The following is a 112,645-nucleotide window of genomic DNA, read 5'->3' as shown; positions in this document are numbered from 1 at the left end:
CAACTGACTAGGTATCCCCCTTTCTCTTGTCCTGGAGGGGTGAAAGTGGTCTCCTCAGGCAAATCTGGTAGCACTGCTTCTCCTATCTCCTCTACTCACGCTGTCATGGCTCTACAGCAAAGGGAAAGAATGATGAAAGATTGTCATTGATTTGCCACATACCTTGTACTCCACTAAGGAGTAATAACCAAGAAGGTCTTCATGCTTAATGCAGATCAAGTTTGAGTCCTGGGCTACTCCTGTTAGGCAGTGAATACCTACATCAACTATCTGCACAGTCTGCTGCCTCTCTAAAACATAATAAACAGAGGAGTAGCAATGGACCAGGATCAACTTCATCTCACCCATTTGCAATCCATCCTCATCTTTCCCCTTAACAACATACATTATCTTCCTGTACATTGTGCCTTTGACAGTGATATCATTTGAAACAGCTGTGTTGTCAGATTTTAAGTGAAATACAGTGACTGAATCGTCAATCTTCTTGTTGTAATCACTGGCATAAAAGTCAGTTCAGTTTTCTACCTGAAATAAACTGCCAGCACTTAAATAGACTTGGAACAGTTGGTGTCTCTCTGCTAGAGTCCCACATGCATTCTTAAGGTTGTGCAATTTCCGTGCACACTGCTTGAAGTAAGTATGCATACTTTCGAACCTCAACATCCAGAGTAGAATTTGTGGCCGAACCTAACAATAAGTGTGGTAATGACAGAGATAATGGTGCTTTGGCTTGAGGGGTTTGTCTGGATAACAGCGTCTGCTAAATTATTTAAATGTATTGGTTCTGGTGGACCATGGTGGATCGGACCCAACCAAATTTTATGAGAGCGATCAACCAACCCGACTCTCATTTACATTTGAGTCATTTAGCAAACGCTCTTATCCAGAACAATTTACAGTTAGTGCATCCATTAAGATGAGGCAACCACATATCACAGTCTTAGTAGGTCATAAAAAGCCTTTAAAGATACATGTCTTTTAGCACTCAGCAGTAATGAAGAGTGTTCCGCCAAAACCGCACTCTTTCTGATGTGTATCTTGGCTAATTGTCATGTAGAGATGAAAATGGAAGCCCCGTGATAAAACCTCAAAGGTAAAATAAAGGTAGCAAATATGTGGCAAGCTATGTGTCTGTTTCCACTATGCAGGCAAATGTCCAGCATAGTAATGTTGGCCATCATGTATGCACCAACTGTACTGACAGCTGGTATCTGCATTTGAAATAGTAATTTCTTTGTGAAATAACTTGGGTAAAGATAGTTTATTGCAAACTACACTGATACCTTCAAGTTCGATTATTTGAATTGTGAAAAATGTCCATAGTCAATATTATTCAACCCTAATGTGATATATTTTAGTGAAATGTAGAAATGTATTCTGAATACTTGTCCACTTTTTGATACCAGCATTATAAACCAGCAGGCATACAGTATGTGATCAAGACAGTCTATGATGGCTGGCAACGAGCACTCTGCTGGCAGGCTGCCCTCCAAAGTGATAGCCTAGTGCTGCCAGAAAGAACATCCTTTCCATCTGTCCTGCATCCTCCGCAACAAATAGGCCGTATGATTTTGCTTGCTCTGGACTTCAGGGAAGTGACATGACATATCCCTAGTTGATGATATTGGCTGCTAACATGACTGACTTTCAGCTCCAAATGCTGCTGTAAAACGCATTGTATTTCTGCAGCCTATCTTGCTTTTTGAAAATGCATCATTGTTTATGGCTGTAATGATGGCTATATTTGCGCAGCAATTGTGCAAGCATGTTCACATGTGCACGGGAGGGGGGTTGCATGTTTTTTACCTGTGGATTGTGGCAACAAATGGGCTTGGGTTGTATATGGGAGTGATGGGCTACAGTATTTATTATAATATTCTATTTTGACTGGAATTGTTTTGGTTGTTGTTAACAAGTGCCACATGCACATTCAGCTGTGAACGCGGTCATCCCTGCCGTTCCCCTTGGCTTGAGACAGATGGAGATATAGAAAGGTGGATGGGCCAAAATGAGACATATTAAACCCTAGATAACAAAAAAGATGAAAAAGAACAATACTGACAGTGACAGATTAAGTGTTGGGGATAGTAATAAGTGCTTGTATATGTGTGACTCACAGCATAGACATCTGCATTTCCCTGGACATTACCTCATAAAATCACAATGGAGCTGTGGAATGCCGGTCAAGGGAGGTAGACAGAAAACAATGCACTCCTCTGGGCAAGAGTGGCATGTCCCTCTGGAGTCTGGAGTAGTTTGTGTCTCAGAGGTTTGTGCGTGTGCTTGTTTTGTGCGTAGGGGGGGTCATGGGTTACAGTGTCCTTGGCCTTTGAGGTCAGGGCCTACAGAGGTTATATATTTGATCTCCGCTACTGCAGGGATACCGTTCTGAAGCATCCTTCCTTATCCACCTCTTAGCAGTGTTCAAGGTAAATTAACACTCCATTCACTTTTATTGTGTGATTGTTACATACATCGAAATCAAATTGTATGATTTATTTGCTATGCTTTTGACAAAGGATTAGTGATGTAATGAATGGTGGAAATGCTGAAGGAGTTTGTCCAGGCGTCCGTCACCAGCCGCGAAGGTGACTCGGTCACTGTGCAGACCAGTGGCAGTCAGTGCCGTTTAAGATGAGGGAGGACTATTTTTTCTTCATGAGCAGGGCCTTATTTCTATTACAGCATATTGGGTGACTCATTTATATTCCATTCACCCAGTTCAATGTAACAGCGATAGTTTTAGGCTACTACATGATACTCAAATGTTCCTATACCCATCATGAGGTTGATACAACCTAGCCTATGAATGAAAGTTTACAGCGTAGAATGCACACAGGTTGAGAGACACATTTGAGGAAACAGACAGTGGCAGTCAGTACCGCCTTGCACACTCTTGTCGGCATCTAGCTGATATAGGGTGCAATCATTAGTCCAACAGTTGCAAAGGAGAGTTTATTGGACAAATTCAGGTATGTTTATCCCTGTTTTGATCGGTTTAAGAAATGCCTTTCAACAGAATCAGATTAGTGAATCACACGATAACAGAGTTCACTCATAACAGCCACGTTGTATTCCTTCTTTTCCCTTCACCCGTGGACTTAAATGCATAACACATCAGCCGTATGTGACGAGGCGAAAAACCCTTTCCAAGCCAAACTGCCACACACAGCCCACATCGTTGTCACCATATTAGCTAAAGTAACATAGAGTAACATAAAGTAACATAGTCAGCATAGCTAATAGAACTAACACGTTAGTAAACCCGCTACAATCATGCAATAACGTTACAGTGTACAGTCAGTAAGCAGTTACACCGACGGGCTCTGGTGGCAATAAATGTGTACTACCAAAAGCTTACCTAGACTTGGAAGAGTTCCTGTGTTGTGTTGGAAAGTCATAGCCAGCTAGCTAACATAGAATCCCTCTGTTTGAGCAGGATGTTTCAGTACGCTAAACTATGTAGCTGCATTTGCTAGCTAAGTAATTAAAAGTGAGGGGAAAAAAGACTCTTTCTCTTGCTTCTCCTTCATTTTGGAAGAAATTAATTTGTTCAAAACTGTTCAACTATTCTTGAGTCCACTACTCACCACATTTTATACACTGCAGTGCTAGCTAGCTGTAGCTTATGCTTTCAGTGATCCTTTGATTGGGTGGACAACATGTCAGTTCATGCTGCAAGAGCTCTGATCAGAGGACGTCCTCTAGCCTGAAGTTGTCGTAATTACTGTGTAAGTCAATGGAAGGGGGTGAGAACCATAAGCCTCCTAGGTTTTGTATTGAAGTCAATGTACCCAGAGGACGGAAGCTAGCTGTCCTCCGGCTACACCATGGTGCTACCCTACAGAGTGCTGTTGAGGCTACTGTAGGCCTTCTTTGCAAAATAGTGTTTTTTAATCAGTTATTTGGTGACATGATTATATTTGGTATAGTTTTATCTAGAAAGTATAACTTTTTGAATGTTTTACAATTTAAATGTGTATGAAAATCACTGAGGATGGTCCACCCATTCCTCCTCTGAGGAGCCTCCACTGGTGCAGACCAAGAATGGGAAGGTCAGTGAAATGGGAAGGTCAGGTGAAACAGATCAGGGCGTGACACTAATATGTGTTTCTATAACATTCTAAGGAAACTAAGGATCCAATCATCCAGGCTAACCCAGCTCTGGAGGCATTTGGTAATGCCAAGACCATTAGAAATGACAACTCCTCAAGATTTGAGAGTTTCTGATATATTTTCAGATTTATTTAATACAGCATTAATCACCTGAAAATAAATTAACAAACATTTTATGTTTTGGGTAAATTTATCAGGATTAATTTTGACACTCGAGGAAAACTAACTTCTGCGAAAATTGAGACATGTCCAAAGAAAGTGGCTGAAAGAAATCTTGTGTCACTTTTGAGCTGAGGGCTGAGATAGACTACGACATCTTATATCAGATCTTGTCAAACAAAAAACCTGAATTACTGGGTCAGTACCACAATTAGATAACAATGATGCATTGACTACATTAATTTGTGTAGTGTAATAATGTAATATCATGTCTACATTTTGTAACGGCGTTCTTCTATCTCCTCCTCTGACGAAGAGGTAGAATAAGGATCGGACCAAAATGCAGCGTGGTGGTTACTCATGTTCTTTAATGAAAGTGAACGAGACATGAAATAACTTATAATATACAAAACAACAAACGGAACGAGAAAACCTATACAGCCTGTCTGGTGAACAACTACACAGAGACAGGAACAATCACCCACGAAAACACTCACAGAATATGGCTGCCTAAATATGGTTTCCCAATCAGAGACAACGATAAATCACCTGACTCTGATTGAGAACCGCCTCAGGCAGCCATAGACTAATTAGTCACCCCACAAAACCCCAAGACAAAAAACACACCACAATAACCCATGTCACACCCTGGCCTGACCAAACAAATAAAGAAAACACAAAATACTAAGACCAAGGCGTGACACATTTGTTTTTCTATGTCTCTCTCCCCGCTCTCATGGGAATACAGAGACGCTGCTGGTGACAGCTAATCCATACGACTATTGTCTATTGATGTCTATTGATGACGCTGATGTTGGGAACAGATGTGAGTTACTTTACCATTACTCAGGCCCCTGAATTTAGGTATTACAGTTGTAATTCTTTGGTTTGGGAAACAAAGTGTTGCCTTGCTGAAATTCAAGCCAGCTTGTTATGTTGTCAATCCAAAAGATGGATTTATGTTGCATATGTCAAGTAAACATTGTAGCCTACCCTGTTCTTGATTTTAAATAATAACATCTACGATAGCAGAGCATCATTACATCATGAAATATCGGTGTTGTTTTTTGTTGTTTTTTGACCAATTCTCACTACTAAATTGCTGTGCTTTTCTCAGCTTCCACAGAGTGCTTTTGATTTGCTGGGCTTTACTGTGGAGAAGAAAAACTCAGTGTATAAGCTGACTGGTGCCATCATGCACTATGGCAATATGAGGTTCAAGCAGAAACAGTGCGAGGAGCAGGCAGAGGCTGATGGAACGGAATGTGAGAGCAGGCTAAAAGCCAAAAGCAGAGCATTAGATAGTTCTGTGAATCCATAGGTAAAGCATTACAACTCACTGATTTTCTTCCCCAGGTGCTGACAAAGTATCATATCTTATGGGCCTGGACTCTGCTGACCTCATAAAGGGACTCTGTACCCACAGGTAAAAGTAGGGAACGAGTGGGTCAAAGGGCAAACTGTCCAAGAGGTGAGTGATGGGATAATTCACACAGGGGAGAGTAAAAAGTTGATGATGTGAGATCCTATATAGAGATTAGATAGCATTTTTCCATTCTAACAAACCACTAGCTCGAAGACGCCAGGCTCCCCAGCATTACTCACTCATGCCACCATCATTACGCACACCTCTCTTCCCCCGTCACGTTCATCAGCAATTATTGGACTCACCTGGACTCAGTCACCTGTGTCATTACCTCCCCTATATATATATCTGTTCGTCGCTTCAACATCATATGTCGTTGTGTTACCTGTGTGCTGACACTGTTCCTGTCTTGTTCCATGTCTGTTACTTATTAAATATTGACTCCCCGTACCCGCTGCTCTACTCCAGCGTCGTCTTTACAGTAAATACTACAGTATTCCGTACTACAGTCCGCAAAAACACTACAGTAAATACAACAGTATACTGTCCCCATAGGAGAACCCTGTATAAATGATTGGAGACAGACGCAGTAATTCATAACAGGGGGGTTTAATACTCCACCTAAAATATACAACAATGCCATGAAAAGTCACGGGGACGAAGCCCAAAACAAACACATATACAAAAACACAGGGATGTAACCTCGAATAAATACATGGGACGAGACCCGTAATACACTACAGGGGGCGAGACCCGTAATACACTACAGGGGGCGAGACCCGTAATACACTACAGGGGACGAGACCCGTAATACACTACAGGGGGCGAGACCCGTAATACACTACAGGGGGCGAGACCCGTAATACACTACAGGAAGCGAGACCCGTAATACACTACAGGGGGTGAGACCCGTAATACACTACAGGAAGCGAGACCCGTAATAACAAATGCACAACAATACACGGGACGAGACCCATAATAACAAGTGCACAATACATGCAGCACGAAAGCCAAAATAACAAAGCACAGGTACTCACAGACCAACGGACATGGGAACAATAACCGACAAGACAATGGTGAACAGAGGGCACATATATACAATTACTAATCAGGGGAATTGGAATCAGGTGTTCGTAATGAGACAGTTCAGTGGCTCCTAGAGGCCGGTGACGTTGACCTCCGGAACTGGTGCACGGAAGGGCAGCAGTACCGGCGGAATCCATGACACCTATGGGGACAGCCTAAACACCGGTTTGGAACCCATTTTTTCTAAGATTGTAACATTACGTATTTTTTTATTTGTAATATTATTTTATTTAACCTTTATTTAACTCAAGTCAGTTAAGAACAAATTCTTATTTACAATGAAGGCCTGCCAAAAGGCAAAAGCCCTCCTGCAGGGACAGGGGCTGGGAGAATTTTTAAAAACATTTAATAAAAATATAGGACAAAACACACATCACAACAAGAGAGACACCACAACACTATATAAAGAGAGACCTAAGACAACAACATAGCAAAGCATCAACACATGACAACACAGCATGGTAGCAACACAAAATGACAACAACATGATAGCAACACAACATGACAGCAGCCCAATATGGTAGCAGCACAAAATATGGTACAAACATTATTGAGCACAGACAACAACACAAAGGGCAAGAAGGTAGAGACAACAATACAACATGCAAAGCAGCCTCAACTGTCAGTAAGAGTGTCCATGACAGAGTCTTTGAATGAAGAGTTTGAGTGTTAATTGCAGCTCGTTCCAGTCTCTAGATGCAGTGAACTGAAAAGAGAAGCGACCCAGGAATGTGTGTGCTTCGGGGACCTTTAACAAAATGTGACTGGCAGAACGGGTGTCGTATGTGGAGGATGAGGGCTGCAGTAGGTACCTCAGATAGGGGGGAGTGAGGCCTAAGAGGGTTTTATAAATAAGCATAAACTAGTGGTTCTTGCGAGATGACCAGTTTACAGAGGAGTGTAGAGTGCAGTGATGTGTCCTATAAGGAGCATTGATGGCAAATCTGATGGCCGAATGGTAAGGAACATCTAGCCGGTTGAGTGCACCCTTATGTCTCCGTAATCTAGCATGGGTAGGATGGGTAGGATGGTCATCTGAATCAGGGTTAGTTTGGCAGCTGGGGTGAAAGAGGAGCGATTACAATAGAGGAAACCAAGTCTAGATTTAACTTTAGCCTGCAGCCTTGATAGGTGCTAAGAGAAGGACAGTGTACCATCTAGCCATACTCCCAAGTATTTGTATGAGGTGAATACCTCAAGCTGTAAACCCTCAGAAGTAGTAATCACACCTGTGTGGTGAGGGGCATTCTTCTTACCGAACCACATGACCTTTGTTTTGGAGGTTAATGGTTAAGGTAAAGGACAGAGAAAGCTTGTTGGACACTAAAAAAACTTTGCTGTAGAGCGTTTAACACAAAATCCGGGGAGGGGCTAGCTGAGTATAAGACTGTATAATCTACTTAGAAATGGATGAGAGAGCTTCCTACTGCCTGAGCTATGTTGTTGATGTAAATTGAGAAGAGCGTGGGGCCTAGGATCGAGCCTTGGGGTACTCCCTTGGTGACAGGCAGTGGCTGGGACAGCAGATGTTCTGACTTTATACCAGAGGTGTGGACTAGAGTCACATGACTTGGACTCGAGTCAGACTTGAGTCACAAATATGATGACTTGCAACTCGACACCAAATACTCGTGACGAGCCTTATGACTCGAGCTGACTTGATACCCTCCCCAAGCCTAAATATAAAAAATTATGCTATTAAAAAAGTGTGCAGCGCATCAACTCTTCAATTAACGGATTACAGTTTGAATCGGAGAGCAGCCAATCAAATTGTGCCAACTGAAAAAAAGTTGTGCGTGGCTCTGCAGAGGAACGTCGGTGGGTGAATTCAGATGGAGCCCTTGGAAAGATGATACCCAAATTGAATCTTTTCGGATATAAAGACGACGCTGTATCAACAAAAACGGATTGCAACTTACAAACCATGCGGGAAGAAAATTACAGATGGAGGCGCAACAATTTTCAACTTTGTTTGACATTTGAAGCTGCACAAAGAACGGTAAGTCATGGCTAATATAGCCGGCAGCTATATATTTTATTACTTTAAAGTGTATCATGTAAGCTAACGTAATGTTAAGTCAATGAGCCTCCACACAGTCAGTCAGTGCGAGAACATGATCATTGCACTCAAGATTGAGCTACAACTGGCTAGGCAGTTGGTCCTTCCTGCTTGATGTTACTGCTGTTCCTAAAACCATTGACATACATTAGCCTACTGTAACCACACAGAGAGAGTGTGTGTGTGTTAAAGGTTGGGCGATTGTGTACAAGCCTACATCGCCCGATTGTGCCCCATATCGATCCTCGATAGTCGATCACTATTGGGGGGGGTCTTTCTCATGGCTACCCATGTATTTCCATGGAAATATAACGTTTATTTGGAAAGTAATAAATATATAGATATTTTTAAAAGCATTCATGATTTGCGTAATGTATTATACTATTACTCTTGTTAAAAATATGAAATGGTATTACATTTGGTGAAGAGCACATTATGACTTGTTTTGGACTGGAAACTTGACTTGATACTTGACGATCTTGACTTGAGAGTTGACACTGACTTGCCTGTCTTGACTTGGGACTTGACGTGGGACTTGAGTGCTTAGACTTGAGACTTACTTGTGACTTGTAAAACAATGACTTGGTCCCACCTCTGCTTTATACACTGCACTCTTTGAGAGAGGGAGTTAGCAAACCAGGCCAAAGACCCCTCAGAGACACCAATGCTCCTTAACCGGCCCACAAGAATGGAATTGTCTAAAAATAGCAGCACAACATTGCTTAGAATCAAGGGCAATGGTGACATCATTGAGGACCTTGCAGTGACATATCCATAACCTGAGTGGAAACCAGATTGCATACCAGAGAGAATACTATAGACATTAAGAAAGCCAGTCAGTTGATTATTGACAAGTTTTTCTAACACTTTTGATAAACAGGAGAAAATTGAAATTGGCCTATAACAGTTAGGATCAGCTTGCCCCCCCCCCCCTTTAAATAAAGGATGCACCATGGCTGCCTTGCAAGCAATGGGAACCTCCCCAGAGAGGAGAGACATGTTTGAAAGGTCAGAGATAGGCAATGATAGGGGCAGCAACTTTAAAGAAGAAAGGGTCTGAACCATCTGACCCAGATGTTTTTTGGGGGTCAAGTTTAAGGAGCTCCTTTAGCACCTCAGATTCAGTGACTGTCTGCCTTTGTAGCGGGGCAGAGGAAAAGGAGGGAGGAGCATCGCGGCTGGTCGGATTAGAAGGGGTTGGGTATGAGGAAATGTTGGACAGGCAATGAGGAATGGCTGAGTCAAATAGGAATCCTGACTTAATGAAGTGGTGATTAAACAGCTCAGCCATGTGCTCCTTGTCAGTAACAACCACATCATCAACATTAAGGGACATGGGCAGCTGTGAGGATGAGGGTTTATTCTCCTGGTCTTTAACCAATTTCCAGAACTTCTTGGGGTTACACCGACAGAGAGAGAACTGCTCCTAACTTTGGCCTTCCGGATAGTCTGAGTGCACTTATTTCTCATTTGCCTGAATGAGAGCCAGTCAGCCTGAGTATGTGTGTGCCGAGCCTTTCGCCAAATGCAATTCTTGAGGCGGAGAAACTCTGCAAGATCACGGATGAACCAGGGGGTGAACCTGTTTATAATTCAAATTTTCTTTATGGGGGCGTGTTTGTGAACAATACCACTGAAAATATAAAAACAATAAGGTCCAAGCATCTTCGACAGAGCTGATTCTATACCAATTTACAGAGGCCAGATCATGAATGAAGTCTTGATCATTCAAGTTTTTTAGAAAGCGCCTATGATAAATCAGCATTTAAACAATGCTACCTTATATAATGTTACTTACCCTACATTATTCATCTCATATGCATACGTATATACTGTACTCTATATCATCGACTGCATCCTTATGTAATACATGTATCACTAGCCTCTTTAACTATGCCACTTTGTTTACTTTGTCTACATACTCATCTCATATGTATATACTGTACTCGATACCATCTACTGTATGCTGCCCTGTACCATCACTCATTCATATATCCTTATGTACATATTCTTTATCCCCTTACACTGTGTATAAGACAGTAGTTTTGGAATTGTTAGTTAGATTACTTGTTGGTTATCACTGCATTGTCGGAACTAGAAGCACAAGCATTTCGCTACACTCGCATTAACATCTGCTAACCATGTGTATGTGACAAATAAAATTTGATTTGATTTGATTTGACAGGTCGTTTCACTGAGCAGCCATTACGAACACAGGCTGTAAAACAGTGATCATAAGGTCATTACAGAAAACACCAGACTTATACCTATCAGGATTATTTGTGAGGATAACATCAGGGAGAGTAGTCTTTTCTGGGTGTTTGGAGTCATACCTTGTGGGATTGGTAATAATCTGAGAAAGATTTAGGGAGTCCCATTGCTTTAGGACTTGGTCAGGTGGTACCTGTTGGGGATAGGGCTGTCTACTGCCCCCGCTGGAGTAATTGCGTGCCCATAGTAAACATATATATTTTTTGTCAAAAGTTGCTAATATATGCAAATAAAAAATATTATTTAGTAGAAAACACTCTAAAGCTTCTAAAACCATTTAAATTGTGTCTGTATGTAAAGCAGAACTCTCAGGGCAGTCATTCTCCCAAACTCTCTCTTGTCATCAGAAAAGTTGGCCCAACTTTGACGTCATCGCCCCCACCCTTCCCAAGCACTTACAGGTCTGGGAACAGTCTCTCTGTCTTCAGCGCGATCTCAGCTTTCAATTGGGCTTCTCATTGTGAGAATCGCGTGCTTACGAAACCTTTCGGTCACGCGAAAAAACAGGTCACTTTTATGCGCGCTCTGCTCCGGTCCTGTCTTTTTTCCAAGATCGATTATACAATGCATGCGTTTCTGTTCGTCCTCACGATTGCTGTACACCTTTATAACACGTTAAAGCTTGATTATGAAATTAGTTTGATAAGTTTAGTCAACATATAATATGTAAGTTTGACGTTTTGGTGCGCATCCACTTGACTTTTGGCTACATTTCAACCGAAATGTGTCGTGTTTGAGAACCGAAAGACACAGACTGCAAAACTAAACGCTGTTTTTGGTAAGTATAATTCCTTCCAGGTCTTCTGATGGAAGAACAGCAAAGGTAAGGGAATATTTGTGTGGTAAATTTGGGTTTCTGTGGACTCCAAGATAGAGGAGCCATAATGCTACTTTTTGAGCGCCGACTCATAGTATAGCCTAGTGAACGAAACCTGTAACGTTAAAAATAAATGTAACACAGCGATTGCATTCAGAAGAAGTGTATCTAACTATATATATGTAGAACATGCATATTTAGTCAAAGTTTATGATGTGTATTCCTTGTTAGCTGATGTTATCTGCCGGAGCTATCGTCATTTCTCAGGACATTTGAGTAGCATTTTTTGAACGATGCATCATTGTAAACAGAGATTTATGGATATATATAGCATATTATTGAAAAAAACATAAATGTACTGTGTAACATGTTATATTACTGTCATCTGATGAAGATTTCAAAAGGTTAGTGCATTATTTTTCTTTTAATCCTGCGTTTGTTGATTGCATATTTTTTTCAACTTGGCTATGCAAATTAGCTGTGTCTTCGGTGGTGGTTTGACATAAATATGTGCTATGTTTTCGCCGTAAAACATTTTAGAAATCTGACTTGCTGGGTAGATAAACAAGGTGTTTATCTTTCATTTGAGCCATTGGACTTGTTAATGTGTGGAGGTTAAATATTTTTAGGAATATTTTTGCGTTCCATGCGCCACCTTCCAGCTGAACGTGGGGGGGGGTGTTCCCAAATTGGAACCCTAGTCCCCTTCTGGTTAAGCATGTCCCAGTTTAGGTCACCTGGCAGGACAAATTAAGACTTAGTGTAAGGGGCCAGGAGAGAGTTTAAGGCGGGTAGGGTACAGGCCGGTTATAACCAGAAAGGTTAACATCAGTGTTCAAAAAATCTTCCTTAACTTGTTGAGGATAGGAGGCAGTATTTTCACTTTGGATGAATTGCGTGCCCATAGTGAACTGCATCCTACTCTGTCCTAGATTGCTAATATATGCATATTAGTATTACTATTGGATAGAAAACACTCTGAAGTTTCTAAAACTGTTTGAATTATGTATGTGAGTATAACAGAACTCATAGGGCAGGCAATCGTCCAAACAAGAAGTGAAATTCTGAATGTGGGTCAACTTTGACGTCATCGCCCCTTCCTTTCCCAACAAGATATGGATCGGGTAGCACTTCCTACGCCTTCCACTAGATGTCCTCATTCAGTAGAATGTGGAATGGAGCGTTTGGTGTGAACTTTGACCGAATGGGAGGGGAAATAGTCACTGTCCCGACAGAATGTAATTTCCTTGTGGCGCCACCGTCGTTCCATTTGGCTGCAGCTGAAAACATATGATCAGGTTGGAACGTTATTGGATATATATGAAAATAACATCCTGAAGATTGATTCTCTACTTCGTTTGACCAGTTTATTCGACCTGGAATATATATTTTTGAAGTTTTCGTGCGAGTTGTCCTGGACCGGCGTCAGCTTTTGGGCACGTGAGCTGAAAGTGGTAGCAAATGCAGCTAATTGGACACTAGTATTGGACATTATGGAACACAACAACGATTTATTGTGGAACTAGGACTCCTTGCACTGCATTCTGATGAAAGATCATCAAAGGTAAGGAAATATTTATGATGTAATTTCGTATTTCTGTTGACTCCGACATGGCGGAGAAATACTTTTACGTCTGAGCGCTGTCTAAGATTATTGCATGGTAGGCTTTTTCCGTAACGTTTTTAAAAAATCTGACACAGCGGTTGCATCAAGAACCCGTGTATCTTTAATTATATGTAGAACATGTATCTTTAGTCAAAGTTTATGATGAGTATTTATGTTATCTGGTGTAGCTTTCTATAATTCCTCCGGATTTTTTGGAGGCATTTCTGAACATGGCATCAATGTAAACCAAGATTTGTGGATATAAATATGCATATTATCGAACAAAACATAAATGTATTGTGTAACATGTCATATGACTGTCATCTGATGAAGATTTTCAAAAGGTTAGTGATTCATTTTATCTCTAATCCTGCTTTTGTGACTCTATCTTTGGCTAGAAAAAATGCCTGCGTTTTTCCTTTGATTTGGTGGTGGTCTAACATAAATATATGTTGTGTTTTCGTTGTAAAACATTAAAAAAATCGGACATGATGGGTAGATGAACAAGATTTTTATCTTTCATTTGAGGTATTGGACTTGTTAATGTGTGAAAGTTGAATTCCCTGCGCCACCTTCAAAAGCCTCTGGGTTTGGGTGGGGTATTAGTATCTTTAGGATGCCCAAATCCAGTTGAATGCCTCTCTCCACTCCAATGATGATCTGGAAGAGAACATTGCCATTGTAGAGACATAACAATCTAATGCAGGCAAAGGTTGAGGAGCTATGAAGCTGTCTTGAACAGATTGAAAGAGGCCGCAAGCTGGCTGAGCAAGAGCTACTGGATGTCAATGGAGGGTGCACCGGCTGCAAGCTTTGGTAATGTAGAACTACTAATTATGGATTTTCTACTTTAGCTATAGCTGAACATTGTAATATATATATATATATATATATATATATATATATATATATATATAATTAGACATCTCTTCACCACAGCTCCCATCTTGGTTCATCCAGATCCTTTCCGTCAGTTCGTGGTGGAGGCCGATGCTTCTGATGTCGGAGTGGGGGCGGTCCTGTCCCAGCACTCTGCCCTGGATCTCAAGCTACATCCCTGCTTCTTCTTCTCCCACCGCCTCAATGCCACGGAAAAGAACTACGATGTGGGCAATTGTGAGCTTCTTGTGGTGAAGATGGCGTTGGAGGAATGGAGACAGTAGCTGGAGGGGGTGGAACACCCATTCATCGTGTGGACCGACCATAAGAACCTGGAGTATCTCCGCACCACCAAGCGCTTCAACTCCAGGCAAGCCAGAAGGGCCCTGCTGTTCACACAGTTCAACTTCTCCCTCTCGTACCGGCCAGGATCCAAGAATGTCAAGCCAGATGCACTGTCCCGCCACTAAAGCCCCGTGGTTACCACCCCGGAGCCCGAGACCATCATTTCCACCTCGTGCCTGGTGACGGCACTCAACTGGGGTATAGGGAAACAGATCCAGGAGGCGCAGTGCTCCCAGCCGAGCCCTGATAATCGGATGTTTGTGCCTGACGATATCCACTCTGCGGACCTGGAGTGGGCCCATTCCTCCAGGCTTGCCTGCCACCCGGGCTCCCGTCGGACCCTGGCCTTCGTGCAACGCACTTTTGGTGGCATACGATGGTTTCCAGATGTCGCCAAGTTTGTCTCCCCCTGCAAGGTCTGTGCTCAGAATAAAACTCCTTGGCAAGCTCCTGCTGCTCTTCTGCAACCACGGCCTGTCCCTCACCATCCCTGGTCCCACATATCCCTGGAGTTCATCACGGGTCTGCCCCTATCTGAGGGCAACACTGCCATCCTGACTGTACAAGGCCGCTCACTTAATTCCTCTCCCCAAACTACCAGCGGCCAATGAGACGGCCCAGCTCATGGGGCAGCACGTCTTTCGGATCCATGGACTGCCCGTGGACATCCATGGACTGCCCAGGGGCCTCAGTTCTTCTCCCGGTTCTGGAAGGCGTTCTGCTTCTCATTGGGTCATCGGCCAGCGTGTGCTCTGGATTCCACCCCCAGTCCAAAGGCCAGTCGGAAAGGGACAAACAGGATTTTTACTCTGCGCTGCCTGGTCTCTGCCAACCCCACCTCCTGGAGCCAGCAGCTGGTGTGGGTTGAGTATCCCCGCAACATCCTTCCCTGCTCTGCCACAGGCCTATCTCCATTTGTGTGTTCCCTGGGGTATCAGCCCCCGCTCTTCCCTGAACAGGAAGAAGAGGTTGGCGTACCTTCTGCCCAGATGTTCATCCGCCGCTGTCGTCGTACCTGGAGGTCAGCCCTCCTCAAGACCACCTCCAGGTATCGATGACAAGTGGATCAATATTGGACCCCGGCCCCCTGTATCGTCTCGGGCAGAAAGTATGGCTATCCACCAAAGATCTGCCCCTCTGGGTGGATTCCCGCAAACACGCCCCCTGTTCGTCTTCTGTTGCCCTGTACCCTTCGTATACACCCCGCCTTTCATGTGTCCAGAGTCAAAGCTATGTCTCACAGCCCTTTGTCTACTGTTTCCATACGCACCCACATGTTGAATGCTTGCTGACATTTTTAAGACCTGTGTTCCCTGTTTGTCTGTTGCCAGTTTGTCTCGATTGTCAAGTCAACCAGCGTTTTTGTTCTCAGCTCCTGCTTTTCCCAGTTTCTCTTGTATCTTTGCCCCACCTCTGGATTGTTTGACCTCTGCCTACCTTGACCCTGAGTCTGCCTGCCATCCGGTACCGTTGCCCCACCTCTGGTTTACTGACCCCTGCCTGCCTACATCCTTTTTGACGTTGGCATTGGGATAAGGTTTGAGTTAGCAGGGAACCCGAGAGAGGCCAAGCAGGGGTGGACAGACAGAAAAGCCATGGGGTGTGGGGTGGGCAGGAGGGTTGGGTGAGTGGGCTTAAGTGTTTCAAATGTGAGGTGATGATAGCTAAAATAGAGAGAAAGATAAAACAACTCTATTGTTCTCAAAATAGAGCATTAAGCTCAAGAGTCAGGGTGTCAAATTCATGCAATAAACCACCTCAGATAGTTAGGCTTCTCACAATACCATGCAGCATAATTACACTAGCAGCTGGTCTGTCACAATAAATCCCTATGCCACTCCGCAACAACAATACTTCTCGATTGTGGCTGTGTTTTTTTAGAAAAGTGCCATTAAAACAATGTTTGAGTTTTCATGATCTAAAAAATAAGTTGTCAAAGTTTATATAAATTGGAAATAATATACACTGAACAAAAATATTAAAACAAAATGTAAAGTGTTGGTCCCATGTTTCATGAGCTGAAATAAAATGTCCCAGACATTCTCCATACACACAAAAAGCTTATTTCTCTCAAATACTGTGCACAAATGTCACGACTTCCGTCGAAGTCGGTTCCGCTCCTTGTTCTGGCGGCGTTCGGCGGTCGACGTCACCGGTCTTCTAGTCATCGCCGATCCACCTTTCGTTTTCCATTTGTTTTGTCTTGTTTTGCCTCATTACTTGTCGTGTATTTAACCCTCTGTCCCCCCCCCCATGTCTGTGTGTGGAATTGTTTGTTTGAAAGTGCTTGTGCACTCCGACTGGTTTGCGATGGGTTATTTTGTACCCATATTTTGTTGTTCTGGGTGCCATTGGTTTTGCTATTAAACTGCTCCGGTTTTTACCCAGTTCTGCTCTCCTGCGTCTGATTTCCCTGCAGCCAGTCACGCACCCCTTACAACAAATTTGTTTACATCCTTGTTAGTGAGCATTTCTCCTTTTCCAAGATAATCCATCCACCTGACAGGTGTGGCATATCAAGAAGCTGATTAAACAGCATGATCATTACACAGGTGCCCCTTGTGCTGGGGACAATAAAATAAAAGGCCACCAGAGCTGTTGCCAGAGAAATGAATGTTAATTTCTCTACCATAAGCTGTCTCCAAATATAAGCTGCCTCCAGTAAAATCTTAGAAATTGTTGCATGTTTCGTTTATATTTTTGTTCATTACAGATCTGATCATCTAGTCCACACTCTTACAGTTTAATATTTAAGAAATAGTATAGCTGTTGACAAACATTGTGTCTGTATCATGATAATAGAACAACTAGGTATATTAACTCCCTCTGCACCCACAGATATCCTCATGCTGATAGCAAGGTTGACATCCTCTAATAGGAGTATTAAATAAAAAAAATCATATTAATTTTGTGTAATTTGCCACTCTGCATTTCATTTTGTCCATATTGATTTTGACATCATAGTCTCTCATAAAATACCATAGTAAAAATACTAAGTAGTCAGTGCCTGTTGGTGTCTGCAGAGACTCTGTCCTGGTGCGGTTTGCTGTCCCTCGCCAAGGTTCTGTCACTTCTGTCAACACAGTGTTCTGGCCATCAGAAACCCCCATTGGAGAAACAGGAATCCATCAGCAGTGAACATGCTGACACATTGTACAGTAGCTGTGGGGAGAAAATATCTGTTGAGGATTAGTGTACAGAGATGTATTTGATAAGTGATTAGGAAAAATAAAATGTGGCATGACATGATGACACATTGATTGACATTTAAACGACTAAACAATCTAACATGTTTTTTCCCCACTATGGTTGCTATTGTTGCTATTCTTAAATAACATGCTTGATAAAGGTACATTTTCACACCTATTTGTGGTGACTTGTAGCTCCCTGCTATTAAAATATATGATAACTATTTGCCCTTGTTTACAGATTCATTGCATTGCATTCATTCTTTGAGTTTGAGGGCAATTACAAGGCAGTCCTATAAAATACTTGCCTGGCTACCCACACTCCTTGCTCTGGCCAAACACTACGCCACGCCCACGGACGTTAGTTTCTTCTCTGCAATGAGTTTGGATCTAGGTACCTCCCAATGTGAACACATTCGGGCTGTCTGATTGGTTCAGAAACCGATGGGTTTAGCCAGAGCTAGAACACATGTGGGTTTGAATATTTGTCATGGGCTTTGATTTATTACAGACGATCCAATCGCTGATTACTTTGTTTTCTACAATGCCCCTTGTGCCTATCGTCACCACAAACAACTTCAATGATGGCAGTCTCAGACTGAAGTATGTAGAGAATGACAGCAAGTAGGGGTAACTCCATACTTGGAGTGGGTCTGAAAGTGGGCGTTGCAAAAGAAGTGGGTGGATCAACAGCGATGTGTGTAACATCAGTGGGTGGATTAACAGCGGTGGGTATCGCGGGTCAACAGTCAGGTGTACCGCGGGTCAACTTAATGTTTACATAGTAGGTTAGGAGAATTACTGTAGCAGGTTAGGATAATTAACATGGCAGATTAGGGGAATGAGGTTAAGGTTAGGAAAAGGGTTAGGGTTAGGCTTAGCTAAAATGCTAGTTGCAGTTGTCAACAATCGACTCATCGTGTAGCCCAATCAGCCACGCAAAACTGTCTTGACTGCCCAATTAGCAGATTCGCTTTCCATACACCCACTTCTCTTGATCCTCCCACTTCTGTTGACACGCCCACTTTCAGACACACTCCATGTATGCAGTTATCCATGACTCAATGACAAAGCAGAGCCGTCAGGCTAATAAAATACATGGTGTTGTTAACCTGCCAATTGTTCATATAAGGTTAAAATGTCAAGAGGTGTGTGGACTGCTGTGAATAGGGCTCAAAGAGCACTCAGGAACAGAATGTTACAAGTGATAGGCACAATTAAGGGGTTGGACAAGTGGAATATTTAAAACCTTTGAGTGTATGAACGTACATACGTGTGTAGGAGGTAGGTATGATGATGGTGCACGTAACAAGTCTACTACTGTATGTCACTCATTTTAATTAATTAAACTAACTAAAATGCCCCATTTGTATCTAGCTGTCTTATATCTTCTCATGTTAATTTAATCTGGGCTGGCTTGACTTTGGGCAGAGTGATATAGGGAGGTCAATTTTATCTTCACAGGGTCTTTAGCAGTGTCATGGCATTTCTCACTTCAATTTGCCACCCTAACGCCAGCTGTCATTTGCAGGCCTGGGGAAGCTATCAGAAGATAAATAATCTTAAAACTTGTTACCAGCACTTGACTCATCTTTAACCTCTTGACCTTTTGAAAGGCTGTGACGATTAGTGGAAGTTACTAACATTCTATTTTACTTTAAGTAATTACATTTCATTGCTTTTCCTCACTTTGGGAGTACTTTATTATTTGTATTTCTTCGACACATCAAAAGTGATGGACAGAATTCCCGGGATGTAAATATTTGGACTCAGAGAAAACCAGCCATGACCCTGACCGTACACAGATCAGCGTTGACTCCACACCATAAATGTAACATAACATATTGATGGGTTAGAAGATACAACTGTCACTCTCTCTTTATGTGAAAGAAACCTTTGTTGGGTATGGTCATCTGCTACAGTTGATCCTACACGTAGACAATGGCTGGACACTGAAAGCTTAAAACCCACCATGACTCACAAGCTGTCCTCCTCAATCAGTGAGAGGCACTCTGCAGGAATTTGACAGGGTTATCTTTGTCCTCAGACACAATGCCATGTCAACAAGACTGCAGTTAAGGGAGAGAGTTTTAGCTGGCTGTTGGTAGGTGATAATGGAGAACCTATGGAAGCCCATTCCAGTCAACATTTTGTTTTTACTATCTAAAATGTTAGATTTTTATTCCAATATTTTTCACTTACATATATCAAAATGTTAAGGTAGTATCAACATAAACATCAACAAGGCCAATGACCTTGGCGTCGTATTGATCCGCAGTTACTGCCTCTGTCTCCATTATCTATTGTTATTATTATCTTTCAGCTAAATCTAAAGCTTGTCACCTGTGACAGACCTCCGTCCGTGTTGCATGACACTTGCCGCCTGGTTAATCTCGCTGCCTAAATGTTCTTTATTTAGACCGGCCCATTGGCTATTTTATATTGCTGCTTATGCTTCCACAAAGTCTATGCCTATGATAACAAAACACAATATGTTACCAATGTCGAACATGAACTCCTCTTAAGCCCTCTGGGAAATTGAAGACCCTGTCATGCCATCTTTTTCTTAAATATCCCTTTGTGAAATCAAATATCTTCTTTTGTGTTTTCAGAAAAATACCAGTAGTCAAATAATTATCCTTATGCCACGGTAAGACATCTGAGACATGTGGATAAATCTGAATTATCCTCTTGAAACATTTGCTCTAGTTCTTTAATGCAGGGGAGACTGGGGGAAATTGTAACAGTTTTTGTATTTTACTCTATTGCTCAGAGACCATTTGAACTATACTTACATCTGTCTCCTAATCGTTCATACCACTTATATGTCTGTACATAAGATGGTCGAATCACAATATTGATTTTAATCCGAAAAGTCCAGACCGGGGTCAAATGGAACACCTAAAGAATAAACTAAATAAATTCACTTCACTTCAAAAACATTCATGAATATGAATTATCATATTATCATAGAAGTATGGAATGATTTTGCAAGAAATATGCACATTTCTATGTACTGTACACAATAAATAATTACAGTAAAACCCATGTGTGTGCTGGCAATTCGGTTCCTCTCGAAACATCTGAATAATCTCACGATGCCGATATTATATCTGTTTACAACTTCTTTGACTCTCTACAGGACCCCAAGGCTATTTAAAGATAGTATTTCAATAATTAACGTATAATTCATACATTCTTTAAGTTAAAATCCCTTGTTTTCATCATTTGGCTGCTTGGCTCAGGGACATTTCAACACTGTGTTACAATTTCCCCCAACCAAGCAGCCATGACAAAACCTTGTGTGACTAGCAAGAGACAACAGTAGTGACACGTCACTCATGTCAATGTTTAGTGATGATAATTATGCTCGTTTGAATTATTGGACATTGTTGCGCAGGACCGTATAAGAAAAATACAGCCGGTGAAAAAAACTACTTTCACCCCTAAAAAACAAAAAGAAATAGTGAGATGTATTTGGCTATAACTTGTTAAGCAGGAACAGAACATAAATGGGCATGCACAGTGTGCATTTTATCACTATAGATTGTTTCTGTTGGAGAAATTCAAGGTGTTACAATTGCCCCCTGTTACAATTGCCCCCAGTCTCCCCTACAATTACTAGCATCTGTTCATCTTATTTCTTCATTTTTTCCCCAAAACTAATGAACATATTGATAAATATATATATATTTTTTTCTTCCTTTAGAAAGGAACATTATAATTGTAATTTAAGTAACATCATTAAAGCCAGATCTGCTCTGCAGTTAGAAAATGTAGACCACCCAGCTGCTATCTGACATGTACATTTTCCATTTTCAGTTCAAGCTTTGAATTTCAGTTGAGATGGTATTGATTCCAACAATGCAAGCAAACCAGTTAGAATACAAGGGATTTTCTGTTGCGAGATTGTTTAACATGAAATAAACGACATATTATGCTATTTATGAGTGAATTTTGAGATTGCTGACAAAATCCCTTGACTATTTAAAGATGGAGTTAACCTCCTCTCGCTGCTTGAATATATTTATGATTAACTACAACACTCCGCGAAGCACCTAATATGGAGCCTTCAGGGACACCGTCACCGATAAGACTACCTCTACTCTGGGATTTCTACAGTACATGGCTGTCCGACACTCATTAACCCCCACCACCCTTGTACCCTAACCAAACACAGACACAATAACATTCCTGGCCCCTGAGATGCATATCCGTATTTGGCAGAGAGGCTTCATTTATAAAGAGGACACATGGTCTGGACCACAATAGGCCACCATACTACTGCAAGGTAAGATGTGATGCTGGAGCTATAATCTTCCTTTTTGTGTGAAGAAGGTGAAAGGGTGCTAGAAAGGGTAAATATGGTTTAAAATGTGTGTTTTTGTTTCCACAGAACCATTACCTCCATCAGTCATCATAAAGGGGTTGGTGTGGTAAGGGCATTTTAACATCATGTCAGGGTGTTATTGATTCTGCATGAAACTTTGTTAAAATGTTTTATTTTAAATCAAGTCGTACTGTTTCAGAAATAATGCCTCAGAATCAATTGAATACATGGAAATCGGAAATGAAATAAAGTCATTCACAATGAACAAAAGGAATTTTTAAAAATCTACAACATTTTATTAAATTCTATTCTGTTATTTCAGTGATTCCTGATATAACATGGAATAAATGGAAACATGCAACAAATAGCTCTTTCATTTTTTAAAATAAAAAATAAATAAATAACGGAGATTGATTTCCTCTCCTTTCTCTAGACACAGTAAATCATGGGAGACGCTCATATGGCAGAGTTCGGGCCCGCAGCCCCTTACTTGAGGAAGTCAGACAGGGAGCGTCTGGAGGCCCAGACCCGTCCCTTCGACATGAAGAAGGAATGCTTTGTGCCTGACACCGAAGTGGAATTTGTGAAGGCTTCCATCACCAGCAGAGATGGTGACAAAGTCACTGCTGACACTGCGAATGGGAAGGTTAGTAAGCTGTGAGAGAGATGCTCAACCAGGACAACTAGTGATGATAAAATTATATTTGAACAAAACATGACTTTATATGTAATATTACAACAATTATACCAGAAAATACTGGATCTAAACACTTGTGTTACATTTACTGTACAAAAATATGTAATTGTGAAATCTAAATATCTAATACCCCTTTTTCATGTACTGTTGGTGAACAACTGTTTTAAAATGACTGACAAATAGTTCAACAGTACTTGCTTTTGTGACTCTGATCATTTCTTTTTACAGACTGTGACTGTGAAGGACTGTGATGTCCACCCTCAGAACCCGCCAAAGTTTGATAAAATTGAAGACATGGCGATGTTTACCTTCCTTCATGAGCCAGCTGTGCTGTTCAACCTCAAAGAGCGTTATGCAGCATGGATGATCTACGTGAGTTCACACATGCTGGATTTTTTTCTCCATTTCTTAACACTGTGGAATGAAACAAAGTAGATATTCTGACCTGAAGAGGTACTATCTCTAATAAATCAAAATTCAATTGAATAGTCTATCAGCCAAACACCCAACAAGCATTTTTTTTAAAACCATGTTTTGATATTTGCCACGTTTTAGGTATTCTTAAGACTCATACAGAGAATTCAGAAAGTATTCAGACCCCTTCCCTTTGTCCACATTTTGTTACATTACAGCCTTATTCTAAAATGGATTACATTTTTACAAATGTGTCATCAATCTACACACAATACCCAATAAAAAATTTAAAAAACATTATTTACACAAGTATTCCGACCCTTTGCTATGAGACTTGAAATTGAGCTCAGGTGCATCCTGTTTCCATTGATCATCTTTGAGATGTTTCTACAACTTGATTGGAGTCCACCTGTGGTAAATTCAATTGATTGAATGGGAGAAACTCCATGCCATGTTTATAGCGTCATACCCAAGAAGACCCGTGGCTGTAATCACTGCAAAAGGTTCTTCAACAAAGTACTGAGTAAAGGGTCTGAATACTTATGTAATGCTATATTTCCATATTATTATTAATATATTTTTGACATTTCTAAAAACCTGTTTTTGCTTTGTCATTATGGGGTATTGTGTGTAGATTGATGAGGGGGGGAAAAACAATTCAATACATTTTAGAATAAGGCTGTAACGTAACAAAATGTGGAAAAAGTCAATGGGTCTGAATACTTTCCGAATGCCCTGTATACCCAACCAATCTTAGATTCAACTGCACAACAATCTGGTTAGGCAAAGAATTCACAATAATAAATGTAGGCCTAATATCATACTCTGTATTTGATCAAACTCTATTAAATATGTACTTTCAGTTTTTCTATTTTGACTCCTTCCTGTTTCTACAGACCTACTCCGGGCTGTTCTGTGTCACTGTCAACCCCTACAAGTGGCTGCCAGTATATAACCAGGAGGTGGTCTCAGCCTACAGAGGCAAGAAGAGGAGTGAAGCTCCTCCTCACATCTTTTCTATCTCCGATAACGCCTATCAGTACATGCTGACAGGTAAACTCACTAAGATGAATATCTTATTCAACTTTCACCCAAAAGATATTCAAACATTACGGTACTAATAATAGTATATTGTTTCTAAAAAAAATATGTGACCATGTCCTTATATCTATTTCAGACAGGGAGAACCAATCCATTCTTATCACGTGAGTTCTCTCCTTTTCATCAAGCTGAATTTGTCTATTTTTTATTTTTTTTGTCTATTTTTTACATTGTCTGGCAGTGACATCAAAGTGTTGCTACTGTATAGAAGCGTGGCTGTATGCTGTGATAAATGGATGGATTCATTGGAAAATATTGCACTGACAAACCAATGACATGTAAATATTTGTGTTATTTTAACTACCTCAATTTGGACTGTTGTGTTGATACATCGGATTAACAGTGGATAAAGCATGCACTTTGAATTTAGTGACAGGCATCCTGTGATTCCTGATAAGAAGGAACTTAAAAAAACATTGAAGCCTGGTTGGGGGCTGAGGGCAAATTAATGTTGAACAGTCAGTACATGCCAGTATTGGTGGATAGAGGCAATATTAATGGTGATATGACGGGCCATGGCTTTTCACAAAAGCTGGTACGGTCTTACTTAGCTCACCAATTGAAAAGGACTTGGCTGAGATCAATGAGATTGAGCATCCACGCTAAAATAAAAGCACATAGAGCTAACATTGTGTTTGCATTGGACTTCTTGCTCTCGTTTGATGTTGGGCGTCAGGAGTTAAGTGATATTATATCTTGAAAACTTGAATGTTGACATGCAACATTTGTGGGATTGTATCAAAAGTAGACTAATGAAGAATATACAAGATTTTTTTCTTCGTTTGGCTGGTTTTTAGGGGATGAAGGAATAGTGAGCTAAATTGTTGCACTTTAGGGTGTAGCTCTGCTGGTAGAGCATGGCTCTGCTGGTAGAGCATGGCTCAGCTGGTAGAGCATGGCTCAGCTGGTAGGGCATGGCTCAGCTGGTAGGGCATGGCTCAGCTGGTAGAGCATGGCTCTGCTGGTAGAGCATGGCTCAGTTGGTAGAGCATGGCTCAGTTGGTAGAGCATGGCTCAGCTGGTAGAGCATGGCTCAGTTGGTAGAGCATGGCTCAGTTGGTAGAGCATGGCTCAGCTGGTAGAGCATGGCTCAGTTGGTAGAGCATGGCTCAGTTGGTAGAGCATGGCTCAGTTGGTAGAGCATGGCTCAGCTGGTAGAGCATGGCTCAGCTGGTAGAACATGGCTCAGCTGGTAGAGCATGGCTCAGCTGGTAGAGCATAGCTCAGCTGGTAGAGCATGGCGCTTGCAACACCTGGGTTGTGGCTTCGATTTCCACAGGGGACTAGACTGAAAAAAGTATGAAAATGTATGCACTCACTGCTGTAAATCACTATGGATAAGAGCGTCTGCTGAATGACTAAAATATAAACGTAAAATGTACAGCATTCTGATTGCTCTGGAATCTTTTTTAATCAGTCTGAAGACAGCCTTGAACCAAGTTATTAGTTTAATTTATTTCATGATGCATCGATGTTCAGTTCTAAAGCCTGGCCATTTGAGTGTGAATTTTGCATTTTGAGATACTTTCCATTTGTTTTGAGCCTATTTTACCGTTATATACTGTATTTGTATCCTCAGCGGAGAATCTGGTGCTGGGAAGACTGTCAACACCAAGAGAGTCATTCAGTACTACGCCAGTATTGCAGCTGTAGGAGGAAAGAAGGACACAGCCTCTGAGAAAAAGGTTCGCTTGTTGAATAAACAGATAACATGTTCTCTAATGGCACTTTACCCTTCATTACTGTAATCAAAGCTCTGCTATGAATACTTCCAGGGGACTTTGGAGGATCAAATCATCCAGGCTAACCCAGCTCTGGAGGCATTTGGTAACGCCAAGACCATTAGAAATGACAACTCTTCAAGATTCGTAAGTTTCTGTCCACAGACCATTGTGATCACACTACCATTGAAAACATGCAACATATGATACATAATATACTCACTATGTATGTTAATTGTATGCCAAAATGAATGATTGGTTCTCTTTAACTTTTATTCAGGGCAAATTCATCCGAATTCATTTTGCTGCTAGTGGAAAGCTAGCCTCCGCAGACATTGAGACCTGTAAGGAATATTCAAATCAACTATCAACTATTCTCATATATAAAATTATGTTAAACTGCTTCCTTCAACTAACTTTTCCGCCTTGCATTTTTACAGATCTGTTAGAGAAGTCCCGTGTGACTTTCCAGCTCAAGGCTGAGAGAGACTATCACATTTTCTACCAGATTCTGTCCCAAAGGAAACCAGAGTTGCTCGGTAAATAAAGAATACTGTCATCCATGTACTAACTAAAAGATATCCTTGCTCGGACCTCACTGGATTTGACCCGAATCTGACAATTCTGTTTGCTTTTCAGAGATGATGCTCATCACCAACAACCCCTATGACTACCAATTCATCTCCCAAGGAGAGACGACTGTAGCCTCCATCGACGATGGTGATGAGTTGTGTGCCACCGATGTGAGTAAATATCGATGGTTGGTTCATCTGGTGCCATATCTGTTTGAACTAGATTACCTTCATGTATTTATTGGTGCACTGGTAGCATACTATCTCTCTCTTTTTCTAATTTAGGAAGCTTTTGATGTCCTGGGCTTCACTCAGGAGGAGAAGAATGGCATTTACAAGCTGACTGGTGCTATCATGCACTATGGCAACATGAAGTTCAAGCTGAAACAGCGCGAGGAGCAGGCAGAGGCTGATGGCACTGAGGGTGAGGGGGACTTCATTAAGAAAACGAACCTCGGTGTTGATAATACATCTTAAAGACAGTACGTTAACAAATATTCAAATGTATCATTTCATTTTATTTATCCTAAGATGCTGACAAAGTGTCATATCTGATGGGCCTGAACTCTGCTGACCTCATCAAGGGTCTCTGTCACCCAAGGGTCAAAGTAGGGAACGAGTGGGTCACCAAGGGGCAAACTGTCCAACAGGTGAGCCAGAAATAACGTATAACAAAGATCTGAAAACACGAAGAACTCAGAGCTCAATGTTAATCAGGAAAGCTTCATAACCATTACAATGATGTTTTTTTTCTTCTATTTCATTAAAGGTGAACTATTCCATTGGTGCACTGTCAAAGTCAGTGTATGAAAAGATGTTCCTCTGGATGGTGGTGAGAATCAACCAATCCTTGGACACCAAGCAGCCTCGCCAGTACTTCATTGGTGTATTGGACATCGCTGGGTTTGAGATCTTTGATGTGAGCTGAAGTGATATTCAATATGATACTTGAATCCCTTTTTTTTACCTCAATCTATTAGTGATACTTTACAAGTTGTAAAACTAAGTTCACCTTTCTGCTGCAGTACAACACCTTTGAGCAGCTCTGCATCAACTTCACCAATGAAAAGCTGCAACAGTTTTTCAACCACCACATGTTTGTGCTGGAGCAAGAGGAGTACAAGAAAGAGGGAATTGAATGGGAGTTCATTGACTTTGGCATGGACTTGCAGGCTTGCATTGACCTTATTGAAAAGGTAAGGAATAGTTATGTTTTTCAATAAGACAAGTGCACCTACACACATCTAAATGTTATCAGGTCATCAGTCACACTGCTCATATTTGTCTTCCCCTCAGCCAATGGGTATCATGTCCATCCTTGAAGAGGAGTGCATGTTCCCCAAGGCCAGCGATGCTACCTTTAAATCCAAGCTTTACGACAACCATCTTGGAAAATCCAACAACTTCCAGAAGCCCAGGCTTATGAAAGGGAAACCAGAGGCTCATTTCTCCCTGATTCACTATGCTGGTACTGTGGACTACAATATTTTCAACTGGCTGGTAAAGAACAAGGATCCACTGAATGAGACTGTGGTCGGACTGTTCCAGAAGTCTAACCTCAAATTGTTGACCGTGCTCTTCCAGAATTATGCTGGAACAGATGCTGGTATGCAAATTATGATTTTTTAAAAATATAAACCAGTTCTGAAAGCACCTAGATCAGTCCTTTTCAATAGGCATTGTCCCAGTCAAATAAACCTAATAAGATAAAGTACATTTTTAAGAAGTTATTTTATATCCATTGTACTTCTCAGCTGATGATAGCAAGGCAAGTGGAAAGAAGAAGAAGGGATCATCCTTTCAGACTGTGTCTGCCTTGCACAGGGTGAGTATGAAAAACACATCAAACGGTGGTGTCTATTTGTTCACATTTACAGTTACATGCATGGCTTTATTGCTTCTACAGGAAAACCTGAACAAGCTGATGACCAACTTGAGGTCCACTCACCCTCACTTTGTGCGCTGCATCATCCCCAATGAGACCAAGACTCCTGGGGCCATGGAGAATCCTCTGGTCATGCACCAGCTGCGCTGTAACGGTGTGCTGGAAGGCATCAGGATCTGCAGAAAGGGCTTCCCCAATAGGGTCCTGTATGGAGACTTCAAGCAGAGGTATACAATACATAGGTTCAACTGAATTGGGAAACAGGTCCTCTTTTGTAATATGTATTATATTCAAGACTATGTAATACTTCAAATAGATACCGTATCCTGAATCCTGCTGCCATCCCCGAAGGACAGTTTATTGACAGCAAGAAAGGAGCTGAGAAATTACTTGGGTCTTTGGATATTGATCACACTCAATACAGATTTGGACACACTAAGGTATAACTTTTATAAGGATGATCATGCACAATATACATATATTCCGATGAATAAGCAAATATACATATATCTTCCAATGGAATATTCCCTTAAAGTGAAAATGCCCAAATGTTATTAATTCATTCAACGGTATGGGTTCATTCTGTATATAGAGAGGGGATTTAGATATGCTCTACTTGAAATCCCTTTAAGGTGTTCTTCAAGGCTGGTCTACTTGGTCAGCTGGAGGAGATGAGAGATGACCGTTTGTCCCTCATTATCACTGGAATCCAGTCCAGAGCACGAGGTCTGCTGGCTAGAGCTGAATTCCAGAAGATTGTTGAACGAAGGTAAGCATAAACAGTCACAAATGACTTCGATGTCTATATCGAATTCACATTGTAGTTCCATGCAATATCTGCTAAACTGTATTTGTAATTGTTCACAGAGATGCATTACTTGTGATCCAATGGAATGTACGTGCGTTCATGGGGGTCAAGAATTGGCCCTGGATGAAGTTATTCTTTAAGATCAAGCCTCTGCTGAAATCTGCTGAGTCTGAGAAGGAGATGGCCAACATGAAGGAAGAGTTCTTGAAGCTGAAAGAGGCTTATGCAAAGTCTGAGGCTCGCAGGAAGGAACTAGAGGAGAAAATGGTCTCTCTTCTCCAAGAGAAAAATGACTTACAGCTTTCAGTTCAGGCAGTGAGTTAAATATATCATCCCATAAATGAAGTAACATGCATCAGAATTGTGATCCTTGCAAAAATACTTGAAAATTGTCATTAAGCTAATGAAACCTTTCAACATAGGAGCAAGATAATCTTTGCGATGCTGAGGAAAGATGTGAACAACTGATCAAACACAAGATTCAGTTGGAAGCTAAATCCAAAGAGCTGACTGAGAGACTGGAGGATGAAGAGGAGATGAATGCAGAACTGACCGCTAAGAAGAGGAAACTGGAGGACGAGTGCTCTGAGATAAAGAAGGACATTGATGACCTGGAGCTCACTCTGGCTAAAGTGGAGAAGGAGAAGCACGCCACAGAGAACAAGGTCACTAATCACCTCCATATTTATAAAACAAATACAAACTGTGTTTATGTTTTTGTTTGCTCAACCTTCACTTCCTATTCACAGGTGAAGAACCTGACTGAGGAAATGGCAGCTCTAGATGAAATCATTGCCAAGCTGACCAAGGAGAAGAAAGCTCTCCAGGAGGCTCACCAGCAAACACTGGACGACCTGCAGAGTGAGGAAGACAAAGTCAACACTCTAACAAAGGCAAAGGCTAAGCTGGAGCAACAAGTTGATGACGTAAGTGCTTGATGTTGTATTGCGAGCACTAAAGGATAGAAACACAGCATTCGTGTAGCCATCAGAAGTTGACTGGATAAAACAGTAGTGAGTTTTATGTTGATGTTCCCCAGCTTGAGGGTTCTCTGGAGCAAGAGAAGAAGGTCCGTATGGATCTTGAAAGAGCCAAGAGGAAGCTTGAGGGAGACTTGAAGTTGACCCAGGAAAGTCTAATGGACCTGGAGAATGATAAACAGCAACTAGAGGAACGTCTTAAGAAGTAAGTTAAAACATTTTTTTCCCAGTTTATATCATTCATGCCTATATTTGTTAATTTGCAACAAAAACAAATGCCTTTCGGCTACAGGAAAGACTTTGAGGTCAGCCAGCTGAACAGTAAAATAGAAGATGAGCAAGCAGCTAACATTCAGCTGCAGAAGAAACTAAAGGAGCTTCAGGTAATGAATCATGTGCAATTGAATGTGTAACCATGAAAATACACATTACTTTGACTTAAGTCACCTCAAAAGAATCTTACAATCTTTTCCCCCATCGCTAGGCTCGTATTGAGGAGCTGGAGGAAGAGCTCGAGGCAGAAAGAGCTGCCCGAGCCAAGGTGGAGAAGCAAAGAGCAGACTTGGCCAGAGAGCTGGAGGACATCAGTGAGAGGCTGGAGGAGGCTGGTGGAGCCACATCTGTCCAGATTGAGATGAACAAGAAGAGGGAGAATGAGTTCCTGAAGCTCCGCAGAGACCTTGAAGAGGCCACTCTGCAGCACGAGGCTACAGCTGCCACACTCAGGAAAAAACAAGCTGACAGTGTCGCTGACCTTGGGGAACAAATAGACAACTTGCAGAGAGTGAAGCAGAAACTGGAGAAGGAGAAGAGCGAGCTCAGGCTTGAACTTGATGATGTTGTCTCCAACATGGAACATATTGTGAAGTCCAAGGTATGGCCCCATTTCATTATCTGGTCTTTATGTTTCTCATTAAATGTGATGCATGATGGATTATTTAAAAACACATTTGTCTTTAAATCATGCACTTTATTTCAGACCAATTTAGAGAAGGCATGCAGGACCTTGGAAGATCAGATGAGTGAATATCGGGCAAAGTATGAGGAGGGCATGCGCAGTATCAATGACTTCAGCATGTGTAAAGCTAGGCTGCAGACAGAGAATGGTAAGTTTGTTACCGCGTATGACAAATGATCGTCAATATTAGAAAACAATACCTTCCTCCACACGGAGGAGGAACAAGGCAGGGGGAATTGTTCATAACAATTTCATAATTTACTTCACTAGGGGAGCTTTCCAGGCAGCTTGAGGAGAAGGACTCCCTTGTATCTCAGCTAAGTAGAGGGAAGCTGTCCTACACTCAGCAGATTGAGGACCTCAAAAGACAACTGGAGGAGGAAACAAAGGTGAGAGATAAATATGTTCACCCAAAGCTATATAATATACTGTATTCTATCACGTCATCCTTAGCTAATGATACAAAATGTGTGAAAATATTTGTGCTCCAGGCAAAGAATGCACTAGCCCATGCAGTGCAATCTGCTCGACATGATGGTGACCTGCTCCGCGAGCAGTATGAGGAGGAGCAGGAGGCCAAGGCTGAGCTGCAGCGTGGCATGTCCAAGGCTAACTCTGAGGTGGCTCAGTGGAGAACAAAGTACGAGACCGATGCCATTCAGAGGACTGAGGAGCTGGAGGAAGCCAAGTAAGAAATCATGGCAGTAATTTATTCACTCTTTCACTCAAATGTTCTCCAAAGAAAGACTCTGTTTCTCTTCTAGCAGATAGGCTTTCTGTTTGTGTTATGTTTCTTCTAAAAATGTAAGACGAACAAAAAGTTTGTCTGATAGCTGACCACGCAGCTATTAGTAGGGAGGTGAAGTATCATCAAAGGTTAATTTACCTATGAAGCAAAACAAATGTCACTGCAGGCACTAAATATCTCCTGTTTATTATTCTTTAATCCAGGAAGAAGCTGGCTCAGCGTCTGCAGGATGCTGAAGAAGCTGTGGAGGCAGTGAACGCCAAGTGTTCCTCCCTGGAGAAGACCAAACACAGACTGCAGAATGAGATTGAAGATCTCATGGTGGATGTGGAACGGTCTAATGCTGCTGCTGCTGCTCTGGACAAGAAACAAAGAAACTTTGACAAAGTAAACTCTTTAAGCCATAGATAAATATGCTAAATTATAGGTTCATGATCCTTTCTTTCAAATGACATTTTTGTTTGATTGCTTCCAACAGGTTCTGTCTGAGTGGAAGCAGAAGTATGAGGAGTCTCAGTGTGAGCTAGAGAGCTCACAGAAAGAGGCCAGGTCTCTGAGCACTGAACTCTTCAAGCTGAAGAACTCCTATGAGGAAACTTTGGATCAGCTCGAGACAATGAAGAGGGAGAACAAGAACCTCCAAGGTAAGCTGTCAAGCTATCAGTACAGGGAGGTATATATTTAATTAATGTCAACACAGCAATCTAAATTCCACTGTATGGCCTTAACCTCACAGAGGAGATTTCCGACCTTACTGAGCAACTTGGTGAAGGAGGAAAGAGCATCCATGAGCTGGAGAAAATAAGGAAACAGCTGGAACAGGAGAAAAGTGAGATCCAATCTGCTCTGGAGGAAGCTGAGGTAGGTTCCCTCTGTCCAGGATCAAGTCATAATATATTATACATACTTATACTGTATGCCTTTACAATAAACCTGAACCATTATGATCTAACAGGCTTCTCTGGAACACGAGGAGGGTAAGATTCTGAGAGCCCAGCTAGAGTTTAATCAGGTAAAGGCTGATATTGAGCGCAAGCTGACTGAGAAGGACGAGGAGATGGAGCAGTCCAAGAGGAATCTGCAGAGGGCCATTGATACCCTGCAGAGCTCTCTTGAGGCAGAGTGCCGGAGCAGGACTGAGGCCCTCAGGCTGAAAAAGAAGATGGAGGGAGACCTCAATGAGATGGAAATCCAGCTCAGCCAATCCAACAGGCAGGCATCAGAGGCCCAGAAACAGCTAAAGAGTGTTCATGCTCATCTGAAGGTAAATTATTGTTGGTCTATATCTGGATAGGAGTGTTGGCTAAATGACTCAAATGTAAATGTAAATTTAATGAGCAATTGACTAATTCATGATACAAATGTCTTCTCTTCTAGGATGCCCAACTCCAGTTAGATGACTCTCTTCGTTCCAATGATGATCTGAAGGAAAACATTGCCATTGTAGAGAGACGCAACAATCTGATGCAGGCAGAGCTGGAGGAGCTAAGAAGCTGTCTTGAACAGACTGAGAGAGGCCGCAAGCTAGCTGAGCAAGAGCTGCTGGACATCAGTGAGAGGGTGCAGCTGCTGCACTCACAGGTGTGAACATTGTTATTTAGGGTGCTTATTAATAGTATGCTACTGATGTATTGTACATTTCCTCTGGACTGTCCCACTGTTTAACAGTGGAAACATATTCCATCTGTAGAACACCAGCCTGCTGAACCAAAAGAAGAAGCTGGAGAGCGACACAAACCAGCTTCAGACTGAGGTGGAGGAGGCAGTCCAGGAGTGCAGAAATGCTGAAGAAAAGGCCAAGAAGGCCATTACTGATGCTGCCATGATGGCAGAGGAGTTGAAGAAGGAGCAGGACACCAGTTCTCACCTGGAGCGAATGAAGAAGAACATGGAGCAGACCATCAAGGACCTGCAGCACCGCCTGGATGAGGCTGAACAAATCGCCATGAAGGGGGGCAAGAAGCAGGTTCAGAAGCTGGAGAACAGGGTGAGTGTATGCTTTTTAACGTAGATGTACATACTGTGCATTAGAGCCATATGCAAAACAGCAAAAATGGTCCCTGTTACATAGCCTAGATGTTATTTTTATGTCATGACAGGTGAGGGAGCTGGAGAATGAGGTCGAGGGTGAGCAGAAGAAGGGTGCTGATGCAATCAAAGGAATTCGTAAATATGAGAGGCGTATCAAGGAACTCACCTACCAGGTGATCTTTTATTTATATTGTTGTTACCATGACAGGCATGCATAAATGTGTGCTTTACATCTACTGACTGCTATTCGCTATGGCTTCTGTTTTTACAGACTGATGAGGACCGCAAGAATATGACCCGCCTCCAAGACCTTGTGGATAAGCTGCAACTGAAAGTGAAAGCCTACAAGAGATCTGCCGAGGAAGCTGTAAGTGTGGACTTACCTAATATTGGGGATCTTTTGCTTGTATGATAGTATCGGTCTCTGCTTTTGCTGTGATGCTTGATGTGTTTCCATGTCATAGGAGGAGCAAGCCAACAACCATCTGGGCAAGTTCCGCAAAATACAACATGAGCTGGATGAGGCTGAGGAAAGGGCCGACATCGCTGAGTCTCAGGTCAACAAGCTGCGTGCCAAGAGCCGTGATGTTGGTTCCAAGGTTAGTGAGGCTAAGTTCATTTTCTGATTCTTGAATATCTTAATTTAATTTTAAAAAACAAGTGTTGTAATTCTAGTATTTCAATATCATAAGAGGAAAAATATTTTTTGTAAGTGACTATGTAAGCAGATGTAAACATTAATACTGAAAAAGTCTAATTGGACCAAAAAAAATCAGACCAAACCTGCATTCAAATATATTTTATTATAACAGTATTATCGTAGTGCATCAGACTTTGTCAAGATAAAGCCTGTATTTGTCATATAGTATTTGTATTCTGTATTTGTAACGCTTGTTCATAATAAGACTTTTAAGGCGAATTGGTGGTCAGTTGGTTGGTCAAAGTGATTCCAAATTACACTGTTTACAGTATTCTGTTATGAATTTTAAAAAGTAAATTGCATTTTAAAATTACAAAGCCATCCAGTCTAACAGTTACAGTAAGTTATGTCCCTTGACACGTGGGCTTGGTTTAACCATAAATGATTGGTTAGTGATTGGATTAAGGAGGTAATGAGGATGTAGCTGAAGGCTCATCAACTGTTACACTTATGCGAAGTGACAAAATATAACAATCGGGGTAATTTATCAGTGTTTTAAAATGTATTAAGTGACACATCTAGGACCTTACATTGAATAATCCAGGACTTCAGATTTAGGACACATTTTCATCACTTTACATTTAATTGAACCTGCAATTGTATTATCACGGTTGTGAAATGAAAACACAGAATAGTTTTGGGCACTGTAAAAACCCACTATTACTATCTACTAGGTAGACTCCCTTCACAAGTAGATACTTTTCGTTTTCAGAAAGAGGAAGTGTTTGTTCATAGGCAGTAGTTTGAAAACAAAGACACTATTATATTGCTATGGCAGGTATGATTGAATACAGTCTAGATTTCCACTGTATCTACATAAAGCTTGGCCAGTGCTTACCAATATCTTCTGATCTGTCTCTCTCTATTCCCCAATTCTTTATCATCACAGAAAGGGCACGATGAAGAGTGAAGCTCTCATATGGACCTCTGAAACCTTCTGCTGTGGTGAAGTCTATCCAAATCCTAAAGTATCTCTGTAGAATAAAGTCAAATCGCAATCAGATTCACATCTACTGACTGTGTCTTTATTCATAGTATGTGAGTGATAGTCTCACTCCTCTCAAATAATTGTTGCTGTCATTAATGGTCATCAAAGCTTGGCAATCTGATTATCGGCATATATTGATCTGTCATCATATTGATCTCCACTTGGTTAAATGTAGAACATTTTAACAAGGAGACTACCAATATCAACAGTTTACAAAAAAAACTCTTGTCAATACATTCGTCAGTGCATTCGGAAAGTACTCAGACATTTTAGCAAATGTAGTAAAAATAAAAAACGTAAATATGACATTAACATAAGTACTCAGACCCTTTACTCAGTACTGTGTTGAAGCACCTTTGGCAGCGATTACAGCCTCAAGTCGTCTTGGGTATGACACTACAAGCTTGGCACACTTGTATTTGGGGAGGTGCTCCCATTCTTCTCTGCAGATCCTCTCAAGCTCTGTCAGTTTGGATGGGGAGTGTCGCAGCACAGCTATTTTCAGATCTCTCCAGAGATGTTCGATCGGGCTCTGGCTGCACCACTCAAGGACATTCAGAGACTTGTCTCGAAGTCACTCTTGCGTTGTCTTGGCTATGTGCTTAGGGTCATTGTCCTGTTGGAAGGTGAACCTTCGCCCTGGTCTGAGGTCCTGAACGCGCTGGAGCAGGTTTTCATCAATGATCCCTCTGTACTCTGCTCCGTTCATCTTTCCCTCGATCCTTACTAGTCTTCCATTCCCTGCCGCTGAAAAATAACCCCACAGCATGATGCTGCCACCACCATGCTTCAATGTAGGGTTACTCTGGCTACTCTACCATAAAAGCCTGATTGGTGGAGTGCTGCAGAGATGGTTGTCCTTCTGGAAATGTTCTTCCATCTCCACAGAGGAAATCTGGAGCTTTGTCAAAGTGACCATCTGGTCAGAGGGGTCAGAGTGACCAGAGTGACCATCTCCCTGACCAAGGCCCTTCTCCCTCGAATGCTCAGTTTGGCCGGGCGCCCAGCTCGAGGACGAGTCTTGGTGGTTCCAAACTTCTTCCATTTAACAATGATGGAGGCCACTGTGTTCTTGGTGACCTTCAATGCTGCAGAAATGTTTTGTACCATTCCCCAGATCTGCATCTCGACACAATCCTGTCTCGGAGTTCTACCGACAATTCCTTTGACCTCATGGCTTTGGTTTTTGCTCTGACATGCACTGTCAACTGTGGGACCTTATATAGACAGGTGTGTGCCCTTCCAAATCATGTCCAATCAATTGAATTTACCACAGGTGGACTCCAATCAAGTTGTAGAAACATCTCAAGAATGATCAATGGAAACAGGATGCACCTATTTAATCAATTTCACAATAAGGCTGTAACAACAAAATGTGGAAAAAAGTCAAGGGGTCTGAATACTTTTCGAATGTACTGTATCTACTCTTCTGTTACCTTACCTGCTATTGTCTGCAGGAGCACGGTCCTGAAGCTGTTTCTCTCACCTTACACTGGCTAACTCCTGTGGTGTCAGATGTCAGAGCTCTCCGACTGTCCACATGACCTCACTGCAGTATATAGAGAAAGAGAATTTAAGAATAACTACACTACCATTCAAAGGTTTGGGGTCACTTAGAAATGTCCTTATTTTTGAAAGAAAGGCTATTTTGTTGTCCATTAAAATAACATAAACTTGATCAGAAATACAGTGTAGACATTGTTAATGTTGTGAATGACTACAGTAGCTGGAAACTGTAGATTTGATATGGAATATCTACATAGGCGTACATAGGCCTATTATCATCAACCATCACTCCTGTGTTCCAATGGCACGTTGTGTTAGCTAATCCAAGTTAATCATTTTGAAAGGCTAATTTATCATTAGAAAACCCTTTTGCAATTATGTTAGCACAGCTGAAAACTGCTGTTCTGATTAAAGAAGCAATAAAACTGGCCTTCTTTAGACTAGTTGAGTGTCTGGAGCATCAGCATTTGTGAGTTCGATTACAGGCTCAAAATGGCCAGAAACATAGGACTTTCTTCTGAAACTAGTCAGTCTATTCATGTTCTGAGAAATGAAGGCTATTCCATGTGAGAAATTCCCAGGAAACTGAAGATCTCGTACAACGCTGTGTACTACTCCCTTCACAGAACAGTGCAAACTGGCTCTAACCAGAAAATAATGAAGAGTGGGAGGCCGGTGCACAACTGAGCAGGAGGACAAGTACATTAGAGTGTCTAGTTTGAGAAACACACGCCTCAAGTCCTCAACTGGCAGCTACATTAAATAGTACCCGCAAAACACCAGTCTCAACGTCAACAGCGACTCCGGGATGCTTGCATGGAATGGCCTTCACGTTTGTAAGGGAATGTTGATCAGATACATTTTCCCAAGTATAAATGTAAAGCATATTCTGCTTGTCACATTTACGACAGCAGAACTCTGCCTGATGCCATTATAACATGGAAATACACAATCTCTAAACAGACAATGCATGGTAATTTATGGTATTGTTCAAGAGTGCCAATGAACTAATAATAGGACCCCTCTGTGTTAAAGACCCAAGGCCAATGGAGTCGGGTTGCAGCAACTGATGAAGGCTTTTTAGTGTTAGGCTACCAAATAACTGCTCAGAGGAGGGATATGGACAGCTGGGAATGAGTTGGCTTAAAGTGTCATTGAGTAGCCAGGAATGGAACGTTCATCCCCTCAACAGAGCTCAGTGAAGGACCTTTTGTTGGTGCAAAGGTTGAATGTTTAAATGTAGAATAACTTGAATAACATAGGGTCACAGGAGTTAACGAGTTCATAAAAAAAAGAGTAAACAGCTTCAGAGATCAAACTGTAGCTAGTAAACCTAACATTTGTTTTATGAACAAGATGCCCCCTATCATTCACATGTTCCTGAACATACATGACTTGCTGCACTGTGACTGAATACAAGTGCCCTAAAATGCTCATATTGGCAAGACGTTGGCCATGCCACAGCCACAAATACAGACAGAATAGCAAAGAATGACCAAATCATTGTTGAAACAAACATTACTTACTACATAGCTAGCTGCATCTGGTTTCTTAGGTTTCATGATGGATCATGTGGCAGCAAAGTTGAACCTATAGGTCAAAAATATAGGTATTGCTTTATGATAATAATTTAATATATGATCACAAGCAGGTTCTCTAGAGGCGGTCCCTGAACACAATTTCTTCCAGTAACTAGCTAGCTATCAAATATATAACCCAGACACTGCAGTCTCACTAGCTGACGAAACTCAACTCCACGATTTAAGATGGAGTTGAGTGGCGACTCGTGTGGACGGACAGTACCCCAGACATCACATAAAATGACGTTTTTATTTAACACTGCGGATTTCAGTACCAAAATAATAGCCCAAATTTACACATGACATGGTCCTTCTTTAGATTTTACTTCACCCAGTTGGACTAGCTAGCTAGTCTCAATAAATAGCTACTACATCAGTTCTATTATGTTTGAAGCTTGTTCCGCCCAAAGAAAACTACAACGCAAACTTGCTCAAGTAGCTAACTAAGTTATATATTTTTTAAATCTGACTCAGAGATCTCAGTTTTTATTTTTCCTGGTTTTAGATTATTATTATTTTTCACTCTCAATATGACAATTATTCATAGAGAAACAATGACATTGTATGTTCTGAATCCATGTTAATGCTTAAATCACATCAGAAGACCATTTTTTAAAGTTCTGGACATAAACGTACACATTTAATTTTTTTTGTCTAATTCCCCCTTAATAGTGCGTCTGTTGTCTATCAACAATGACAAGACACCTGGGTCTGACAACTTGGATGGAAAATTACTGAGGATGATAGCAGACGATATTGCTACTAATATTTGCCATCTGTTCAATCTAAGTTTATGGAAAAGTGTGTGCCCTCAAGCCTGGAAGGAAGCAAAAGTAATTTGGCTACCCAAGAATAGTAAAGCACCCTTTATTGGCTCAAATAGCCAACCAATCAGCCTGTTACCAACCCTTAGTATACTTTTGGAAAAAATGGTGTTTGACCAGATACATTGCTATTTTACAGTAAATGTATTTACAACAGACTTTCAGCACGCTTATAGGGAAGGGTATTCAACATGCATAGCACTTACACAAATGACTGATGATTGGCTGAGATAAATTGGTCTCTTCACAGTCCCCAAGTCCAGAACAGACTATGGGAGGTGCACCGTAATGCTTAGAGCCATGGCTACATGGAACTCTATTCCACATCAAGTAACTCACGCAAGCAGTCAAATCAGATTTAAAAAACAGATAAAAATACACCTCATGGAACAGCGAGAATTGTACAGTCGTGGCCAAAAGTTTTGAGAATGACACAAATATGAATTTTCACAAAGTCTGCTGCCTTAGTTTGTATGATGGCAATTTGCATATACTCCAGCATGTTATTAAGAGTGATCAGCTGAATTGCAATTAATTGCAAAGTCCCTCTTTGCCATGCAAATGAACTGAAAAAACATTTCCACTACATTTCAGCCCTGCCACAAAAGGACCAGCTGACATCATGTCAGTGATTCTCTCGTTAACACAGTTCTGAGTGTTGACGAGGACAAGGCTGGAGATCACTCTGTCATGCTGATTGAGTTCGAATAACAGACTGGAAGCTACAAAAGGAGGATGGTGCTTGGAATCATTGTTCTTCCTCTGTCAACCATGGTTACCTGCAAGGGAACACGTGCCGTCATCATTGCTTTGCGCAAAAAGGGCTTCACAGGCAAGGATATTGCTGCCAGTAAGATTGCACCTAAATCAGCCATTTATCAGATCATCAAGAACTTCAAGGAGAGCGGTTCAATTGTTGTGAAGAAGGCTTCAGGGCACCCAAGAAAGTCCAGCAACCACCAGGTCCGTCTCCTAAAGTTGATTCAGCTGCGGGATCGGGGCACCACCAGTACAGAGCTTGCTCAGGAATGGCAGCAGGCAGGTGTGAGTGGATCTGTAGGCAGGTGTGAGTGCATCTGCACGCACAGCGAGGTGAAGACTTTTGGAGGATGGCCTGGTGTCAAGAAGGGCAGCAAAGAAGCCACTTCTCTCCAGGAAAAACATCAGGGACAGACTGATATTCTGCAAAAGGTACAGGGATTGGACTGCTGAGGACTGGGGTAAAGTCATTTTCTCTGATGAATCCCCTTTCGGATTGTTTGGGGCATCCGGAAAAAGCTTGTACGGAGAAGAAAAGGTGAGAGCTACCATCAGTCCTGTGTCATGCCAACAGTAAAGCATCCTGAAACCATTCATGTGTGGGGTTGCTTCTCAGCCAAGGGTGTGGGCTCACTCACAATTTTGCCTAAGAACACAGCCATGAACACACCAACTTCTGGTCAATCCTCAAGAGGCGGGTGGACAAACAAAAACCCACAAATTCTGACAAACTCCAAGCATTGATTATGCAAGCATGGGCTGCCATCAGTCAGGATGTGGCCCAGATGTTAATTGACAGCATACCAGGGCGGATTGCAGAGGTCTTGAAATAGAAGGGTCAACACTGCAAATATAGATTCTTTGCATCAACTTCATATAATTGTTAACAAAAGCCTTTAACACTTATGAAATGCTTGTAATTATTCTTCAGTATTCCATAGTAACATCTGACAAAAATATCTAAAGACACTGAAGCAGCAAACTTTGTGGAAATTAATATTTGTGTCATTCTCAAAACTTTTGGCCACGACTGTACACACACGTACACCTGGATAGTGTGCTGTAGTACAGTAGTGGCCAGAGGGCACACACTTAATGTATAGTGATATATGTTTTTAACATGTATTTTAATGTTTACACATTTTATTATAATGTACTGTATATTACTGCTTTCATTTTTGCTGGACCCCAGGAAGTACAGCTGCTGCCTTGGCAGCACCTAATGGGGATCCATAATAAATGCAAATATAATGTGCCGGTTTAGTGATAGTTCTGTACTGCTGCAAATAAACAAATACTATATATTTATTATATACTTCTGCCAGGAAAGCCTACTTTGCAGCTAACATTTCATTGTGAAGGTTTTAGGGAAAGTATTTCTGCCAACCCACAAGATGGTTATCACATCAACTGGCTACACACGGAGTGATAGACAAACACACACTGACAGACAGGAGCAATATTGCTGGAAATTAATTGGCAGATATTGTCTTAAATTTGTTTTTTTAAGCCAATAGTGGCTAACCAGGTTTGACATAATGTCAACACTGCGTTGATTCGGTAGTAGCTGGGTGCTTTCAGTGTCTAATACTTGTGAGATCACAAGTTTGTGGTGGAGTGCATGAAAATTCCATGTACTTTCGGAATTCCTTTGACGAGCTACTCATAGGTGGGCTGCGAGCTACTGGTAGATCCCTATTGACCAGTTGGTGACCCCTGGTCTGAATGTGGGCCCTTGCTTCGCTTCCTAGCTGCAGCTAGTACTTACTTGGGAGAAAGAACAGAACATCATCAGACAGCAACGACTCGCTGCACACCCTAGTAACTACACTGATTTTAGGTGGAATTCTGTGGTGCATGGCTGATTTGATAGCCTACTTGTTAATGTCCCAACTTGGCTATGGCCTAAACTCACCATAGGTGAGCATGCGAGGAGTGTGTGTGATTCATTTTAGAATGTGTTGTCTTGAATTATAAATATATTCTTCCCACACCATTTTCAGATCTTTCATTGGTATTTGCTTTTGTCACTCTGAAATCTGGTAGCAAATCAACTTTTAGGGTTTTTACATTTCAAAATAAATTGAGAGTTGAAAAATCGTGTAGGCCTGTGTTACACAGGGGCGGCAGGGTAGCCTAGTGATTGGAGCGTTGGACTAGTAACCGGAAGATTGCAAGTTCAAACCCCTGAGCTGACAAGGTACAAATCTGTCGTTCTGCCCCTGAACAGGCACTGTTCCTAGGCCGTCATTGAAAATAAGAATTTGTTCTTAATTGACTTGCCTAGTTAAATAAATAAAAAATAAACACAGTTGAAGTTTAAATACACTTAGGTTGGAGTCATTAAAACTTGTTTTTCAACCACTCCACAAACATCTTGTTAAGGGGCAGTATTTTGATGTTTGGGTGAAAAACGTACCCAAATTAAACAACCTATTTCTCAGGCCAAGATTCTAGAATATACATATAATTGTCAGATTAGGAAAGAAAACACTTTAAAGTTTCCAAAACTATCAAAATATTGTCTGTGAGTATAACAGAACTGATATTGCAGGCGAAAACCTGAGGAAAAGACAACCAGGAAGTGCTGTTTTTCCTGAAACCTCTCTGTTCCATTGCATGCCTTCCCTCCATTTAAAGGGATATCAACCAGATTCCTTTTCCTATGGCTTCCACATGGTGTAAACAGTCTTTAGACATAGTTTCAGGCTTCTATTCTGAAAAATGAGCGAGAAAGATCATATTGCGTCATTGGATGGCTGGGTGCCAGCAGAGTTTTGAATGTGTTTTGAATGCAGCTTGGAGCAGACATTTTCTCTCTCACTCCTATTGAAAAAGCTACGGTCCGGTTGAAATACATATTATCGATTATTTATTGTAAAAACAACCTGAGGATAGATTATAAAAAACGTTTGACATGTTTCTACAAACTTTACGGATACTATTTCGAATTTTCGTCTGCCCCGTCGTGACCGCTCGAGCCTGTGGATTTCTGAACATAACGCGCCAACCAAATGGAGGTTTTTGGATTTAAAAATAATCTTTATGGAACAAAAGGAACGTTTATTGTGTAACTGGGAGTCTCGTGAGTGCAAACATCCGAAGATCATCAAAAATAAGCGATTCATTTTATTGCTTTTCTGACTTCCGTGACCAATCCACTTTGCAGCTAGCTGTTTGTAATGTTTTGTCTACTGAGCGCTATCCTCATATAAACGCTTGGATAGCTTTCGCCGAAAAGCTTTTGAAGGCCTACCTTCAAACTCAGTGCCTCTTTGCTTGACATCATGGGAAAATCCAAAGAAATCCGCCAAGACCTCAGAAGAAAAAATTGTAGACCTCCACAAGTCTGGTTCATCCCTGGGAGCAATTTCCACATGCCTGAAGGTACCACGTTCATCTGTGCAAACAATAGTACGCAAGTATAAACACCATGGACCCACGCAGCCGTCACACCACTCAGGAAGGAGACACGTTCTGTCTCCTAGAGATGAACGTACTTTGGTGCGAAAAGTGCTAATCAACTCCAGAACAACAGCAAAGGACCTTGTGAAGATGCTGGAGGAAACAGGTACAACAGTATCTATATCCACAGTAAAGGTAAGTAAGGGTGAGGCTTGCAAGCCAAAGAACACAATCCCAACCATGAAGCACAGGGGTGGCAGCATCATTTTTTGGGTGTGCTTTTCTGCAGGAAGGACTGGTGCACTTCACAAAATAGAAGGCATCATGAGGTAGGAAAATTATGTGGATATATTGAAGCAACATCTCAAGACATCAGTCAGGAAGTTAAAGCTTGGTCGCAAATGGGTCATCCAAATGGACAAGCATACAAGCATACTTCCAAAATTGAGGAAAAATGGCTAAGGACAACAAAGTCAAGGTATTGGAGTGGCCATCACAAAGCCCTGACCTCAATCCCATGGACAAATTGTGGGAAGAACTGAAAAAAAGTGTGCGAGGAAGGAGGCCTACAAACCTAACTCAGTTACACCAGCTCTGTCAGGAGGAATAGGCCAAAATTCACCCAATTTATTGTGGGAAGCTTGTGGAAGGCTACCCGAAACGTTTGATCCATATTAAACAATTTAAAGGCAAAGCTACCAAATACTAATTGAGTGTATGTAAACTTCTGACCCACTGGGAATGTGATGAAAGAAATAAATCATTCTCTCTACTATTATTCTGACATTTCACATTCTTAAAATAAAGTGGTGATCCTATTTGACCTAAAACAGGGAATTATAACTAGGATTAAGTGTTGGGATTTGTGAAAAACTTAGTTTCAATATACTTGGCGATGGTGTATGTAAACTTCCGACTTCAAATGTGAGTATTTTCACAAAGTTAACAACTGTAGTATATGCCCTTTCAAAGGTTTTAATGAGCAATTATTCAAAGCTGGATTACATACCTGCTGGTGCCTGCCTACACTGCTGGACCATCGAGCCAGTGGAGGCATTCAGAGATACTGGCCAATGGGTGACAAACTATTGGTGGGAAGCATCTTGAGCATTTCCAAATTGATCCTGTGTGAGACAAACAGAGCCACCAGATCAAAAGCATCAACGTAATGTGAAATGAAACAACATTTATATGTTCCACTCTTCAATTCTTCTGCAAGCTATGTTTTCTCTCTGTCAGCTTCAGAGGATCATCAGTGGTGAGAGAGCCCATCTGTAGCCTACTGGAGTCTGATAGGAAGACGACCACCGAAGAGCCCATCTGTAGCCTACTGGAGTCTGATAGGAAGACGACCACCGAAGAGCCCATCTGTAGCCTACTGGAGTCTGATAGGAAGACGACAACCGAAGAGCCCATCTGTAGCCTACTGGAGTCTGATAGGAAGACGACCACTGAAGAGCCCATCTGTAGCCTACTGGAGTCTGATAGGAAGACGACAACCGAAGAGACCATCTGTAGCCTACTGGAGTCTGATAGGAAGACGACAACCGAAGAGCCCATCTGTAGCCTACTGGAGTCTGATAGGAAGACGACCACCGAAGAGCCCATCTGTAGCCTACTGGAGTCTGATAGGAAGACGACAACCGAAGAGACCATCTGTAGCCTACTGGAGTCTGATAGCCTAGCCCATCTGTAGCCTACTGGAGTCTGATAGGAAGACGACCACCAAAGAGCCCATCTGTAGCCTACTGGAGTCTGATAGGAAGACGACAACCGAAGAGACCATCTGTAGCCTACTGGAGTCTGATAGGAAGACGACCACCGAAGAGCCCATCTGTAGCCTACTGGAGTCTGATAGGAAGACGACCACTGAAGAGACCTTCCAGCAGAGCCACCAATGACTGATCCAATGTTAGTCAGGAGGAGAAAGAGGAAGGTGGGCAGTCCTTCTCTAAAAAGTGACCGTTATGCCACGTTGCCACCACATAAGAACAAACACCCCTAACAATAGTCCTCTCTGAAACCCAAGCAGTGTCAGTTTGCACACTCAAGTAGGACAGGTACCGCACATCCCTGATGGCTTGGTTGGGGGACTTTCAAGGACATGACAGTAAAGAGTGGGACACGGAGGGACGGACAGCAGGTGTTTATTTGGTCTAGAGATGGGAGATGTGTGAACTCTAATAATATAGTTTGAACAGACAGAGGGTGGTTAAGTTACAGTCGACGTTGTCGGGAGACATGATTTCTCATTGGGTCACCTGTTACTATTGGTTGACACTTGACAATGAACCTTATTGTGTATCTAAAGCTGTCCTTCTCAATCAGTGAAAGGCAGACAGGAGGAATTTCACAGGTTTATCTTTATCCTCAGGACTATAACTATTCCATGTCAACAAGACCTGTCAATACAGGGTATTAGGCTATACAGCTCTCTAGTGGCTGGCACAATAGGTTATAATGGAGAGGCTGACTTTGAGTCTCCTTCGTATGGCTGTCTGCCAAGATGCATTGTCCCTCTACATAAGTGTCGTTAGCTTCTCTCACTATACAGTATTAAACGCAAAGTTGGCTAGCCACTACCATTCAATTGTGCACCGTGCTGATACTTCATGTGCACTATACTCTGTGTTCTTGTCTTTAAAAAAAGTCCCCCCCTCCCCAACGCAAAAACTATTTTCACGACCCTCCCATTGTACTGTGAAAAAAAATTGCACACCCTCCCCCCTCATACAATTAATTCAAAATAATGTTAACGACCACAAATATCAATAATTCTAGAGACCCTGTGTTTATAAACGTGGATATCGACTTTGACACGTCAGCATGCTTTTGTGGCACAGTCAATGCCACACAGGGCTATGGGCCAGAAGGTTGAGGTTTCGCTGACCACCACGGACGGACAAGCTCACATTCCCTGCTTGTTTCACTAGGCCTACACTACGATCAGAACCGGCTGCAGACAATAATCAACTACTGTAGGTTGAAATTAGATTTTCAACATTTGGATTTTTATAATCATATAAAATATATGCAATGGAGTTTCCACCAACAGATTTCTGTGCCAATGCACCACACAACCAATAAACAAACATACCGACTTTGGGCACATCAATATCATGGTTTGCATATTCAACACCACAATAAATAGACTCTGTCAATCTCCACAAACAGAAAATACATCCCTCTTTACCTTGTAGGCCTATGCAGTATCAAAGCCTTGGCTTGACGATCTCCGAATGTCATTCAATGGTCATTTTGGTGTTTTGTAACATATGTCTCTTTCCGTTCATCAAATGGCCCCTACACAGTTTGGATTGATTGATTTGTCAAATGGCAGCCAAGCATCGATCATCATGTAGAAGTAGGAATACCATGACTTCTGCAGAGGCCGTATCACCGTAAATGCTGCACGGCCAATGCAGACATCGGATTGACCATGCTGCGCCTTTTAGGTTCTAGGTGCGGGAGGAATAGCCGCTTGGATTGGAGAGGAGGTGACGCGTGTGGCCATATTATTGTAGGACGACTTGGGAGGACGGTGATCCCCAACAGACAGCTCATCCCAGAAAAATAGAAGTAAAAATACAGTCAGACTGGCCTGCTACTGTGCCTTTCTAGATCTTATAAACTGTAGAGAGTAGACCCACAACTGATCCAAATGGAATGAAATATCAAAACCACAGGGCTTTTGTACTCACTTGAAAACAATAATGCAATTGCACCTCAATTTCGAGTCTCATAGCAAAGGGTCTGAATACTTACGTAAATAAGGTATTTCTAAAAAACCTATTTTCTCTTTGTCATTATGGGGTATTGTGTGTTGATTAATCCTTTTAAGAATAAGGCTGTAACGTAACAAAATGTGGAAAAAGGGAAGCGGTCTGAATACTTTCCGAATGCACAGGTATGCATAGGTAAAACTGCCATGTGCCCATGTGCCAAATTAAAAAACACACAACCCTCCCGAAAACTAAAAATTAAGTTAGACAACCCTCCCCTATTTTGGTCCCCTCCAGTAAATGTCGAACTGTCCCTAAGATAGTTATTTATGGAAAAAATGACAAAGTATGCACAAAAGAGAATTAATTAGAAGAATAGGAAACATAAAGTCAAACATGTTTTGCTTGTCTTTTATTTCATGATTAATATTCACATCACTAGTTAACAATGAATCACAATGAACATCTCTTTCATACCAAATTACATTACTCAAATCGAAAGGGAAACTATTAACTCCTCCTATCTATGACAGATGTTTACAATCCATTGCCTTCTGCATGCTCTTATGGTGTGCACTATGGAGAATAATACACACTGTAGGTGTGCTCTAAGAAGAAGCACAGCTATGGGCTCCTTGATGCTTTACAGAAGCACACTACATAACACATGCCAAAAGACACTTACTGTTAGTCTCACAAGGGGTGGGGGGTGTCTGGATGACATTCAAGGGCTGTGTGTGTCAGGTGTCGCATGTGGGAGCTTGACCTTCAACCTATCCTCACAATGCCTGGTTCATGATTACAGTTGAGCACTCGATAAGCTCACCAGCGACACAAAACACTTGGAAGAATATGCATTAAATCGGATGATTCTTTGTTTCTGGTAGATTTTCTACATATAGTAAGTCTACGTGTAAGAGGCAGACAAAAGTGTTAATTCATTCAAGCAAATATCAGTTTATCCACTATAGAGCTAGAGTGGGTAAAAGCACACCTAGACCATCCATTGAGAAGTTAACCATCGCTGAATGCTTAAGCTATTCACAGTCTGTTGCAGTCCCCATACTGGACTCGACACACACTTCCTACTGTCAGTCAAATTTATATTGAGTATAAGTGTCTTATTGTGATTTTTTTTACAACAAAACAAAAGGTTCATACATATTATATTCATATCTTGCATCTGTAATATATTAAATTGTAAAAACATTCTTGTACTTCAGCCCTTTCTGAAAAAAGGCAGACTCCAGAAAGAAAACACTCTCCGGAAATGGGTTCATGAACGTGAAAGACATTTCTCAACATCCATAAAGACCCTAACATCAATACCTTGTTCTCCTGTGGTGATGAAAACATGTGGATGTCTATATACAAACGAACGCGTGAAGACTGATGGAAGGGTGGTGGTGCAAGTTAGCATTTAAGCGTTGGACAGGTGAGTGTTCATAAACGTGATGCCTAACAGGCACAAGGAGAACAGACTGAGCGTGAGTGACCACTGTACCCAAAGCATGACACCAAAGTCCACTAACGTGACCAGTGAGCAAGGTTACCACCAAGGAGACTAAAAGACAAATCTGTTCATCCAATCATGGCAACAGTTCACTCAAACATACTGTAGAGCTCCAACATGAAATGTACATGCCACTGTGCATTCAAAGTGCTTTCATCTGCTTTCATCAGTGTAAGGCTTAGTCTTCAGGAAGAATTAATTTCATTACAATTTTTTGGAACTAAGCATGGGAATGTTGGGGGAAAGAATACCTTAAAAATATCATAAGGTGCTTTTGCTTTTCTTTCTCGATAATTTGATCACTTGCTCTTTGATTCTCTGGGCCATTGACGATCACTATTATTTCCTCCACCGCAGAGCACACACTCAAATAGATTCCGATTACACCCTACCGACGGTACAACAAATACATCAAAGTAAAAGTGTTTTAGGGTGGGGGACACAAATGTACTTTTTGGGGGGAACTGTACACCTGTTACAGTTCAGCCTTGAGAATCTACAAGGCACAATTACACATTGAAATCTGTGGCCATTATCCCTCTTGTTGGAGTAGTGTGATGGATATCTCCAAAAGGAACGGCAATTCTCATACTCTAAGAGCCAAACTAGCAGTATTTTAAAGGCCACCCGGGTGCCCTTGATCTTGATCCGGCAACGTACCACAAATCCGACAGACTCCACAGACGTCTAAATGTTGATCACAAAATGAGACCATCCCAAAGATCGTTCAACTACTATACACACGCACACACACCGGATCCTAATTCATAGTCATGTAATGCTATACAATTCCATCCGCCAACCTCTTTACAAAACCGATAGCAAGTTAAACAGAGTAATTAGCTGATATATATATTACTATATATATTTGCTTGGTTAAGCAATTGTGCCCTATTGTTACACAATAATGTCACTATTCACAGTGGAACCAGTAGCATAAGCAGCCATTCAAATCAATTCATATTTAACAGTAGATTAGTTGAGAATAATTCAAATGTACAATTGTTACATTGGAGATCAATGATCATCTTTGTCCTTCAAAAACTTCTCTTGATATTGACTTAAAATTGTATTTGGATTTTTACGATAATATTGTTAACTCTATCTAAATCTTGCTTTCCTTCAACATGGCTCTCTATTCGTCTTCCCTGTCCCAACGATTGGGCCAACACTACAGAGACTTGATCGTCATTGGAGTATCTCCACTCTTCTGGTGCAAATCATAGGCCTTTCCTCACTCTGTTTTCTGCCTCCTGCTTACTATTCTGTCCTGCCTCAGGCATCCAGTCTCTGTGCACAGACCCTGAGAGGGTTTTTCTCGCTCGCTCTCTGACTGTACCGTACTGTAGTTTACATGTGCGAGTACGGGTGTGTAAGAGGAAGTTGTATCCTCAGGCAAAGACCACTCACTGTATTGCTTTCAGAGAGATGTAACAGTAAAAGGAAAAGGGTATATTGATGATTAAACAACAGAACAACACATCAGCTCATTGTTACAATAATTTACGAAAACACAATACAGAGGTTTTTAAAAAAAGAGAGATGTTAAATATCCTACTGTTTGTAACAGCCTACTAGTTTCTTATTGTTGAGAGGGTTGTGTGTGTGTGTGGGGGGGTCACAGGTTTACAGAAGGTTATCAAGACATACTGAATTGGTTAAGTGAGGGGGTGGCATATTAGCCGCTCTTCATTGGGATGACATGACAGTCCCACATGCTCACAATAAGGGGTGCTTCACTAATCATCAAATTGTACTGCATAAGTGAAATCTGGGGTCCCTACAGTACAGGGGAGGCTATGCTCATCCAGAGGGTTAGATATGGTAAGGAAGGTTTTACATCTAGGGTTAGGCCTGTCAGATACATAGCAGTGGCTCATTGTGATAGTCTATGACAAAAAAAGTCATACTAATATACAGTGCGACACTGTAGGTGTTTGTGATTTTGATCAAGACTGCACTACTGTACGTATAAGAACAGTGCTTATAGGCTGGAACAAAAGAAGCAGGCGCTGACATAACTACAACAGAACACTGAGGGTCTAGATTCTAGAAGGTTCACTCTGAGGTCATACTACTCCCCTTATATTACAGCAAGTTAAGCCAACGCAATCCAGAAGAGACAAAAACCCCACTGTACAGAAATACCTTGCTCTATCTGTCTGAACTCTGGTCTCTATACTTTAAAACGGGCTCTTCTGAGACCACTAAGACAGATATTCAACGAGGGTAGAGAGTAGTGATGCGATACTGTATTGTGAGGTAAAAGGAGTAAGTTGGAATGTGCTAAAGAAGTCCTTGTCCTGCTAGCATTCAGTATTTTTCCCCCTGCCCCAGGGCTGGGTGACGAGGGGCTGGGTCGGAGCTGGAGGGTGTGGAGGAGGAAGCTGGCGGACCCCAGAGAAACACAGAGAGAGGTGCTGCGATGGGGGTGGGGGGCTGCCAATCGGGGTGGGCCAAGAGATAAGGTCGGCGCCGTTGGTGGTGCAAGCCCGTGCGTTCTCGCGAAAGCTCAGCTTATAAGACTCAATCTGCAGGCAGATACAGACACAATGGAGAAAGATGGAGGGATAGGGGAGAAAATTAAGACGAGAAAGAGTAGAGGGGAGATTAAACTGGTTAGACTTATGGCATAAAATAACATACAAATGTTTTTGTGCAGAATTTCTCATTTGTAGCAAGAAAGCTAAAAAGGAGCCTATGTATCTCTCATCTGAGCACTCAGCAATGGAGGCCATCTCAACATTAAAGCTCTGAGAGTGCATGACAGTGAAAGTGCTTTTTGGAGGAAGGGGCACCTACTTGTCTCCGGGATGCGTTTGTCCATGCCCATCGGGTCACCCCCAAAGGGATTAGGAGGAGGTGTCGCCTTATTCCCGTTCTCCTTAGCCAAGCTTCCTGCGCCTGTAGCTGGAGCTCCACCAGGGGGAGATGTTTTCCCTGCAGCTTTCTCCAGCATCCCCACAGCCTGGAAACACACCAGCATCAGAGTCAGACACACGCTGATGTTAATTAACAATCATTTGTTAATTGAAAAAGTGTTTATGCATTTCTATAAGTTCAATGATCTTTTCTTTATCTGTTGTGATTCTATGAAGCAGTAGTGAGGCCGGGTAATCATTAATGCCATCTAGTGGACAAACTCCCTTAATGCATGATGACATTGCTTGTTTTAACAGGATGAAATTGCTCTCTGTATGTGGGCAACCAGCATGTTCAAATGAAACTTTTCCAACACCACAACCACAAAGATGCTGTGTTTTTGTGTTTTGCAATATACAATTGCTTTATAACTTCAAGCTTTCTGAAATGTATTTAAATAAATACTTTCATGACCAAATCTTGGTTAGATAGAAATGTTAATGACTATGTGACGACAACAGAATGGTGACCTTACCTTGATTGGTCCATCCCCTGCCTCAAGACCAATATTGTCCATTGACCCCACCTTGGGCTTCCCATTACCATTGCCATTGGCCTTAGCCTCATTCTTCACGTCTCCACCCCCTGTAGTGGACACACCTTCGTTACAAGTAGGGTAAGAAGAGAATTCATTTGGTATAGGATGCTTCCCAATGGAACCCTATTCCCTATGTAGTGCACTACTTTTGACCAGGGACCATGAGGCTCTGGTCAAAACTAGTGCACTATGTAGGGGATAGGGTGCCATTTGGGATGTAGATATATTTTCCTAAATCATTAGGAGTCTTACCTGGCTTGTGCTTGATGTTGTCCTTAGAGCCACACTTGGAGGTCACTTTGCTCAAGTCCACCTTCTTATGCTGAATCTGGACCTGAATGCACGCAAACAAACAACACAAATGTTGAAGTATGAATGGCAAACATGAAACAACACCCACTCTGAAATTCACACACAATGCCTTGAATCACTCTCGCCCACTAGTGTAACACTGATTATGAAATTTGGACAGATAAAACGCTGAGGTACTGTAAATTGGAGGAGTAGGCAATTTGAAGTATCCATTTAAAAATATTGTTTGTCACCTAATGAGGAAAATGCTTGTTGCAATGTAAAAGAGTGAGAGGCAGATAGAAAGCTATTATCTCGTAGGCTAGTTAGGTGGGTGAGAAAGTTCACACAAACAGCACAGCACTCGGACCTAACATTATTCACTGAGTATAAAAAACATTAAGAACTTTCTATGACATAGAAGGTGGTATACCAGGTGAATCCAGGTGAAATCTATGATCCCTTATTGATGTCACTTGTTAAATCCAATTCAATCAGTGTAGATGAAGTGGAGGAGACAGGTAAAAAAAAAAATAATAATAATTCAGCCCTGAGGCAACTGAGACATGGATTGTGTATGTGTGCAATTCAGGTGAATGGGGAAGACAAAAGATTGAAGTGCCTTTGAACAGGGTATGGTAGTAGGTGCCAGGCGCACCAGTTTGTGTCAAGAACGGCCACACCGCTGGGTTTTTCACGCTCAACAGTTTCCCGTGTTTATCAAGCGTGGTCCAACCCCCAAAGGACATCCAGCCAACTTGACACAACGACAACTGTGGGAAGCATTGGAGTCAACATGGGCCAGCATCCCTGTGGAACGCTTTCGAGTCCATGTCCAACTCAATACTAGGAAGGTGTTCTTAGTGTTTGGTATACTCAGTGTATCTAGACTGGTCAATAGGGCTGACCATATAAATAGAATGACTAGAACGTTAGGACATTACTCTGTCCAATCGAGCATGTCAGTGGGATATGGGGATGGAGGCAGCAGCCACATGGGACCACCATGTGTTGTACTTACATTCCCTCCACCAGGGACATGCTTGATATTATCCTTGGAGCCACAGCGAGAGGTGATATGGCTGAAGTCCAGTTTTTTGTGGACTATCATAACCTACAAAACAGCACAGTAGCAGAGGGGAATGGGTCACTATGATGAGTGTAGAATTAGTGGAGGATGGTGGAGGAGCAACCAGGATATAAAAGTGAAAGCAATTTGAAGAGCATGCAGTGTGGTGTTAACTCTTACTTGCTCCTTGTAAGTCAAGTCAAGTCACACAACAGTCAGAAATGCTGGCTGGTCAGACATCAGTATTTACATGCAAATGAGCTCAAATCCAATTCTAGATGTGACTGAGAACTACGGCAGTGTTACTCTCTCTCTCTCACACACACACCCAAACAGATATACTAGCCAGCCAGCTTTTCTCTGATATCAATTCTTGATTTTAAAACATTGTCACACAGCAAGGGAACTTCTGTTCAGAAACCTTGAATGAAAAGCACTAGTCTGCTTTCTGCATTTCTTTTTTGCTTTGTATTCTGAGACGCCTGGTGTTTGGACGAGTTTGCGGCTCTGTGACGCAGGTAGCAGCACAGGCAGGCTGAGTCACCCTCTGAAACACACTGCAACAGCCAAGGTCTGTTAGTTCTCACTGCCTGTCCACCCTGCCTCCAGTTCATATATCACTGAACTCAACTCACAGGTGTTAGACAACCAATGGCTACATTACTCTGCTATATCACTTGGCTTATGAGTGCTGGAGCTTGTTTCTGTATTGCTTATCTTGGACATTTGCATTGAAAGTATAGTAAGCATAACTTTTTCGCCGCGACTGGCGATCAGTTTACCCACCATTTTTTTTTACCACTACATCACTGATTCAAATCCTTATTTGAATCATACAAGGCTAATAGGACTGTATAAAGTGTAAGGCTAAACTACGAAGTAAACCCAACTGAACATTAACAGTGGTATTGGTTGCACTACGAACTCAAAATGCCATCCAGGGTCTCTCAAAATACTCAAGCTCAGGGCTCTTCTAAATGTACCAGGTGAACGGGAGGACCAGCGAAGGACAACGGTCCCTGTGGTGTTCTGGGTAGTGCCATGGTTGTAGAGGTCAGGGGAATGATGGCAAGGTCTTGTCTGTCTGTTTTTCTGTCTGTCTGTCAGTTAAGCTGTGCATTTCAGGGGATACAGAGACTTGTCATACACTGTCCACAACCATTCCACATTTTAAACCGGAAAGCAACAGGTTTCCACGAATGAGAAGAAAAGGTGAGAATGTGCATGAGTGAGTGTGTTAGAGTGTGACGTGTCTCTATTTATGTGTTTGTGTGTGTTTGTGTGTGTACAAGTAGGTTCAAATAGTCAGTGGACAAAAATATCCACTTATGCCAATTCCTTCAGTGTGATATCAGAGGAGAGAGAGTGGTTAGGCACACGGGTGAGAATGAAAGAGGGGTGTGTGATGATAGGGACTCACTTTGCCCGGGCCGTCTTTGGATTGGGAAGCCCCCGCCGAGGAGACCTGAGGGGAGACAACCACCCCTGGGTCAATACCAGGAGACAAGGCTGCCCAAGGCCCTGGGTCAGTGCCACCAGTCAGGGCACAGGAGAGTGTGGTGGTGGGTGTATGGATGGAGGGAAGTGTTCTGCTTTTCAGCTACACCACCTGTTTGTGTCACTGATGAGTTTCGAACCCAAGTCTCCTGCATGGTAGAAGAGTGCTTTGGCTCGCTAAACCAAAGCCTAGGCATTGGCTCAGGGAGCCAATTCAACTCTTCAGTTCTCAGGCAAGATTAGTGGAAGTGTGTGCAGGGTTGGTACTGAAACTAGTTTTATTTTAGATCGTTTTTCTAGGGAGTCTCCCTTATGCTTACATCACTGTGACAGGCAACCTTTTTGTTGGATGGACACTGTCACAACCAATGCCGTAGGTAAAGACTGGACATGACGGCTATTTTCCAAGATGATCATCTGTATGAAAGGATTCCTCTTTTCAGAGTGATCTTTATGAATACAGGTGACAGCACCTTGTATCAGTCGGTCAAATGAGTGACGGCGGCTGTCAGTTGTAACGTAGAGAGACGAGAGAGAGAAAATAAAAACGTTACAGAGAGGAAAAGGGGAGAGAACAGAAAGGGAACTACAGAATGAAAAATAACAGTAGAATTAGACAGATCATTTGCTTGACATATTTTCTCTAGGGTTAGCATGCATTGTGCCACTATTCAGTTGAGGAGGCCAATAAAGGTGGCAATGACTAATGAGGTGGTATATGGTCTTGTTATATGGTAGCGGTGAGGAGGTTTTAATAATATGGAATTTGTATGATAATTTGCTTGTGAGAAAAACCCTGCTATGAATGGCATTAGTTGGCAGCATTGAAAGCACTTTAAATATGCTAATACAAAAAATATCTATGTGTCATGTCGATCTTCTTAAATAGACCCATCACCACAAGCTTCCATGCACACACTGCTCTATCCCCGGTTACCGCACCTTGCCGCCGGTAGGCTGGTACTTCATGTTGTCTGTGGAGCCGATCTTGGAGCGCACATTCTTTAAGTCCGGCAGGGGTGCGTTGATAGGTCTGGGAGTCCTAGGTGCTCTGGGTACAGGTGGCTTCCTCTCCATAGCGGTCTGCTTGGGCACTGGGGGTTTGGTGATGCGTCGGCGAGGCTGCTCCCCGTTGGTGGCAGGAGTGCTCGGAGCTGTGGCGGAGGTGCGAGGCACCCTGGGCTTGGCTGGGGCAGAGAGAGCGAAAGGACATGAGGAACCATAGAACAGTACCCTCTAACGGCTGGAGCTGAGCTGATCGCACACAGCACTAACAATGACTTACTAGGAAACAATGGGCTGGACGCTAACAAGTCCACTGAGAAGTATGAGGAACCACACTGCTACTACCTACATACAGTAGATACTGTGGTCTCTGGTAGTTAGTTTTACAAGGCTGGGTCACCAGCCCCTGATTTGATGACTAATGAACATCTCAGAGGAGGAAACGACAGGATTGAGGGTTCAGTCAGTGTTTTCATTAACTGGAGCTACTGTGGAGACACAGGCAGCTCAATTCTGATCTTTTTTTTCACTAATTGGTCTTTTGGCGAATCAGGTCAGTTCTGAAAAAGTTCTGATGTGAAAAGATCTGATGTGATTGGTCAATTCAATTACTGAAAAAAAAGAAGATCAGTAAACGCAGCCTACGTTTCTGTTTCCCTCTGCATCCCTGTCTGTCTCTTAGCCACACATATCCACTGTGTTTGTCTCTCTGTGTAATCATAATGGCACTGTCAGGAGAGATTAAAACATGATGTCTGTCCTAACAATTTCAAAGAATACATTCAACTCCCGAGTGTTTTAGTTGTATACTGAGATACTTAGATTGTGTAGGTTGGTTGTTGTTACTTGGTGTTGTCTTCAGCGTACTAGGCTTCTTCACGTCACCTGGCTTGGTATCATCAGTCTTGGGAACTGTAGGGTAGAGGACATAACCAAGCTCACCTTACAGGATTTAGACTTGTGAACAATGTATGATCTGAAGGATGACCAATGAATTCTGACTTTGGGTTTTTGAATATCACCATCATCAAGAATAAAGTACCTTAAAGGATGTAAGTTTGCACGGTACAGTTAGAGTTAGCGCTCACCGGTGTTGCGGCGCAGAGAGGGAGCACTGGCAGAGGGGCGTGGCCCAGCAGGTTTAGTAGTGGCGGTTGTCGAGGAACCGTTCTTATTTGCCGTGCCATTGGCCTTTGGCACAGGAGGACCGTTTTCCGGAGTCTGAGTAAGCAAACGGGAAATCAGAGAATGGTTGTTGTGGAAGAGAGCGCGGGACAAAAAGGAAAGTGATTAGGAAATGAGGGGAGCAAAGATTGGAAACAGAAATGAGATATTGGAAATGTACAGTATGCAGGGGTTTTCAGGGAGGTGATAGACAAGATTCAGTTTGTAGGACTACCCTAAATGGTGAAGAGACTGGACAGAGGTCATAATGCAGGGAGTTGGTGGTCCACAAACTATGAGTGAGAGTCAGTAGGTGGGCACTAGACAGTTATACAGCAGAACCAAACAAACGGGAGGGGGACAAGGTGCCAACCACAGAAGAGGAGGCCAGTGAGAAGACACCAGAGGAAAGTGGGAGGGAACTCACCATGGACTTGGTGGCTTTAGGGGTTTGACTGGCAGCGGGCGTTGGCTGCTTGGTGCAAGCAGTGGGAGTGGTTGCCTTGGTAACAGGGCTTTTTTTATTGGCAGAGCTTGAGGTGGGGGAGGAACGTTTTGGGGGGCCAGCTGCGTCCCCAGTGGACAAAGAGGTGGGCCGTGTTTTGGCAGAGTTTGGTTTGGTTGACCCAACAGCAGGCTGTACAACAACGTCACACGATAAAGGAGAAAAGAAGCAAACCAAAAAGCATACAACAGAGGACAGGCAGGATAGTAAAGCAGCAGAAGCAGCATTCACTAAAACCAAATCATAATCAAACCAAGAGCATCAGCAGAGCAAATTGGCAATGACGAATTGCACATAAGCATGTGCATACAAACACACACAGACACACACACACGCATACACACACACTCACGCACACACACACACACACACACACTAGAGATGGCAGTGACAGTTGCAGAAGCAGCTTGCTGAGATGAAATGAATGGCAACATTGTCCCAGCCTTTCCTTGACCTACCTTGGCCTTACTGTCTGGGCTGGTGAGGTCCTGCTTGCTTCCGTTGGTTGTTTGGGACTTTGCAGTACCTTTCCCAGCCTTTTCATTATTTTCAGCTTTGACCATCTTGTCAGTTTTCTCCCCATTTTCTTTCTTCTCCATCTTCTCATCTTTGTTTGTCTTCTCTGGCTTGTCCACTTTTTCATTTGTATAATTCTTCTCCGTCTTATGGAACTTCTCTTCATCTTTGAGGATCTTCTCAGATTTTGAGGTCTTGTCGGCATTGTCGACTTTCTTAGATTCATCTTCTTTCTCTTTCTTCTCCATCTTGTCGGACTTCTCCGTCTTCTCAAATATGTTCAAGTTATCTGTCTTTGGGAAGAAATCTGCCTTCTCTTGTTTGTCCTTATTCTCTGCTTTCACTGTAGAGAGACAAAAACAGATACATATTTAGAAAACCTGCAATACTGTATGTCATATATAAACACCAACATTACTCTAAGGATCAAATACAGGTAGAGAAACATTTCAAAGTGCCAGACTCACTTTCAGCCATGAGAGCGATCATATCTTACTGTGTGTTATTAACCTAAGCACAGATTCAGACTGGCATTAGCTTGAAAATCGAGCTACAACAATGCATCCTAAAAATGCCACCTAAGAATACCACCAGCGTATAAGGACAACAGGACTTTGTACATGTTGCTGTTCAAATAGGCAACTAAAATGTCAAACCTCTAAAATACTCTGATTGATCGTCACAAAATACAAGCGTTCCGAATACTGCCATATTTTACTCATGTGATGATAATCTATCAGTGATAATATTTTGTACTACACCCCAGATCAACTCATTGGTGTGGAAATAAGAGTGAGTTAACTACAGTGACCAGTCATGGCATGGTGGTGTGTAGTCTAGGCAGGGCCACAGAAAGTCAGGGCCGAGCCCAGGGCCAAGCAGGGCGGACAGAACAGCACATTGTTGGCATCGGCTCCTTATGTAATCCATCCTCAGTGACCTCAACAGAGAGAGAGGGTATGTCTGTAATGGCACCCTATTCCCTATGTAATTCACTACTTTTGACTAAGGCCCATAGTTTTCCTCTCTCAGGCTGTATCCCAGGGTACCATTTGCGATACAACCCAAGAGAGAAAAAGCAACTTGTCAAATGGATTAGGAAATGTGGGACAGATTAAGTTGGGTCAAAACATGACCCATTGACGTAATGACTGAATTTTTTTATTTTTTTTATTTCACCTTTATTTAACCAGGTAGGCTAGTTGACAAGTTCTCATTTGCAACTGCGACCTGGCCAAGATAAAGCATAGCAGTGTGAACAGACAACACAGAGTTACACATGGAGTAAACAATTAGCAAGTCAATAACATTTACATTTACATTTAAGTCATTTAGCAGACGCTCTTATCCAGAGCGACTTACAAATAGTAGAACAGTAGAAAAAAATGGGCAGTCTATATACAATGTGTGCAAAAGGCATGAGGAGGTAGGCGAATAATACAATTTTGCAGATTAACACTGGAGTGATAAATGATCAGATGGGCATGTACAGGTAGAGATATTGGTGTGCAAAAGAGCAGAAAAGTAAATAAATAAAAACAGTATAAAAACAGTATGGGAATGAGGTAGGTGAAAAAGGGTGAGCTATTTACCTATAGACTATGTACAGCTGCAGCGATCGGTTAGCTGCTCGGATAGCTGATGTTTGAAGTTGGTGAGGGAGATAAAAGTCTCCAACTTCAGCGATTTTTTGCAATTCGTTCCAGTTCCAGTCCTTCTGCAGTACAGGCAGCAGAGTACTGGAACGAAAGGCGGCCAAATGAGGTGTTGGCTTTAGGGATGATCAGTGAGATACACCTGCTGGAGCGCGTGCTACGGATGGGTGTTGCCATCGTGACCAGTGAACTGAGATAAGGCGGAGCTTTACCTAGCATGGACTTGTAAATGACCTGGAGCCAGTGGGTCTGGCGACGAATATGTAGTGAGGGCCAGCCGACTAGAGCATACAAGTCGCAGTGGTGGGTGGTATAAGGTGCTTTAGTGACAAAACGGATGGCACTGTGATAGACTGCATCCAGTTTGCTGAGTAGAGTGTTGGAAGCCATTTTGTAGATGACATCGCCGAAGTCGAGGATCGGTAGGATAGTCAGTTTTACTAGGTAAGCTTGGCAGCGTGAGTGAAGGAGGCTTTGTTGCGGAATAGAAAGCCGACTCTGGATTTGATTTTGATTTTGATTTTCAAAGAATCTGCTTGAATCTGCTTTTCAAAGAAAATTCTGACCAATTAGTTGACTAGAGCATCGAAATTGAAAAAGACTACGAGGGAAAATGGATTGTAAGTTCACGGCAGATCAATGCGTCAGACAAGATCATGGATTTGCCACAATGGTACAAAACCATGAGCCAATCGAAAAATCGATCAAATGATTGAGTACAGTATACAGGACTGACCTTGTTGTGCCCATGGTTGGCTTTAGGAGCCCTGGTTCCAGTAAATGTCATACACTATAGACCAAGGGTAGGCAGCTAGATTCAGCCGAGGGTCAATTTGCCTTGATGACAGCTTTGCACACTCTTTGCATTCTTTCAGCCAGCTTCACCTGGCATGCTTTTCCAACAGTCTTAAAGGAGTTCCCACATATGCTGAGCACTTGTTGGCTGCTTTTCCTTTACTCTGTGGTCGAACTCATCCCAAACCATCTCAATTGTGTTGAGGTCGGGTGATTGTGGAGGCCAGGTCACCTGATGCAGCACTCCATCACTCTCCTTCTTGGTCAAATAGCCCTTACACAGCCTGGAGGTGTTGGGTCATTGTTCTGTTGAAAAACAAATGATAGTCCTACTAAGTGCAAACCAGATGGGATGGAGTATCACTACAGAATGCTGTGGTAGCCATGCTGGTTTAGTGTGCCCTAAATTCTAAATACATCACTGACAGTGTCACCAGCAAAGCACTCACACCTCCCCCTCCATGCTTCACGGTGGGAACCACGCATGTGGAAATCATCCGTTCACCAACTCTGCGTCTCACAAAGACATGGTGGACGGAACCAAAAATCTCAAATTTGGACTCATTAGACCAAAGGACAGATTTCCACCTGTCTAATGTCCACTGCTCGTGTTTCTTGGCCCAAGCGAGTCTCCTCTTCTTCTTACGGGTGTGCTTTAATAGTGGTTTCTTTGCAGCAATTCGACCATGAAGGCCTGATTCACACAGTCTCCTCTAAACAGTTGATGTTAAGATGTGTCTGTTACTAGAACTCTGAAGCATATATTTTGGGCTGCAATTTCTGAGGCTGGTAATGCTAATGAACTTATCTTCTGCAGCAGAGATAACTCTGGGTCTTCCTTTCCTGTGGCGGTCCTCATGAGAGCCAGTTTCATCATAGCACTTGATGTTTTTTTTCAACTGCACTTGAAGAAACTTTCAAAGTTCTTGACATTTTCCAGATTGACTGACCTTCATGTCATTTCTCTTTGCATATTTGAGCTGTTCTTGCCATAATATGGACTTGATCTTTTACCAAATAGGGCTATTTTCTGTATACCAGCCCTACCTTGTCACAACACAACTGATTGGCTCAAACGCATTAAGAAGGAAAGAAATTCCAGAAATGTACTTTTAACAATGCACACCTGTTAATTGAAATGCATTCCAGTTGACTACCTCATGAAGCTGGTTGAGAGAATGCCAAGAGTGTGCAAAGCTGTCATCAAGCCAAAGGCCGGCTACTTTGAAGAACTTCAAATATAAAAATATATTTTAATTTGTTTAACAATTTTTTGGTTACTACATGATTCCATATGTGTTATTTCATAGCTTTGATGTCTTCACTATTATTCTACAATGTAGAAAATAGTAAAAATAAAGACAAACCTTGGAATGAGTAGGTGTGACCAAACTTTTGACTGGTACTGTGTATACACTACCGTTCAAAAGTTTGGGGACACTAAGAAATGTCCTTGTGTTTGAAAGAAAAGCACATTTTTGGTCCATTTAAAATAACATCAAATTCATCAGAAATACAGTGTAGACATTGTTAATGTTGTAAATGACTAATGTAGCTGGAAACAGCAGATTTTTTAATGGAATATAGGCTTACAGAGGCTCATTATTAGCAACCATCACTTCTGTGTTCCAATGGCACGTTGTGTTAGCTAATCCAAGTTAATAATTTTGAAAGGCTAATTGATCATCAGAAAACCCTTTTGCAATTATGTTAGCACAGCTGAAAACTGCCGTCCTGATTAAAGAAGCAATAAAACTGGCCTTCTTTAGACTAGTTGAGTATCTGGAGCATCAGCATTTGTGGGTTCGATTACAGGCTCAAAATGGCCATAAACAAATAACTTTCTTCTGAAACTCGTCAGTCTATTCTCGTCAGTCTATTTTTGAAGGCTGTTCCATGCGAGAAATTGCCAAGAAACTGAAGATCTCGTACAGCGCTGTGTACTACTCCCTTCACAGAACAGCGCAAACTTGCTCTAACCAGAATAGAAAGAGGAATGGGAGGTCCGGGTGCACAACTGAGCAAGAAGACAAGTACATTAGAGTGTTTAGTTTGAGAAACAGACGCCTCACAAATCCTCAACTGGCAGCTTCCTTAAAAAGTACCCGCAAAACACCAGTCTCAACATCAACAGTGAAGAGGCAACTCCGGGATGCTGGCCTTCAAGGGAGAGTTCCTCCGTCCAGTGTCTGTGTTCTTTTGCCAATTTTAATATCTTACTTTTATTGGCCAGTCTGAGATATGGCTTTTTCTTTGCAACTTTGCCTAGAAGGGCTATGTGCAGGGCTCTGTGCAGGCCAGTCAAGTTCTTCCACACCGATCTTGACAAACAATTTCTGTATGGGCCTTGCTTAGTGCATGGGGGCACTGTCATGCTGAAACAGTAAAGGGCCTCTTCCCAAACTATTGTCACAAAGTTGAAAGCACAGAATCATCAAGAACACCATTGTATGCTGTAGCATTAAGATTTCCCTTCACTGGAACTAAGTGGCCTAGCCCAAACCATGAAAAACCAGCCAAGACCATTATTCCTCTTCCACCAAACTTTACAGTTGGCACTATGCATTGAGGCTGCTAGCGTTCTCCTGGCATCTGCCAAACCCAGATTCGTCCGTTGGACTGCCAGATAATAAAGTGTGATTCTTCACTCCAGAGAACAAGCTTCCACTGCTCCAGAGTCCAATGGTGGTGAGCTTCGCACCACTCCAGCCAACGCTTGATCTTACTCTTGACAAACCATTCTTGTGCTGATGCTGCTTGCAGAGGCAGTTTGGAACTCTGTAGTGAGTGTTGCCGACGAGGACAGACTATTTTTATGCTGTACGATCTTCAGCACCCGGCAGTCCCGTTCTGTGAGCTTGTGTGGCCTACAAATTTTCGGCTGAGCCATTGTTGCTCCTAGATGTTTCCACTTCACAATAATAGCACTTACAGTTGACCGGGGCCGCTCTAGCAGGGGTGAAATTTGACCAACTGACTTATTGGGAAGGTGGCATCCTATGATGGTGCCACGTTGAAAGTGACTGATCTCTTCAGTAAGGCCATTCTACTGACAATATTTGTCTATGGAGATTGCATGACTGTGTGCTCAATTTATACACCTGTTAGCAACGGTGTGGCCGGTCTAGCTGAATCCACACATTTTAAGGGGTGTCCAGTGTATATATTTTTTACTACAAACTTCAGAGGACCAAGAGAAATCCCCGCCTGTTGCTGACCTGTGCTATAGACTAATATAGAGCTGTTCTGTATGCCTGGCCAGTGGTATAAACATAGACTATAGACTAATATAGAGCTGTTCTGTATGCCTGGCCAGTGGTATAAACATAGACTATAGACTAATATAGAGCTGTTCTGTATGCCTGGCCAGTGGTATAAACATAGACTATAGACTAATATAGAGCTGTTCTGTATGCCTGGCCAGTGGTATAAACATAGACTATAGACTAATATAGAGCTGTTCTGTATGCCTGGCCAGTGGTATAAACATAGACTATAGACTAATATAGAGCTGTTCTGTATGCCTGGCCAGTGGTATAAACATAGACTATAGACTAATATAGAGCTGTTCTGTATGCCTGGCCAGTGGTATAAACATACACTATAGACACTATAGACTGATATAGAGCTGTTCTGTATGCCTGGCCAGTGGTGTAAACATACACTATAGACACTATAGACTGATATAGAGCTGTTCTGTATGCCTGGCCAGTGGTATAAACATACACTATAGACTAATATAGACTGATATAGAGCTGTTCTGTATGCCTGGCCAGTGGTATAAACATACACTATAGACTAATATAGACTGATATAGAGCTGTTCTGTATGCCTGGCCAGTGATATAAACATACACTATAGACTAATATAGACTGATATAGAGCTGTTCTGTATGCCTGGCCAGTGGTATAAACATACACTATAGACTAATATAGACTAATATAGAGCTGTTCTGTATGCCTGGCCAGTGGTGTAAACATACACTATAGACTAATATAGAGCTGTTCTGTATGCCTGGCCAGTGGTATAAACATAGACTATAGACTAATATAGAGCTGTTCTGTATGCCTGGCCAGTGGTATAAACATAGACTATAGACTAATATAGAGCGGTTCTGTATGCCTGGCCAGTGGTATAAACATAGACTATAGACTAATATAGAGCTGTTCTGTATGCCTGGCCAGTGGTATAAACATAGACTATAGACTAATATAGAGCTGTTCTGTATGCCTGGCCAGTGGTATAAACATAGACTATAGACTAATATAGAGCTGTTCTGTATGCCTGGCCAGTGGTGTAAACATACACTATAGACACTATAGACTGATATAGAGCTGTTCTGTATGCCTGGCCAGTGGTATAAACATAGACTATAGACTAATATAGAGCTGTTCTGTATGCCTGGCCAGTGGTGTAAACATACACTATAGACACTATAGACGGATATAGAGCTGTTCTGTATGCCTGGCCAGTGGTGTAAACATACACTATAGACACTATAGACAAATATAGAGCTGTTCTGTATGCCTGGCCAGTGGTATAAACATAGACTATAGACTAATATAGAGCTGTTCTGTATGCCTGGCCAGTGGTGTAAACATACACTATAGACACTATAGACTAATATAGAGCTGTTCTGTATGCCTGGCCAGTGGTGTAAACATACACTATAGACACTATAGACGGATATAGAGCTGTTCTGTATGCCTGGCCAGTGGTGTAAACATACACTATAGACACTATAGACAAATATAGAGCTGTTCTGTATGCCTGGCCAGTGGTATAAACATAGACTATAGACTAATATAGAGCTGTTCTGTATGCCTGGCCAGTGGTGTAAACATACACTATAGACACTATAGACTGATATAGAGCTGTTCTGTATGCCTGGCCAGTGGTATAAACATAGACTATAGACTAATATAGAGCGGTTCTGTATGCCTGGCCAGTGGTATAAACATAGACTATAGACTAATATAGAGCTGTTCTGTATGCCTGGCCAGTGGTATAAACATAGACTATAGACTAATATAGAGCTGTTCTGTATGCCTGGCCAGTGGTATAAACATAGACTATAGACTAATATAGAGCGGTTCTGTATGCCTGGCCAGTGGTATAAACATAGACTATAGACTAATATAGAGCTGTTCTGTATGCCTGGCCAGTGGTATAAACATAGACTATAGACTAATATAGAGCGGTTCTGTATGCCTGGCCAGTGGTATAAACATAGACTATAGACTAATATAGAGCTGTTCTGTATGCCTGGCCAGTGGTATAAACATAGACTATAGACTAATATAGAGCTGTTCTGTATGCCTGGCCAGTGGTATAAACATAGACTATAGACTAATATAGAGCTGTTCTGTATGCCTGGCCAGTGGTGTAAACATACACTATAGACACTATAGACTGATATAGAGCTGTTCTGTATGCCTGGCCAGTGGTGTAAACATACACTATAGACACTATAGACTGATATAGAGCTGTTCTGTATGCCTGGCCAGTGGTGTAAACATACACTATAGACACTATAGACTGATATAGAGCTGTTCTGTATGCCTGGCCAGTGGTATAAACATAGACTATAGACTAATATAGAGCTGTTCTGTATGCCTGGCCAGTGGTATAAACATACACTATAGACACTATAGACTAATATAGAGCCGTTCTGTATGCCTGGCCAGTGGTGTAAACATACACTATAGACACTATAGACTAATATAGAGCCGTTCTGTATGCCTGGCCAGTGGTGTAAACATACACTATAGACACTATAGACTAATATAGAGCCGTTCTGTATGCCTGGCCAGTGGTGTAAACATACACTATAGACACTATAGACTAATATAGAGCCGTTCTGTATGCCTGGCCAGTGGTGTAAACATACACTATAGACACTATAGATTAATATAGAGCCGTTCTGTATGCCTGGCCAGTGGTGTAAACACATTGTCACATAGAGCATGACTAACACACAGGGACATGATGGTGCTCATGATATTTTACTGCAGGCGACCAGCATCACACACCAGACTCACGCACACATATACACGCGTACACATGCATGCACCCACCCACCCACCCACACACACACACAAACACATGCACACACAAATATGAAGTGATGATGCATATAGCTCATTTGCTAGAACTAGTACATGTGTGCATATTGTACAGGATGTCTTTGAAATGACCTTGCATTATATAGAAACACACAGCCACATAAGCAGAGAGATCATTTCCCCATGACTTTCATCATAAACTACCTTGTTGCAGCAGGAGGATGCTGCCAGCTATTTCTGCTTGCTCCCTACTGTCGCTAGTTGAAGGATGCAGATGTATCATTGTCATGATGGTGTCTTTGTGAGATATATAGCGATAGGCGAGCTGTAGGTGAAAGAGAGCTCTAATACTGTGTGTACAAAACATTAAGAACATCTTCCTAATATCGAGTTGCTTTTGCCCTCAGAACAGTCTCAAGTTGTCAGGTTATGGACTCTACAAGGTGTCGAAAGGTTTCCACAGGGATGCTGGCCCATGTTGACTTCAATGCTTCCCACAGTTGTGTCAAGTTGACTGAATGTCCTTTGGGTGGTGGACCATTCTTGATACACATTGGAAACTGTTGAGCTTGAAAAACTCAGCAGTGTTGCAGTTTCTGACACAAACTGGTGTGCCTGGCATCTACTACCCTACCCCGTTCAAAGGCACTTAAATATTTTGTCTTGCCCGTTCACCCTCTGAATGGCACACATACACAATCCATGTCTCAATTGTCTCAAGGCTTAAAAATAGTCATTTAACCTGTCTCCTCCCTTTCATCTACACTGATTGAAGTGGATCTAACAAGTGACATCAATAAGAGATCAGAGCTTTCACCTGGATTCACCTGGTCAGTCTCTGTCATGGAAAGAGCAGACGTTCCTAATGTTTTGTACATTCAGTATATAGTGCAAGCAAAATGGCCTTAGGCTCCAGACTGCCTGCTTGTCTTGTGTTATTGAATCTAAGTGTATATATGAAAAACACAGAGTAGTCATGCAATTTGAAAGCATTCCCAAGAGTCCCCAGTCCCCACATGGTGCCACCAGAAATGACTACTTTCTGTTTAAATGGATACCCAGACTCAATTTCAAATCCATCACACACCCTTCCTTTAGTGCTAGGTACTTGTTGGAGTGCCACTTGGTGTGATGTATCACTGAACAACACAGTCATCTGAAGAGATGGGAGTTTGAGATGGTAAATTAACCTCAGCATTTCAATAGACATTCATATTCAGAGGAACTTGACACACATACTATTCATTCTGTATGAAACCCCAGACCTCCTCAACGATGGTATTCTGGTGCCTGTGACATTTTGTCAAAGCAAAATGTTGATGGAGTGTAGACACAACAATGGATGTACACATTTCCTTTCAATTATTCTTTCTGAATTGTAAACCCTTCTGCTCCCTTTAAACCCTAAATTGTTGAAGAAGCACATCATCCTAGTAAAAATATACCAAAAACCAGAACTTGTAGTTGTTGTTGTATTTTTTGTTGTTTTTTCATTTTTATTACATCCATTCTTTTGGCTCCTTCCATTTTCTCTTTCAGCACTCCATCATAGTTAAAACAAACAGCCAGCCCAGACGAATGCCACTGCCCACTGATCTATATGGTCAGGCATCCCAAATAAACTCCCAAATCTAAGTACTTAAATCAGTGTACACCAATATTTACATAACCAATGAGAGATAGAGGAGCCAGGTCTAAGGTGTATATGAGCAACATGTTATAATGTGGTAATGCGAGCTAGTCCAAACACCAAGAGGAATAGGCCTCAAATCATATCAGTCACCTACCCTCAATGGAGCTTTTGGTATTGATGATGTTGAAGGTTTTTCCAGTGAAGGGAACCGGCAGTAGGACACTCTCACTCTGGCTCTGTGACATCCCATTACCAGTACCTTTCCTAGGGGGAGGGGAGTTGGGGGCCCTGACAGGGCTCAGTGGGGACAGAGGAGAGAGTGTGGGCGACACAGTCTTTCTCTCCTCCCCCACTGTCAGAGAGCGTTGCACAGCCGAGTGTGGAGACTTGGACCCCATAATGTTACTTCCAGGTGAGGGCAGGTCCACTAGTCCGCCAGGCTGCACTGGGTACTGGGAGAAGTCAAAGCTACCCGGCACAGACAGGTGGGAGCAGTCAGAAATGGCGCGCCTCACGGCTTTGTGTTGCTGCTCGGTCCCTCCTCCTCGAGGTAAAGTAGGCCCTGTGTCCTCATCACGGTCTTCAGAGAATCCTGACACAGTGCCGTTTCCACCCTTAGAGTAGTTGTCGTTGACAACACCAATGACACAGTAGTTGTCTGCAGGTGCAGGTGCAGAAGTCTGAACAGCAGGCTTAAGGCCTGTGTGGGGTGGCCCAGAGAAGGAGGGATTCCATACACAGTTGTCCACCTTTTGTGTGTTGGGGAACGGTGAGGCGTCATGTTGCACAGCAGGTGACACCCTGTGTTCTCGTCCCGGGGTAGAGAAGAGCTTCCCAGGGGAGGCTGGAGAGGGTGAAGAGGAGAGGGAATTTGTGGGGCTCTCCCAAGCACTGCCTAGACCCAAAGGTGCCCCGAGTCCAACACCCATCCTCCCTGGCACCTTGAGGTCAGACGACTCCACCTTGAACCCTGATCCAGATGAAGGTCCATCAAAGAGGCTTGACAGCTTGTCCTCGTCAGTTAGCCTGGGTGCCCCTGGGCTGCCCCCGAAACCTTGTGGTCCCATCTGGTCCTGCTGCCGGTCACAGCCCTGGGGGGCCTGCTGAGGAGACGCCATAGAGACAGAGGGCACCTTGCCCAGCTCAGTATACTCACAGCGCTGTCCACCTCCACCACTCTGCTGCTGCTGATTGGAGAGAGAAGACATCCTCACCTCTCTCTCTCTTCTCTCCGCTGCTTCTAGATTCTTCTAGAATCTTCTAGATTCTTCTAGACAGCAAAGTAAAGGAATCTTCCCTTGGCTGTAAGGAAGGCTGGTAATGTACTCTATCTTTGGTATTTGGTGTTTCTGTGAAGTACAGACTATTTGTGTGCTGGTGTAGTAATTGTGTGTTTCTCTCTGTGCTCTGAACTGATCAGATGAAGCTGTGAGGCTGAACTGAATGCTGCTCCCTCTCTCCTCTCTCTCTCTCTCTCTCTCTCTCTCTCTCTCTCTCTCTCTCTCTCTCTCTCCTTCTCTCTCTCTCTCCATTTCTCCCCCGCTCTGACATCACAGCCCTAACAGAGCTTTGGTCACATGACTCCACGGAACATATCCCCATTCGCTAGAGCAGATTCTCAACTCATGCCTTCGAGCAGTAAGCTAAGTCACAAACACACAAACACACACACACACGCACACACACACACAAACGAACGTCACTGACACACACACTAACTAATACACACACCCTCCCTTGATGTTCTATAAACCGCAGCTCTGACTCCTCATTGACAGGCAGCTTGGCATTATATTAGAAACCCAGAAAAGAGAGAGAGAGAGCAGCTTTGGGCGATACAGGGCCAGTTTCCACTGCCATTCTACTTGAATGAATTTGTCCTCTGTCACAGCATCCATTAGTGCTACACATCTCTTCCTGGTTCTGGTGGTATACATTTGAGTTCAATGCTGTTCTGTCATCTCCAATTCTTCACTTAGTTCCATGCCCACTACTGCACCCACTGCCCCTCTCCTCCACCCTGCCTTCCTGCCCCCGTTAGGGGCCCTGGGTGTGCATCTCTGGCTCATGGCCCTGCCTGGAGCATTTGACTCTTTTGTTTATTGTGTTTGTTGTTTGTGGACTTGGTTGTGGACACTGTGTTCCTTCTGTCTGCTGTTGCCACATGTTATGGGCTACTCTGTTAGGACGGTATTGAACGACTGGCCTCGAAAAAAGTGTGCGATAACACTACATTGACATGCAGTATACCCTTAAAAACCCCAGTGCTCCTAGTTATAAACACCTCATCCAGACCTGTGTGAACTGAATTCCCCCCCCGACCTTCTTCACACCAACACGCTGTCCAAATGTTCACTCTAACATCACTGGTTCAGTCCTGTACTAGACCCCTCCCTCTTCACAACTGTCGTGGAAGGCAGACAAAAATAATTCAATCTCTGATGATATCCCCCCCTTCCCCCACCCTGCCACCATCCCACCTCCAGCTGCCTGAGGAAAAACTCATTCAATATAAATTATTGAAGGTGACTTAATCCCCCCAAAACAGTCCCCCATTTACTGTATAAGGGGATAGTCAAAGAGAGAATGTATTGTTCAAGGAGTACAGTACAACGGGGTTGATATGGGGAAAACGCTGAACATATTGGAATCACACAGGACATTGTCAACTTCTGAGATCATGTGCCGCTAGCATAAGCGATATTAGATTTCAATAATATCACATTTGAATTCACACTGCTAAGTCATGATGGCAATTGTTTGAGTTGATCACAAAAGATACTGATGCACTGACGCAACACTCCTCAGATAAGTATACAAATGCACCATACTGAAGCCTCACTGGTCAACATATTTCCCAAACAGCAGTGTTTTCCACAGCCCTACACACAATATTAGGTCAAAGTTAGACAACACACTGCAACACGTCTGTCTATGACAACAGTCAGCCTCATTCCCCAAACAGAGCCCCTGTCTCTGTTCATTACATCGCTCTAACAGTCCAGTTTCTCATGAATGGACATTGTTACGCAAGACCCATGTCCAACATATTCCTCTGTCTGTTTATGTTTACATCTCTCTAAGAAAGATGACTCTCGCTTTAACTAGACTTCTAATCCACGTGATGTATTTGTTTTATTTGATTGAACCTTTATTTTAACTCGGCAAGTCTGAAACTCTTAAGGATCCGCCCCTTTTTTTCCAATTTTCATCTAAAATGACATCCCCAAATCTAACTGCCTGTAGCTCAGGACCTGAAGCAAGTATATGCATACTCTTGATACCACTTAAAAGGAAACACTTTGAAGATTGTGAAAAACTGAAATTAATGTTGGAGAATATAACACATTATATCTGGTAAAAGATAACACAAAGACAGAAACGTGTTGATTTGTATTTTTTTGTAACATCATCTTTGAAATGCAAGATAAAGGCAAATGACAAATGTATTTGTCACGTTCTGACCTTTATTTGCTTTGTTTAGTCTTTATTTAGTATGGGCAGGGCGTGAGTTGGGGTGGGCAGTCTATGTTTGTTTTTCTATCTTTGGTTTCTGTTCCGGCCTAGTATGGTCAGAGGCAGGTGTCGTTAGTTGTCTCTGATTGAGAATCATACTTAGGTAGCCTGGGTTTCACTGTTGGTTTGTGAGTGTTTGTTTCCGTGTGAGTGTTTGTCGCCACACGGTACTGTTTCTGTTTTTGTAGATTTCACTTTATCGTTGATTGTTTTTGTTCGAGTGTTCATTTGTCTTTATTAAAAACAGTATGGACACTTACCACGCTGCATCTTGGTCCGATCCTTACTCCCCTTCAGACGAAGAGGAGATCAGCCGTTACAGTATTATTCCAGCCTACGCTCAATTTAGATTTTGGCCACTAGACGACAGCAGTGTATGTGCAAAGTTTTAGACTGAACCAATGAACCATTACATTTCTGTTCAAAATGGTGTATCAAGACTGCACAAATGTGCCTAATTGGTTTATTAATAACTTTTCAAGTTCATAACTGTGTACTCTCCTCAAACAATAGCATGGTATTATTTCACTGTAATAGCTCCTGTAAATTGGACAGTGCAGTTATATTAGCAAGAATGTAAGCTTTCGGGCAATATCTGATGTGTCTATGTTGTGGGAAATAGTCTTGTTACTTACAATATCATGCTAATCACATTAGCGCACATTATCTCAACTGTCCCGGGGGTGGGACACCAAAAAAAATCTTATTTACAATGGCCTACCCCGGCCAAACCCTAACCCATTAAACACAATCTCATATAATCGTCATGAAAAATTCAGAGATCTGTACAAACAAACATTGCACAAATCATTTCAGTAAATGGGCCAAGTATGATGGTAAATATCTAACTGCAGAGAACCAAACATTCTCTTTTTTTGGAAATAGATCGTCTCTCCACTCCAATTATAATAGATCCCCTCTCCACTTCAATTATAATAGACCCCCTCTCCACTCCAATTATAATAGATCCCCTCTCCACTCCAATTATAATAGATCCCCTCTCCACTTCAATTATAATAAACCCCCTCTCCACTCCAATTATAATAGATCCCCTCTCCACTTCAATTATAATATATCCCCTCTCCACTCCAATTATAATAGATCCCCTCTCCACTCCAATTATAATAGATCCCCTCCACTTCAATTATAATATATCTCCTCCCCACTCAATTATAATAGATCCCCTCTCCACTTCAATTATAATAAACCCCCTCTCCACTCCAATTATAATAGATCCCCTCTCCACTTCAATTATAATATATCCCCTCCCCACTCCAATTATAATAGATCCCCTCTCCACTTCAAGTATAATAGATCCCCTCTCCACTCCAATTATAATAGATCCCCTCTCCACTCCAATTATTAGATCCCCTCTCCACTCCAATTATAATAGATCCCCTCTCCACTTCAATTATAATAGATCCCCTCTCCACTTCAATTATAATAGATCCCCTCTCCACTCCAATTATAATAGATCCCCTCTCCACTCCAATTATAATAGATCCCCTCTCCACTCCAATTATTAGATCCCCTCTCCACTCCAATTATAATAGATCCCCTCTCCACTCCAATTATAATAGATCCCCTCTCCACTCCAATTATAATAGATCCCCTCTCCACTCCAATTATAATAGATCCCCTCTCCACTTCAATTATAATAGACCCCTCTCCACTCCAATTATAATAGATCCCCTCTCCACTCCAATTATAATAGATCCCCTCTCCACTCCAATTATAATAGATCCCCTCTCCACTCCAATTATAATAGATCCCCTCTCCACTCCAATTATAATAGATCCCCTCTCCACTTCAATTATAATAGACCCCTCGCCACTCTAATTATAATAGCCACCAATGCCGGTATGGAGCCATTTTCCATATGTTCCAGTGTACCATTCTCTGTGTAATACGTCTGTGTCCAGTGTGAGTAATATGTTTGTGTCCAGTGTGAGTGATAATGTTAGTGATATGTCTGTGTCCAGTGTGAGTGATAATGTTAGTGATATGTCTGTGTCCAGTGTGAGTGATATTGTTAGTGATATGTCTGTGTCCAGGGTGAGTGATATTGTTAGTGATATGTCTGTGTCCAGGGTGAGTGATAATGTTAGTGATATGTTTGTGTCCAGTGTGCGTGATATGTCTGTGTCCAGTGAATACCAGTTTAACAACGAATTCTACTGAGCACAATCACCTCATACCATAACAGTCTTGGAGCAGAGAGGAAGTATGTCAGAGAATTCTATTTCTGGAATCCAACCTCCAGACTGTCACACCCCATTTTTTTCATCTCAGCAGTCCTGAGTTGTTCCATCTCTACGGAAACCGCCTCCCATATCCATGGCAACAAGCACCCAGTCAAAGAGAGGCTGCTATGACGTGGAAGGACGAGAGAGAAAAGGCAAAGGAATGATGGAGAGATGGAGAGGAGAAGGACTCCAAATGAACACATAAAGAAGGGGAGAAGTAGAGGGACATAGAGAGAGAGAGGACTCCAACTGAACACATAAAGAAGAGGAGAAGTAGAGGGACATAGAGAGAGAGGACTCCAACTGAACACATAAAGAAGGGGAGAAGTAGAGGGACATAGAGAGAGGACTCCAAATGAACACATATAGACGGGGAGAAGTAGAGGGACATAGAGAGAGAGGGACTCCAAATGAACACATAAAGAAGAGGAGAAGTAGAGGGACATAGAGAGAGGACTCCAAATGAACACATATAGAAGGGGAGAAGTAGAGGGACATAGAGAGAGAGGACTCCAAATGAACACATATAGACGGGGAGAAGTAGAGGGACATAGAGAGAGAGGACTCCAAATGAACGCATAAAGAAGAGGAGAAGTAGAGGGACATAGAGAGAGAGGACTCCAAATGAACGCATAAAGAATGGGAGAAGTAGAGGGACATAGAGAGAGAGAGGACTCCAAATGAACGCATAAAGAAGAGGAGAAGTAGAGGGACATAGAGAGAGAGGACTCCAAATGAACGCATAAAGAAGAGGAGAAGTAGAGGGACATAGAGAGAGAGGACTCCAAATGAACACATAAAGAAGAGGAGAAGTAGAGGGACATAGAGAGAAATGACTCCAAATGAACATAGAGAGATAAAGAATGGGAGAAGTAGAGGGACATAGAGAGAGGACTCCAAATGAACACATAAAGAAGGGGAGAAGTAGAGGGACATAGAGAGAGGACTCCAAATGAACACATAAAGAAGAGGAGAAGTAGAGGGACATAGAGAGAGAGGACTCCAAATGAACACATAAAGAAGGGGAGAAGTAGAGGGACATAGAGAGAGAGGACTCCAACTGAACACATAAAGAAGGGGAGAAGTAGAGGGACATAGAGAGAGAGGACTCCAACTGAACACATAAAGAAGAGGAGAAGTAGAGGGACATAGAGAGAGAGGACTCCAAATGAACACATAAAGAAGGGGAGAAGTAGAGGGACATAGAGAGAGAGGACTCCAAATGAACACATAAAGAAGAGGAGAAGTAGAGGGACATAGAGAGAGAGGACTCCAAATGAACACATAAAGAAGAGGAGAAGTAGAGGGACATAGAGAGAGAGGACTCCAAATGAACACATAAAGAAGAGGAGAAGTAGAGGGACATAGAGAGAGAGGACTCCAACTGAACACATAAAGAAGGGGAGAAGTAGAGGGACATAGAGAGAGAGGACTCCAAATGAACACATAAAGAAGGGGAGAAGTAGAGGGACATAGAGAGAGAGGACTCCAAATGAACACATAAAGAAGAGGAGAAGTAGAGGGACATAGAGAGAGAGGACTCCAAATGAACACATAAAGAAGAGGAGAAGTAGAGGGACATAGAGAGAGAGAGGACTCCAACTGAACACATAAAGAAGAGGAGAAGTAGAGGGACATAGAGAGAGAGGACTCCAAATGAACACATAAAGAAGGGGAGAAGTAGAGGGACATAGAGAGAGAGGACTCCAAATGAACACATAAAGAAGAGGAGAAGTAGAGGGACATAGAGAGAGAGGACTCCAAATGAACACATAAAGAAGGGGAGAAGTAGAGGGACATAGAGAGAGAGGACTCCAACTGAACACATAAAGAAGGGGAGAAGTAGAGGGACATAGAGAGAGAGGACTCCAACTGAACACATAAAGAAGGGGAGAAGTAGAGGGACATAGAGAGAGAGGACTCCAACTGAACACATAAAGAAGGGGAGAAGTAGAGGGACATAGAGAGAGAGGACTCCAACTGAACACATAAAGAAGAGGAGAAGTAGAGGGACATAGAGAGAGGACTCCAAATGAACACATAAAGAAGAGGAGAAGTAGAGGGACATAGAGAGAGAGAGGACTCCAAATGAACACATAAAGAAGAGGAGAAGTAGAGGGACATAGAGAGAGAGGACTCCAACTGAACACATAAAGAAGAGGAGAAGTAGAGGGACATAGAGAGGGAGAGAGACTCCAAATGAACACATAAAGAAGGGGAGAAAGTAGAGGGACATAGAGAGAGAGGACTCCAACTGAACACATAAAGAAGAGGAGAAGTAGAGGGACATAGAGAGAGAGGACTCCAAATGAACACATAAAGAAGAGGAGAAGTAGAGGGACATAGAGAGAGAGGACTCCAAATGAACACATAAAGAAGAGGAGAAGTAGAGGGACATAGAGAGAGAGGACTCTCAAATGAACACATAAAGAAGAGGAGAAGTAGAGGGACATAGAGAGAGAGGACTCCAAATGAACACATAAAGAGAAGTAGAGAGGACTCCAAATGAACACATAAAGAAGAGGGGAGAAGTAGAGGGACATAGAGAGAGAGGACTCCAAATGAACACATAAAGAAGGGGAGAAGTAGAGGGACATAGAGAGAGAGGACTCCAAATGAACACATAAAGAAGAGGAGAAGTAGAGGGACATAGAGAGAGAGGACTCCAAATGAACACATAAAGAAGAGGAGAAGTAGAGGGACATAGAGAGAGAGGACTCCAAATGAACACATAAAGAAGAGGAGAAGTAGAGGGACATAGAGAGAGAGAGGACTCCAACTGAACACATAAAGAAGAGGAGAAGTAGAGGGACATAGAGAGAGAGGACTCCAAATGAACACATAAAGAAGAGGAGAAGTAGAGGGACATAGAGAGAGAGGACTCAAAATGAACACATAAAGAAGGGGAGAAGTAGAGGGACATAGAGAGAGGACTCAAATGAACACATAAAGAAGAGGAGAAGTAGAGGGACATAGAGAGAGAGGACTCCAAATGAACACATAAAGAAGAGGAGAAGTAGAGGGACATAGAGAGAGAGACTCCAAATGAACACATAAAGAAGAGGAGAAGTAGAGGGACATAGAGAGAGAGGACTCCAACTGAACACATAAAGAAGAGGAGAAGTAGAGGGACATAGAGAGAGAGGACTCCAAATGAACACATAAAGAAGAGGAGAAGTAGAGGGACATAGAGAGAGAGGACTCAAATGAACACATAAAGAGGACTCCAAATGAACACATAAAGAGAAGTAGAGGGACATAGAGAGAGAGGACTCCAAATGAACACATAAAGAAGAGGAGAAGTAGAGGGACATAGAGAGAGAGGACTCCAAATGAACACATAAAGAAGAGGAGAAGAAGGGACATAGAGGGAACACATAAAGAAGAGGAGAGAGAGGGACATAGAGAGAGGACCAAATGAACACATAAAGAAGAGGAGAAGTAGAGGGACATAGAGAGAGAGGACTCCAACTGAACACATAAAGAAGAGGAGAAGTAGAGGGACATAGAGAGAGAGAGGACTCCAAATGAACACATAAAGAAGAGGAGAAGTAGAGGGACATAGAGAGAGAGGACTCCAAATGAACACATAAAGAAGAGGAAGAGAGGGACATAGAGGGACATGAACACATAAAGAAGAGGAGAAGGACTCTCAAATGAACACATAAAGAAGAGGAGAAGTAGAGGGACATAGAGAGAGAGGACTCCAACTGAACACATAAAGAAGAGGAGAAGTAGAGGGACATAGAGAGAGAGGACTCCAAATGAACACATAAAGAAGAGGAGAAGTAGAGGGACATAGAGAGAGAGGACTCCAAATGAACACATAAAGAAGAGGAGAAGTAGAGGGACATAGAGAGAGAGGACTCCAAATGAACACATAAAGAAGAGGGAGAAGTAGAGGGACATAGAGAGAGAGGACTCCAAATGAACACATAAAGAAGAGGAGAAGTAGAGGGACATAGAGAGAGAGGACTCCAAATGAACACATAAAGAAGAGGAGAAGTAGAGGGACATAGAGAGAGAGGACTCCAAATGAACACATAAAGAAGAGGAGAAGTAGAGGGACATAGAGAGAGAGGACTCCAAATGAACACATAAAGAAGAGGAGAAGTAGAGGGACATAGAGAGAGAGGACTCCAAATGAACACATAAAGAAGAGGAGAAGTAGAGGGACATAGAGAGAGAGAGGACTCCAAAATGAACACATAAAGAAGAGGAGAAGTAGAGGGACATAGAGAGAGAGGACTCCAAATGAACACATAAAGAAGGGGAGAAGTAGAGGGACATAGAGAGAGAGGACTCCAAATGAACACATAAAGAAGAGGAGAAGTAGAGGGACATAGAGAGAGAGGACTCCAAATGAACACATAAAGAAGGGGAGAAGTAGAGGGACATAGAGAGAGAGGACTCCAAATGAACACATAAAGAAGGGGAGAAGTAGAGGGACATAGAGAGAGAGGACTCCAAATGAACACATAAAGAAGAGGAGAAGTAGAGGGACATAGAGAGAGAGGACTCCAAATGAACACATAAAGAAGAGGAGAAGTAGAGGGACATAGAGAGAGAGGACTCCAAATGAACACATAAAGAAGGGGAGAAGTAGAGGGACATAGAGAGGACTCCAAAGAACACATAAAGAAGAGGGAGAAGTAGAGGGACATAGAGAGAGAGGACTCCAAATGAACACATAAAGAAGGGGAGAAGTAGAGGGACATAGAGAGAGAGGACTCCAAATGAACACATAAAGAAGGGGAGAAGTAGAGGGACATAGAGAGAGAGACTCCAAATGAACACATAAAGAAGAGGAGAAGTAGAGGGACATAGAGAGAGAGGACTCCAAATGAACACATAAAGAAGGGAGAAGTAGAGGGACATAGAGAGAGAGGACTCCAAATGAACACATAAAGAAGGGGAGAAGTAGAGGGACATAGAGAGAGAGGACTCCAAATGAACACATAAAGAAGGGGAGAAGTAGAGGGACATAGAGAGAGAGGACTCCAAATGAACACATAAAGAAGAGGAGAAGTAGAGGGACATAGAGAGAGGACTCCAAATGAACACATAAAGAAGAGGAGAAGTAGAGGGACATAGAGAGAGAGGACTCCAAATGAACACATAAAGAAGGGGAGAAGTAGAGGGACATAGAGAGAGAGGACTCCAAATGAACACATAAAGAAGAGGAGAAGTAGAGGGACATAGAGAGAGGACTCAAATGAACACATAAAGAAGAGGAGAAGTAGAGGGACATAGAGAGAGAGGACTCCAAATGAACACATAAAGAAGAGGAAGTAGAACATAGAGGGACAAATGAACACATAAAGAGAGAGAAGTAGAGGGACTAGAGAGAGAGGACCAAATGAACACATAAAGAAGAGGAGAAGTAGAGGGACATAGAGAGAGAGGACTCCAAATGAACACATAAAGAAGAGGAGAAGTAGAGGGACATAGAGAGAGAGGACTCCAAATGAACACATAAAGAAGTAGGGGAGAAGTAGAGGGAACACATAAAGAAGAGACTAGAGAGAGGACTCAAATGAACACATAAAGAAGAGGAGAAGTAGAGGGACATAGAGAGAGAGGACTCCAAATGAACACATAAAGAAGAGGAGAAGTAGAGGGACATAGAGAGAGAGGACTCCAAATGAACACATAAAGAAGAGGAGAAGTAGAGGGACATAGAGAGAGAGGACTCCAAATGAACACATAAAGAAGAGGAGAAGTAGAGGGACATAGAGAGAGAGGACTCCAAATGAACACATAAAGAAGAGGAGAAGTAGAGGGACATAGAGAGAGAAGAGGACTCCAAATGAACACATAAAGAAGAGGAGAAGTAGAGGGGACATAGAGAGAGAGAGGACTCCAAATGAACACATAAAGAAGAGGAGAAGTAGAGGGACATAGAGAGAGAGGACTCCAAATGAACACATAAAGAAGGGAGAAGTAGAGGGACATAGAGAGAGAGGACTCCAAATGAACACATAAAGAAGAGGAGAAGTAGAGGGACATAGAGAGAGAGGACTCCAAATGAACACATAAAGAAGAGGAGAAGTAGAGGGACATAGAGAGAGAGGACTCCAAATGAACACATAAAGAAGAGGAGAAGTAGAGGGACATAGAGAGAGAGGACTCCAAATGAACACATAAAGAAGAGGAGAAGTAGAGGGACATAGAGAGAGAGACTCCAAATGAACACATAAAGAAGAGGAGAAGTAGAGGGACATAGAGAGAGAGGGACTCCAAATGAACACATAAAGAAGAGGAGAAGTAGAGGGACATAGAGAGAGAGGACTCCAAATGAACACATAAAGAAGAGGAGAAGTAGAGGGACATAGAGAGAGAGGACTCCAAATGAACACATAAAGAAGAGGAGAAGTAGAGGGACATAGAGAGAGAGAGGACTCCAAATGAACACATAAAGAAGACTCCAAATGAACACATAAAGAAGAGGAGAAGTAGAGGGACATAGAGAGAGAGAGGACTCCTGAACAAAAAGAAGAGAACACATAAAGAAGAGGAGAAGTAGAGGGACATAGACAGAGAGACTCCAAATGAACACATAAAGAAGAGGAGAAGTAGAGGGACATAGAGAGAGAGGACTCCAAATGAACACATAAAGAAGAGGAGAAGTAGAGGGACATGAGAGAGGACTCCAAATGAACACATAAAGAAGGGGAGAAGTAGAGGGACATAGAGAGGACTCCAAATGAACACATAAAGAAGAGGAGAAGTAGAGGGACATAGAGAGAGAGAGGACTCCAAATGAACACATAAAGAAGGAGAAGTAGAGGGACATAGAGAGAGAGGACTCCAAATGAACACATAAAGAAGAGGAGAAGTAGAGGGACATAGAGAGAGAGACTCCAAATGAACACATAAAGAAGAGGAGAAGTAGAGGGACATAGAGAGAGAGGACTCCAAATGAACACATAAAGAAGAGGAGAAGTAGAGGGACATAGAGAGAGAGGACTCCAAATGAACACATAAAGAAGGGGAGAAGTAGAGGGACATAGAGAGAGAGAGGACTCCAAATGAACACATAAAGAAGGGGAGAAGTAGAGGGACATAGAGAGAGAGGACTCCAAATGAACACATAAAGAAGGGGAGAAGTAGAGGGACATAGAGAGAGAGGACTCCAAATGAACACATAAAGAAGAGGAGAAGTAGAGGGACATAGAGAGAGAGGACTCCAAATGAACACATAAAGAAGAGGAGAAGTAGAGGGACATAGAGAGAGAGGACTCCAAATGAACACATAAAGAAGGGGAGAAGTAGAGGGACATAGAGAGAGAGGACTCCAAATGAACACATAAAGAAGAGGAGAAGTAGAGGGACATAGAGAGAGAGGACTCCAAATGAACACATAAAGAAGAGGAGAAGTAGAGGGACATAGAGAGAGAGACTCCAAAATGAACACATAAAGAAGAGGAGAAGTAGAGGGACATAGAGAGAGAGGACTCCAAATGAACACATAAAGAAGGGGAGAAGTAGAGGGACATAGAGAGAGAGGACTCCAAATGAACACATAAAGAAGAGGAGAAGTAGAGGGACATAGAGAGAGAGGACTCCAAATGAACACATAAAGAAGAGGAGAAGTAGAGGGACATAGAGAGAGAGGACTCCAAATGAACACATAAAGAAGAGGAGAAGTAGAGGGACATAGAGAGAGAGGACTCCAAATGAACACATAAAGAAGGGGAGAAGTAGAGGGACATAGAGAGAGAGGACTCCAAATGAACACATAAAGAAGAGGAGAAGTAGAGGGACATAGAGAGAGAGGACTCCAAATGAACACATAAAGAAGAGGAGAAGTAGAGGGACATAGAGAGAGAGGACTCCAAATGAACACATAAAGAAGAGGAGAAGTAGAGGGACATAGAGAGAGAGGACTCCAAATGAACACATAAAGAAGAGGAGAAGTAGAGGGACATAGAGAGAGAGGACTCCAAATGAACACATAAAGAAGGGGAGAAGTAGAGGGACATAGAGAGAGAGGACTCCAAATGAACACATAAAGAAGGGGAGAAGTAGAGGGACATAGAGAGAGAGGACTCCAAAACACATAAAGAAGAACACATAAAGAAGGGGAGAAGTAGAGGGACATAGAGAGAGAGGACTCCAAATGAACACATAAAGAAGAGGAGAAGTAGAGGGACATAGAGAGAGAGGACTCCAAATGAACACATAAAGAAGAAGGAGAAGTCCAAAATGAACACATAAAGAAGGGAGAAGTAGAGGGACATAGAGAGAGAGGACTCCAAATGAACACATAAAGAAGAGGAGAAGTAGAGGGACATAGAGAGAGAGACTCCAAAATGAACACATAAAGAAGAGGAGAAGTAGAGGGACATAGAGAGAGAGGACTCCAAATGAACACATAAAGAAGAGGAGAAGTAGAGGGACATAGAGAGAGAGGGACTCCAAATGAACACATAAAGAAGAAGGAGAAGTAGAGGGACATAGAGAGAGAGGACTCAAAATGAACACATAAAGAAGAGGAGAAGTAGAGGGACATAGAGAGAGGACTCCAAATGAACACATAAAGAAGAGGAGAAGTAGAGGGACATAGAGAGAGAGGACTCCAAATGAACACATAAAGAAGAGGAGAAGTAGAGGGACATAGAGAGAGAGGAGGGACTCCAAATGAACACATAAAGAAGAGGAGAAGTAGAGGGACATAGAGAGAGAGAGGACTCCAAATGAACACATAAAGAAGGGGAGAAGTAGAGGGACATAGAGAGAGAGGACTCCAAATGAACACATAAAGAAGAGGAGAAGTAGAGGGACATAGAGAGAGAGAGGACTCCAACTGAACACATAAAGAAGAGGAGAAGTAGAGGGACATAGAGAGAGAGAGGACTCCAAAATGAACACATAAAGAAGAGGAGAAGTAGAGGGACATAGAGAGAGAGGACTCCAAAATGAACACATAAAGAAGGGGAGAAGTAGAGGGACATAGAGAGAGAGGACTCCAAATGAACACATAAAGAAGAGGAGAAGTAGAGGGACATAGAGAGAGAGAGGACTCCAAATGAACACATAAAGAAGGGGAGAAGTAGAGGGACATAGAGAGAGGAGGACTCCAAAATGAACACATAAAGAAGAGGAGAAGTAGAGGGACATAGAGAAGAGAGAGGACTCCAAATGAACACATAAAGAAGGGGAGAAGTAGAGGGACATAGAGAGAGAGGACTCCAAATGAACACATAAAGAAGGGGAGAAGTAGAGGGACATAGAGAGAGAGACTCCAAATGAACACATAAAGAAGAGGAGAAGTAGAGGGACATAGAGAGAGAGGACTCCAAATGAACACATAAAGAAGAAGGAGAAGTAGAGGGACAAATAGAAGAGGAGAAGTAGGACTCCAAATGAACACATAAAGAAGGGAGAAGTAGAGGGACATAGAGAGAGAGAGGGACTCCAAATGAACACATAAAGAAGGGGAGAAGTAGAGGGACATAGAGAGAGAGGACTCCAAATGAACACATAAAGAAGAGGAGAAGTAGAGGGACATAGAGAGAGAGGACTCCAAAATGAACACATAAAGAAGAGGAGAAGTAGAGGGACATAGAGAGAGAGGACTCCAAATGAACACATAAAGAAGGGGAGAAGTAGAGGGACATAGAGAGAGAGGACTCCAAATGAACACATAAAGAAGGGGAGAAGTAGAGGGACATAGAGAGAGAGAGGACTCCAAAATGAACACATAAAGAAGGGGAGAAGTAGAGGGACATAGAGAGAGAGGACTCCAAAATGAACACATAAAGAAGGGGAGAAGTAGAGGGACATAGAGAGAGAGAGGACTCCAAATGAACACATAAAGAAGGGGAGAAGTAGAGGGACATAGAGAGAGAGGACTCCAAATGAACACATAAAGAAGGGGAGAAGTAGAGGGACATAGAGAGAGAGGACTCCAAATGAACACATAAAGAAGGGGAGAAGTAGAGGGACATAGAGAGAGAGGACTCCAAATGAACACATAAAGAAGGGGAGAAGTAGGGACATAGAGGGACAAATGAACACATAAAGAAGGGGAGAAGTAGAGGGACATAGAGGACTCCAAATGAACACATAAAGAAGGGGAGAAGTAGAGGGACATAGAGAGAGAGGACTCCAAATGAACACATAAAGAAGGGAGAAGTAGAGGGACATAGAGAGAGAGGACTCCAAATGAACACATAAAGAAGAGGAGAAGTAGAGGGACATAGAGAGAGAGGACTCCAAAATGAACACATAAAGAAGAGGAGAAGTAGAGGGACATAGAGAGAGAGGACTCCAAATGAACACATAAAGAAGGGGAGAAGTAGAGGGACATAGAGAGAGAGAGGACTCCAAAATGAACACATAAAGAAGGGGAGAAGTAGAGGGACATAGAGAGAGAGGACTCCAAATGAACACATAAAGAAGGGGAGAAGTAGAGGGACATAGAGAGAGAGGACTCCAAATGATGGAGAGAAAGGACAAAGGAAAAGACGGCGGGAGACTCATCTCTTACAATCTATCTTGTGGAATGGCAACAAAATCGGGTTAGATGAAGTCAAATAAAGTGTGACATCGAATGAAGTATCAGAGTTATATGAATTCACACATCTGATGGTCCAGCGGACTGATCCGGATACACCAATTAAACTAAATCCAATCATTCTGCCACATTATGCACCTAAACGAAAACAGGGTCAAAAATAATGGAAAGGCTTGAGACATGGAAAAAGACCACACTGACTGAGTGGAGTTTAATATTGGCTTTGTAGACATCATTTGCCTGACTGAGTGGAGTTTAATATTGGCTTTGTAGACATCATTTGCCTGGCTGAGAAATCAGAACACATAACCATGAGGAAATGCAGTGAGCTGTCTTTCAATGAATTCCTGTAATAATCAATGAGCGTCACCAGAAATGTTATTATTGGAATCTGTTTTTTTGAATCAAAATTATCATAATTGTGAATATATTTGCAGTATGATATGTTTTGATCATAGTTATCATACTTAGTTAGTAGCTATCATAGTATAATTGATCTAGTTTCAACAACAAGAATGTTGCCCATATGGGCAAATATCTGAACCCTTTTTATTAAGACCAAAAGCTCATACAAATGGTTAGCATTTGAGATGACTGCTATTGTTTTTCAAGTGTCCTCGTTTTGATCCTGCTATCATTCAATATTTATGTTCAGCTTCAGGCCTATTGTACTGACAACATGAAATCTTGTTCTCAATCCAAGATCCATGCGCTTGTTTCCACAAGAGGAAAGTGATTACATTGATATTCTCTGGTTTGAAGCTTAAAATCAATTAAACGTTCTATTCAGGTTATCATGATGACAACTTGTCTAGTTTTCATTATACTGAAAAGTTTTTTCGGTTTTCATATTAGTGTGCTCTTTTATACGGCGAGTGGCTAAAAGTAGGACTGCGGTTCCCAGGGCTGCTGCCTCAAGCAGAATCTTCACAGGTGTGTTCTCGCTTTATCATTCTGTAATATTCATGAGGTGTCTTCAGCCAGCTAGACCACATTCACAGCTACAGATAAAACTTTGATATAACCACCAGTCATTTATTGAACCACCAGATGATGGCCTCATTGGTCAATTAAAGGTGAATTATGCAGAAATCGCTCCCCTATTTCCTGGTTCCTAAAATGTCAGTTTATGTGACAAAACAAGGAAGTATAGTGTGTGGAATCATTGTACCATCTAAATCGCTGTGAAATATATTTTCCATAACCAAAAACATTGTACTTCAGTTCTTTGAAGCTGGAGTACAAAACTGAAAGTAAAAGACGCAAAAACGAAACTTAAGAACGGGAAGCATAGAAATAGTGCACATAGAACAGCTCTATCTCTTCTCCGACTAGCTTTCAATGAGAATGACAGATCTATATATCACATTTCTATGTGAATTTGGTCAGGTCCCCCAAAACAGAAAGTTACATATTGCAGCTTTAGTAAATCGTGAAAAATAGTGTGGATTTTCAATCTTATAAACAACACTAAAATAGCACCAACATATATGGTCCAGTGTGATGATATTCACTGTGAAACACAGAATTGCACTTAAAACCGACAGCATGATGATGAAGTATTTACTGAAAGGTATCTACGACGTAAAAACAGAAAGACTGCACAGCACTGCCCGTCTCAATCAGTACCATAGTGGCGACTGTGGTAGCTATATGCTTTGCCAAGCTGGGCTTGCTCTTTTGGATGGTCTCTTTGTTTAGCTGGTGGAAGGATGGTCTGTGCTCAGCTGACCAGAATAATGACTATGCAGCAGGGCCGAGCAGTACCAGTACACAGACCTTTGGTGGAGTGCTGTGATAACCCTGACTGCAGTACCGCGCTGCACAGCCACTGAGCGTCTGCCTCCCTCTGCCTACTGCACACACCCTGATCACCGGCTATAAAAAGACAGGTTGTGTGCTTTACGTAACTGCAAAAAAGTCCCAGCCATCAATATTGCATTAGGGAGAGGAGGAGAGGGAGGGAGGGAGGGAGGGAGGGAGGGAGGGAGGGAGGGAGGGAGGGAGGGAGGGAGGGAGGGAGGGAGGGAGGGAGGGAGGGAGGGAGGGAGGGAGGAGGGAGGGAGGGAGGGAGGGAGGGAGGGAGGGAGGGAAATAAGAGAGAGATGAGAGAGAAGTAGTAAGAGAGAGAGGAGAGAGAAAGAGAGAGAGTGGAGAGAGAAGAGAGTCAGAGAGAGAGGAGAGAGAAAGAGTAAGAGAAAGAGAGGAGAGAGAAGAAAGACAAAGAGAGAGGAGCGAGAAAGATGAGAGAGAGAGGAGAGAGAAAGAGAGAGAGGAGAGAGAAAGAGAGAGAAGAAAGACAAAGAAAGAGAGGGGAGAAAAAGAGGGAGAGAGATGAGAGAGAAAGAGAGAGAGGAGAGAGATAGAGGGAGAGTAATAGAAAGAGAGGAGAGAGAAAGAGAGAGAAGAGAGACAAAGAGAGGAGCGAGAAAGAGAGAGAGGAGAGAGAAAGAGAGAGAGAGAGAGAGGAGAGAGAAAGGCAACTAAACAGAGAGGCTGCTAGGGGGAGAGTGAGGGGGGGGGGAGAAAAACAAAGACGGTGATTGAGGGAGGAGGATGTGGGGTGAGAATACAGAGAGGCCAGCAGAGGCCGGTCCCTCACTGTCCCTCAACACACCAACCCGCCTACCTGGTCATCTGTAAATTACCCATTAACAGACTGCTGACGGGGATGAATGGGTTGAGTAAGGGAATGTGAGGGGTGCAGACAGACAGCCAGTATGCTACTGACTTCCACCATTTGTCAACCAAAAACACTGGTGTTATCCAGGAAGGAGGAACAGCGTCCCTACAACAACCTTACACACTGCCCGTCTGGAAATTTAGGAAAGTGACAACCTAGCAGTCCTTGGAATCTCCAACCAAGAAAACAAAATGAGAAGGACCAACACAGGACAGTCTCGGAACTATGGCAAACTTACTCTCAACCGAATGAGCAAACTACAAAACGTGCCAGCTTTTTCCTGACATGGAATACAGTATATATAACCAAATGTGAGACGGGCAAAGTACAAGAAATGTTGAAAAGAACAAAAACCTGTCTCAGACATTTGTAGTAAATAGGAAAGAAATAAACACTGGGTTTCCCTTCATATTATTCCACTGATGAGAAACATCGAAATATTCTCAAAGGCAACAATGGAAATGTAACTCACCTATTTAGCATCATCATCAGAGCCATCATCAGGAGATACAGTACACATGGGGGAGAGAAAAGACAAAACATAGCTTTCAGTCATTTTAGTTCACTTACATGATAACTTCCACATCAAGCAATTCACAATCTGAGTGAAAATATGTTTTAATATCTCCAATCAAAAATTGCATGAAAGTAAAATGTGTATTTTTTCAAATTACATATCTAAGAATTCTAGCCGGGAACATTTTGAGACATTCAAAATGGTTCTGAAAGTGAATTCACACACACAAGTAGAAAGAGAATGTGAAAGAAAAGCTGTTAGTGACTCCTCAGTCAGCTTAGGCAATTTGAGGAACAAAAGCATAATTTAGTCAAGGGGAAAGCAGTCTCTTGAGAGAAAGAGAGACAATCACACTGCAAACCAACATCCCTTTGATTAGTGAAGAAAGGTTGACTCGATGTCAAAGAGTAAGGGTATAGAATTACTCGTTGCAATTTAGGATAGCGGCAATCAGGGGGGAGAAAGCTAGCTATTTCTATCCCAAGGAGAGCGCATTCACTCGAGAGTCACGCAGAGAGTAATCTACAGAAACAGTAGTCATTAGTATATGATTACAGTGTTAGAAAGGAGAGAGATAGGAGGTAAAACGAGTTGGGCCGGTCAGCTGACATGATCAGGTAGGTAGACAGACACATAGCAATGAATATGCTATTATAATCATCATCATCAACAGTACAGTACTACAGAGACAGGCCAGACAGTCAGTTAGGTAAGAGGGACCCAAGGCCCAGTCAGACACAGTCAGGTTAAAGAGCAGTGTAATTAGTTAGCATGTTATTACCAGTGCTAATAAACACATAATGGCCGAGCAACAGCAGGCCCAGTCCACAGAGAGAACCATGCACTATAATGTCATCATTCACCCCCATACTGATAGATATGTCCCCTCTTCAGTGTCACCAACCTTCCAGCAGGGGGGGCTCTGGCAGCGGTGGCTCCTGGTGCTCTGTGAGTGGCAGTGTGGTGGGGATAAAGGGCGGGGCTGCAGGGTTGAGGCCTGAGCCCACTGCAGGGCGGGGACTGGGAGTGTCGTGACCAGGCTGGGAGGAGTGGCTAAACAGTGGAGGAGGAGTGGTCTGGAAAGAGGAGGAGGTGGTGGTGTTTGGAGGAGGGACCTGGGGTGTGGTCGTCTGGGACTGGGGCTGTGAAGCAGGAGTGCTGGCTTGGGGGGTCTGCAGGGCAGAGTCTAGGAAGAGGAAGGTCTTCGAGACCTGGGGGCTAAGAGCCGGGGAGCTCTGAGGGCCCAGCTGCTTCTGGTCAGAAGTAGACGACATGACCTCAGGACGACTATGATCAGAAGAATCTTTGTCAGTGAAAGACAGAGCCTTCTTGGGAGGTAGGACATCTTTAGTGGCTAAGGGCGGGGGCATTTTAAAGTCATCAATACACATGGGTTCATAATGGAGGGTAGCGGCAGTGTTTTTAACAGGAGTCTCAGCCTCCCAGTCCATGTTTACCTTGGCAGGGGAAGGTTGCTCAAACATGCTGGTAAAAGTGTTTGTAAGGGCAGGGTCTGTGGTGAGGATGTGACTGGGTTTGGGGTTCTCAGTGAGGGGTGGGGCAGTGGGGGTGTGAGAGGGTTTGGTGTCCTCTATAAAACTGCTAAAGGGGTTAGTCTGGGGGCCGGCTACGAGGGAGGAGATGTTCTCCAGGGTTGAACTTAAGAGACCAGAGGCATTTACCATTGCAGACTCCATGGCCACCGACGCTTGTGTGGCATGAGGTGTCGTTGGCTCCTGGGGTGTTGGCCCCCACTCCTCTGGGAGCTTCATCCTGCTCTTATTCTTCCTGCCCCTGACCCTACCCCCACCCCTCCCTCGGATCTCACACTCCCAGCTCTCCTCCTTGCTTGGGGAGGATGGGCTCAGAGGGCCGTCTGAGGCTCCGCTCTCTGTCTCGCCCTCCTCCTCCTTTGCATCCGGAGCCTCCTGCCTGTCCAATAAGTCATACACCTCCTCCCTGGACCTCCTTTTCTTCTTCTTCCTCTTCTGCTGCTTGCTGCTGCTGTTGACCCCTTCACTCCCCCTCTCGTCCCCAGAGCCGGTCTCCTGGCTGTGGGAGCCGTGGGGGCTGAGGGGGTCGGAGTAGGGGCTCTCCTCCACTGAGTTGCTGGAGGAGAGGGGGAGACCCGTTGAGGCTTGCAGCCTGGACTCACCACCTGCCCAGGAGTTTGGGTTTGTCCAAACTTCTTGATGAGCAGAGAGGAGGAAGGAATGTCACTACCCATAGTAAAGACCATAGTAAAGACCAATAACCAATTGCCAATCCTCTCCATTCATTGCTATGTGTAAAATCAGGGTATATCTTATCCGACCAAAATGTATGAAACTCAACCACTGAGTAAAATTGGTTATTTTTAAATAACAAAATAAAATGATTGAATCAATTGTGTGAAATAAAATTGTGCCTTGAGTTTTGAACTGATGTAAGTTAAGTCATACTGACACGACCTCCACTATAATTTATTTACGGCCTGTCCAGTAGGCTTATAGATGTGAATTTTAGGCTTATGGATTACATGTTAGTCTTAAGAGGGACAGTTTTTTGTGTGTGCACTGCTCCGAGCTTGCAGCTGATTGGGTGTGATTCTCCCTGCCGGGGCGAGGCAGGGGGAGAATGGAGATTGTGCTGAGACTGAGCAGTGTGATGTTTACTGTTCACTCGACAGCACATCGCATGAGCGGATGAGCAAATGAATTAATGTACAAGGAACAGGCAGACTGCATAACAACAACAGAGGCAGGTCACATAGACCAACACAGACAAACAATGAATCAAGAGGAAGGGGTCATGTGACATGGGGTACCCAGAACAAAGAAATACTGAGGAGGACAGTGTTAGAAGAAGACAATATTTACATAAAATCATAAATACGTTGTGATAAAGACATAACAAGGCCAAAACCTCTCTGCGTCCATGCGTCTTAGTTAATACTGATGGGTAGTACCATTCCAATACTTAACATGGCAGGGCAGAGAGAAATGAAAAATAATGAAAAGCTCCTCTCCCCTCTCTCCCCCCAATTAATGATCATGTATTTTTCTTCTACATAGTGTATCGCTGCCCTCTTCTCAAATTGATTGATGTGCTATTTTCCTTAATGTCCTTCCTTCATTGATTATGTGTCTATGCTAAACAACATGTGCAGCAGATCTGATTATCATTATCATCTATGTTTCATGCAGTATTGGTATTTAAAAAGTGAAGAGTGCATCTTTAATCCAAAGCCTCAGTTTGGCCTCCTGACAGAAGGCACATTACTTCTAGTCTATGTGGCTGCTTCACTCAGAAAGCAATGCCAAAGGTGGGTATGGAGCTCAAGATGAATATTTAAAGATCCATATCATATTTTATATATGTATCCAAATATAACGGAGTTGTCTAAGGATTTTTCTTTCTTTATAATAAATAAGATTAGGAATCCTCACATAATTATTATTGCTTCTCAAAGAAATGTTATAAAGTTACAGTAAGATCTGAGGAATTGCATAATAAAGCTAAAGAGATGTGTGATTTGAACCTTGTAATTCATGCCGGAGCAGCACTGGGTTTCTGCTCTGAAGGCCGCTACATGAAGGTAACCGTTATGTAAGTAACAGCTAATACCACTAGCTGGCTATTAACTACAAGTTCTGCATTCGTTTGTAAAAAAAAACAGTGGCAATATATCTAAAATGTTCCCGTTGGATTACTAAGGTGCTGGCACTTTGAGGAACCCTCTAGAAGAAGTGACGGTTCTAGTTTACCCTGTTCATGGTCACATTTTAGCTCTATCATCATCAAAACCTATTGGATTTCCTGACATTTGATACTGTGTTTTACTGTAACTGATGACTGGACCTCTGGACATCCCACCCAGGCCCCCAGTTGAACTGCTCTGTGTGACACAACCTCTTACCTGTGGCCCGGGACAGAGGGGTAGTGGCCATTGAGTTTAAAGGGGGCCTGGGACTGCTTGGGGGGCTCAGAGGCAAACAGAGGAGAGGCCTTCTGAGGGTTGAGGCTGACTGGAATGGAGCCATGCCCCCCACACCTCCTGAACCCATGTTCATGTTCATATTCATGTTCATATTCATGTTCATATTCATGTTCATGTTCGTGTTCATATTCATGTTCATACTCATGTTCATATTCATGTTCATATTCATGTTCATATTCATGTTCATGTTCGTGTTCATACTCATGTTCATGTTCGTGTTCATACTCATATTCATGTTCATGTTCATGTTCATATTCATGTTCATGTTCATGTTCGTGTTCATATTCATGTTCATGTTCGTGTTCATGTTCATATTCATGTGCATGTTCATATTCATGTTCATGTTCGTGTTCACGTTCATGTTCATGTTCGTGTTCATGTTCATGTTCATATTCATGTTCATATTCATGTTATTGTTCATATTCATGTTCATGTGCGTGTTCATGTTCGTGTTCATATTCATGTTCATATTCGTGTTCATATTCATATTCATGTTCGTGTTCATATTCATGTTCATGTTCGTGTTCATGTTCATATTCATGTTCATGTTCGTGTTCATGTTCGTGTTCATATTCATGTTCATATTCATGCTCATATTCATGTTCATGTTTGTGTTCATATTCATGTTCATATTCATGTTCATGTTCGTGTTCATATTCATGTTCATGCTCATCATCCCTGGCTGGGAGAAACCTGGGAGTGGAATTAAGACAAACATGTTAATACTATTCTATTATGTGTTATAACTACTCTAGTATATAGGTTATTACAATTATATTGCACTATAATACACAGTGATAAGCACTACGTGTAAGGCTGGCACAATTACCGTATTACAGTATAACCGTGTAATCGATGGTTAGCCTATGGGTGAAGACCATCATGAAAATAAAAGAACCTTCATAACCTAACATAACTTAGTCATCCAAAGGGGAAGTTTGAGATATATTGCCACTGGTTCCCTGAGGGGGAGGACGAACAGCTGACTGAAGATGGGACGGTCGGGCATTCGTGTGGTTGAGTCCGATTCTTCCATAACATGGACTCTTAACGTGATGAAATGCTGTTGCGCCTTGCTGAAACAAGCAAACTCTTGGCAATTTGACTGGTAAACTCATGGATACACTAGCAATAGCTGCCTAGTATTGTGATGCAAACATTTCCATGGTCATGTAGAATGTTCATTCAAATGATTTTAACTGACGTGGCTCATGAAATGGATTGTATTTTTGTAATGCCAGTTGAGTTAAGTCAGAGATATTAGAGAAAGGAGGAGATAGGAATCCCATTGGGCAATGAATGGAGAAACATATAATGCCACACACAGCAGATTGTCAACCAATCGCATCCACGTTGTCATGCTGCGTCATGCGGTAGCTAAGCTAATTGTCACTTAATCCCTTCTTAAAGTCAGGGTATGAGTCGAGAAACATGCCTATTTTCCTTGAAAGTAGGCCTACGTAATGTCACTATTCCAAAGCTATACGATATTACAGAGAACAAGTTGATTATCTAATTTCTCTGAAAAAAATGTGTAATGTTGTACTTCTTGTTCATGGGATTCATGCTAATGTTGGGTTTTTGAGCTAGCACCCAATTGACTCCCATTCACTTCTTGAAGGAGTGCACCGCACGGCCCATTGATGACGCATACAACGTACACAATGGGCGTAAATACGATTCCAATTCCAATGTGCGTAAAAAAAGAAATGTATATATTATATATTTTGTATGTATTTTTTTAATCTATTCGAAATGGTTATTTCGGTGACCACGGTCATTTGGCTCTGGCCAAACACCGTCATTCATAATTACATGACCGTCACAACCCTAACTACTGGTGTTACATAAACACTTTACAGTATTATTAAGCAGTACCCATGAGAGAGTCTGGCATGTTGCTGTCCTTCATTCCTTTGTTCTGGTTCCCCTCACCAGGCTTTCCCATCATACTAGACACTGGGCCTAGAGATAAGATAAGATAAAGAGAAAGAGAAAGAGAAAGAGAAAGAAAGAGAGAGAGAGAGAGAGAGAGAGAGAGAGAGAGAGAGAGAGAGAGAGAGAGAGAGAGAGAGAGAGAGAGAGAGAGAGAGAGAGAGAGAGAGAGAGAGAGAGAGAGAGAGAGAGAGAGAGAGAGAGAGAGAGAGAGAGATTAGACGTCAGTTACCAATACCAGATTAGTACACCACAGACACAAATCAGTAGCCATCCTAAACCCCCCAAAGGAGATAGCAATATCATTCACAATCACACAACTCATAGTGAGCTATGAAATATGAATGTCCAGATGGTCAGAGAAGACAGCAACAAGGAGACAACAACAACAGCCTTACTTCGATGCAGGCACACATTTAACTAGATGTCCTTCAATACTGTACTGCCCAATTTACATTCCTAAGAGTGCCCAGACTTTGCCAGGGATACTTGGCAGGCAGCTCTCGGTAACCAGACAGCTTAATATGCCACAGAGGGACCTTTAGCATCTTAGGCTATTGATGATAGGGATCAGAAAAAGACTATGACAGTAAAAATAGAATCAAATATCGAAACCATGGAAACCTGTCCTTTCACAAAACGCCTTTTTACAGGGCATGCCTTATCACTTGAGCATACACAAGACACTAGAGGAATTCAAACCGGGGGAAAGAAGCTTCACCTGAAAGGTAGTCAGTATTGAAGGCAGCCTGTTGTCCAGTTGGACAGGGACGCTTCTCTCCCATTGGTTCCTGCCGCTGCATCCCAGTCCCCATCTGTCCTCCTGGCTTCATACTGGAGCCTGCAACGAAGAGGCAAAGAGCAGAACATCAACATCAGGATTGAAAATCAAGTGTTAGAGATAGGACCAAGTGACTAAGTCATTCTCTCTCCTTTTTTTCAGTACTGAACAAATTTCAAGTCTGCTGGACGCAAACTTGAACATTGTGAAAAGTCTTTGCAACAAGTGAGCGTTTACTGTGAACACTGAGGCTGTACCTGCTTGAGGTTACAGTTATAACAGTGGCCAAGTAATAATGCAGGTCTATCAGAGTGGACTACCGTCAAAAACAATGGAGAAAATGCATCCCATAACATTTTAACATGGAAATAGCTGATCTTTCATTCTGCTTACAGTAGCAGCCAAAGTGTTGTGTTCAATGTAGGCCTACATTCCATGAGACTTTTGAAAAAAACATGCAGGGCTTGACATTAACCTGCTTACCCACTTGTCCTGCAGTCAAGGAGGTGATTGAAAATGTTGTTGTGTCCACTTTACAAAATACATTCCTTATTTTTTCCATACCATTATTACAGAGAATCAGACAAAGTATGCTACCCTATTGGCTACTGTCTCAAAATATAACACTGTCCCTTATAGACAAAAAAAAAGCTCTTTACCTGTCTCACTTTTCAAATATGTCTAGTAATGTACACATTTTATGCTCTTTTAAGAAACAATCACTCCACCATTGCTGACTAGAAATTATTTATAACTGGGCTAATACCTCACTAACTAGCAAAGGATATGAAAAAATGTGAACACTTGGCTCCATGCAGCTCTCGCTTTGATCTCAAAACAAGCGCACCTACTCACGACCGCTCAAGCTGTAAACACAGTCCAGTGCAAAGTGAATGGCACAGATCCATATATAGCAATGGTCTATTTGCATATCAGCCTACTGCAGCTCTGATTGGTTATGCAGCACTGGTCTGTTTAGAGTACAGACTGAGTCGTGCTTGTCAATGCAATGGAATCCTACTCTGATGCGTTCTGCCTACAACAACATCTCTTGCATAGTTTGTTTCGGCATGTTGCATTGAAAGTGGCTAATATTGTGTTGATTTGATCACAATTCCCACAGTAAAGGGAGACCTGGATAGTGTTAACTAAAGGCGAAAACTCGAGAAAGTTAAGTGAAGTTCAATCTTGTGCTTCTCTGTGCGGGCTGATATTTCTTCTGCACGGCAGTCCCGAGGGTACTGCACAACCATGCATGCTTGCAGCTTAGCTAATATTGCATGTGACCATGCTAAGCTAAAGTAACTAACTGTTGCCCCTGCCTAATATTTCAAGTGACAAAATTGACCAAAGGTGATGTTGCTTTGGGGGCTTTAAGAACATGTTTTTATTGTATACTATAATTCTGAACTACTGAAAAATACGGTAATTTTAGTAAATTACCGGTAGATTTGCTACCGTACCACTGACAAAGCTTGCAAGCAAAATTGACCTCCTGATTTCAATGTAGGCTACAGTGTCTTTCATAGGTATTTGGAAACAGTTCTATATATTTCTGCTATACTAGGCTACTCTATAAATGTTTAGTTCTATGAACTCCAACAACTGATAAGCACATTGAATACAGCCCACCTGGTCTAAAGTGTCAGTTGATGTCTGGCCTAGACTACTCTAATGTGTCTCAGGGTGCTGTCCCTAAAAGCAGCCCTCTCTGGAACACAGCAGAGGGGTGACAGTGATGAGAGGGGACAGTACAGGACCGTGGGCCATTACTATGGTTACGCAACCGACCAACCAGACGAGAGCATCTGAGGTTCTGGCGGCAAACCCTTTCTCGTCTGTGTCATAACTGATTGACATAAAAACCTCAGCTAAAGCTTAAATTCCAGCCTAGAGGAACTCACTGCACTATCTGGTGTTTATTCCTGTAGGGCTCTGCAGCTTTACCAGATCTTTCGGCCCATATACATTCAAACACACACAACCCCAGAGAAATCATTGCATGTCAATCTGACCTCTTCTGCTTGACTAGATGCAACTTAGGTGATATTACAAAAAGAAAGGCATAAAGTGTAGAGTCAGATACTGTGTGATATGTCCTGCAATGAGACATACAAAATACCAAACGGGGCGAAATACACACACACACACACACACACACACACACACACACCAATTTCCAGTGATAAATACCAGCACAGCTTTCATGATAAAACAAAGATATCTGAAAGAGTCACGTGAGGGAAGGTGTAAGTCCCAGTATGTTGTGTTGCTCAGCAATAGCAGCCTCTGGGGACCATCAAGGTGTTGGTCCTCTCCTATCTACGTTCCAAGAAGCACGTCCGCCTCCCCTCAGGACCCTTAAGTGGAGTTATGCCAACACAGCCCAAAAACCACATCCCCACTGCCCCAGCAACACCCTAGCTGGACTGGCACGGTGTCTGAGCTGACATCAGTCCTGGCACGCAGAGCATGGCAAAGACTTCCCTGGCATAGGAGCCCAGAGTTTCCAATGCCCCAGAGGATGGCACGGAACCAATGGAACCAGGGCTAACAATATCACACTGGTTTTAGAATACACACGGAGCATCTGATCGGATACAGTAGACTGCAGTAGACTGCAGCTCTCACAGTCACAGGTAACTATAAATAGTTTCACTCTGAAAGTGTTGTAGGCTACACTGTATTATTTAGGTCTCTTGTCTGGTGCAGTATTGTATGATACCTCAGAAAGTAAATACGGTCCAGGCTATTCTCGGTTAAATTGAAAGGGACACCTAAATTATGTGTTTGGGGAGTTTGAACTCTCTGGTTTCAGAAGTGAACTACAAGGGATGCCCTGGGATTGCGGAGGGAGCTAAAAAACATATGGATATTCAAGACAAGTAGCCTGACAGAGGGGAAATTGGGAGCCTAAATTGCAGGTAGGGAGATAAAATACAAAGATCCTGTTGTGACACAAGGGTCCAGGATCAATAATAACAATAAGAGAATAAAACTCTTCAAAGCAGACGCGCCGTGAGGTAGCTAGTGTCCAGACCAAAAGACTGCCAAGTCATGCCGGGTGCAATGGCTCCCTCTGTACTCTGCCGGAGGAGTCACAATGACCTTCCTCCCTCTCCCTCACTCCATCAGCACAGAAGCATGTCTGCTAGCCCGGCACTTACGTAAGGACACCCTTACGTAAGGACACCCTTACATAAGGTGCAGAATGGAGGTTAAGCAGACATTTGATGATTTCTGTTTTAGAACAGTAACTAAATAAGGCTGTAGTTGTGAGAAATTATTTGTAAAATACGTTGTACGTGACTGACATTTTTTATTTTTTAAATTTTATTTCACCTTTATTTAACCAGGTAGGCTAGTTGAGAACAAGTTCTCATGTGCAACTGCGACCTGGCCAAGATAAAGCATAGCAGTGTGAACAGACAACACAGAGTTACACATGGAGTAAACAATTAACAAGTCAATAACACAGTAGAAAAAAAGGGGAGTCTATATACAATGTGTGCAAAAGGCATGAGGAGGTAGGGGAATAGTTACAATATTGCAGATTAACATTGGAGTGATAAATGATCAGATGATCATGTACAGGTGGAGATATTGGTGTGCAAAAGAACAGAAAAGTAAATAAATAAAAACTGTGGGGATGAGGTAGGTGAAAATGGGTGGGCTATTTACCAATAGATTATGTACAGCTGCAGCGATCGGTTAGCTGCTCAGATAGCTGATGTTTGAAGTTGGTGAGGGAGATAAAAGTCTCCAACTTCAGCGATGTTTGCAATTCGTTCCAGTCACAGGCAGCAGAGTACTGGAACGAAAGGCGGCCGAATGAGGTGTTGGCTTTAGGGATGATCAGTGAGATACACCTGCTGGAGCGCGTGCTACGGATGGGTGTTGCCATCGTGACCAGTGAACTGAGATAAGGCGGAGCTTTACCTAGCATGGCCTTGTAGATGACCTGGAGGCAGTGGGTCTGGCGACGAATATGTAGCGAGGGCCAGCCGACTAGAGCATACAAGTCGCAGTGGTGGGTAGTATAAGGTGCTTTAGTGACAAAACGGATGGCACTGTGATAAACTGCATCCAGTTTGCTGAGTAGAGTGTTGGAAACGATTTTGTAGATGACATCGCCGAAGTCGAGGATCGGTAGGATAGTCAGTTTTACTAGGGTAAGCTTGGCAGCGTGAGTGAAGGAGGCTTTGTTGCGGAATAGAAAGCCGACTCTTGATTTGATTTTCGATTGGAGATGTTTGATATGGGTCTGGAAGGAGAGTTTGCAGTCTAGCCAGACACCTAGGTACTTATAGGTGTCCACATATTCAAGGTCGGAACCATCCAGTGTGGTGATGCTAGTCGGGCATGCGGGTGCAGGCAGCGATCGGTTGAAAAGCATGCGTGTTAAATTCCTGCTGTTCACAAGGATGAAGGAGGGAGTTGTGTTGTTTATGTAGGAGGGATGGAACACCCTCCATGGGTTGCTAATGGACCACTTATAAAAAGTCTGGTGTATGTGTTCTGTGACTAATGAGTTTACACCCACACTGAATACACAAGTAATTAGCTTCCACCAGCTGTTATGGTATAGTCCCAATAGGCTGTAGGTGAATGACACATAGGCCTAACGCTGGACATAACACATAAGATAATGTTCCAGGGGCTATTTCTCATTTCTAAGACATTGTTCAAGGGCTATTTCTTAGACGCCAGAGAACTGATAAAGTCCATCGTCTTCTATCGCCTGACAGGGAATCAGCTGAAGCATCAGCTCCAGACGGTCCCTGTGGGGTTGATATGCACTCAGCTTGTCAAACCTCTCCAGTGCAACGCCACCATTTGGCAGGCACACCCAGCTTCAGCCTCCTCCACCATGAGAGTCGTGTTTCAGCTGCACACATATCTGTTCCCCGGTTATGGGATAATTGGTGTAAGCAAAAAGAGAAAACGGCTTCATTTTCATGATAATGATTACTGCTGTACAGTGAGAGGAGCTGTTTTGAATTCCCTCCTGTATACACATGGCTTTCTCTCATTTTGTGTTGCTGTTTGTCATAGGCATATGCAGGCCTGACCTTTGATTCTTTACTACCAACAGATGGAGGGAAAAGCCAAATCAAAGTATCCAATTCTTTATGACAACTCCGTATGACAATCGACAAAGTAAACAACAAATGACTTTGAGATTGAAGGACATGGGGGAAGGAGAGAAGGGGGAGGATTCTGGGAAAGCCTTTAATGATTGATGAACACAGCAATGACTTTGTGTAGGTCAAGGAGAGGGGGGCAAAAGTTCAGTGCAAGATGAATTTGATAGCAGTGCATGACAACAACATGGGTTGAATCCCTTTACTCATGCTAAGATGATAGACTGATACAATAACTTCATTTAGTGTGTATTTCCCCACTGACATTTTACATGCAAATATACATTATCCTTCTTGTCTTTCAAGGTAGTGTGGCTTCGGTTCAGGGAAGAACGCATGTTGAATTGTCACTACAAATCAGACATGCTAAGAATAATGACGAAATCCAACAGAAGCTAAATCAGAGAATTTTTTTGAAAAAGTACAGTATTTTTTTAAAACTTACAGAATCAAAGAAGAGGATTGGTGTACAGTACGTGACTGATTAGCAGCAAATGCTCTCATATTTCCTTGGGAAACTCTTGATCTACACAGTGGCTGACCAGAGCTCTTGCTCAAAAAGCATCAATCATTATACAGTACAGAGGAGATGCTGAAATCAGCACACACACACACACAGATCTGCACTGCCAACTCTGGTGTTGTGTCTTTTTGATGAGCCAGAGCTGTTTCCTCCTTCTGCTACGGTTGATGTTCCAGCATACTGCAGTCACATGCTAACCGCAGAGCCTCTATCATGCAGCACACTGCTGGAACGAGCTAACATGCTACATTGTACACTGTGTTCTGTATGCCCTCCTGAAATAAACCCCCATACTGTAGCGTAGCCTAAGGATGTTGATTTATCTTAATTAGACATCATTCAATTAAGCAGCTGTGTGGAAAAGCTGACGTCATCTGTGTCAATCAACTCCACTTTTAAAGAAATCAATGTGTTCAGTTTGGATTGACATAGAGGTCATAAAGCCTCAGAAGTCAAAGAATGCCACCTTTAATCCACCCCTAATCCTAATCAATTGTTTTGACTGAATATGCATGTGAATATTTACAGTTCGAGAGCAGGACAATTAACATGCAACCGATGTTGCCAAGACACCAGAGGAGAGGATGTTCATTGCCCGGGTTAATTGACATTGCTGTGTCCTGACTTGTGCATGACTGAGTTTGTTATATTGCTCCAGTCAGGGCTATGCTAATGCTGCCCTAATGCTGTCTCCAGGCTGACACTTCTGGAAGTGACATGACACGAGGAAAGACAAAGAAAGAGAAGGAGTGTGGGAGAGACGGACAAAGACAGTGATAGTCATTCTAGATGGAGAGAGGGCGAGCGAGAGAGAAGTAGAAAGGGAGAGGGGGAGATAGAGGTGAGAGAGTGATAGATGGAGAGAGAGGGAGAGAAAGGGATTGCTCTGAGTGCTTGGTGTCTGTCTGTCTGAGATATAATGAGACTGTCTGTGGTTAGAGAGTTGGATCTGAAGGAACTGACTGGCAGGAGGGATATTATATCTGGAGTGGAGGAGACTTATACATTTGAACTTTATCATATTACATATCACATGTATTTGCTGGCTACTGCTGCTGTAACTTTGAGGAACAGCGTCCAATGGTAGAGTTAGGAAAAATAATATTAATTCTCTGAACTTTTTGTTTGATCGTTTTTTCTCTCACTTTCTATGTTGTTATTCCTGTGCAAATTAGGAATTGCACTCTGGGACTAAAATACCAATTGCCATCTAACATAGAGGATGATTCAGCTGTGAAAATGTGCCCTTGCAACACAATAAACCATTACAATGGAGGGTTAACCACAGTGACGGGAGTGGCCCAAAGGAGTGAATTTCCCCAAATGCTCATGACAGAGTTGTCATGAACTGTGAAGTACTTTCTTGGTAGATGGAAACAAACACAGAAGTTTTCCAGTAGCCAAAATATTTTGGGGTGAAATTTCTCTCAGGTGGAAGTTGCCACCCAAGATGAAGTTCAAGTTCAGAAAAAAATCTGTTCACAATAACATCAGTGCACAATACCACTGAATCACAGAGATCCCAAAGACTGCCTAAGAAATGGAGTGAGTTAAAATCATATTTTTGAAATACAGAAAATGTCCCTCTTTGACTCTGCTCTTTGGTTCAGGTTGACACACAAACTGAAAAGGCAATTCCACCACTTTTCAACCTAATATTCATTGTCTCCAGCACCGAACCAGTGTCTAAATACTGTATGTGTTAAAAAGATACGAAGCTCCTAAATAGTCCTTCTCTGTGACATCACAGGGTAGAATTAAACATACAAAAAAAAATATATATATATATATATACAAAAAAAATCTATATTTTCAAAACGTGCAAAACGTTCTAGCTAAGGGGAGGGTGTTTACTTGCTCCCCATGTCACCACGAATCTCATAGTGTTTGAAAATCACTGTTTTTAAAATGCTTTAACTTTTTTGGACGACGTCATCGTGTAGACGTTTTTACTTTTCTCTACAAATCATAGATATGCTCCATTTTCACCTGTTTAGACTCTAGCATTGCACTGGAGATCATCAGAATGAGGTTCCAAAGTGGTGGAATTGCATTTCAACACAGTAGGATGGCAGCTACAAACCCAAACATACAACACATCCACACACCCACGAGAGTTCGGATGCACACGTTCCCACAGGCACCCACCCACACACACACACACACACACACACACACACACACACACACACACACACACACACACACACACACACACACACACACACACACACACACACACACACACACACACACACACACACACACACACACACACACACACACGCACGACGCACGCACGCACACACGCTGTGGCAGGAAGAGAGCACAGTAAATAACAGGCGTTGGAGAAGGTGGTTCTGTTCCTGAACATTGTCTAGCCTGGTTCCTCCGTCCCTTTGGTCTCCACTCTCTCCATTATTTAACACATGTACTCACACACTACATGATACACATACTATATAGTACACACAATAGCATATGTGCATGATAATCTGCATAGATATAAAAGAAGGGTTAAAGCGGAGGCAGGGAACTCAGAGTGTCGATCCTAAAGTTGTAAGCAGCTGGCATTAAGGTATACGTCACAATATATGCATTTACTGAGCAGAAGAATCAGCTAAATCCTCTCCCTGGATTGTCTCTCTGCTGCCCCAATTCTCTATGGGTTTTCCCATTCCCACATAGCTTCCATCCATCCTGCACCCCAGTTTACCTTTACCATCCTTCCCGTCCAGCAGAGGGCGGTAGTCAGTCTTTTCCACAGTCTCGCCTACTTTGTCATCAAAGGTCTCTTTCTCCAGGGAAGCCATGAAGTCCCTCCTCACCGGGTTGTCCGGGCCCGACTGGGGCGCCCCATCCGTGAGAGCGTCATGCAAGCTCAGGTCCATGGTCCTGGGGAGGGAAAAAGGAGGTTAGAGGTCATAGAGTATCATCATCATCATTCACATCATTATCCTCATCAGTACAAGATTTCGCACTAACCCCATACTGCATTTCTCTATAGCCGTATACTGGTATGGAGGTCCACTAGTCAGAGCTTTTAATGATGGCTGATCTTGGCTAATGGACGTCACCATTTATGCACCCCACTAAATCCAGCTGCAGTCAAACCAGCAACACTAAATTCAGCTGCAGTCAAACCAGCATCACTAAATCCAGCTGCAGTCAAAACAGCCACACTAAATCCAGCTGCAGTCAAACCGGCCACACTAAATCCAGCTGCAGTCAAACCGGCCACACTAAATCCAGCTGCAGTCAAACCAGCCACACTAAATCCAGCTGCAGTCAAAACAGCCACACAAAATCCAGCTGCAGTCAAACCGGCCACACTAAATCCAGCTGCAGTCAAACCAGCCACACTAAATCCAGCTGCAGTCAAACCGGCCACACTAAATCCAGCTGCAGTCAAACCGGCCACACTAAATCCAGCTGCAGTCAAACCAGCCACACTAAATCCAGCTGCAGTCAAACCGGCCACACTAAATCCAGCTGCAGTCAAACCGGCCACACTAAATCCAGCTGCAGTCAAACCGGCCACACTAAATCCAGCTGCAGTCAAACCAGCCACACTAAATCCAGCTGCAGTCAAACCGGCCACACTAAATCCAGCTGCAGTCAAAACAGCCACACTAAATCCAGCTGCAGTCAAACCGGCCACACTAAATCCAGCTGCAGTCAAACCGCCACACTAACTCCAGCTGCAGTCAAACGGGCCACACTAAATCCAGCTGCAGTCAAGCCAGCCACACTAAATCCAGCTGCAGTCAAGCCAGCCACACTAAATCCAGCTGCAGTCAAACCAGCCACACTAAATCCAGCTGCACTCAAACCAGCCACACTAAATCCAGCTACAGTCAAACCACTGTCTCTCTACCATGGGGAGATTCAGTCCAAAAGGTCATCTCTTAATTTGTGTGTGTGTGGGGGTGAAGCCGAGGGGATATAGCCTAGCTGACAGAGACCATCCCCCAGCCCATAATAACAACAAGGTTTGGCAAAAAACATACCAAGGTTTATATTGCTAGCCAAAACGCATGTGGTGTTGTTAGACAGAGTGGCTCTGGGAAGAGACCAGCACAGGGCTATTCTCCAGGGGCCACCCTTCCAAATGTTATTTCATTCGAAGCCTGGGATCCCGAAGCTAGCATAGGGCTCATGCAAAATTGAGCAAAGACAGAAAAATGAAGAATGGATGGAAATTATGTCACCATCATTGCATTCATTCTCCCCCTGTAGCCTCTATCTCTCCCACACCCTCTCTCCCCCTAAAGACACAAGTGACACAAACAGTACACCACTGCAGCTAGCTGTCTTCACACTACACTAGTATCCACCACCACCACCACCGCAAAACAGATAATCAACTTAGCCTATTCAGGCCAACAGTATATTACCCCCATAACATGCTGTGGTTTTTGTAGTTGCGCTGTGGATCTCAGAAGACAGTGACAGGCTATCATATGAAAGTGATTTCCAGTCGCTGTTAGATCTGATATCCGGATCAGTGGAACTGCAATAAAGACATCCTGGAACCCCGCCACTGTGTCCTAAAAGGCAGAGAAGCCATTCGGGAGTGCCGTCTGAAACAAGCACAGTACCCAATGAATGGAGAGTACTCACTACATCAAAGTGTCTGCAAAGAAACCTGGAGGGGGTACGGTCTAAACTGTGGAAGTTAATAATTACCCTGGATTGTCAATTCAAATGAAGGTGAAAGAGGGTAGTTATGGTTAATTTGTCGCAGAACAGCGTGTTTTTGTCTGCCTTTAGTGATCCAGCCCTGCATGCTACAGTGCAGTAGGGGATAGAAGCCTCCAAGCTTTAGTTTACTTCACAGTGCACCATTTACTCCTCATAATGGGTGTATCTTTGTGAGACAGACAGCAAAACTAATACATATGTTGAGAGCTGCTCTACACAAAAGGTCTATCAGTGGCACTCACAGACGCACAGACACACAGACACACACTCCCAAACACACAACTTCATTATTTTTTTCCACCCGTCCCTTCAACTCACCCACTCTCTCCTCCTCCACACACGAACAAGCGATGATTGTTCTATTTCTATACAAACACACACACACACACACACACACACACACACACACACACACACACACACACACACACACACACACACACACACACACACACACACACACACACACACACACACACACACACACACACACACACACACACACACACACACACACACACACACACACACACTCTCACAAAAATATCTTCATGCTGTCATTGTGCTCCAGCCTGCAGATTTGCGTACGTACAGTGTTTGTTGGCCATGATTGAAACTGTGCCCCATTGTTTTGGGAGCAGCCACACCAAGTACAGTTGGACTAGTCAGATTACTACATTGACACACTGTAGCAGCCCCTAGGAGAGAGAGAATACTGCGTGACACAGAAAACTCATCAAAATTCACACAGTCAAAAATAACGCATTCAGGCAGGACCACAGCAGGGTGTCAGCAGTGAGCGAGTAAAATAGCTAGATCACAGCTCAGCTTTTATGCATCCATCCAAATGTTGAAAAGACTTTTGTGTGATTATTATGCAAGGGCATGCAAACATTAGATTAATAATCCTACAACAGCCCGTCTCAACTCCGTCTCCTCTACAATTCCTTTTATACACCTCTCCCATTAAAGGTTCTGCTTACCTTACTTGTCTTTCTTCTCCACAGTCCTTCACGTTCTCTGATCCCAATTCTAAGGTCATCATTTTTCAGACCCTCTTTCTTTCCCTTCTTTCTTAAAGGTACGCTTTTTCCATTCAAAGCCCAAGTTCTCTCCACCTCTAACCTCTCTATGTCTGTAACTCCATTCACCCACCCCCTGGTGTTCAGACAGCTGTTCAGATGGCTGCATCCCCCAGTCTGACTGCTACATCTGCTCTACAACTCCCCAGTTTTGAGTGCAACATCGGACATTTCCCATTTAAAACGAAGGAGCATAATTCTGCTTTTTGCTCATATTGAGTGTAAAAGCCTGAGAGAGCAGCTGGTACTGCTGCATGGGGATTAGTGCAAGCTAGAGTCAACCCTAGTCCCCCACGTCCACATGCAGCCAGGACATGTTATATTAGACTCCATCCTTCCCTCCGTCTGTCACGCAATCATCCCCAAAAACCACAGCGGGGCCTACTGTAACACACAGCCTAGCCTAACACAGTACAGAGTAACCCACAGAGTGGGCCTGGGCCAGCAGCTTGGCAGGGAATCCCTGGATTTATCCTGCCATCCAAAGCAACAGCCTTGTTCAGGGAGGTGGTGTTTCTGTTTACACAAAATGCTCTCAGTAAGCCTCATTCGCCACTCATATTGCCATATGTTAATTCCCCCATTTTACTGTAAAAGGCATAGTAATCCAATAGTTATGATCACCAAGCAAAATAGTGTACTGTGTACTCCCCCACTTTATTGGCAGATATGTATCTAACCTCTGACTGCCAACACCAGATGACTGACTAACATAGCAACACCTACCTAAAGACCGTTGATCTGTTGCACTAGGGTTGATGATCGGTTTTGTCAAACCGATTTGAACTGAGGAAGTTATTAGTAGTAGGAGTAACCTGATTACAGTACTATTGGCCATTCAGCTCTAGATCTGTATATGTTAAAGTGCAGGGAGTGCTGCAAGAGCTGAGCATTATGGGTCATCGACTCAGTGGACCATAACAGTGATATTATCAGTGCCAGAGCACAGTTAAGATAAGCACAGGTGAACTAGTCACTAACTCAAAAGGTCAAAGGGCCTTTTCTACTATTACACATTTTGTTTTAGCTTGTGGGTTATTTAATGCACCAATTTGTAAGTCGCTCTGGATAAGAGCGTCTGCTAAATGACTTAAATGTAAATGTAAATTTCATTTGGAAAACAGGTGCAAACACGCAGTTCAAGCACAATATTCAACATATCTCATTCTTTATACAGTCTCATTCATCAATAAACCTCAAAATAATATAATTTCATAGAATATAATACAACATGTGACAATTATCATAATATTTTTTTTTGACTTAACCTTTATTTAACTAGGCAAGTCAGTTTAGAACAAATTCGTATTTACAATGATGGCCTACCCCGGCCAAACCCTAAACATAGCACTGAGATGCAGTGCCTTAGACCGCTGTGCCACTCAGAAGCCCAATGCTGAGACAATCTATTTATTTGATCGTATATCAGATTATCAGTCGGCAACATTTGAGCTATTTCTAAAGATAGGCTGTGACGTGCATGAAGTGATTATCATTTTATTCAGCAGGATCAGATCTATTCCATGAAGTAATTGTCATTTTATTTCAGCAGGATCAGATCTATTCCATGAAGTAATTATCATTTTATTCAGCAGGATCAGATCTATTCCATGAAGTAATTGTCATTTTATTTCAGCAGGATCAGATCTATTCCATGAAGTAATTATCATTTTATTCAGCAGGATCAGATCTATTCCATGAAGTAATTGTCATTTTATTCAGCAGGATCAGATCTATTCCATGAAGTAATTATCATTTTATTCAGCAGGATCAGATCTATTCCATGAAGTAATTATCATTTTATTCAGCAGGATCAGATCTATTCCATGAAGTAATTATCATTTTATTCAGCAGGATCAGATCTATTCCATGAAGTAATTATCATTTTATTCAGCAGGATCAGATCTATTCCATGAAGTAATTATCATTTTATTCAGCAGGATCAGATCTATTCCATGAAGTAATTGTCATTTTATTCAGCAGGATCAGATCTATTCCATGAAGTAATTATCATTTTATTCAGCAGGATCAGATCTATTCCATGAAGTAATTATCATTTTATTCAGCAGGATCAGATCTATTCCATGAAGTAATTATCATTTTATTCAGCAGGATCAGATCTATTCCATGGTCTTGGTCTGTGTTAAAGAAATGTTTGATGCGAAGTTGGCCACTCTGGATCTCAAATCAGAAATGACTGTTTCCTTTTAAAGTCTTTATCTTGATTTCATTCGTGTGATTTATGTAAAAGCAGTTACTCTTTATAATGTGGTGTTATTACGTTAAGTGAGGGGGCTGGTTCCCCGACCCAACAGGAATTTACTGTAATGTCAGGGAATAAATAGTTGTTTGTTATGGTTACATCTTTTCTTTAACACGAGAGTGTACTGGTCTCAGATGTCCCTTAATGTGTTAATGTGTTACCAGGTCTTCTAGTGTTTGTCATGAGTCAGCGTTTTTATATCTCTCTCATGCATGATGGGCACAATCTCTGGTTACTGCTGACATAATGCTTTGTCGCCCTGTCTCATCCTCTCAGGGGAGACACACACACATTCCCTGAAAACAGTCAACCAGTCAGTCACTCAGGTGGGCCTTAGTCAGGGCACAGTGGTGAGATCTGTATTTACCCCCAGTGTGGACACTCACCTAAATCAACTGACTTGAGGACTAGCTGTGAAGTGTGTGTGTGTGTGTGTGTGTGTGTGTGTGTGTGTGTGTGTGTGTGTGTGTGTGTGTGTGTGTGTGTGTGTGTGTGTGTGTGCGTGCGTGCGTGCGTGCGTGCGTGCGTGCGTGCGTGCGTGCGTGCGTGCGTGCGTGCGTGCGTGCGTGCGTGCGTGCGTGCGTGCGTGCGTGTGTGTGTGTGTGTGTGTGTGTGTGTGTGCGTGCGTGCTCATGTGCGTGTATGTGTAAACTATAAAGGCTGCATGGGAATACAGGGTCTCTGTTCGAACACAGAAGACAGTGATACAAGTGGTAGGCTATTGCCTCTTTGCTCTTAGTTGAACTTTCAGGGATTCTGGCATTTGTGTTGCTATGTAAACTGCCAGGAATCGTAAATTCCTGTTTAAGTATGTTGAGCTGAAGATGGGATGCTCACCTGACACAGTCCAGTCCATTACAATGGCTCCTGACCCTGGAGTTACTGACCTGATGGTCCTCCACTCATTGTAATCGGTTCTACTCTCTCATTTAAACTAATATTTTTGCTCCTCTTAGAAATACACACACATATCCTTCCTTAACAAAGTCTAGCCTTCAAATGACAAATGTACAATCTCTTAGAGAATCATGTTGGAGTCATAACACTCAGCATGAACAAGAAGGTATCTCAGAATATATAGCAATGATATAACTCCTCTGTTATTTACTGTGACACTAGCAATGAGTAACAAGTGTAGAAACCACCTAACTACACGGCTCCTTGACATTAGTCATCTAGGAAATATTTCTCCAAAGAATCCATTTTCAAACGGAGCCACAGTGGCATCTAATGGGGATGACATCATTCCCTCTCCCTTTTTCTACTCCCTTGGATTCTTCTCAAAGACCCTGGCTCCTTGCCCTCCTTGCCCTCCTCATATAGCACCTTCACATGGCCTCTATTGTGAAGTTCTCTGGTGATGGGAAGACAAGGCCACTGTGGGAGAAAAAGAGGAGGGCTGGTGTCCTCATAGATCACAGTCAGTGGACAGCATCTCATGGTGGAGATGATGAAGATGGTTTATGACAGGAAAGCTAGACATCACCACAGACCAGCAGACCTTGACCTGACACCAAGACCACGCAGCGGACGAGGAAGCCGCACACCAAGGCATACTGAGCTTCCCCCTTCAACAAACATATGTTGTCGCTTTGGATTTACCTCACTTTGCTCTCATAATGGGGGATAGTTTTTACGTAAAATAGCCTGTTTTCATTTCACACAGAGGGGGTTTCATTTGAATATCCTTTGGTGACTGAGGAGGAGCAATAGAATGATGGACTAGATGGAACAGGAATATATATTAATATATAGAATTACTAATAAAAATCCAGCAAACTGTTATGGCTTTCTTCACTTCAAACAGTCTGAATGACAACTTAAATATTTCACTGCTCTTCTGTGACTGACAGCATCATTAAATAATAATGATAACACACAGGTCTCTAAGGCTGTGTGTTTACACAGCCTTAGAGACTTTGTCTTTCATGCTCAAATATCTATACTCTACAATGACAGTTTGGAATCTGGAACAGAACGGTCTCAGATGTCTGCATGGGTCCAGTGATCTAACAGCCTCTTCAGGAGTAGGAGATTCCACGATGTCATTGTAGAGTAGAGATACATGAACATGAAAGACAACATCTCTAAGGCTGTGTTTAGATTGTGGAATCTCCTACTCCTGCAGCGGCTGTTAGATCACTGGACTCATGCAGACATTTGAGACTGAAAGTTTGGTTCTATATTGGTATTTCGTACAAAGCAAAGCAAACTTCAATACATCACTGGAGTGCTTTCCGATGTACCACACATCTCTACTCATAGTACCATGGCATTCTGTATGGTATGACGGTCCGGCAAGTCTTTGTGAACTGCCTCTGCTTTGCTTTGTGAACCTTTATGGACAGACACGCTGCTCTGCTGTCCCAGTCCATCTAGCTCTGTCTCCCATAATCTGTTGAGGATTGCACTTTAATCCCGTCATTCCAGAGGACTGAGAGAGATACATTTCATGGCATGCATTAGGCCATCTCTACTAATCCAAGCATGCCTTGTCTGTCTGTGCCATATACAGTCATGTGTCCTTATGTCTGTTGTATGTCTGCCCGTGCATCTTTGTCTGTCCGCCTGTCTGACTGACTACATAAATCGTTGTTGTGTGACAAGGAGCAATACACCTGAGAATAGAAATCTAAACAAGGCAAAGAGCATGGTCTAAGACTACCGCAGGACGTTACAGAGGGCATAGTTCACATGCATACAGAACCATGATTGCACAACACACAATAGGCCTACCTACATGCATGGTACGGCTACAGTCAAGAGAGAGGAGCGCTACACAATACACATTGACGGAGAACAATGTGCCCTAATCCACAGGACAGATACAGCATGGAGAGGGGGCATTGTGTGGTGTTCGTCGTTTCCCGCAGGGATGAGCCTTCTGGCAGTGCACTCTTTAAACATCTATCATTGTTATCTTAATTAATTATAATGTCGAAGCTGCATAATATCACATTTATGTAACGACGATCAATGTCAGCTCTGTTGGCGTGGACCTATATGCGATGCGGTGGACACCTGTCTGCAGTCAGCATCCTTTGGCCTTAACTCAACTGCGGCACCACAACAAAGAGAATGTTCTGCATTGGTCGTGGTGGGAGTGAATCAAACACGCCCACTGTGGACAGGTAAACATTCATTTGGGTACATCATCTGATATTGTATCAACAATGAATAGGGCGCATTAGCGTCAGTCAACCAGACGGGAACTGTGTATATTGTGCATATTGTACGCTTCTTGCTACGTAATAAACGTGTAACCATTCATCAATAATTACTACATGTCTGGGGCATGGAACAATCTAGCAAAACACACAAATATTGCAACCCAGACAATCACCAGACCTGTAGCATTCCCGTCAATTGTCATTATTCATAATTTTACTCACCCTATGCTGTCTCTTTTTGATCCGTTCTCAATGGTTCTCGTGGATGTCGCTGGTTGAAGTCTGTTCCACCTTCTCATACAGTGCGCTTCACTCACTGACCGCAGGAAAACAGCCCACCTCCTTCGCACCGCTCAGCCTATCACAGTCGAGAAGTGCTGCCGTGTTTTTCGTTTGATTCTCTATGTTTGACGCAGAGATTGTCAGCGGTGCACATGATTGCATCCACGCTCAGGATTCGGAGCCGCGCACCGGTCCTGCAAAGATGCCGCCCACATCTGTTGAAGGACAGCTGTTGTGATTGTGCAGAATGAACAATAGTCTCCATCCCTCCACGCAATTGACGAAATTTGACCAATCATCGGTAACAGTAGATAACAGTTATGTTTACACTGTATGGGCACGATACGTAACCTCCTGAATGGTAATATGGAGGCAGCTCTCAATGGCAGTTGCGCATTTTGCCACTAGTCTCACTCAAATATATGCAAGGATAGCCTACATTCCGTAGTTTCTCTGTTTGTCGTCACAATGGAAACATAGTCTGTCTCTCTCAGCCCGTTATTATGAAA

At 42.6% G+C, this 112,645-nt stretch overlaps 2 protein-coding genes across 11 annotated transcripts; one reads left to right on the top strand and one right to left on the bottom strand.

Moving 5' to 3' along the window:
• The first annotated feature begins 22,060 nt into the window (after window positions 1–22,060).
• Window positions 22,061–35,840, top strand: LOC118394728 (myosin-6). The gene is made up of 39 exons (XM_035788215.2): window positions 22,061–22,183; window positions 22,289–22,328; window positions 22,656–22,868; window positions 23,148–23,291; window positions 24,230–24,386; window positions 24,511–24,538; window positions 26,014–26,119; window positions 26,210–26,302; window positions 26,436–26,499; window positions 26,596–26,694; window positions 26,795–26,898; window positions 27,013–27,151; window positions 27,259–27,377; window positions 27,497–27,646; window positions 27,753–27,923; window positions 28,024–28,333; window positions 28,482–28,552; window positions 28,634–28,839; window positions 28,929–29,052; window positions 29,245–29,381; window positions 29,480–29,735; window positions 29,843–30,085; window positions 30,170–30,346; window positions 30,460–30,605; window positions 30,693–30,783; window positions 30,885–31,274; window positions 31,380–31,506; window positions 31,629–31,747; window positions 31,850–32,046; window positions 32,310–32,493; window positions 32,585–32,750; window positions 32,843–32,967; window positions 33,062–33,370; window positions 33,484–33,687; window positions 33,797–34,093; window positions 34,206–34,310; window positions 34,409–34,504; window positions 34,602–34,736; window positions 35,727–35,840. Exons 3-39 carry the CDS (start codon window positions 22,668–22,670, stop codon window positions 35,745–35,747), a joined length of 5,811 nt encoding a protein of 1,936 aa, XP_035644108.1. The 5' UTR covers window positions 22,061–22,183; window positions 22,289–22,328; window positions 22,656–22,667; the 3' UTR covers window positions 35,748–35,840.
• A 12,178-nt stretch (window positions 35,841–48,018) lies between these two features.
• On the bottom strand, window positions 48,019–112,261 carry LOC118394726 (microtubule-associated protein 4-like). 10 transcript variants are annotated; one of them, XM_035788205.2, is made up of 16 exons: window positions 112,077–112,259; window positions 103,352–103,530; window positions 94,909–95,028; window positions 94,131–94,217; window positions 89,178–90,461; window positions 58,584–58,984; window positions 58,048–58,257; window positions 57,545–57,677; window positions 57,303–57,368; window positions 56,394–56,638; window positions 55,375–55,419; window positions 53,907–53,999; window positions 52,847–52,928; window positions 52,532–52,656; window positions 51,937–52,102; window positions 48,019–51,665 (listed from the first exon to the last, which is right to left on the bottom strand). In XM_035788205.2, the coding sequence occupies exons 1-16, from the start codon at window positions 112,151–112,153 to the stop codon at window positions 51,661–51,663; spliced, it is 3,318 nt and encodes a 1,105-aa protein (XP_035644098.1). In that variant the 5' UTR covers window positions 112,154–112,259; the 3' UTR covers window positions 48,019–51,660. The 10 variants fall into 10 exon arrangements, with proteins under 10 accessions (XP_035644098.1, XP_035644099.1, XP_035644100.1 ...); XM_035788206.2 differs by having other exon boundaries at window positions 89,178–90,458; XM_035788207.2 differs by having other exon boundaries at window positions 52,532–52,641; window positions 112,077–112,257.
• Window positions 112,262–112,645: the final 384 nt, after the last annotated feature.

Source organism: Oncorhynchus keta, chromosome 15, assembly GCF_023373465.1.
Source record: "Oncorhynchus keta strain PuntledgeMale-10-30-2019 chromosome 15, Oket_V2, whole genome shotgun sequence".
Classification (NCBI taxonomy): Eukaryota; Metazoa; Chordata; class Actinopteri; order Salmoniformes; family Salmonidae; genus Oncorhynchus; species Oncorhynchus keta.
Note: the sequence above shows the minus strand (reverse complement) of the source record. Positions and strands in the feature narration are given on the sequence as shown.

Coding starts and splice junctions, on each gene's coding strand:
- LOC118394728 (XM_035788215.2), top strand. CDS start 22,668: ATGGGAGACGCTCATATGGCAGAGTTCGGGCCCGCAGCCCCTTACTTG. Junction 26,695..26,794: donor AAGGAAACCAGAGTTGCTCG/GTAAATAAAGAA, acceptor TTTGCTTTTCAG/AGATGATGCTCATCACCAAC. Junction 30,347..30,459: donor TGGAGCAACAAGTTGATGAC/GTAAGTGCTTGA, acceptor GATGTTCCCCAG/CTTGAGGGTTCTCTGGAGCA.
- LOC118394726 (XM_035788205.2), bottom strand. CDS start 112,153: ATGAGAAGGTGGAACAGACTTCAACCAGCGACATCCACGAGAACCATT. Junction 58,258..58,583: donor GCCCAGACAGTAAGGCCAAG/GTAGGTCAAGGA, acceptor GTTGTTGTACAG/CCTGCTGTTGGGTCAACCAA. Junction 55,420..56,393: donor ACCAGCCTACCGGCGGCAAG/GTGCGGTAACCG, acceptor GTCTCCCCTCAG/GTCTCCTCGGCGGGGGCTTC.